Genomic DNA, 144,179 nt, shown 5'->3' with positions numbered 1-144,179 from the left:
CAAAAAGAGTTTAAAGAAAGAATGAGATGAAAATGATGGAAAAGACACAAGACAGATACGTAAAAATACAAAAAATAAAATAAGTGGAAAACAATGGAAAAAAAACTGAAACAAAATGAAAATGATGTAAAAGACGAAACAAGACTAAACAACATACACTATAATGGGATTAAAATGCGATGAAAAAGACTCCAAATACATAAGATGAAAACATAAGATGAGGCAAAAAGACAACAATGTAAAGATAAAAGAAAAAATAAATAAATAAATGCAACACAATAAAGCGACGCAGAAGGTAAAACAAAGCAGATAGAACTCTAAAGATGTAGTACGAGTGAAATGAAGTAAAAAACATGAACAAGATTAAACCAAGATGAACGCGATGTAAAAGACAAAGAAAAAAATGTAACGAGATGAAAACAACTTATAAGATGTAACAAGATGAATATGAAAAATGAAACAAAATGGAAATGATGGAAACAACATAAGCTAAAAAAAACTGAAATGACATACGATGAAAATTATATAAAAGTCAAAACAAAATAAAAATTAGGCAAAATCTGTGAAAGACAGAATGTAGCAAGAAAAAAACTATGATTATATGATTGAGTGATTATTATGGGATATATTTTCTAATTGAACAACATGAAAACATCACAAGAGACAGATATTTTGTGATTTTAATGTCTTCTTCATGGTCAGAAGAAACAAAAAAATAAACCTGAAATATAATTAATCAACCAGACTTCTCACTCCATCACCCACTTCCACTTACAAAACTGTCCAAAAAGTCTACGTCTGAGTTCAAACATCCAAACATTTACACCTGCTACTGAGCATGTGCGCAAATAAAAGCAGCGGAAACCTGAGGTCACTTAACACAAGCGGCAAAAAATAAATAAATAAATAAATAATTAGTGTCAAATAGTAAAAGAAAAGGTCTATGTACAGTTTAGATTGGGAGCGCTTTGGCCCCGTTTACATGCTGACGCTCATTAGCATAATGACGCTGATGTTGAGAAAATGGCAGTGAAGGAGTTAACGAGGTGGAGCCGGTAATTGGATGAGGACTGACCCCTTCATATTTACTGATGTGACGCTGCTAATTCACTTAAATGGCCACATGAGGCCCAGAGTTTAGGTCTAAACACATGCAATTAGTGTTGGTTTTTTTTGGGGTGGGGGGGTGATGACCTTCTTTAAATGTACAGTGTTTACATCTGAACGGACGTATCAGACGGACCAGCTCAGTTTAAAAAAAAAAAAGTTCCTTGTATGTCAGTGTCTGTTCTATGTGAATCAATGTTGAATGTGTTTGGTTGTCAGGTTCTGTTCTATGTTCCAGTTCTGTGGTCTGGATGCACATCAATCTAACTATAGAAGTGGGCGGGACTTTCACTGGAGGAGAACTCAACTCATCCAATCAAAGTCTATATATGACTTCTATCACTGATCAATAGGATATCTGTAACCATTTAAATGTTATAAACCATCAAAATATGGACCATTAGAAGGAAAGGCACATTTTTAATATTTCAAAAAAATTTGTCAAAAATTCAAAAATCTAAATTTCTCAAAACTGTGAACAAACTTTAAAGACATTGTCCTGAGGAAGATACCTTTAAAAAATTTTGAAATGAATCTGACCAGTAGTTTCAGAGAAGGTTGTTGAAATGTAGACATTGGTGACATTGAGTTTGACCCTTCAAGGTCACTCAAGGTCAAAGGTCATGGACCCAAATGAAAGTCCATATACGACTTCCCATCAGTGATCAATAGGAACTATATTGATATCTCTAACCATTATATGTTATAAATCATCAAAATAAGGACCATTAGAAGTAAAGGCACATTTCTAATATATCAAAAATTCCAAAATTTAAATTTCTCAAAACTGTGACCAAATTTTGCAGACATTGTTCTGAGGAAGCTACATATAAAATTTGAAGTACATCCAACCAGTAGTTTCGTGGGAGAAGATCGGCCGTTGAGCTGAAAAATACGTAATCCAATTTTTATGTAGTCCACTGAAAAAAAATCCTGTTTTTTGTGTTTTTTGCATCAAAAAATATGGTTTGTTTACATTACAAACATGGCAATTAAAGGGTTCAATATATGACATATGATTTACTGAACAAAAAAATAAAATTTAAGTTAAAAACAACCAGTATGAAGAAAGTTTTTACATTCCAACAGTGCTGTGCTGATTATGTTGTTTTAAATATACTTTTAAGAAGACAATCTGAGTCAATACTAATGGAATTATATCAACAATGTACAGAGTGAATACTTGGGTGTCAGAGCAGTCACGAGGCGTTCAGGGTGCATGTTTACGTATGTTTATTCATAACGCGTGGCTGTTATGGACCATTTTAGAGCAGATCGTGCTACATGTAGCTTGGAAGCTACATAAAAAATTTTTTAATGAATCTGACCATTAGTTTTGTGGGAAAACATGTTTGAAGAATTTACTAACAAAGACGATGATGACAGACACAGTGTCTATCAGCTGTTGAGCTAAAATGTAAGTAATCCAATTTTTATGGAGTATATTTGGGGGGAAAAATTTTTTTTGGTGTTTTTTTCATCAAAAAATATGGTTTGTTTACATTACAGACATGGCATTTAAAGGGTTCAAAATATGACAATTATTGAATATTGGGTATTTTTTGATGAATTTTTTTTCTAATTAAAAACAAACAGTATGGAGAAAAATTTTACACAATAACAGCGCTGTGCTGATTATGTTGTTTTAAATATACTTTTAAGAAGACAATCTGAGTCAATACTGATGGAATTATATCAACAATGTACAGAGCGAATACTTGGGTGTCAGAGCAGTCACGAGGCATTCAGGGTGCATGTTTATGTATGTTTATTCATAACGCGTGGCTGTTACGGACCATTTTAGAGCAGATCGTGCTACATGTAGCTTGGAAGCTACCTAAAAATTTTTTAAAGAATCCAACCATTAGTTTTGTGGGAAAACGTTTGAAGAATTTACTAACAAAGACAGACACAGCGTCTATCAACTGTTGAGCTACAATATAAATAACCCAATTTTTATGGAGCATATTGGGGGAAAAAAAAGTTCTGTGTTTTTTGCGTCAAAAAATATTGTTTGTTTATATTACAAGCATGGCATTTAAAAGGTTCAAAATATGACAATTATTATTATTATTTTTAAATTAAAACCAAACATTATGAAGACATTTTTTCACATTCCAACAGCGCTGTGCTGATTATGCTCTTTTAAATATACTTTTAAGAAGACAATCTGAGTCAGTACTAATGGAATTATATCAACAATGTGCAGAGTGAATACTTGGGTGTCAGAGCAGTCACGAGGCGTTCAGGGTGCATGTTTACGTATGTTTATTCATAACGCGTGGCTGTTATGGACCATTTTAGAGCAGATCGTGTTACATGTAGCTCGGTGAGCGGGCCCTTCACTACGTATTAGCCGACGCCGTCACACCGGTACATTTATGTATACAAAATACGAGCAGGCTAATTGAATATTCACTGTGAACATATTCCCTGCATAACATGACTCCCCGCTTCTAGGTTCTTAAATATTCAAATGGGTGGGAGGGGAGGAGAGGAGGGGTGCATTAGAATATATTACTGCATGTATGTGTGATCCCCCCGCCCCCCACCCCCTCCTCTATATGTCTGTCAGGAGGTGAGGAGGAGGAGGAGGAGGAGGAGGAGGAGGAGGGCAAAGTGCACGCGACAGATCCAGCCTCGGCAAAGCTGACGTTAACAATAATGTAATTTAATTAAAGCCCAGATCCCAGCGGTCCTCGCCAAACGACCAGGCTTTGATTTTAATAGGTGATGAAGAAAAAGCTCGGCGCACGGCGGCACGGCCACCGCTACGACCAGTCTGAGGGGTTCTGGGAAAAAAGGCACCGGCAGGACATCAGTTCAGATTGTATCAGGGGCTGAAGGAGGAGGAGGAAGAGGAGGAGGAGGAGGAGGAGGAGGAAGGAGGAGGAGGAAGGGGTGCAGGTACCAGCCCCGGCCACCCAAATACAACAACAGCATCAGCTAATGGAGAGGAAACATGGAAGGGGGGGGGGGGGGGGGATGGAGGGACAGGGGGCCCAAAAACAACAACAAGCGCCCCCTTTAAAAAAAAAAAAAAAAAAAAGGATTGAATGTGAAGATACTCGTGTCGCAGAATGTGCTCAAAGTGGATTTGACCGCAGAATGAGATTTAAAAGGGACGAGAAAAACAGGAGCTAATCCACCAGAGATCAGAGGCACATTCTACACGTACACACAAAACCATATTAAATCTGACCAAAGACTCAAATATGGAACAAACAGCTTGTTGTTTCTGTTTTTTTTTTTTATTTGTCCAGGATTCATTCAAACTGTTTATAAGATGCATCACCTTAAACTGAACAAAAAAAAAAAAAAACAGCTTTAATTCAGGTCTGAACAAGATGCAAACAAATCATACTGTGATATTTCTGCTGAAAAAACATAAACCTACTGTAGATAGTGTGGTTCTATTAAATCTGGATAAACTGTAAAGTAAAGCATCAGAACATTTTAACTCAATGCAATTTAATAAAAAAAAAAAAAAAAAAAAAAAATCCCACCTCCTGCTGGATCTCCCACTTGTTCATATTGTGATTTCATGTCCATTTATTGTCCTTTTACATTTTCATTATGATGCTACATTCTCGGTTTTCTCGGCCAAAAAATGCACAAACTGATATATAAAAATACATCTGTGCATGCATTATTCAGAATCAGATGCTGCACATGACTGTTAGGTTAACAGATTAACATGTCTGTTAATCATTTAAAAAAAAAAAAAAGAATCTGTCACCACTTAAAAGAATTCCTTAATCTCATGATGATACAATTCTTTTTTGTTTTATTTATGGTTTTTAATCTTGCATTGTTTTACGTTTCAGTCCTCTTTTATTCCCTATACCGGTCTGCTTTTACAATAAGGTATTTTATTACTTAATTTTATATGTTGTAAAGCATTTAGTAACACTGGTTAAGATAAGTGAGGCACAGATAGAGGTTTATATTCTTATTATTCTAGTATTATCATTATTATTATTAGGTTCAGGTTCCTTTATTATCCATAGGTGAATTAGGTTCTAATTCAGTTTGACACAAGAATACAGAAAATAAAAGTAAGTAAAATATTTATACAAGAACCAAATAATAATAATAATTAATTATATATAATTAAGAATTATTATTATTAGCATTACTAGTCGTGGTATATTCATTTATTTAACGCATTGTGATGAAATTATGTCACAGTTTATGCTTTTAGGGAATAAAAGTCATACAAAGAACTGAAGATCTAAGGCACGGGTGTCAAACATATGGCACGTGGGCCAAAAACAGCCCAATCCAAGTCTAATCTGACCCATGGGATGAATTTGTGAAATGCAAAAATTCCACTGAAGATATGATCATTTTAGTTCAATCTGATCTGAAGTGGGTCAGAGCAGTAAAATACTAAATGCTAATCATAATAACCTATAAATACTGACAATTTCATATTTTTCTTTTTGTTTTAGTGTAAAAAATAAAGCAAAGTTATATGGAAAAATTTACAAACTGTGAATAATCTGAACAAATATGAAGAAAACTAAATGTCTTATGAGAAGTAAGTGCGATTTTACCAATAGTCTGCCTGTTCGTTATAATGTACATGTGTAAATGATAAACTGAGGCATAATATTGTTAAAATTGCAGTTATTTTTCTTAATAAATGTCATTTTGTTCATGATTGTTCATGTTATTCACATTTTTTAAAGGATAGTTTGTAGATGTAAACATTTTCATCATGTAATTTAACTTTTTTTCACTCTAAAACATAGAGAAAAGTCTGGAGTTGACATTATTTATATAGTATTCTGATATTATTTTACTGGTCTGATCCACTTCAGATCCTATTGGGCTGCATGTGGACCCTGATCTAGAAGGACTTTGACGTCCCTGGTGTGCGGACGTCTCCTGATTTCCTCCACATTAGGCCACTTTCCACTTTGACAATTAGCTTCCTCCAGTGTGGGTCGGAAACACACACACAAACACACACAAGGAGTGGGCCCCCTCGGAGGTAATCCTGTTACCCACCAGGTCCCAGCCTGGACACGGATGAGGAGCCGTGGGGTGGGTGGGGGGTGGAGGAGTGGGTGGTGGGTGGTGGGGGGGATTAACATGGCGGTCATTATCAAATTTACAACCAGTCATACAGACATCTGCCCTACTTTTCCTCGGTTAATGTAAAAAGAACTAATCTGGTTAAGAGAGCACGGGCGCGGCCTGTAAATCGGCGCCATAGTTAAAGCTGTCACTTCTCTTGTGTGGGGGGGTGGAGGTGGGTGGGGGGGCGGCTGAATGGAGCTGTCAGCTGGCTACTTGTTAGGGCTAACAAGGCTGTCCACTGATAGGACTAATGAGGCCCAGGGCTCGCCGCCGCTGCCACCACCACCACCACCGCCACCACCACCACTGGGAAATGTGCATCCTCCACCCATGAACATAAACCAAAGGAAAGGCTCATGTTGTTTAGGCTCTGCTAAGAAAATGATAAAATAACACTGGTGGTGTTTAGTGCAGAGGCTTTAAATCAGGGGTGTCAAACAGAACTGGTGACAATTTTTACCCCCATATTTTTTTTTTTTTTAACCCCCCCAAGAATTATGTGCATGCTCCAAACCGAAAACACATTCTTTTTGATGTAAACATCCATCGTACTGAATTTAACCCTGTGCAGATTTTCCGATGAAAATAGTTAAAGTTAGGTGAGTTAATTTCCATTTAATTTCTTCCTGAGACCCAGCAATGCATTTTTGTCCTCTGTAGTGGACAAGAGTTTCACAGCTTTACTTTAAAATAAAAAATTACATAACGTCCACAGAAAAGGACATTATATTAAAAAAATAAATAAATAAAAAATGTATCTGAAAAAACTGTTGCATCATGCTGTTTCCAATTAAGGCAATTATTTAATATAAAATGACGAAAATGTTTACTTACTGGGTGTCAGGAAGATATTAGGATCACTATCACTGTCAACCATGTGTTAAAGGTGGGGTAGGAGATGTTTTCCTGGAGCATTTTTTTTTACTATATTGCTTAAAATCCCCTTCACACCCCGATTACAACTAATTAATCAAATGCTCTAACACACAAAAAAAAATTAGTCACCTGTGGAATGGACAGGACTGAAAAAACACCATCCAATCATTTTAACAGGTGATATGTCTATCAAACTCAGCTATCATTTGTCCCTCCCCCCTCTTTGTGCTTGAATCGTGCGTTCTCAGAGGTTCGTACAGGAAACGATGCCAGAGTCACAACTTGGCTATATTAGTTATATTAGGATGAAAGCTCACCAGCAAACTGTTTTGTCACTAACATAAATCAGTAGGGAATGTAACATTAGCCAGATAGGTATGAATGGGGCTGTTCTGCCGACAAAAATAACAGTGAAGTGCACAGATTACAGCGTTCAAAGCAGACTGTAGTGGGCTGTTAGTCTGACATCAGTCGGACTAGCCCCAGATTACTGAGAACATGCATCAAAACAAGAAAAGCACTCGGAGAGCGCAGACCTCCACCAAGACAGATCTGCCCCCCTCGATCACCACCAAAATGTAATCATTTCTTCCTTGTGCCAGTATCAACATTTCCTGAAAATTTCATGAAAATCTGTCCATAACTTTTTGAGTTATCTTGCAAACAAACAAACAAACATGCATGCACACACGCACACAAAGCAAAGTGATCACAGTACCTCCTGGCAGAGGTAATAACAAGTGATAAGTCCAACTTCTACACAAATCCACGGGGGGGGGCAATTGATGCTGTGTAGCACTTGTGAACCCTCGGGAACAGGCATTGCACGTTCCAGTACTCTGGAGGTGTGGCTTCAGGGTGTATTTTCAAAATATAGCTTGCTTTTATTCAACCGTTTTCAACCATTTAACAAGGATCTCCGACCCTGCCTTTAACTATATTTATCTGGTTAACATTGTTTTTGTCCAATAACAGTGAATTTTTCATTTCATTTATATATTTATTTATTTTCATTTTATTTATTTATTTAGACAGGGACTATGCACAATATACATTAACCTTAAAAAGGACAGATGTAGTGTGCCTGGTTGTAGCACTAGTGCTAACTTCCACCTGTAGTCCCTGGGCAGGCTGATGTTATTATGGATGTATGATTATTACTTTACATGCTGTGTTACTCCAACAGTTACAGTCAGTACCTGTTAACTGTAAATTCCAACATATATGATATAAGATGGATTTGGAGTGGAAGTCTACATCACTGCAGTGGCACATGTCAGCCTACAAGGAGCAGACGGACATGTGGATGGAGTACTGGAGTACTGGAGTACTGGGCAGTATCCCACTGGACTCCACAGAGCACACAAACGGAATACTAAAAACCCAGACAAGAACCATTAACTGGAGAGCAACTACTACAGTAATGGTGCTACTATACTACTACTAGTGCTACTACTATAGTAACTATTATACTAATGGTACTACTATACTACTACTAGTGCTAGTACTATAGTAACTATTATACTAATGGTACTACTATACTACTACTAGTGCTAGTACTATAGTAACTATTATACTAATGGCTACTACTATACTACTACTACTACTGCTGCTAGTACTATAGTAACTACTATAGTAATGGCTACTACTATACTACTACTACTACTACTACTACTACTAGTACTATAGTAACTACTATAGTAATGGCTACTACTATACTACTACTACTACTGCTAGTACTAAAGTAACTATTATAGTAATGGTACTACTATACTACTACTGGTGTTAGTACTATAGTAACTACTATAATGGCCACTACTATACTACTATTACTGCTAGTACTAAAGTAACTATTATAGTAATGGTACTACTATACTATTACTACAACTTCTAGTACTATAGTAACCACCATAATAATGGCTACTACTATACTACTACTACTACTACTACTACTACTGTTAGTAGTATAGTAACTACTATAGTAAACACTACTACTATACTACTACTACTACTGCTACTGCCAGTACTATAGTAACTACTATAGTAAACACTACTACTATACCACTACTACTGCTAGTACTATAGTAACTACTATAGTAAACACTACTACTATACTACTACTACTACTGCTACTGCCAGTACTATAGTAACTACTATAGTAAACACTACTACTATACCACTACTACTGCTAGTACTATAGTAACTACTATAGTAAACACTACTACTATACCACTACTACTGCTAGTACTATAGTAACTACTATAGTAAACACTACTACTATACCACTACTACTGCTAGTACTATAGTAACTACTATAGTAAACACTACTACTATACTACTACTACTGCTAGTACTATAGTAACTACTATAGTAAACACTACTACTATACTACTACTACTGCTAGTACTATAGTAACTACTACAGTAAATTTCACTTTAATTGGATATTCAAAACTACAGTTAATGGGGATAAAAATAATACCAGTACGTTGCATACTCTAACAAACTTACCCACGCAGTGCACATGTGCGAAAACACTGGAAGTACAAAAAAGTACATGGGATGAATTTGTGAAAACTTGTTAATGTTCCTCAATTTTTCAGCATGTTTTCTTCTTGTTTTTGCTTAATTTGATATTTGTTGGCTTCTGGCTTTTCTTTATTTATATTCATTTTGTTCATATTTCTCAAATTTGTTAATTTTTGTACAAGTTTTGTTCTTTTTATTCTTTATTTTGTTAACATTTGTTGTTTTTGTTATTTTTTTCTCTTAATTGCGTTCATGTTTCTCAAATTTCTCAAAATTACTAAATAATTTATGTATTTGTAGATTCACTATAATCTGTAGGATGTAATGTATGTGTATAAATGATAAACTGAGGCAGAATATTGTTAAAATTACACTTATTTTTCTTAAGACATTTCAGGTCGCTCATGTTACTCACATTTTCAAACCTTCAAACCAAACCTATAAACACTGACAATTACATATTTTTGTCTTTGTTTTAGCGTAAAAAAAAACCCCAAACCCCCCCCCCCCCAAAAAAAATTAAATATATGGAAATATTTACATGCACAAAATGTCTTAAGAGAAGTAAGTGCGATTTTACCAATATTCTGCCTGTTACTAAATGTCTGTTAGTTGTGATGAACATGTGTAAATGATAAACTGAGGCATAATATTGTTAAACTTAGTTATTTTTCATAATAAATTTCATTTTGTTGAGGACTGTTCATGTCATTCCCATTTTTTTAAAGGATATTTTGTAGATGTAAACATTTTCATACTGTAATTTCACTTTTTTCACTCTAAAAATGTAGAGAAATATTTGGAATTGTCATTATTTATAGGTTATTCTGTTGTTTTTTTTCACCGGTCTGACCCACTTGAGCTCATATTTGGGCTGAATGTGGAACCTGAGCTAAAATTAACTCCACAGATCTGGACTAAACCATCCTCACCAGCGTCAGAAACTCCACGGGTCCAGGTCAGATGAGCGCACGTCTTTGACTTGGAACAGATTTTTGTGACGTCTAATGCTATAGACAGGTTTCCTCTGGAGTTCCCTGGTGGCTCCAGTCTGATGAAACCCCGCAGGTTTCCTCAAACTGTTAGATTTCACAGTGTCGGCTATTAACCCTGTTGTCCACCTCTCTCTTGAGTAAAACCCACACAACATAAGCAGCTGTGCTCTTTTCTCAGCGAACAAAAAAAAAAAAAGAAGACACACATACACGAACACAGACGATTAAAAAAACCAAAACAAAAAACACTACATCGTCCCCGTGGAGATAAATGCGATAGTGATGGTCAGGGTGAAACGTCAAGCATGAGTAACGTCTGATTGTTACGTGGAGCTTTGTTTTTCCATCAGCCGTCGTCTCTTACCCCCCCCGCACCCCCAACCCTTCATTATTTGTGACGATCTGGTTTAATTCCAATTACCCTTGTTAATTAGGAAATCTCATGCTCTCTGATCTAGGGCTTCGTTTCAACTTAATGTCATTTGCCAGGTTGTTTACTTTTGATTAAAAGCCTTTTATTGTGAAATTAAGTATTACATTGGCTTCAACGGGCTATTTACGTGTGTGACGGCAAACATCCTGGGTGATGTCAGCATGTATAAGCTGTTTAATGTGAATTATGTGCAGGAAGTTCATGCAAAATCCTCCGTTCTTGCAACAACAATGGAATATTTATTCACACAAAAATGCACTATTTTTATGGACTTTTCATAGACATACATACTGTTTCATAGATTTACACACTGTTAATACCGTTAACCCCTTAAGCACCAAAGTTGCAATATAGCCACAAGCAACACAACTGAATGAAACAGACAGCTTTTTGAAATCTGAATATTACAATTTAACCTTTTTTGAAAAAACTCTGACGCCTAAAGGGTGTTTATCTTGTGTTTATTCATATTTTGTGTTTATCTTTACTTTATTCTACTTTACTTCTATTCTTATTTTACTTTTTGTCAAATTTTAGATTGTATTTTCTTGTTGTACTTTTTAGTTTTTGTAATTTTACATTCGCTCTATTCTTATTTTCTGATGTATCGTTTTTTTAAATTCATACTGTTTGCACTGACTGGAATACCACACACAATGACAGTAAAGTCTATTCTCTTCTATTGTATTCTATTCTGTTCTGGTTTATTCTATTCTACTATACTCGACTCTATTTTAAAGTATTCTATCACACTCTATTCTATTTCATTCTAGTATACTCAGTTCTGTTCTATTCTGTTCTGTTCTATTCTACACTATTCTGTCCTATTCTATTTTATTGTGATTTATTCTACTCTATTCTTTTCTAATGTATTCTATTATACTATATTCTATTTTAAACTATTCTATTACACTCTAGTCTTTTGATTCTGATTTATTCTACTCTGCTCTATTCTATTCTATTCTATTCTATTCTATTCTGATGTTTTCTATTCTATTAAACTCTATTCTATTTTAAACTGTTCTGTTCTATTCTACACTCTTCTGTTCCACTCTATTCCACTCATATTCTATTTTACTCTATTCTATTGTATTCTATTTTAAACTATTCAGCTCCTATTCTATATACTCTATTCTATTCTTTTCTATTGTACTTTATTCTATTATACTCTATTCTATTCTATTCTACTCCTATTATATTCTCTTCTATTATACTCTGTTCTGTCCTATTCTATTCTACCCCTGTTCTATTCTATTATACTATATTCTATAATTTTCTTTTCTATTCTATTCTACTCTATTCTGTTCTACTCTGTTCTATTCTATTCTACTCTATTCTATTCTACTCTACTCTATTCTACTCTCCTCTATTCTGTTCTATTCTACTCTGTTCTATTATACTACATTCTATCATTTTCTTTTCTACTCTACTCTATTCTATTCTATTCTATTCTATTCTATTCTATTCTATTCTATTCTATTATACTATATTCCATCATTTTCTTTTCTATTTTATTCTATTCTACTCTACTCTATTCTACTCTGTTCTATTCCATTCCATTCTATTCATTAGTGCTGCCGTCTCCTCTTCTTTTGCTCTTGTATTAAACCGTCGTTACCATAGCGTCTTATCAGATATGTAGGTATAAATTATTTCTTCCACCGGCTGACGTTGGACCACATGTGAGCCTTGGAGGATGTGTCATCTTCTGGCTTCTTTCAGGCATTATTTTAACGGTGAACAATGCAGTTTGACGGCTTTTATTAGTTTCAGGAAAGATGTTCCCACCATATTCCGGGTGGCATTGTAATGAGGGAAGATAAAAGTGTGAAACCATGAGTATGTGTACATCTGTTTACGTTGTTGTTTTTATTTTTTTCTTTTCTAAACAACACCAAGCAAATGCCTGCTTTACATACTGACATCAGCTGACAAAAGAAGCTGCTAACTGCATCCTTTGAGTGTGCGTTAAGGCTGAATAAACAGTCTGTTGGAGGAGTTTTACCGCTCACTTAAGTGAAACTACTGCGTATCATTGATCCTCACATCCACAGCTTTTCCACGTCTTGTTTTATCTCCCGTAAATGGGTCATTGTGCATCTCCCAGGCCATAATGGGGATGCTTGATTTCCTGTGAGGCAGCTACTTCCTCTTTTGGACCATTTCCAAATGACCGGCCTGCCGTGCACATACTGATGCACCAGTGCAACCAGTAGCACCAGTTCACTATGGATCCAACGGCAGAAGCATCGTCATAGCATTGGAGAATGCATTAATATACAATGTATATTATATTATATTATATTATATGATTATAACTGATGTATTATAATGTGTATTATTATACAATGTAAACATAATTATTTTATAATGTTATTATATCATTGTATATTGTATTAATATGTAGTGTATTATTAGACAATGTATATAATGTATGGTAAATTACATGATTATGGAAAATGTATTATAATATGCAATGTATAATCCAGTGTAATATATAATATGTGGAGCAATGGAGAGCTTTAAGAATGCTGCTATGAAATGGACAGTTTGTTTTTAATATGTGCAGTTATTTTGTGGAGCTGCCATGGGACTGTGTGGTCAGTAGAAAAAGATGTGGTAAAGGGGTGGGAGTATACACGTCACACTTCATCCCGCTCCTTTTCAAATATGCTTTTTTCCCGCTATGTTTTTTCTTTGTTGTTTTTGGTTTTACATGTTGATACTCAAAATAAGCAAACAAATCGGCCACTTTCTGTTTGTTTCTATGTGGAGCCCTGCTGCACCTATGAAACTATTCACCTTTTTGGATGTTTTCCCCTTTTTATTGCTATAAAAAATCAGAATCGTGGGCAATATAATTGAGCTTTTTGGACAATAATTCTCAAAAAAAAACAAAAAAAAAACAAAACAACTTAATGCCAATAAGAAAACACATTTCAATACAGTTACGTCAAATAATAAGTAAATTAAAAAAAACCCACTTAATCTGTCATTCTTAAGTAATTTCAACTTTTTTTGCATGCAGAATATTTAACCCATAAAGGCCAAGTGACACTTCTGTGGCAGTTCCCAAATGATTTTTTTCTCTCCATTTATTCTTTCTGAAGTGATTTATCACCATTTAGCATAATATTATCCCCTGTATTTTCCTTTTTTTTCAGTGAAAATCATTTATTTTCCTGTATCTAATTCACTGATTATGGTGATGCTGATAAAAGCTCAGGTTGAGTTGAGGGTTATTATACCAAAAACAGAGAAAACTGAATAAAAAATGACTTTTTCATCAACTACAGAGCCTCTGAACGTCCAAATGGGTCATATCTGATGACCATGAAAAGATGAACAACTGTATTTTACACCAGTTATTTACATATTTACGTATTGATAGGATTAATGGATCAACAGAGATTAAACAGTTTAGATCAGTAGATGCTTTTCGTCGCCGGTGGCTGTTTGGGTTTTTATGGGTTAAGAATGTGATGCTATATAGTTTGTATTATGGATCATGTGCATATGCAGCATTATCATCACTTTTTCCCCTGTAAATCCAGTGTTTTCTGTTCTTATTAGGTGGCATCAGCTCCACTCAGAAACAGAACTAGTATGAAAATAGGTGAGAGAAAACCTAAAACACATTTTTTTTAAATTAATTTATTTATGTATGTATTTGGTTTTTACCCTTTCTTGAATATTTTGAATGCATCTGCACCAAAAGGGTCCCTATTGCTGTCCTGATTCATATTCTAAGATGGTATGAAGCATATTCAGCCACAAAAGTCCAAGTACAGAGGGTTGTTACTATGGAAATTATACAGCATATTGCATTAGTCTGAACTGACAAGGCGTCAGAAGTTTACAGACAGGTGGTTTTACATGTAGCTGCAAGTTGAAGCTCATCTCGTCGTGAAACTTTAGTCTGAACCACAATTCGGTCATCATTTTCATTTGTGTCGACTGTGGTTTTAAATGAATGGAGATAAATGGCAGCAGGAGGCCAAATTTACTGTTTTAATGTGATTTTAAGCTTTTCACTAACACTTATGACAATCAAAACCAGGGAAACAAGTCTAAAAAAGTGTTATGTATAGTAAGGAAAGAATAATATGAAGCAATGATGGAAAATTGTTGCATCAAGGTCCTTTAAGACTGCATTTCCCATAAACCATTTCACTTCTTGCTTCATACATTGATGATTCAATCAAAGCTTTTCTCTGCGACCTGTCTGAAAACATACTGTTTTCATTTCTGTCTACTGTGGCTTTAAATTAGTGGAGATAAATGGCTGCTGGATGCCAAATATTCTGTGTTAATGTAGTTTTTACTAACACATACTAAAGTAAAATCCATTGCCACTAATTTAGAAAAAAGTACTATGTAAAGTAAGGAAAGAAAAATATGAAGTGGTGATGAAAAATTGGAGCATCAAGGTCCTTTAAGACTACATTTCCCATAAACCCTTTCACTTCTTGCTTCATTCAATATGAATCAATCAAAGCTTTTCTCTGTGGCCTGTCTGAAAACATACTGTTTTCATTTCTGTCTACTGTGGCTTTAAATTAATCAAAATAAATTGCTGCTGGATGCCAAATATTCTGTTTTAATGTCATTTTTAGTTTTTACTAACACATATTAAGGTAAAATCCAGCGACACTAATCTAGAAAGTAGTATTATGTATAGTGAGGAAAGAAAAATATGATATAATGATGGAAAATTGTGGCATCAAGGTCCTTTAAAACTACATTTCCCATAAACCCTTTCACTTTAATGGAAATAAATAGTTGCTGGATTTATTATGTTTCAATGTAATTTTAAGTTTTTACTAACACATTTGACTATTAAATACAGCGACACCTGCCTAAAAAAATATGTATAGTAAAATTAAACCAAAAAAAGTTCCTTTAAGACTACATTTCCCATAAACCCTTTCACTTAACTTAATGGAAATAAATAGCTGCTGGATTTATTATGTTTTAATGTAATTTTAAGTTTCTACTAACACATATGACTATTAAATACAGCAACACCTGCCTAAAAAAAATAACATGTATAGTAAATGAAGCAAAAAAAATTCCTTTAAGACTACATTTCCCATAAACCCTTTCATCTCTTGCTTCATTCATGATGAATCAATCAAAGCTTTTCTCTGTAACCTGTCTGAAAACATACTGTTTTCATTTCTGTCTACTGTGGCTTTAAATTAGTGGAGATAAATGGCTGCTGGATGCCAAATACTCTGTTTTAATGTAGTTTATACTAACACATATTAAAGTAAATCCACTGACACTAATCTAGAAAAAAATACTATGTAAAGTAAGGAAAGAAAAATATGAAGCGGTGATGAAAAATTGTCGCATCACGGTCCTTTAAGACTACATTTCCGACAAACCCTTTCACTTAATGGAAATAAACAGTTGCTGGATTTATTATGTTTTAATGTAATTTTAAGTTTTTACTAACACATTTGACTATTAAATACAGTGACACCTGCCTAAAAAAATAATATTTATAGTAAATGAAGCAAAAAAAAAAAAATCCTTTAAGACTACATTTCCCATAAACCCTTTCACTTTAATGGAAATAAATAGCTGCTGGATTTATTATGTTTTAATGTAATTTTAAGTTTTTACTAACACATTTGACAATTAAATACAGTGACACCTGCCTAAAAAAATAATATTTATAGTAAATGAAGCAAAAAAAAAAATTCCTTTAAGACTACATTTCCCATAAACCCTTTCACTTTAATGGAAATAAATAGCTGCTGGATTTATTATGTTTTAATGTAATTTTAAGTTTTTACTAACACATTTGACTATTAAATACAGCAACACCTGCCTAAAAAAATAACATGTATAGTAAATGAAGCAAAAAAAAAAATTTCCTTTCAGACTACATTTCCCATAAGCCCTTTCACTTCTTGCTTCATTCATGATGAATCAATCAAAGCTTTTCTCTGTGGCCTGTCTGAAAACATATTGGACATGATTTTTTTTTTTTTTTTTCGTTTTTTTCTCGTTTTTTTGCACCAAATCACTCCTTCCGCCATCTGCCGCTGAGAGAAACTCACAAAAACTTGAGCTCCGTTTGCACTGGAAGAACAAAATGTGACCCGGTGGCTCACAATGTAAAAATGCAGCGTAGAGGCCAGAGACAGGCTGCCAATGCGCTCAGCCACAGTCGTGTTTGTTTACAGTAATTACACTCATGTCTCAAAATCAATGTGGTAATTACTGGTGACTTACTGATGTTAAAATGCTACATGTTGCACCTTCATGCCAGTCAAATATTGAAACTGAAAAGCAAATATCTTGGTCCAATTTCCAGTCTGATGTTTTACTTGGCTCTATTTCCATGCAAACAATCACCTCGCGGCACCTCGCTGCATCCTAATTGAGCCCCGAGAAGCCGGCAGGCGCTGCGCCGATCTGCTGAGGACGGGGAATAAATAAATAAATAAATAAATAAAGCCATGCATGTATTTCTGTGACCTCCGAGGACAGCTCTGCCATGCCATGCCATGCCGTGCCATGCCAGAGAAGCAGACTGTCACCTCTACCCTCTGTGGCCTCGGCTTATGTCAGCCTCGTCCGTTTGCATCCACTATGTAGACAAAAGTATGTGGACGCGTTGAATTCAGGTGTTTCTTTTCTAACAGGGGTCTGGGATATAAAACAATAATGTCTAATGTTACAATATAGTTTTATACTGGGATAAATATCATAGCTTATAGTGTAATAACTTACAAATAAAGCCAACTACAAATATTTATGTGTTTTACTGCAAAAAGTAAAATTACAGAATGAAAATGTTTACTTTTGCAAATTATCCTCCTAACAAAAAATGTGAACAATTTCTCGAGAAAAATAAGTGAATTTTAACAATATTCTGCCTCTGTTTATCATTTACACATGTATATTACAAATTACAGATCACAGTGGAGCTACAAATACACAAAACATTAGTATCAGGCATCTGGAACTGAAAAATATAACATTTAATTTTCTGATCAATACAACTTTACTGTTAATTTCTCTGCAAATTCATCCTGTGGGCCGGATCGGACCTTTTGGAGGGCCGGTTTTGGCCCACGGGCCGTATGTTTGACAGCCCTGATGTAGATAAACTCTGCATTTACTGCCTCCAAATGCCATCATCATGAGTCAGTCCTCTATACACTATATAGACAAAAGTATGTGGACGCGTTGAATTCAGGTGTTTCTTTTCTAACAGGGGTCTGGGATATAAAACAATAATGTCTAATGTTACAATATAGTTTTATACTGGGATAAATATCATAGCTTATAGTGTAATAACTTAAAAATAAAGCCAACTACAAATATTTATGTGTTTTACTGCAAAAAGTAAAATTACAGAATGAAAATGTTTACTTATGCAAATTATCCTTAAACAAAAAATGTGAACAATTTCTTGAGAAAAATAGGTGAATTTTAACAATATTCTGCCTCTGTTTATCATTTACACATGTACATTATAAATTACAGATCACAGTGGAGCTACAAATACACAAAACATTAGTATCAGGCATCTGGAACTGAAAAATATAACATTTAATTTTTTGATCAATACAACTTTACTGTTAATTTCTCTGCAAATTCCTCCAGTGGGCCGAATCGGACCCTTTGGAGGGCCGGTTTTGGCCCACGGGCCGTATGTTTGACAGCTCTGATGTAGATAAACTCTGCATTTACTGCCTCCAAATGCCATCATCATGAGTCAGTCCTCTCTACACTATATAGACAAAAGTATGTGGACGCGTTGAATTCAGATGTTGTAAATCAAGATGAATATAGTTCTGGAGCTGCAAATGTTCAGTATAATGTTAACTTTTCTTGAATTCATTGCAGATTTTCTCTAAAATATGCATTTTTTCTGAGATAAGGAATGAAAGAAAATGTCTGAAAATGTGAAATACACACATTTAGCTGGAATTTTATTACACTATATGGACAAAAGTATGTGGACACGTTGAATTCAGGTGTTTCTTTTCTAACAGAGGTCTGGGATACAAAACAGTGATGACTAATGTTATAGTTTTATATTGGGATAAATATCATTGCATTAATTAGTTTGGTTTAAATTGTTATCTTTGTTTCCAAAATGCCTCAGAGACAGATTTGACTTAATTTCTCTTAACATTGATTTTGTTCTTTTTTATTCATGACTATGATTTTAAATGTTCTTCCTCTAAATTTCTAAAATATTTTTCATTCTCTGACTGTAAATAATAATTTTCTACCACAATTAACCATCTACTTTCTTCACATCTCACTGAGGAAGAAAAATCTCCCATTAAACTTTAAGGAAATATTGATGTTTATAAGCTACATGGACAAAAATATTGGGACACATCATGTCTACAGCTGTAAGATGTCCTGTTCATGAGGATATGAGAGAAAAACATAAATATTTCCTTAAAGTTTAATGGGAGACTTTTCTTTTTTAGTGAGATGTGAGGAAAGTAGATGGTTAGTTGTGGAATAAAATTATCATTTACAGTCAAAAATTAGTTTAGAAATTTAAAGGTAGAACATTTAAAATCATAGACACGGATAAAAAATAAATAATCAGTGTTCAGAGAAATTAAGTAAAAACCATCTCTGAGGCATTTTGGAAGCAAAAAAAAAAAAAAGGAAATATTGATGTCATCATGAACAGGACATCTTTCAGCTGCAGACATGATGTGTCCCAATACTTTTGTCCATATAGTTTATAAACACCAGTTCCCTTGTACAACTATGTTTCCTCTCTATGATGGGACTCTCCATCGCAAGTCGGTTTTACTTCCTCTGCTCACAGTCACTTAATTAAACGCTCCCACGGCGCTGTCGACGACGTGCCCGACGGCTGTTAAATGAAGACGCTGCCACCGCCGGCACTGGCAGCAACGAGGAAACATAAACCAGCTGAGAGAGAGATGAAGATGAGACGCACAGAGCCTCGGCTAATTCTGCATCTGCAGAGATTTGACTGGAGCTTCAGTGGGAAATCTTTGATGTCATGAAATATGATCCACGTTTTGGCTCATATTTTACTCCTGCTCTAATGTTCCCTATTCTTAAATAATAAACTTTGTCATTTTTACTGTGATTTCATCCTTTTGTTGAAACTTCTACTGGATCCTCCTGCCCCTATTTTACTGTATTTATTCTCTTATTCTCAGTCATGTGTTTTAAGTCTTATTCCATCTTTATTTTTTGGTATTTTTTTAGGGTTTAAATGAGCATAAATATTTATTTTTCGTTCTCTTTACTTCAGATACAGCAAGAAAATATAGGAAATATGTACACAGCCTTAAAAAACACATTAAAAACTGAACTAAATGTGTTGTAAAGGTTAAAGTCTCTATTTAACCCTTTCATGCATAGTGGTCACTACAGTGGACAGCTGTTCAAAGCTGTTCTCTTATATATTTATGGATTTTGTTGTTTCAGTTCCATATCAGCCAACACAGTGGATTCGCTTATGCATCATCCCATACACGGTAATTCACACCATTACTGTAAATTTGCTGATCTAGATAAACCTGATCTGCAGAAACATGTTTGAGTGTAAAAAAAAAAAAAAGGCTAATTGTTATTAGACTGTGATTAACTATTTTGTTTTTTAAACAAAAAGGTTGTTTTTTTTTTTTTTTTCAAATTATCTCCATGCAGGTATGTTAAAATGTGAAAAAACATCAGATTAGCGGCATTAAAAAAGTTTTTTCATTTCATAGTTTTCATGCAGTATATCAGTAAATACATGTTTCTTTGCTTCTTCAGCTGAGTGGACATTTTTGCAACTCCATGAAAAATAGGCTCATAAGAATTTTGCTTTTTTTTCATGCCTATAAAGAGGAATAAAATCACTCAGGAAAAATATCTTGATTAAGGTTCTTATAATTAATGCATGAAAGGGTTAATGTGACCTCTGACCCCATGACAAAAGCAGCACAAACAATTTGAAACACCTGACATGTTGAATGAAACCTGGTGTAAAATATCAGAAAATTTACGTAATAAATATCATATTGTCTGAACAAAAGGGTTAAGGACATGTTAAGTGCAAAGGCAGGTCACACTAAATACAACTAAATACTAAAATAGCCTTGAATCAGGAAAATGAACAAACACGAAGAATTTAACCAAGAGAATTAAGATAAAATATGAAGAAAAATACAAGGAAAACGAAGAAAATAAGCATTAAATCAACAAAATTATTACAAATAAGTATCAAGAATGTGAACAAAAGTAATTAAATTAAGAAAATGTGCATTAAATCAACTAAATGTGCAAAAAAAAATTAAAGAATTGATTAAGAAAATTAAGAAAATAATGACACTAAATACTGCCACTTGACCCTTTGACAAAAAGCAGCACAAATAATTACAAACATCTGACATGTGTTGAATGAAAATGGTGTAAAACATTCAAATATTAATGCAATAAATCTGAACAAAAGGGCTAAAGACATGTTAAATGCAAAGAGAAGCTGGTTTATACTTGATATACATCAGATTAGATCTATATACAGAGACAAAAGCATATGTTTGGACATTAGAACCAAACATGCATTATATATTCATATTTATTTCATGTTTTTAGTTTTCATTGCATTATCTGTAACCTAAACGTTCATACTTAAGAGTTTAAATTCAGCATCAAGATTTCAGTCTTAAAATTCAAACTAAATTAAATACATTTCCATCAAACTGGGTTTTTACTTAAATTTACTGTTTGTGAGTTTGAAAGAGAGATTCGGCTTAAACGTCCTAAAAAAAACAAAAAACAACAGTGACAATCTGCTGCTTGCTTCATTAATTACTTTCTAAATAAGTGGGTAATTAAAACACGTGCAGGTTGACTGTATTTGTCAGGGTACTGCAGCTTTAAATCCTGAAACCCTCCACTATTGGTTGTTTACAGCATTGGCAGTGAAGCCGTTTACATTCTGTCGACTGATGCACTCACATCACTGCACAAGGGGATGAAGAACGTGTAAATAACTCGACAAAGATCAACTATTTGTTCATATTTAGCAGTTGGAAATATTGGGAAACTCACCTTATGATATTGCCTTTTAGGCCAAAAATAATTAACCCATTAAGACCCAGTGCTTCTTTTATGGCACTTCTCAAATGAATGAACTTTTCTTAAATTATTTATCACCATTTATTATAATATTATCCTCTGCATTTTTTCGGTGAAAATCATGCGTTTTCCTGTATTTAATTCACTGATCATTTAGATGTTCATGGAAGCTCAGATTAATTAGGTCAATATAATTTAGCTTTTTTGACAATAATTCACAAAAAAACATCTTTCTACACTGTAATGTCAAATAATATGTAAAATAAATGAGTGCATAATCATCCTTCTTTGAAAATCTACTTAATCCCTGTCAGGTTGTGTGTCATCTGTCAAGATTTCTGTCAAATAATTTCAACATTTTTTGCATGCAAAGTATTTAACCCATAAAAACCTAGTGATACTTCTGTGGCAGTTCTCTGTATTTATTCTTCCTGAAGTGATTTATTGTCATTTCTTATAATACTATCTTTTGTATTTTCCATTTTTTTCCTGTGAAAATCAGGTATTTTTCTACATTTAATTTACTAATTATGTAGATCAGGGGTGTCAAACATGCGGGCCGGGGGCCAAATCCGGCCCGCCAAAGGGTTCAAACCGGCCCGTGGGATGAATTTGTGAAATACAAAAATTACACTGAAAATATTAACAATTAAGGATGTTAAAATAATTTTGGGTCAATTAATTCTCAAGTGGATCAGAACAGTAAAATATTATCATAATAAACTATAAATAATGAAAACTGCAAATTTGTCTCTTTGTTTTAGTGTAAAAAATGTAAAATTACACAAAAATGTTCACATTGACAGACTAGTCTTTTACAAAAAAAATGTGAATATCTGAAATGTCTTAAGAGAAGTATGTGGAATTTTAATTATACTCTCCCTGTTATTTAATGTTGTGTGTATTTGTCGATCCACTGTGATCTCCAAGTTGTGATTCACACGTATAAATGATAAACTAAGGCGTAATATTGTTAACATGGTAACACAGGTTGTTCATATTTGTTCATGTTATGTTCAAGTACAATTCGTAGATGTAAACATTTTAATTGCGGAATTTTAAGTGTATTTTTGTGTGCATTGTAGGACTTTGAGCATAATTAAGTCTATTTTTGTGTGTATTGTAGGATATTTAAGCATATTTAAGTGTATTTTTTATTATATGGAATTAACTTTTTTCACTCAAAAGTTCTTATCCTATTGTTTATATTATTTTACTGGTCCGGCCCACTTTATATCATATTAGGCTGGATGTGGCCCCTGAACTAAAATGAGTTTGACACCCCTGATGTAGATGTTCATTAAAGCTCAGGTTAAAGTTGAGGGTTATTATGTAAAAAACCAAAGAAAGCTGAAAAAAGTGACTTTTTAAGCAAAGATATCAAAAATAAGCGTCTCCACCTGCTGTCATTGATCCAATTCCACTGGTGAATCAATGTTGTAGAAGATGACGGTGTTTCCATGGTAACTACCAAGCCTCTGAGCATCCAAATGGGTCAAATCTGATGATCATTAAAAGATGAAAAACTGCAATTTTACACCAATTCTTTCCCTGTATTGATAGGACTAGTGGATCAATGGGTATTAAACAGTTTAGATCAGTAGATGGTTTTGGTCTCCAGTGGTTGTTTGGGTCTTTGTGGGTTAATTAATTAACAGAACCTCTCTTTTAGGAGGATCAGAAACCATCACCATCATTAAAACTCCTCCTTTTCTGATGACAAATGACCTAAACAAATTCCTCCCATGAAAATTCTACAAGTCCAAATATGCTTAAACAATAGCGTGGAGGTTGGTCAGATACAAAGCATTAACCTCCGCAGACACCGGCGTCCTCAGCCCACACATCCGCCTGGCGAGGAACAGATGAGAGCGAGAGGAACAAATGGAAATCCAACTGGAAATCCACACCAACTCAGACGCCTGCTCTGCCTTTGGCTTGTTTACCGCCGCGTGAGCTTTTCTGTAGGTGGACACGCCGCTGTTAATGTATGGTGATGCATCATTCAGCGGACGCTCTGCTTTTAGAAAGACAGCTGCTTTTAGAAAACAATACCTACAGTGTGAAGGAAGGCGGGTGGGTGGGGGGGGGTGATCAGCCAATGAGCGACAAGAAGAAAAAAAAAAAAAAAAAGTGAGATTTCTGAAAAAAAAAAAAAAAAAATGCAGTCGTTGCTTCAAAAGAGCCCATGACGAGCCCTAGAATAAGGCCAACCTCCCTCTCTGGCTGCCACCTTCCTCTACCTGCTGTCCCCAGTCGATCCCCGGCAAAACTTGGCGGCAGATGTTGCCGTGCTAAGTTGGCTCTGAAGTGCCTCCCCGACTCCCCGGTCTCACCGACAACACAGTCAAACCACATTAGATCTCTTTATTTGTGCCTGGGGCAAGTTCGGCACTGCAGCTGTGTCCACCCCCGCTCTACCTTTGGTGTTGAAGGCCCTCGGGCGCTAAATGTGAGACCACAAAAAAAAAAAAAAACTGTTTCACTCTCATTTTCTGTCTCTCTCTTGCATCTGCTGACAATCCAGCAGTCTGGCTCCGGGCGGCAGCACTAAGGGAGGAGGAGGAGGAGGAGGAGGAAGGGGTGAGGAGTGGATGGATGGATGCTTGGCAAAGGAGGGGGAAGGGGGAGGGGGGGGGGGGGGGTGGCATGGACACCCGGGTCCCCGTGCTGAACAGATGTCTATGACAACCTGCTTCCTTACACCTGTACGAGTCCTTGTAACCTCACGGATGCAGCACGCTGAAAAATTCATAACCCTGGAGGTTTCCTGTCCGCCATCAAAGACCACCCCCCACCCCCCCACCTCCCACCTCCTCCCGCCTCCATCCAGGGCTCCTCTCTCCTCTCCACACCAGCGCTGCCCACTCGACCATCCATGCCTCACCTGCCACCGGACACTTCACAGCTCCCGCTTTGATCAGACTGAGTTTACTGGTACAGAGGCTTTTTCAGATCCTGCTCTGGAGGTTTAACAAATCCGATCTTCGCTGAAAACCGGGAATGTTCTCCCAGAGAATAGGAAAGAAAGACAAGGACAGTCTTTTTGCAGCTTAAGAACATCTGGCACTCCAGAGTGGAAAGTAAAGAATACAAATAAAACCAGTGTCCCTGTATGTCAGCGACATGTTCTATCAAGAATCAACACCAAGTTGAATGTGTGAGGTTGCCAGGTTCTGTTCTATGTTCCAGTCCTGTGGTCTGGATGCAGACCACAGGAAAATCTCCCAATAGAAGTGGGCGGTACTTTCACTGGAGGAGAACTGAACTAATTCAGTCAAAGTCCATATATGACTTCTATCAGTGATCATTAGTAACTATATTGATATCTGTAACCATTTCCATGTTATAAACCATTAAAACGGTGTTTTTCAACCTTGGGGTCGGGACCCCACATGGGGTCACCTGGAATTCAAATGGGGTCGCCTGAAATTTATAGTAATTGATTAAAAAAAAAAAACCCTCACTAATACAAAATATATGCTGAGTTGAGAAATACAATCACAATCCATAAAAGACATGAAAACATTTTGAGTGTGAAACTGCAGCACTGTGGTTCTGTTTATCTGTCAAATGTTCATTGTGGTCAGTTTCAGATGCTGCAGCTCTTTCATAATTCATAGTTTGAGTTATTGTTTGTTCAGTATTAATTGTCAGTCTTGTAAATCACAGCTGGACTGACTGTACATATCCTGACCAAGGAAAATCAAATTCTGACTTTGTGCAGTAATCTACACCTGGATTTTCTGCCTCCGTCCAGAATAATATACATTATACAGACTAAATGTCATCTAAAATTAATGTTTATTGGTAACATAGTATAGCAAACTATTACATGATCAAAAACAAATTAATTTTGGCAAAAAGAAGTCTCTGTTTTGAATGTTTGGGGTCACCAGAAATTTGTAATGTTAAAATGGGGTCACGAGACAAAAAAGGTTGGAAACCACTGTATTAAAATATGGACCGTTAGAAGGAAAGGCATATTTTCAATATTTCAAAAATTCGTCAAAAATGCAAAAATCTAAATTTCTCAAACTGTGAACAAACTTTGTAGATATTGTTCAAAGGAAGATACATAAAAACTTTGACATGAATCCGGCCAGTAGTTTCATCGGAGAAGATGTTTAAAGAAACTGCTAATGAAGACAACGACAAGGACGACAATGAAGGTGAAGGTGAAGACGAAGACGACACTGGACACAGCGCCTTCACAATAGGAGGAAAAAAAAACTCAACAAGGTGATACATTCTCTACAAATGATCCCAGATCATAAACTGATGTGCGACTCTGTGGTCCATCTGCTTTTTAAGGGACCCCCGTCTTCGATGGTTGTTCTCATGACCGTCCTTCGTCAACCCTCCTGGCTACAGTCATGACGAAAACCGCAGCGATCTCAACTAATTAAATCAAAGTCTATAAATGACTTCTTACCGGTGATCAGTAGGAACTATATTGATATCTGTAACCATTTACATGTTATAAACTATCAAAATATGGGCCATTAGAAGGAAAGTCAAATTTGAATACTTCAAAGATTTGTCAAAAATTAAAAAATCTAACTTTCTCAAAATTGTGAGCAAACTTTGTAGACATTGTCGGAATGAAGGTACATATAAAATTTGAAATGAATCAAACCTGTAGTTTAGGAGAAGACTGTTGAATGTAGGCATTGATGACCTTGAGTTTGACCCTTCAAGGTCACTCAAGGTCAAAGGTCATGGAGCCAAATGAAAGTCCATATATGACTTCCTATCAGTGCTCAATAGGAACTATATTGATATCTGTAACCATTTACATGGTATAAACCATCAAAATACGGACCATTAGAAGTCGAGGCACATTTTTAATATTTCAGAAATTCGTCAAAAAATCTAAGTTTCTCAAAACTGTGAACAAACTTTGTAGACATTGTCTGAGCTACGCTACATATATAATTTTAAAAGAATCTGACCAGTAGTTTTGTCAAAGATGTTTGAATAAGAAATATGACAATTATGACGACAACAACGACTACGCTACCGCCGGAAACCACACTTTCATAGTAGCTCATGGGCTATTGACTGGTGAACTGAAAACAAAACTCGACTCCAGTGTAAAGTCGCAGAGACCATCATTTAAGGGCATAACCGTTCCAATGGCGGCCTCAAGTACAATTTTTAGATGGTGCATTTAGTTTCTGCCACTAGAGGTCTCCCAATCAAGACGATAACAAAACACTGAGTATGATAACGCCATGTAGTCGAACGAACGATGCTTTCAAAAAACGAAACATGTGCTTCTGGTGTTCTAAATAGTGCCCAAAAACAATCAGCGTTTACCTATTTCATCAAACCACTCATTATTGCATTAAAATTTAAACCATTTTTCTCCTGCAATGACACTTTAACAGCACATATGATGTTCACCTTCAGTCGTGACTGAGTAAAATATGTCTAATTATAAGAACGAGGAACTTTCAACAGGTTTGAGGTTCAGTTTCAGACTTTTAAAGGTCATTCAGCCACTCCGACACCACTATATTTCAAAGTTCACTGACTGCAGTAGGTTTTGAATGCGTTACCAAACCTCTCAAGTCTTAATAAAAAGGACATTTTAAGGCCTAGAATTCAGATTTTGGTTTTATTAAATGCAGTATAAGTTGGGAAATCTATTTGAGTCTTTTGTTTTTAGACGTTTTGATTGAAAGCAGCTAAACCTATCTTTCAACTCCAATTTAGAACAGTTTCAACTAAAGTGCCTAGATATTATCAAACCTAAAACATACAGAAAGATCATCAAATCAAAGTATCAAAGTTAAATGTGTAGCCTAAAACCTTTAAATGTTCATCTTTGTGTTTTGCTGTGATGACTCATGGGAATAACTGGTCATTCATCATAGTCCATGTCCTTTACAGCAATGAGAGGGGGAAAAAAAAGTTATTCCACTTGAGGCTTTTGCAGCCTGACGTCATCCTGTGAGCCATTAAAAAGGCGTTTTGGTTTCTGTCAAATCTCGTTCTCCATGATGACGACCATGAGAGCTGGCACGCATACAGGTGTGTTTAGAGGCGCTTAAAATGATGTTAAGCTTAACCCAGAAACACCCAACACTACTTTTGTGGTACTTCCCAAACAATTTTTTCTCCTATATTTAGCCTTTCTTAAGTGAGGTATCAGCATTTGTTGTAAAATTATCTTCTTCATTTTGTACTTTTTCAGTATAAATCATGTATTTTCCCAGAGTTAATTCACTGATCCTGTAGACGTTCATAAAAACTCAGATTTAAGTTGAGGGTTATTATATCAGAAACAGAGAAAACTGAAGAAAAAAGGACTTTTTCCAGCAAAAACACCATTAACTGAACATAAACCTAGTGTGTCCATCCACTGTCATTGATCCAACTCCATGGGTTTGACTGGTGAATCAATGTTGTAGAAGATGATGGCGTTTCCACAGTAACTACGGAGCCTCTGAAGGTCCTAATGGGTCATATGTGATGACCAAGAAAAGATGAAAAACTGTATTTTACACCAATTATTTACACTTCATAATAAGTTTAGTGGTTCAGAAGTTATTAAACATTTTATATAAGTAGACGATTTCAGTTGATGGTGGATATTTGGGTCTTTAAGGGTTAAACACATGCATCATCACTAAGAGGCAGAGCAGGAAAGCCACGGTTCTGCTGTGTAAGTTGTGACATAATCATGAACAGGAGCAATAAAACCTCAAAAAGCAGTACTTCTGGGCCTCAAAAGTGATCTACAAATGAGGCTTGAACGCTCGGCTGCCGACTCCCCGAATGCAAACTGATACTAATCTATTCATTCATTTTGAGATTAGGCGTATAACTCGGTCTCTGAAGCAGATGGTGTGGTTTGGTGGATTAATTCCTGCCTTAGAAAGCTAAGAACATTTAAAAACATCTGGTCAACTCGGCCTCGGCGGCGGTTTGTGAGCAGCGTGCTCCGCTAACCGCCGGCGGGGTGTCGGGTTTCACCCCGTTGGTTCGTACGGCCGATGTGCTTCCTCTTCTGTTACGGTTGTGGGGAACAGTAAGGAGTTTGACCATATTAGGGCGTCCATGTCATGTTTCCAGCTGTGAGCTGTCGCAGCTGCACACAGTTAAAAAACAACATGATGTGAAAGAGGCGGCAGCGGCTCCTGCTAAAACGCAGATTATTATTCCTACACAGCTGCGACATCATACAGGAATAAAAGAACGAACTCTAACCTCCGCTTACGGAGCTGTGGGAACATTAAAGGGTCAAAAAATAGTCTCAATGTCCCTGTAGGTCAGCGTCATGTTCTATCAAGAATCAATACCGAGTTGAATTTTTGAGGTTGTCAGCTTCTGCCGCATAAATTGATGTATCTAAGGTTACTAGGTTAGGTTATTAAACTATTACCATCATCTTCCTTATATAGATTAGCTTGGTGGATTATGTAAACTAGTGGTTGTCTATAGTAATAAACTACAATAAAACTAAAATATATCAATAAATTAGATTCAAGAGAACAATGAAATGCAAGAAGTGGCCAAGACTAAAAACAAAACCAATGTCTCTGTATGTCAGCGTCATGTTCTATCAAGAATCAATAGAAACTTGAATGTGTGAGGTTGTCAGGTTCTGTTCTATGCTCCAGTCACGTGGTCTGGATGCAGGAGATCAATCTAACTATAGAAGTGGGCGGGACTTTCACTGGAGGAGAACTCAACTAATTCATTCAAAGTCCATAAATGACTTCTATCACTGATCAATAGGAACTAGACTGATATCTGGAACCATTTGCATGTTATAAACCATCAAAATATGGACCATTAGAAGGAAAGGAACATTTTTAACATTTCAGAAATTCGAAAAATTTTGAAAATCAAAATTTCTCAAAACTGCGAACAAACTTTGCAAACGTTGTCCCAAAGAAGATGAATCTAAAATTTGAAATGATTCCGACCATTAATTTCAGAAAAGCAGATTGTTGAAATCTAGACACTGGGGACCTTGAGTTTGACCCTTCAAGGTCACTCAAGGTCAAAGGTCATGGGCTCAAACGAAAGTCCATATGAGACTTCCTATCAGTGATCATTAGGAACGATATTGATATCTGTAACTATTTACAAGTTATAAACCATCAAAATATGGACCATTAGAAGTAAAGGTACATTTTTAACATTTTAGAAATTCGTAAAAAAAAAAAAAAAATCATAATTTCTCAAAAGTGTAAACAAAATTTGGAGACATTGTCCCAAAGGAAGACACATACATTTGAAATGAGTCCCGACAAGCAGTTTCAGACAAGATTGTTGAAATGTAGACATTGGTGACCTTGAGTTTGACCCTTCAAGGTCACTCAAGGTCAAAGGTCATGAACGCAAATGAAAGTCCATGTATGACTTCTATCAGCGCTCAGTAGTAACTCTACTGATATCTGTAACCATTTACATGTTATAAACCAACAACATATGGACCATTATAAGTAGAGGCACATTTTTAACATTTCAGAAATTCATAAAAATTTCAAAAATCAAAATTTCTCAAAACTGTGAACAAAGTTTGTAGACATTATCCCAAGAAAGATTGAAGAATTGAAGAAATTGTTTACGAATACGGCGACTACAACGCCTTCACAATAATAATAATCGGTTGATGAGATAAAAAAGAAGAGGACTACCAAGGCTGCTGACGGATGCAAGATATCATCTATTTATATCAGTGTGATGACCACGCATGATGTTTTGAGTCACTCCCTTCAGGCTGTGCAACTTCCAACTCAACACTGTGACACTCACTTACTGTATCCCACACACAGGACGCTACAGGAAAACACACACTTCCCTGTTTAGTCAAACTACTGCCACAGTTTTACACAATGTTAGGAAATAAACTGTCATCAGGACAACTTCTGTTTGTATCAGCGCCGACCGGACGGAACATACCTTGTCTGCCGAGGTGGGACGCATGAGGGAGACTCGGTCATACTGTCGCCGAAGCAGAGCCCACAAAGCATCGAGACGACCCTGAAAAATACAGTAAAACAGTTCAGCAAAAGGACGTCACACAGCTGCATGCTCATTTACACTGCATGAAGGAATAGTAAAATAAAAGAAACACACAGGGAGAAAAAAAAGCAGCTACTTCTAAAAAATATCAAGCATGGAAGTTCATTTGAGGCTATGAAAGTAGCACCATCTGGGGTTAAATGTCTACCAAAAGTGTCTTAGTGTTTATTTAGATTTTATCTGATCAACCTGAACTTCATTTATAGAAAACAGGACCAATGTCTCTGCATGTCAGTGTCATGTTCTATCAAGAATCAATACCCAGTTGAATATGAGAGGTTGTCAGGTTCTGTGGTCTGAAAGTCCGTATACGACTTCCTATCAGGATGCTTCTGGGTTTATTTTGGTACCTGGCGCTTTTCCAGCTTTTTAGACCCAATAATAAAAGGTAAATGCAGACATATTTCCCCCCAGCATGGACCTAATGATGACCTCAGATAAATGCAAAAAAAATTATATTATTACTCTGAGCCATCCCATAATTAATGATTTTTTTAAAAAATAGTGGGGCCAAAAGTAGGACCCAAACTGGGACAGTAAACGGTACCTAGGTGTCAGTGCATTAGATGTGAAAACATGTCTGTAAATGGTCTTATACAGACTACAAATAAAGACACTGTGTTAAATGAGTCGATCCTAGTGGTTATTCTAATTTGCAAATGTGGGTTTTTCATGAATCTCAGTCTAATTCCAGGTTTGGTGTGGAACCCATCGTGTCCACTGGTGTTACACACGGAACCTGGACATTTAAACACAAATAAACTGTGAGTGATTTTGCAACAGCGGTCATTTTTGTGAAACATTCAGCCTTGGATAATTAGTTCAATTCCCAAAATGTACCTGTGAGAGAATAAAAAGATATGAAAAGAAATAGTGCGTAACTGCCATGTACTTTTTATCGTGGTACATGTGGATTTTTGTATAAAAAATAATATAAAAAAGGTGTTTTATCTGAAAAATAGCTTTTCTTTTATCTCAGTAAGTATTTATTTTTAAAATAGACCCAAAGTGCTTCCAAACTTGCGTCATAACATTAGTCTACATCTGGTTTGAATTTTTAGCCCCTGTCCTGTTTTTAGGACCAGTTTCAGAGAAGAACCCATCAGTGATCAACAGAAACTATAGTGATACCTGTAACCATTTACATGTTAAGAACGATCAAAATATGGACCATTATAAGTAAAGGCACATTTTTAATATTTCAAAAATACATCAAAAATTCTAAAATCTAAATTTCTCAGAGGATGAATATTTTCTTTCTTTAAAGGTTAAAGAATTTTGACTTTGCTTAATGAAAGTATTTCGGATTTTTTCACGGGATCCGGTTTATACTGGTCTACAAGTCAAATGCTTCCAGAATAAAAGTAGTCACATTTTCCCACGTGTGAGTCACTGATAAAGAAAAATCCAGTCCTAAATGCTGGCTGGCTGAAGTTTCACAGATACAGTCTTGGGTCAAAATGTGAAATTGGAGAATTAACCCGAGAATGGGTTGAACTCCAAAGGAATATTACTGCCAGAGCTACTTCAAAACATTGTCTGCACTTGACAATACATTCACTTTACAAGTTCTATCAGTGGAACATTTATAAATCTATTGGATAAATGTACATAAACAAACATATATGTGGAATAACACTTTATCATATCCTCCTGAGACCCAGTAAGTAAGTAAGTATTTTCACCATTTTCTATCAAATAATTGCCCTGGGAAAAAGACAAATCCAGGCACTCACTTGGTTGGAAAATTTAGAAATTGTAAAAAGCCTTAATTTCATGAGGGACTGTAGATTAATTCATTGTGGCTGGAGTTAAAAACACACCAACATGTGTCAGCATGCACCTTCTTCAGGGTGTTACAAAGAAAGAGGAAGACACTCATTTATACTGATGGACTGCAGGTGTGGCAGCCAGTGAGACAACAGCAAAAAGTTTTTCAGGCACTAAGTGGAAGGAAGTAGCCATTCTCTTGTAATTAGAGGACAGAATATGTACAAAAAAGGGAAAAATAAACGAATACATAAAAAATAAATAAATTAATACATCATAAAACAAATATATAAATACAAATAAATCAAAAATAAAATAAAAACAAAAATATTATAAGATGAGATAAAAGAAAAATGAAAAATACAAAAATTAATAAGATGAAAAAAATGTAAAATTAAAAAATGAAACAACACTAGAGTTCGACATTTGAGGAAATAATTTTGAACTCATAAATAACATGATAAATAATTGCCTTAATTAGAAACAGCATGATGCAACAGTTTTTTCATATATATGAAAACATCTTAATTTATATAATATCTTTTTCAATGGAGATTTTCATTTATTTATTTATTTATTTTTCCTTGTTTTTTTAAAGTAAAGCTGTGAAACTCTTGTCCACTACAGAGGACAAAAATGCATTGCTGGTCTCAGGAGGACATACCTTAAAAACATCATCCAAAAAGCACTTTTGTCATTTGTTTTCAAATTAATCTTATTAAAATACGTAACATTTAGCATATTTAATCTCTAAATTTCTAAATAAATAAATAAATTGTAGACCAGTGTTAGTAGTACAGAAGCAACTCCCATTTTCTGTGCAGTAAAATTGCTGTTTTTGCTCCAGGAGTCTGGTGGGTATGAAGACAAAGACGCAGCAGCTTCAGTTCAGTGTCAAAAAAAGGTACAGAGCTGAAAATACTGTAAATGTATCTACTCATACTGACTGGTTTAGATGTCTTATTTAGTTACATAAGGTATGAAACATCAGGAAAAAAGTGGAAAACTGTCTGATTATCTGTATACCTTGATGGGGGTGTACCACTTGTTCTCTGCCTGGCGGAGGGTGGGGGCCGCTTTGGGAGGGGGGCGTTTGATCATCGGCTCCTCTACGTCTTCAGGTATGGACACGATGGCGTTCTTAGCTTTCTCCAGCCGGGCCCCCTCCTCAGTCGAGCCTTTTTCTCCCCAACGCACCTGCACAAATAAAAACAAAGACAACATTTGTTATATATAGTCAACCTGACATCAACAAAACACAACATTCCCTCTTGAACAGTCATGTTTTAGGAAATGTAAACCTGTTACTGTCAACTAAAATACACAAAAATATGCTACATTCGGGAAATCTGCAAGTTTGATGAAGCCAAATTTCGGACTTTTTAAGACGTTCCATTTCCATTTGTCCATGAACGCCTCATCCTCCATCCATCAATGACTGTAGGAGGCTCCACTCATTCACATCTCCATTAAAATAATCAACACTAATTACACATTGGACTAATTCTATATAAAGATTTACAAAGAAAATATAGTTTTATAATTTATTGTGTCTGGGGGATTTTTAAGACCTTTGAGCGTCAGGTTTAAGGGTTAATTATCAATTTTATGGATAATTAATGTCTAAATTTTGAACAATCACATTTGTTTATATATATATTTAAGAAAAGAAAAATAATATATGATGCATTTTAGGTACAATGTCTTGAATTGTTTTTCTTAGTTTAACCAACTGAATCCCCTCCCTCCCACCCTTCCACCCTTCCCACATACATACATACATACATACATACAAACTACCTCTAAACATGGGGCAAAACAAAACAAAACAAAACATAAATAAATAAATACATACATACGTAAACGATCACATTTTAGGATCTGTGGACACCCTTTTTTTTTTTTTTTTTTAATTTTGGGGTGGGAGGGGGTATTAATGCTCAAATCCTGGTGTATGTTTCTCTAAAACAAAGATAAGCAGTGTCTAAATCTGACAATGAATGGTTAAAAATGCTGAACCTGTAGCATTTTGTAGCATTTTTGATACTTTTCATGCATGTATAGAAGCCCTCTTGGTTAACATTAAGCGACATTGTATGATTGTCGTGTACCAAGTGAAAACTCTAATAAAAACTTGAATTATAAAAAAAAAAAAAAAAATGCTGAACCTGCTGTATGAAATCAAATGAAACTCTTTCATAACAAGATATAATGGACACTATAGTGTGTTTGTATGTGTTTAGTGCTTTATTTCAGTGTAATTCAGTGTTTGTTCTGTAGTTCTTTGTTGTTGTTTTTTTGTTACAGTTCAGGTTTCTGTTATAGATACCACAGAGGCTAATGTACAGTGTTTATATACAGGTTTGATGTGGATAATTACTGTCATTTTTGTGAGACCTGCAGCTAACATCTTCAAATAGTCTGATCAAACACCATCCAAAGACCAGAGACGTAATTAACATGATGCAAACACAGAAGGAGAACTACAAAGTAATTTTAACAGACGAATACATCAGACGATATAGATCCATATGTACAGTGCACATTAAAAAGCACATTTGTAGGTAACATCATGTGCTATTGTGTGTGTGTGTGTGTGTGTGTGTGTGTGTGTGTGTGTGTGTGTGTGTGTGAGTGCATCGTGTGTGTGTGTTGGATAAGCTGTCCTGATTTTTAATTGAATTCATCACATCTGTTGCAATGAGGAGATAAAAACTAAAAAAAAAAACAAAAAAAAAAACCCCTGCACCGGCCGTCACATGAATAGGGCGAGGTGATTAATTAGCGACACAGTTTTCAAGCTGTACGTTAAGCCGTGACAATATAGAACAGCTTTTCAAAATCATCTCTGGGATCCAACCCTGGCCTTCTGCATCACCAAGAAAAGAGGCGGATGCATGAATAAAAGATACGCCGTCACCTCGGCCGTTTGAAACGTCAGCAGCGCCAAAGCGGTGGAGGTGGAGGTGGGGGTTTTTTTCTCAGCGTGGCGTCTTAAATGCGGATGCAGAGGAGACGACAGGTTGATCTTAACAAGCACCTCGGTTTCCATCTGCGGGGAAACGCCGCCTCAGAAGTGGAGACGAGCCTGTCGGTGACAATCAACCTGCCACGCAGAGAAGACGGCGGCGGGTAACCAGGCCCGCTGCACGCCAACACCCGTGGGAGAAAAGTAAAGAGGAGGGAGGTCCCCGAGGATGCTGGGAAATCCCTGTAACACCACCAACTTCCTCGGGGCTGAGAAACAACAGGGGGTAAAGAGAGGAAGAGTGAAGAGGAGGAGGAAGGGGGGGGGGGGGTGCCTTTAAACCTGGATTCCCTTCGGAGGAGGCGGATAACAAACACAGGGCTGGAGGTGGAGGTGTAGGGGTGGGGGTGGGGGGTTGGATATGTCAAGTTGACAGCAGCACTCAATCCTTCATCCTGGAAATGACTTGATCCAATCAGGCCCGGACGGCCAAGGACGACATGGCAGGGCCTGTCATGTCCCAGTCGTCAGCGGCGGTCAGTCGGTCTGTTCCTCCTCCTCCCTCCACCACCACCGCCACCGCTCAACTCCAACTTAGGGCTTCACAGAAAACACCCAGCGTCAGCACTTTCCTCTGAACATGATGCAGATTCACAGACTAACAGCTGTGAAACACACATCACTGACTGATGGGGAGGGGACCCACAACTGGTCCATGTAGTTTGATAGAAATATTTATATAAACAAATTTTGTACTTTTCTCTTATATTTCAAAGTCTGTCCTTTTATTTTCTCTGCACTTGGTCGTTGTGTGTTGGTGCTGTTACCTGTGAAATTTCTCCACGGTGGGATAAATATCTTATCTTAGAGAACTGTTTATTGCTGTTCTGTGTTTAACAGCGTGTTTAACCTGTTTAACCCTGACCATATTTTCAGGGCAAAAACGCCTAAACAGACATACCCAAAGTAAATGAAGAATTCCTTCACAGTAATAAGGTTCATATGGATGTTCTTGGTGTCTATGGACATTTACAGACCTCACAGAATCTATTCCCATTGTCTAAAATATTGTATCTATTACTGTGCCTGAGTAAACTGGAACAAACTAAAAGAGAAAATAGAATTTTTTATCCTCGCCTGTTTTTTTTCGGCTGGATTGATGATGATATGCATAAATTAATTGTTCGTGTTGGAGATTTTTAATAGCGTATATTTCACCCCACAAAGATTAAAAATCATGTTTGAACATTAACATTTGCACTAAATACACTTTTGATGTACTTTTATTAACATTAGGGTCTAAACTTTGAGCAAAAGTTGAAAAAAACATCCACTGTCCTGATTTATTATATTTTTATAGTAGATGAATATTAATATAGTTTTTTAGCCCTAATATAATTTTTTAGCTAAAGGGGTTAATATGTATAATTGGTGTATATATGTTTAAAGTTTTATATATATGTGTGTGTGTAAGTTGTCATTGGTCCAGGTTCCTCTAGGTTCAACTGGACTTGTTTCCCTTTTCCATTTCATCAGTTCTAATAAAAACACTTAACACTTAAGTTCATTAGCATATGGCATAACACCTGCACAGACCACTCCCCCCACTGGGTTATAAGTCCACCCCCCCCACACACCCCCAGCTATTGAAGCTACTGAAGAAGTCTCTATGGATGAAATATGTATATATGTATGTATAAATGTATTTGTTTTTTTTGTTTTTTTTTGTAGTATTGATCAGTTCTTTCCTGCTACTTTAATTATACTTGCATGGACCAAGAGTCACACACACAAATGTCCCCAGGGGCTAAACCCTTTGAGTGCTGAACAAACCTTGGGCCGTATGCTTGACATCCCTGACACAGGAAATGATGACATGATGCGGACATCCACAGTCCTTCGCTTACCAAACTGTAATGTGAAACTAAGCCGAACCAGAATAAATGTATTTACTGCGATAAAGTCTTTAACATTATTGATCGGCCTGATGCTGCAACTCTGACCTCCATCCGTTTGATTCCTCCGGCTCCTCTTCCTCCGTAGTACGAAGCGTCCACCGTCGGCCACTTCTTCTTGGGCAGCGCCTCCGGCTCCTGAAAAGAAACAAAGAAGTAAATATGACCTTATCTATAATAGAGATTATAAAGCAACTTTAATTTGTCTGTATAAATAAAACTGGCTCTTCTACTTCTGCACAAACCTGCAGGTCAAAGGTCAAAGGTCATGAAGCCTCTGTTCCTTTTCCTTTTTCCATTGTTCTATTGATTTTACACCAATTAATCACATCTGAACAGGAAACACTAGTGTACAACATTTCCTCAGGAAAACAGCAGTCATGGTTCTACTTTACTACTGTCGCTACTACCATGTACTTAATTATGGGGTTTTGTGTTAAGAGTCAGTATTCAACATTTCTATTCAGATGTCACTTAAGTCTAATTTAATCCATAAAGACCCAGTGCTACTTTTATGGCAGTTTCCAAGTGAATTTCTCTCGGTTTTTAACCTTTCTGAAGTGATTTATCACCATTTATTATAATACTATCCTCTGTATTTTGCATTTTTCAGTGTAAATCAGGTATTTTCCTGTATTTAATCCATTGATCATGTAGATGTTCATAAAAACTCAGATTAAAGTTGAGGGTTATTATATCAGAAACAGACAAAACCGAAGACAAAGGGACTTTTTTCAGTCAAATCTCTCATTAACTGAACATAAACTCAGTGTGTCCGTCCACTGTCATTGATCCAACTCCATGGGTTTTACTGGTGAATCAATGTTGTAGAAAATGACAGTGTTTCCATGGTAACTACAGAGCCTCTGAATGTCCAAATGGGTCATATCTGATGACCATGAAAAGATGAAGAACTGTATTTTACACCAATTATTTCCATGTATCAATAGGATTAGTGTATCACCAGGTATTAAACAGTTTAGATCAGTAGATGGTTTGTGTTACCGGTGGCTGTTTGGGTCTTTATGAGTTAACCTTTCTGAAGTGATTTGTCACAATTTATTATAATATTAACCTCTGTATTTTGCATTTTTCAGTGAAAAATCAGGTGTATTCCTGTATTTAATCTGTTGATCATGCAGATGTTCATAAAAACTCAGAGTAAAGTTGGGGGTTATTATATTACAAACGGAGAAAACTGATGAAAAAGTGACTTTTTCAGCAAAATCATGTATTGATAGGATTAGTGGAAGAACAGGTATTAAACAGTTTAGATCAGTAGATGGTTTTAGTCACTGGTGGATGTTTGGGTCTTTATGATAATTGATCTTTTCCTTCCTGATACTTTTTATTATATTTGAATGGAACAACTGTAACACAATAATTCCCCTTGGGATTAATACACATATTAATATAATAACAATTATAATACTATTAATAAAGCATTCTGATTGTGATTCTAAAAGCATTAATTGTGTTTGGTTAATGCTTGGATTCATGTTCCCTGGGTGTTCTGTGGGTTTCTGCTGTAATAATGCCCCTTTGTTTTGGGTGTATTAGTATTTTGTGTGTGTATTCTGGGACCAGGCTGTGGCGTTGTACTCACAGGTGGTGGAGGACGGGAAGGTGGAGGAGGAGGTGGCGGGTCTTTGATGACCTGGATAAACAGAAAATGCAAAAGAGTGTCAGCAAAAAGTCCGTCAAGGGACGAGCGCAGACACGGTGAAACCTTGTCAGGCTGACGGCGGTGATTCATGACAGGTGACTGAGTCAAACAGAGACGTCGGCGTGCGGCGAGCGGGAGGCGGTGCTGCAGCTCGCGGGCGCTCCGTCACCCCGCTGACTACTGATTACAAGGATTCTGCTTGTAAACCAACATCAGGGGCCCCCCGTGCAAAATAAAGAAAAGCTCAAAATCAACTTGTTGACAGGGGAGTCTTTGGGGCGAGCGCTGCTGCCCGTTTAGCTCTTAATTAATTGGATGGGGTTCAGTGCTTCCAAGCAATCCTCCCAATCATAAAGTCCTAAGGAGTTAATTAGCTCCAATGAGATACAGAGGAGGAGGCTCGGGCTCAGATCCAAGTCCCGTCTGCATGGAAGACAAGTGGCACATTATACACACAGACAAAAAGAATAAAAATAGTTCCAGTGTCCCTGTATGTCAGCGTCCTGTTTTACCCAGAGTCAGTCCCCAGCTGAATGTGTGAGGTTGTCAGGTTCTGTTCTATGTTCTAGTCCTGTGGTCTGAATGCAGCAGAAGTGGGTGGTACTTTCACTGGAGGAGAACTCAACTAATGTTATGGTGTTATAAACCATCAGAAAATAGACCATTATAAATAAAGGCACATTTGCAATATTTCAAAAATTTGTAAAAAAAAAAAAAAAAAAAAAAAAAAAAAAAAAAAAAAAAATAATAATAATAATAATAATAATAAATAAAATAAAATAAAAACAAATAAAAAAATAAATAAAATAAAAAACAAATAAACAAACAAATAAATAAATAATTAGAATTTCTCAAAACTGTGAATAAACTTGTAGACATTGTCCCAAGGAAACTACAAATAAAATTTTAAATGAATCTGACCAATAGTTTTAGAGAACAAGATTGTTGAATGGCAGACACTGGTGGCCTTGAAATTGACCCTTCACGGTCACTCAAGGTCAAAGGTCATGGACCCAAATCAAAGTCCATATATGACTTCCTATCAGTGATCAATAGGAAATATATTGATATCTGTAACTATTTACATGTTATAAACCATTAAAATATGGACCATTATAAGTAAAGGCACATTTTTAATATTCACAAAATTTGTTGAAAATTCAAAAATTTAAATTTCTCAAAACTATGAACACACTTTGTGAACATTATCACAAGGAAGCTACATACAAATTTTACATTAACCCAACCAATAAGTTTGAGAGAGCAAGATTGGTGAAATATAGACATTGGTGACCTTGAGTTTGACTCTTCAAGGTCACTCAAGGTCAAAGGTCATGGAGCCAAATGACAGTCCATATATGACTTCCTATCAGTGATCAATTGGAACTATATTATCAGTTCTGGGGGGGGGTCACAAAATCTTGTATCATAAAATGTGAATTTCTTTCTTTTTTTTGGATTGTACTTTTGGAGATGCACAATGAAAATAAATACAAAATCAATCAAAAAAAAAAAAAAAAAGTTACTATATTGATATCTGTAACCATTTACATGTTACAAATAACCATCATCAGAGTATGGACCATTATATGTAAAGGCACATTTCTAATATTTGTATATTGAATACTATTGTATATTTTTAATGTTTGTACATTAAAATGTGTATAATTGTGAACAGTCTTTGCAGACATTGTCCCACAGAAGGTACATATAAAATGTGAACTGAATCCGACCAGTAGTTTGGTGGGAGTAGATGTTTGACAGCGGTGGCGTGCCCGGCGGCGGCATTGTTCATGACAACAGTGGATGATGACACGGCACCTGAGGAGCAGGTTGTCCACAATGTGATTCCACTCAAGGACAAGATGCCCCGACTGTGTTTTTCAGATGTGCAATGCAAAGCAAAGAGCAGCCTGACAGTGACATTTGTCAGGTGTCAGTCTTCACAGACTGCTGTCCAACTTTTGCTGCGGGTTTGCTGAAGCGCAGCCGTTGGGTCTTTGAGAGGAATCCGTGTGGACAGACTGGGTTTGTGTTCTCAGGTGTCACCAATCCACTGGTTCCTGAGCGCCGCCCAAACTCTCTGGGATACAGCCTCATTCTGTGAGAAATGTGGGATTTAAGTGACTACAGACGCACAGCACCGCCAAAACACAGCATCTTCTATTCTTTACAGCATGGGTGTAAAACATACGGCCCGTGGCCCAAAACCGGCCGCCAAGGAGTCCGATCCGGCCCATGGGGTGAATTTATGAAATGAAAAAATTACACTGAAGATATTAACCCTTTATCGGGCAACTGACTATTTTTAGTCATTTCCACACATTACAAGTCAGTGACAGCAACAGTTCCAGTGAGGACAGTGAGGAAACAATATTGCGTCCAATGTGGTCTCCAGGGTCTGTAAGGTCCACCTCTGAGGTCCAATGTGGTCTCCAGGGTCTGTAAGGTCCACCTCTGAGGTCCACTGTGGTCTCCAGGGTCTGTAAGGTCCACCTCTGAGGTCCACTGTGGTCTCCAGGGTCTGTAAGGTCCACCTCTGAGGTCCAATGTGGTCTCCAGGGTCTGTAAGGTCCACCTCTGAGGTCCACTGTGGTCTCCAGGGTCTGTAAGGTCCACCTCTGAGGTCCACTGTGGTCTCCAGGGTCTGTAAGGTCCACCTCTGCATGAACAGTGAGTGGATCTGCTTTGTTTGGTACCATGAAGTAATGGTACTAATGTAAGGAATGATGTTCAAAGGGATCATATGGATGTGGACAGGGGTCTGGATCAGCACACATGGGGGTCGAATGTTCTAATGTGTTTTTCTTGTATTTTTATATATACTTTTTTATGCTTTTTTGCCAAATACGGTCAAGGAACCAAATACGTTAACTTCAATGACCTTGATTTTCTACATGACAATAAAAAAATTATAAAAATTTCACAAAAGTAATAAAGTCATGTTATGTCCTGCAACAACACACTAAGGTGAGTGCCCTATAAAGGGTTAACAATCAGTTTATTCAGGTTCAATATTTTTTTTAAATTTTATTAATTTTTTTTTTGTCAGTAAAAATCTGGCATTTTCCTATATTAAATTTAATGATCATGTAGTTCAATCATCATACTGAGATTACATTTGAGGTTTACTACACAAAAAACAGAGAAAACTTGAGAAAATTGACTTTTTCAATAAAATATGTCATCTCTATCGTCTATCATTGATCCAACCCAACGGCTTTTACTGGTGAATCAATGTTGTAGAAGATGACAGTGTTTCCACGGTAACTACGGAGCCTCTGAACGTCCAAATGGGTCATATCTGATGACCATGAAAAGATGACAAACTGCATTTTACACTAGTTTTTTACATATATTGATAGATTTAGTGGATCAACCGTTATTAAACATTTTAAATCAGTTGATGCTTTTGGTCACTAGTGGGTATTTGGGTTTTTATGGAATAAACGTGTACTCTGTAGCAGGCGTTGGAGAGTAAAGTGATGCCCGGTCTTTGTTCCCCCAGTTTCCCTGATGGAGCCTGTTCTTATTCAACTGTCATATCCCACTGCACCGCCTATAAATATGTATAATTACGGTGGGAACATATCTCAACTTAAGGTTTGCGGCAGACCTTTGTCCATTAGTCATCAAAGACAGATACTATGCTGTCATCACTGCTTATGCATTTGCTAAATTGGTTTTGGAGGAAAAAAAAAAAAAGAGCAATGTAATTATGGCATATCATAGCTGCCTGAACAGCTGTTTCATTCAGTGTTAAGCGCAGGGATAGCATCACACTCTGCACATACTGTTGTCATTAGAATAATGAAAAATAATCAATTAGGGTTAATTAATTTCTCTTTGACATGCAACTGGCTGTAAGCAAATCCAGTAAAGGTCTACTGGTAGCCTCTCCATACGCTGATCAACAGTATTTCAGGCACACCTTACGCTGACGGGATTATCTCTTTTATTAAGTAATTATGCAGCAGATTTCCTGGACATATTGTGGGATAAATAAAGCATTATACAAATGACGAGGCTGCGCTGCTCTTTTTCAGCTACCTGACGGACAGATGTGAACAGGAGCGCTCGGCGACATAATTAAAAACTAAACCGCCGGATACTTAGCCATCTGACATTGGCCCCGGCGGCTCGCCACGGCGACCGTGACACCGATGGGACCGGACCAATCGGAGGCACCCGGGGCGCCGTCCCCATATGGCTGCCTCTGTAAATGTCCAAATGGACCCGATAATCCGGGCGTTCTCCAAACTCCAGCCCAAACCGTGTTGTGTCAAGCTGTTTCGGGAGGCTTATCGTGACGGATCAGTGGCAGTTAGCATATTCCACAACGCATAATGAGCTGTGCCTTTAAATTAAACTCCAAATTATGTTGGGAGAATTTTGCTTGGGTATATGCATCTGTGGTTATCCAAATGTACGTATGTAATGCAATAATAAGAAAAACCAAACAAACATTTTAGCATTTTACATGACATGGATGTTCTGCAGATTTGTGAGATTACAAATATTGTTCCAATTATATAATCATCCTTATAAGACAAGATAAGACAAGACAAGATAAGATAAGACTGGATTAAAATACTAAAATCAAACCCCAAATGTAAATAACTGTTCATTTTTGACGTACTGAGTTGACATTTTGTCCAAAGTGCAGCTGATGTCGCAGTAAGTCATTGTTAATTTGGCGAAACTGCGATGTATGACCTCTCTGATAAGATAAGATAAGATAAGATAAGATAAGATAAGATAAGATAAGATAAGATAAAACAAAATACGACAACATGAGACAAGGTAAGTAAGATACGAAGAGTAAGATAAGATAAAACAAGACAAGACGAGACAAATGAGACAATATAAGATGAGATAAGATAAGATAAAATAAGATTAAAATACTAAAATCAAACCTCAAACCTTAAATAATCGCTCATTTTTAACATATTGAGTTGACATTTTCTCCAAAGTGCAGCGGATGTCGCAGTAAATCATTGTTAATTTGGCGAAACTGTGATGTATGACCTCTCTGATAAGATAAGATGAGATAAGATAAGATAAAATAAAACAAAATAAGACAAGACAATATAAGATAAAAGATAAGAAAAGAAAAAAGAAAAGAAAAAATAGGACAACATGAGACAAAACAAGCTAAGAAAAGATAAAATAAAATAAAAATACTAAAATCAAACCCCAAACCTAAATAGCTGTTCATTTTTGACATAGTGAGTTGACATTTTGTCCACAGTGCAGCTGATGTCGCAGTAAATCGTTGTTAATTTGGTGAAAGTGCGACTGCGTTTCCACTCCTGAATCGTTGGGTTAAACCCGGAGGCTGCGCCATTCGGAGTTTAATTTCCAAACAAATCATAAACAAAGAAATTACCACTCCACAGCTTGTATGACCTCTCTGCTGGCATTGGTCCATGTGGGAAAGAGACAGAGAGAGAGGGATTGTGGGAAAGAGGCCGGGCGTGTGCGTATATGTGTGTGTGTGTGTGTGCATATGTGTGTGTGTGCATATGTGTGTGTGTGTGTGTGTGTGTGTGTGCGGCCTCATCCCGACTGCAGAAACCTGGCAGACTGGGGGTTTAAATATTAACAAGCCACACATGGCCCTCTTCTTCTGCCGTGTCCCTCGATGGAAGGCAACAGCAGCTCCCTCCACCAAGACAAACACGTCCGCGGCCAGACATGCTGCAGGGGGTTTACATTTTAATGCCTTTGTTGGTTTTCCAAAATATGCTTCCATCTCATCCTGGATGGGGTCCCTTCAGGTCCACAGAGCCAGGTGACGTCTATCATTTAATGGGAGAAGGAGGTGAGGCGGGGAGGGTTCATCAGATCTGGGTAGAATAAAGCAGGGATTGGGGCGCACCATCTGCAGACCCCCCCACCCCCACCCCCCCACCCCTCCCATAGCCCCCAACCATAATCTGCTGTGGATTTTTGTAAACGGTTAACTGGGGGAGACTGTTTGTCCAGAGGGGGTGAGGGGGGTTTACAGAAGAACTTTTACTGAGTCCTGAACAAAGTTTGCACAGTAGATTAAAGAGAAATATCTTTCATTAAAGTTATTTAAAGGCAATCAGTGGAGGAGAGCTGAGAACGGGGACTGTGGAGATTCTACTGTGGAAAAAATGAAATGAACGATTTACGGATGAAAGAGACGGTAGTGTTTGTATTAAATATTTGAACATATAGATCCTACGCTTGACGGTCAAATTTATAAGGCAAGACAGGATAAGATAAGATAAGATAAGATAAGATAAGATAAGATAAGATAAGATAAGATAAGATAAGAAAAGGTGAGATAAGATAAGATAAAACAAGACAAGACGAGACAAAGTAAGACAATACAAGATAAGACACGACAAGATAAGATAAGAAAAGGTAAGATAAGGTGAGATAAGATACGACAAAATAAGACAAGACAAACGAGATAAAATAAGACAAGATAAAATAAGACAAGATGAGACAAGACACGACAAGACAAGAGGAGACGAGACGAGATGAGACGAGATGAGATAAGATAACACAAAATAGGACAAGATGAGACAAGGCAAGAAAAGACAAGATAAGATAAGATAAGATAAGATGAGAGGAGATAACATAAAATAAGACAAGATAAGATAAAACAAAATAAGACAAGATAAGACCAGACGAGACAAGACAAGTTAAGATGAGATGAGATAAGATAAAATAAGACAAGATAAGACAAGACAAACAAGATAAGATAAAATAACACAAGACAAGATAAAACAAAATAAGACAAGATGAGACAAGTTAAGATAAGACAAGATAAGATAAAATAAGACAAGATAAGATAAAACAAAATAAGACAAGATGAGACAAGATAAGACAAGACGAGACATGACAAGTTAAGATAAGATGAGATGAGATAAGATAAAATAAGACAAGATAAGACAAGACAAACAAGATAAAATAAAATAACACAAGACAAGATAAAACAAAATAAGACAAGATGAGACAAGTTAAGATAAGACAAGACGAGATAAGATAAAATAAGACAAGATAAGATAAAACAAAATAAGACAAGATGAGACAAGATAAGACAAGACGAGACATGACAAGTTAAGATAAGATGAGATGAGATAAGATAAAATAAGACAAGATAAGACAAGACAAACAAGATAAAATAAAATAACACAAGACAAGATAAAACAAAATAAGACTAGATGAGACAAGTTAAGATACGACGAGACAAGATAAGATAAGATAAGATAAGATAAGATAAGATAAGATAAGATAAGATAAGATAAGATAAGATAAGATAAGAATACAGTCCTGTCCAACATTCTGTTTGCTGGTTTAGTACAGTTCTAATGTCCACACATACATTAGTCAGTGTCTGTATTTAGATCCAGTCTGATAAAGTATGAACAGCAGGAAAAACTACAGTTTCAGGGTAAAAACAACTGCTATAATCTAATGTCATCTCTGATACAAAAATCCAGTGATAATGAAAACAAAAGGGCTATTCCACAAAAGAAATGGAAAATCTCCATCATGGATCAGTAAATGTGTCATTAGTACAATGTTTATGTCTGTATACGTCCTCATTGTCCATCAGTTTGACCGACTGAAGCGGTGGACAGTGGATTGTTGGATTTGTCCCTAATCCAGATTTGGCTTCAGCTCTGACAGTTTCAGATGTTCTGCAGAGGTTACAGTCAGAACTTCAGAAACAATACCATTAAAAAGATCAATCACTATGGAAAATCTAAAATAAATAAACCAACTTATCACATTTGAAGCTGGCTGTTAACTTAATGTGTTTATTATAGATATATAATAGGTATAAAAGTTAAGCATCTTTGTGTTATTTATGCAATAAATTATATACACTACCAGGCAAAAGTTTGGACTCACCTTCTTATTTAAATGACATGAGATGGACCACAGATGGCCAACAAGAGCTCAGCATCATTTGGAACTCCTTCCAGACTTTTGGAAAACATTTCAGGTGACTACCTCATGAAGCTCATCAAGAGAATGCCAAGAATGCACAAAGCAGTAATAAAAGTAAAATGTGGCCATTTTGAAGAATCTAAAATATAAAACATGCTTTGAGTTTTGTCACACCTTTTTAAACTACATAATTCCATATGTGTTCATTCATAGTTTTGATGCCTTCAGTGAGAATCTACAATGAAAATAGTCATAAAAATAAAGAAAAACCAGGTGAGTCCAAACTTTTGCCTGGTAGTGTACATTTTTCAAATCGGATTTTATATTTTTTGTGTGTTTTTTGGCCTTTTATGTTAATATAGTAGGTTAAAGTGAAAAAATAACAGGCAGATGATATAGATAAAGTTGTGCTGAAAAAAGATACCGAACATTGGTATAGTAAACATTTATTTATATAGTATATAAAGGCCAAATCAAAAGTACTCAAAAACGGCCAAAATAGGCTCCGACCCCTTAGGGTTAAGTAAAAAAAAAAAAGAAAGAAACGTTATTTGAGCATAAAACATAAAGCATTTCATTCTGTTAAGCAGGTTCAGAATCTTGTTTCATTTTTTAAGGTATAAACTGTTACTGAGAAAATGCTGAAACCAGCTGTGTTATAGTTTCAAACTGTCTTATTTTGTTTTATTTTTCCTCATCTCATCTTACTTTATTTTTTCTTTTCTCTTCTTTTCTTATCTGATCATATTTCATCTTATTTAATTTTTTTTCTAATCTTATCTTGTTTTTTCTTATCTTACCTCATTTAATTTTTTCTTATCTCATTGTGGCTGTACATGTCTTTTTTTTTTTTTCATTTGGATAATTGCACTTTAGGGTGGATTTCTCAACAACCATGAAAGTCAAAGTATCATCCTATGAACAGAGGGTATGTGGAATTTTCTGACTCATTAACATGTTATTTCATTTAATTCCCTTAAAAATAGTCCTGGTTCTTGTTTGGATAATGATTTTTGGGGAATAGACAAAAAATCCTAACAGAAAACTTCACAAAAATAGCGAGATTTTGGAAACTATGGCTGCATGACGCTCAGAACTGTGTTTGTTTATGGCTTTAAATCTTAATTGATTAATATTTTATTCAGTATAATTGAAATACTGTTAATGTGAGTAAAAGTCAAAAAAACAATGTGCATTTTTGACACGATTACCTTTTTCTGCATTGTCTAGGTGTGAGTTACAGAAGCAAAACAAGAACATGTCTGTTGTTTGCTGTTGTTTTGTCTGTGATGGCTGCAGAAACATCGGAGGATAAAGGAAAACAGACTCAAACACAAACTCTAGCTGAAGTAAAGACTGGATGAGCGTCAGTGGAAGTAGAACTGCTGTTTACCACCACAGAATCAGTACTTTAAGCTGCCGCGGGAACGCAGCAGATTTCTATCTGATTAGAAACGCAAACAGTCTCTGATCATTATTAATCGCGCCGGTCCCCAGGTAGGCCTCGTATTTGTCTTTTGTAAACAGAGATTTGTTAACTTTGGTGCAATCTGTCATTCAAACGCTGCTCTTCTTAATCTTCTTCCTTCTTTTGTTTTCTTACAGTTTCTTCACATAAAACTACTTTGTGTCCTCTCTGAACTCAAACACATGTAACCGTCAGCAACAGGATGTGGGCTCTTCACTTCCTGCTTGGGGTTCTTCTTCTGTGGTGTTGCTATGGCGATGTGGTTGGATTAGGTAAAACAGAGGCCACGGGTATGATTAATGGTTAACCCTTTAGGTGCCGGAGTTTTGGATTCAAAAAATGTTCAATTTTGATATCAAGATTTCAAAAAGCTGTTTATACTAGTGCTGTCAAACGATGAACATTTTTTATCAGATTAATCACAGGGTTGCTGTGGATTAATTTCAATTAAATATCATTTATTTTAATCTATATTAATTGCGTTTCATTTTGCATGAGCAAACAGACCTTATCTTATCTTGCCTTACCATATCTTATCTTATCTTATCTTACCGTGGCTGTAAATTTCTTTTTTTTTTTTAGTTTTCAGTTATTGCGCTTTAGGGTGGATTTCTCAAGAAACAATGCTTTTGCCACAACCGGATGTTTGCGAAAAGCCTCCAAAGACTCAGACATTTCACTGTTAACATGTTCCTTTGTTAATTATTATTAAGGTACCATTAAATAAATGTATATATTTGAGGTAAACACATGAACTGTATTGATCCCAGACGTTGAAACACTCACCACTGTGCAGCAAAGAGGCCAGAACCACCACATGAGGGCCAGAGCCACCAGGAGCAGCAGAACCAGGAAGACGATGGCCACCGCCAGACCGTCCGACTGCAAGAAGAGGAAGAGCTCAAGGTCAAGGTCAAGGCCTATGAAGGTAGTGTTTGCTCCTGGAGGATTCTGTTGGGTTTCTGTAAATTGGCTTAGAGTCTGGTTTCGACCAACTTGATACATAAAGTGTCATGAGATAACTTTTGCTATGATTTGGTGCTATATAAATACAATTTGATTGACTGATGGATAGATTTGTTTCTTTATTATACAATCATAAAAAAGTTGCTTTAACCAAAACAAATCAATAAAAAAATAACTCACTTCAATTAAAAAAAAAAGTGTTCAAATGCAATTTTTTGGGTCTCAAATATTTTTTTTGCATTCATACACTTTTTTTCTTCAATTAAAAAAGTTTTTTTTTAATTGATGTGAAGTTTTTTTGTTTTTTTTGTTTTTTAAATTGAATTTTTGTTTTTTTGGTGGAAGTGCAGTTTTCTGGATTGAAAATGTTTTCTTTTTTTTTTTTTGATTGAGGTGATATTTTTTGGGACTGAATAATAAAGACACATATATCCTACCCATAGTATGGCCCAAATACGAAAAAGATGACCTCTATCAAAAAATTACTTTCAATCAAAAAATAACTCACTTCGAAAAAAAAAAAAAAACTTGTGTTCAAAAAGTGTTCAAATGCAATTTTTTGGGTCTCAAATATTTTTTTTGCATTCATACATGTTTTTTCTTTAATTAAAAATGTTTTTAACTGAAATTAAGTTTTGAGTTTTTTGTTTGGTTTTTTTTTCTTTGGTTGAACTTGTTGAATTGAAAATGTTTTTTTTTTGATTGAGGTGATATTTTTTGGGATTGAATAATAAAGACACATAAATCCTACCCATAATATTGCCCAAATACAAAAAAGATTACTTCAATCAATCAAAAAATAACTCTCTTCAATTAAAAAAAAAAAAAATGAAAAAAAAAAATTTCAATCAAAGAATAAAGTGTTCAAATGCAATTTTTTGGGTCTCAAATTTTTTTTTTTACAATCACAAGCTTTTTTTCTTTAAAGTTTTTTTTTTTTTTTAATTGAAAAGATTTTTTTTTTGGTTAAAGCAACTTTTTTTTAATTGAATAATAAAGAAACAAATCTACCTTCATATAGCACATTTAAAACAACACAAGCTGCCCAAAATGCTGTACAAAGATATAAATACAATACATAATATGCTAAAATAGTAAAAATAACAATAAAAATACACTAAAATTGATAAAAACACATATGAAATAATAGGATAAAAACCAGTAAATCAAATAAACAAAAGTAGCACAGTCAAATAGTTTCTCACTGCATTAGTCTACTATCATTTATTATAAATTATCAAGCAAAAATGTCAAACATTTTAATTTTCTGCTCCACAAACATTTAATTTATGACCTTGAGTTGAATATATTTGGGTTTTTGACGCAAAATTTTATCAGCAATAATATGGAGTGAGAATTTGCTTGTGGTACTTGGATAAATGATGAAACAGTAGCGATATTTACCAGTTATGTAATCACTCAATAATCTTTTAAGCTATCCTTATTAACCCATAAAGACCCAGTGTGACTATAGTGGCAGTTCGTAAATGAATTCTTCCCTATATTTGTCCCTTCTTGAGTGATTTGTCACGGTTTATTGTAATATTATCCTCTTTATTTTGCATTTCTTCAGTAAAAATCAGGTATTTTTCTGTATTTAATTTACTGACCATGTAGATGTTCATAAAATCTCAGCGTTTCCATGGTAACTACGGAGCCTCTGAACGTCTAAATGGGTCATATCTGATGACCATGAAAGATGAAAAACTGTATTTTACACCAGTTCTTTACATGGATTGATAGGATTAGTGGATCAACAGGTATTAAACGGTTTAGATCAGTACATAGTTCTGGACGATCATGGATGTTTGGGTCTTTATGGGTTAATATTAGACACTTTCAAGGTTCGATTGCTCTTTATTGGTCTTGTTCTTATCTTTAATGTATACTACAATAACTTTTTCTCTTTTTTTATTTGCATATTTTAGTACCGTACAGCTGTGGTGACTACCTTGTTGAATTTTTTTTATTCCTACATGCCTTATATTCTGCCTATATTTATGTTATTTTTCATTATATATATATATATATATATATATATATCAGCACTGTTAAAAATTTAAGTTTCCTTCACTGCGTTTTCAATAAATAAATGAATGAATACAATGTTCAATAGTGTCCAGGCTTAGGTGCAGTTTCCAGCTTTTGCAAAAGAAAATGTTGCATTTACCACAAAAAAAAAAAAAAATCTACAATTTCACATCATTTTGGACTGAAATTCATACCATATGTGTGTCTAAAACTTCGATAATGCTGGAGCAGATAAAAACGCACTACATCCAAAAAGCTTAAAGACAAAACTTGTTAAAGAAATCCACTGAGGACTGACAACTATTTTGGTTTAGGTGGGATAAAGTCTGGTGTCTTTAAAATGAAAAGCAAACAAAAAAAACAACACAAAAGTAGATTTTCCAGCCTTTAATTTAACAGGTGTGTTGTTCGGTTGCACCGTGGACATGTGACACAACAGAAATAGTGTGAAGTGAGAAAATGAGTGCAGACGGTGAGTAAATGGTGGATAAAAAAAGAACAGGTCAAGTCGGATGGAAAAATGGCTTATTTTATCACGTTAAACACTTCTTGTAGCGTTCTGTTTATTGTGCATCAGATAGATAGATAGATAGATAGATAGATAGAAGAAAATTAACAAAAATAAACACAAATAAGCAACAAAAAGAACAAGATAATGAATAAAATTTATGAAAAATGAACAAAATTTTACAAAATAGGCAACAAAATGAACAAAAAATAAGCATAAATAAGCAAAAAAATTAACAAAAAGAACAAAATAATGAAAAAAGTTGGACGGACGGACAGACAGACAGATGGAAACTTTAAAAAATAGGTAAGAAACTGGACAAAAATGGACAAACATAAGTGCAAAAATGAATAAAGACCAAAAAATAAGCAGCAAAATCAGTGGAAAATGAGACAAAATGAACAAAAACTGAACAAAATAGGCCAGAAATTGACAAAAATAAACAGAAAATGTTTGACTGATTGAAATATAAGATTTTGAGTATTGAGTATATAGAACTTTATGTACAAGTATAAAAAAGATCTGGGTAAAGGACCTGGATAATAACTGTAATGGGTCAAAATAAAATAATATAATGCAATATTATATGTACTATTCAGAGGGAGAAGGTACAAAATGACATTTAAGTCCAAACAGAAGTGAGATTTAAATTATTACCTATATTAGTAGATACAGTGTTTAACCCATAAAGACCCAAACATCCACTGTTAGCCAAAATACTGATCTAAACTGTTTAATACCTGTTGATCCACTAATCCTATCAATACATGGAAATAATTGGTGTAAAAACAGTTCTTCATCTTTTCATGGTCATCAGATATGACCCATTTGGACGTTCAGAGGCTCCGTAGTTACCGTGGAAACACTGTCATCTTCTACAGCATTGATTCACCAGTAAAACCCATGGAGTTGGATCAGTGACAGTGGATGGACACACTGGGTTTATGTTCAGGTAATGAGAGATTTGACTGAAAAAGTCACTTTTTCTTCAGTTTTCTGTGTTTTGATAGAACAACCTTTGAATTTCCTGAGTTTGCATGAACATGTAAATTAAAGCTGTGTATGACTTTTGTCACCAATTTTTCATCAGATCTGTAAAACCCCAGTCATAGCCTAAGTATCCCAAATCCGTTAGTCTCTCTGTGATTACTTACCTGAATCTCTTCCCCCACACTGAACAGTTTCAAAGTGTAGTCCACCATAAACACTGTGTTTACAAACAGAGCCGGTAGGCCACTTGGGTATTTTGGGAAATTTGTCGTGACATGCTTTGTGGGAAGCGGAGTTCCACGCACCTGCTTTTGCTTGGTTGACAGGTTTATTGTTGCTGCTACTGTGGCTACATGGAACTCAGCTTCCCACAATGCACGTCGCAACAACAAAAATAGCCGAAAATAGCCGACTGACCGACCGGCTCTGTTTGTGAACAAATGGATTGTTTATGGTGGAGTACACTTCGAAATTGTTCACCGTGAGGGACGAGATTCAGGTGCGTAATCACAGAAAGACTTACAGATTCATGATACGTAGGATGTGACTGGGATCAAGGTCAAAGGTCAAGGTCAAGGTTACTTTATTTATACCCGTAGGTAGATTTGTTTTGCAGTCTAGGTGATTGCCTTGGCATTACAACAGCACATACATTAAACATGCAAGACAGGCACTTGATCATGCTTACAGACAGGACAAAAAGTGCTCAGTGTTCCACCATTCATCAGTATAGCAGCATGGATAAGTAAATAAATAGATAAGATCAAATAAATAAAAACAAGATGCAATAAAACACAATAAAAACCAGAAAAGGTAAAAAACAATCCGGGATAAAAACCAGAATAAGAACATACAATTAAAAAATTGAAAAAATTTGAAGTCACAATAATAATAAACAGAGCAAAGAAATGGAATAAATAACTAAATAAGTTAGTAAAGTGCAATGTCACTATTTCTTATTGAGCTCAGTGATGGCGACAGGAACAAAGCTGTTTTTATAAACGCTGTGTCCTGCACCTTGGGACTAAGAACCTCCGTCCAGAGGAAAGGAGCTGAAATTCACCTGGTAAAGGATGGGAGTCATTGTTAAGAACTGATGAAGCCATCTTCTGGACCTGTTTAGTGGACAGGGAGGCGGGACAAGACTGGGACTCACCAATCAGGCGACTGGACCATCTCACTATTTGATTCAGTGAGTTTCTATCTGCAACTGAGGTCTGACCGAACCACGCCACCAGACAAAAACATAAAACAGACTCCATAAAAGAACGATAAAACAAAGTTAAAATGGTTCGGTCAATGTGGAAGTGTGCCAGTGGGATGTGACAGATTTGAATGAAAAATTGGTGACAAAAGTCATATACAGCTTTAAGTATAGGAAATTAAATACAGGAAAATACATGATAATGAGGAAAAAAAACATCTGAGAACAGCCACAAAAGTAGTACTGGGTCTTTATGAGTTAAATTCAACCTTATCTCTCTTCTTCTGCGTTAAAAAATAAGTCATTAAAATTCTTAACGTCTACTGAAGTAACATGTGATGAGTCAAAATCAAGTTTCATCACATGAAACAAAAGGAACAGAAGAAGAAGAAGAAGTGTGACAACATGTGCAACACCAGCTGAAATCAGGAAATCAGACCTGAGCGTATAAATAAAGGAGAAGTGGGCGGTACGTTCACACAGAGTTGATGTTTTGTGTTTTATTTTCCTGGGGTCAGAACAGATGTAGATGCAAATACACAAACAGTGAAAACGTGCAGGAAACAGACTCACACATGTGGTCGCAGAGATGGTGTACGCGCTGGAGATGAACGACTTCCCGTTGTTTAAGCTGATCAGGACGTCCATTTTCCTGAGAAGATAAAAAAAATAAAACAACAGCAGAATAATCAGTCAGTTTGAACCTGCACAGACAAACACAGGATGGGTTCTTTGGCTTTTGTCTTGTTTTTATGTGATTTTTCAGAGATAATTTTGGATTGGATTAGAATATTAGTTCACAACAGATATTATTTTGACATTATTATTATATTTACAGAGATATTTTTGCACAAGTGTAGTTAGAAAGGACACAAAAGGTTTTATACCATGATGTTTTTCTACTTTTTACTGTTGTGAACTCTTAATAGATCATGTTTTAGTGCTGTTTTTTTGGGATTTACAGACAAAAAATTACAATAACTTTACATTGTTCTGCAAAAACGACCCATAAAAATGTTATTAACTGATAATACTTATTTAAATGTTATTGGAATAGAATAGAATATCTTTATTGTCAATGTAACAAAAGCTAAAAAAATACAACTGTCAATGATTCACAGATGACTTCTCATTATTTAAAAAGGATAATGCACTAATAGACATCTGACATTTCAGAAAATTGGCATTTTATGTGGCTGGAGAGTGCAGAAAAAGATTTTATACACTGATGTTTATCGTTCATTTAAAGCAGTAAACTCTAAATAAATCATGTTTTAGTAAATATTAATGTTTTCGTGTTTATTTCCTGTTATTTTGGGGGGTGATATACAGCCAAAAAACTACCATAACTTTACGACGTTCTGCCAAAACTGCATCAAAAGAAAGATTTTAACTGATAATACTTATATATATGTAATTAAAATAGAATAGAACATCTTTATTGTCACTGTAACAAGTGCTAAAAAAACATACAACTGTCAATGATTTACACATGACCTCATTATTTACAAAGGATGATGCACTAATAGAGTTTAGACATTTGACATTTCAGAAAATGGACTTTTTATATTGTTGGGGAGTGCAGAAAAAGGTTTTATATATTCATGTTTATTTTTCATTTAAAGCTGTGAACTCTAACTAAATCATCTTTTAGTAAAGATGATTTTTTTAGGGTTTATTTCCTGCTGCTTTTTTACAGCCAAATAACTACTATAACTTTACATTGTTCTGCAAAAACTACACATAAAAAATGTTATTAACTGATAATATTTATATGTTATTAGAATAGGACAGAACAGAATACAATACAATACAGTACAGTAAAGTACAACACAATACAATACAATGCAATATCTTTATTGTCATTGTAACAAGTGCTAAAAAACAGTAACACTGTCAATGATTTATACGACTTATTATTTACAAAGGATGATGCACGAATAGACGTTTGATATTCAGAAAATAGACATTTTATGTAGTTGGAGAGCGCAGAAAAAGGTTTTATACACTGATTTTTATTGTTCATTTAAAGCTGTGAACTCTTAATAAATCACGGTTTAGTAAAGATTATTGTTTTAGGGTTTATTTCCTGCCGTTTCCTGTTTTTTTGGGGGGTATATACAGCCAAAAAAATACCATAACTTTACGACGTTCTGCAAAAACGGCATCAAAAGAAAGATTTTAACTGATAATACTTATTTATATGTAATTAAAATAGAATAGAACATCTTTCTGGTCATTGTAACAAGTGCTAAAAAAAAATACAACTGTCAATGATTTACACATGACCTCATTATTTACAAAGGATGATGCACTAATAGACGTTTGATATTCAGAAAATAGACATTTTATGTTATTGGAGAGCGCAGAAAAAGGTTTTATACACTGATTTTTATTGTTCATTTAAAGCTGTGAACTCGTAATAAATCATGTTCTAGTAAAGATTATTGTTTTAGGGTGGATTTCCTGCTGTTTTCTGGGATTTACAGCAACAAAATGACTACAACTTTACAATGTTCTGCAAAATACACACAGAATAAAACTGATAATAGTCACTTATCTGTTATTTCCAATGCAAAACGAAGAACTAATTGGTGTACTTTCCTAATATAAAGAAGTAAAAAAACACAATGGGTGCCAACGAAATTGGGGGGAAATCCTCTCTCATTATGGCGCCGGCCGCTGTGTGAATGGAGGAAGTATCCGGAGAAGCCGCAGTAACAAGGCTGCTGAACTCCTATGACTTATTTAGAAGGAAATGAAAAAGGCCAAAATGGGCACAATTAAAACCCTAATGATGAACGGCACCGCAATTTCCATATGTCTATTACGCCCGATCCAATTACCGCAGCTTTAATGAGAATTCAGGATATGGAACGGCTGAAACGCCTCCAATCCTCCGACGCGAAAAAAAGAAAAAGGAGGACGGACAGGACGGACGGACGGACGGACAGACAGAAGTGGGCTGTGAGGGGGCCAGCTGTGAGGATGCGGCGGCGTGCATGCGAGGGCGCCATGGCGACGGCTGCTGTGGAATAATAACCAGGAGGCTGTCTTTGCTGTGGATTTGGCCCGAGGCGGTGCCTTGGGCCGCCGATCCCCCCTGTGGTTCAGAACAGATGAGCGACCAGACCATGTGTCCATTACTATGCGCCGTGTTTTAAATATTCTAAAGTGACTCCTTTGCACCTTCTCTTATTTACCCGCGCTAAATATTTAAAAACACATTGCACGTAACTTGAAAACCGCGTGCACTTTGACACCGCGACGGAACTTGTTGCCTCCAGACGCCTTTATGCGATTCTACTCAACCATTTAAATGTTGATACTGAAAATAAGACAGCACTAGAAAACATGTATTATCAAATTATCCACAATGTATTTTCTAGATTTATATTCATTGTTTAGTGCAGGGGGGAGGGTCAAACATGCGGCCCGTGGCCCAAATCTGGCCCATTTTAAGGTTCCAATCCGGTCATAAAATGATGAAGAGTACAAAAATGACACTGAGGATATTAACATCAGTGGTGTTGAACTGGTTTTAGCTCAAGTTCCACATACAAACCAATATGATCTAAAGTAAAATAACAGCATAATAACATAAATAATGACCCCGAATTTTCTTCTTGGTTTAATGTGACACAAATAATATTACATTATGCCTATAAATAATGACAACTACAAATTTCTCTTTGTTTTAGTGCAAAAAAATAACAATAAATTATGAAAATGTTGATATTTACAAACTATCCTTTAACAATATAATGCGAATAACCTGAAACAACCTGAAGATTGTATTTACTGGGGAAAGAAGCAGCTGAGTTATAAAATTTAGTAAAACTGAACTCCTCTAGATTAAAAAAAATCTGACTGAGATGTGGGACTGTTTTTTGTTTTTGTTTTTTTTTTTTGTAATTTTTATGGTTGCAGCTCTGATTAAGATTGTTTCAGATACTGGGTTAAAAATCACCCATGTTAGAATCAATGTTTTTTATGTCACTTTTGAAATTTTGTCATTATAGAAATAATCATTTGTATTATATTCTGTTCCAAAAAAGAATGATTTAATGTTTTAAAAAAAATATTAATAAATGAATGTAGAATCAATGGTTGAGATGTGATTCCATTGTAACTTTTGACCCACCTATGGAAGGTCTGGGTGACAATACAAAAACTACAATTACACAGAATTTATAAATGGTGAGGTAACAGCATGACGTCAGTAACATGTTTTTGAGGAATACCTGGAATACTAAATAATAACTTTTCATTATGAAGATATTTCAAGCACATAACCTCCCCTCTTTAACCTTTAAGGCTTTAACCTCTATCCTTTCACAAAAAGATGTGAATATCCTGAAAAAACTGAAATTTTGTTAAAAAAAAACCCAAACATACAATTTTAACAATATTACGCCTCAACTTATCATTTATACATGCGCATCACACACAATGTAACACAAACATTTTGGAAAAAATTCTGGAGTTTGGGATGAAAATAAGAACAGTTTCTAAATTATTACATCTCAGCTTATTATGAAATCAACTTACAGATGACAGCCGATCTACAAAAGCACAAAACATTTAGTAACAGGCAGAATGTTGGTAAAATTGGACTTATTGCCTTAATGTTAAAGGAGTGTTTGTAAATATTTTCACAGTGTAATATTATTTTTTCACATTAAACCAAGAAGAAAAGGTTGTAGCTGTCATTATTTATACATTTTAATAGTATTTTATTTGAGATCACATTGGTCTGTACATGGAATTTGACATCCTCTAATGTGAATGTCTTTGCAAATTCATCCCATGGGCAGGATTCGAACTCATGGTGGGCCGGTTTTGGCCCACGAGCCACGTGTTTGACAGTCCTGCTCTAAGGGTTAAAGGGCTCATATTTATCTAAACCCACTTTTATTAGTCTGTGGTTCATTTATTTGTGTATTTGCACTGGTTTGGGTCGGTTAAAATGATTGGATGGTGTTTTTTCAGTCCTGTCCGTTCCACAGGTGACTAAAATTTTTTATTTTTGTGTTAGAGCATTTAATTAATTGGTTGTAATCGGGGTGTGAAGGGGATTTTAAGCAATATAGTAAAAAATGCTCCTGGAAAACATCCCCTACCCCACCTTTAAAGTTACAACTTACACCAAAAGTAAGTGTGAAAATGGGATCTGTTTTTACTTTGCAGCTCAGACAAAACCTATAGCAAGCTGTTGTTCTTGTTTAGAAAAAATTATGTTAAAGGGCTCATATTTCTCTAAACCCACTTTTATTAGTCTTTGGTTCATTTATTTGTGTATTTGGACCCTAACAGTTCAAAAAGTTGGAATTTGAACCCTCCAGCTGCTGCAAACAATCTTAATATTCATTTGGGCAAAAATCTAGTGGATCTCTACAGCCTGTTTGAATTCCTGCTTAACTTTTTATGTTTTATAACTAGTTCCGTCACGACATTTGCACATATAAGGTCCAGACTTCAGACGAACATTTCTCCAGTTTTTCTCCATAATAGTTCGTCAGCAGCAGCGGTTGTAGTCCAGACTGAAAATATGTTCAAACTTGCAGCCCATTACCTAAAATGTTCAGTTTTTGATTGAATGGGACAGAGCAGCACAGCCAATAACCTGGAGGGGGCGGGGCCTGAAGTGGCTCATGTGTATTTAAAGGGCCAGCGCTCCAAACCACCTTTCTGGTGTCATTACTCAGAAATAGGGTTGAAGATGGACCTGTGGAGTTGAATGAATGAAGAATTCAGACCCAAGCAGAGCATTTACAGTTTATGGAGACCACAGGGAAATGTGGGAAAATGTAGAATTCCATTAAAAAAAAAAAAAAAAAGCTAAATATCACTCCTTTAAAACTTTTTAAGACCCTGCAGGAACCCTGTATATGAATAATAGAAACAGCTAAAGAAAAGAGAAAAGAAAAGAACATCCATGACCTGGATATACACTAGTCTGAATTAAGGCAGAAGGTAATGTGGCATAATCTGAAATGATTTTACACAAAATGCACTTTCATCCACAGCAAACCGAGAAATATGTCAAGCGTGGGCCAGCGCTCCAAACCACCTTTCTGGTGTCATTCCTCAGAAAAAGGGTTGAAGATGGACCTGTGGAGCTGAATTAATGAAGAATTCAGACCCAAGCAGAGCATTTACAGTCTATGGAGACCACAGGGAAATGTGGGAAAATTAATAATTCCATTAAAAAAAAGCAAAATATCACTCCTTTAAGGGAATATTACAAGGGTTTGGGCATTAATACCAACAGAATATGCAAAGATTTGATTTAATAAACAAACAAACACCAGTATTTCTTCATACTTAAACCAAACCATCAAACCACAGCACTTCTAGAACCCTGTAGGTGTCAGGTTGTGAATCCACTCAGGAGACTGGACAACATATGTTTCTCTACCACTAAATCAAGTCCTAATACTGGCAATAATGGAAGTATTAAATGAAAAAAAGCAAAATAACACTCATTTAAAGAAATAAACCCCAAAGTGAGAACCCTAGCTGATGTGGGTGAACTTCAACATGCCTTTGTGTGGGTGTTGGAGTCCAGAACGGCGGTGCGCCTCGTCAGCCTCGTGACGCCGTTCCAGGTCTGTGCATGTTAACTAGGTGCTGCCGCTGAATGGGTGAGGGGAGAGGCTAATTTAGCTGACACCCTCAATCCGCGATAATGGTGGGCAGGTTGTTAATCAAGCTGGAGGTGTGAAGGAGGAACGCTCCCAAGCGAGTTACGCTGACGAACGCGTCGCCGGACATCCTTAACGCACCGCAACCCAACCATAGTCGGTGAGGCCTCTTTTTTTTTTTTTCTCCTCCCACAGACTCTGAGAGCTAATTTACAGAGTTACTGTTGAGTAGGCAGAATCTGCTCCAGCACAGAGCCATAAGTCATGGATCCTCTTCCCTTTTTCACCCTTTTATTTCCAGGAATATGACCAAAACAATGATTGGTAACTGGTGATTACATCTATTAAAGTGAACCTCTGTTTTAATGTACTATGAATTAGTGCTGATTATATGAGAATCATGTACTCTGAGCTTTATAATACTGGGACTTATCGTTTTTTTTAGCTTTTAATGTCATTGTCGACTCAGTACCTTTCTGCAGCACGAAAATCAGTTTCAAGGTGTCCCTTCTGGTGAGCGGTACATTATTTATCCAAAATTCTGTACAAACAACACCTATTCCACTGATTCTCTCCGACTAGGAATTAAGAAAATGTTTTGTTGGAATTAATCTAAATACTTAACGTGGCTTTTCCAATTATTAAATTCACATGTTGCAAGTTTTAAGGCAGAACATGAAAACTGTACTCCAACAATTGTTTAATTTATGTTAATTAACTATGTTTACAATTAAATCTTCATGAAGAAGCGTCTTTTTAGGTGTTCTGTGAGTATGGATGTCAATTGTAACAATGATTAGATCGTTGTATAAAAATGATTCAATGAAAACTGACAATACAGAAGATCCTTAGAGTGTTTTTAGAGTCAATGCTTGAGTGAAACAGAAAACACTGACACTTATAGCATCACATTCTGTCGTATGTTCCCATGAAAAGCTGATAGCTTGTATTTACCGGGGATAGAAACAAGTAAGTTGCATCTTGTAGCAATATGAGCTCTGGATTAAAAAAATGTTACTGAGAAAAGGACAGTGGAGGCTCTTTTTTTGTGGGGGGGTAATTTTTATGGTTGTAGCTCTGATTAAAATGGTTTCAAATATTGAAAACTTCTACATAAGATCAAGATTTCACTGATTCCCTCTTCTGTGGACCCTCCTGAGGTTATTTCCCTTTTTTTTTTTTTTTTGAGTCTTTCCTCATTTGAACCAAGAATCAAAGTGCAAGCGGTCTTGTTTTCCATACAGATTGTGAAGGTGAATCCCTGATGCAGCTGAATTGGATGTTTTTTATTTACTTTTATCTACTCATATAAGCACAGTATTGGGAGTAACACATTACAAAAGTAATCCATTACAGTAACGGTTTACTTTTTGCTGTAGTGTAAGGCATTACTAATCTATTTTCAGTGATATTTTACTCGGTACATGTTCAATAGCGCTAGCATTACAACACACTTTTCGCCCATAATTTATTTACTCAAAAGGAAAAAAAAAACAAAAAACATACAAATAAAACAGCAGGACCATCAGACTTTAAGGAATCAAAAATGCGTCAGTAAAGTTCTATTTCCTGTTGGTGTTCAGCCACTGGGTGAAGACAGCAGAAGACAATCCATTGTCCACATGGATGTATGCTCATTACTAACCCTAACCCTGCTTTACAGAAGCTAGCTGGCATGTCAGCATGATCCCTGTGATCAGTAATGATACTGTAAGCTAACATTTAAATGACTAGAATTAGAATTCTTTATTGATTGCAGATTTATCTACCAGTGTCCTTGGCCCCATCCCCAGGTTGAACATGTAAAATGTTGAAAAAATGCAAGCATTCCTGCTGGGATTCAAACATCGTAGACCGTAGCGTTACTTACTGAGCTATCCGTCCACATGTACTTCAGGGTGAAAATTTTTGTATACAAAGGCTTTCCTATCTGTTGTACTGGGGGGGGGGGGGGGGGGTCATTTATAACGAGAGTCTGTATGTAACTCAAAAGTAATACAGGAGTCATGTAACGCATTACAATTCTGAGACAGTAATATTGTAAGGTAAGGGATTACTTTTAAATAACAGTGACAATTAATCTGTAATGGATTACAACTCTGTATGTGCATCATCTTCAGCTCCTGAGTTTGCTGAAGAAGAAAAAAAATTCAGATTGTCAGAGGTGCTCTTCCACTATGGGGAAATTTCTCAGTTGACTTTTCAAGCAAGTACAAAAATACAGTGCAGGAAAGACCGAAAACCGAAAATATTCACTTGTGAAACATAAAATATATAGAGAAAAATATTTATAAGAGCTGTCAAAATTAACATGTTAACGTGGATTAATCCATCATCATGATTAAACTGATTCAAATTTTTAACTCCATGAACCCATCTGCAGAATGACTCTGAACGTCTCCTCCAACACATTTGGGTCAGTTTGTCCCAGTAGAGTTAACATTAACGCACATAAGGGTCAGTTGATCCGGTAGTGACAGGCAGCAGAACCAACCCATAAAAATGGAGGAGCAGAAACAGCACGTTGACCCTCTGGATGGAAATATGAGGACAAAAAATCCAAGACAGTTGATTACAGTTGTTCTGTTGAAACTGTTGAAGGTGTTTCATAAACAGGTTAAGTGCAAAAATATATTCCCTTCTTTCCTTAATCTGTTTGCTCATGCAAAATGAAACGCGATTAATAAAGATTAAAAATTAATATTTAATTGTGATTAATCGAAATTAATCCACAGTAACCCTGTGATTAATCTGACTAAACATTTACCAGACCTGTGTCTTCATGTACAAATATGTTCACTTAACTCATATTCTTCCCAAAGTTTTTCAGAATTTCTTTATGTTGTCTTCTGTTATTCTCAATCATCCTACACAATACTAAAGCAAATTTTATCTTCCTTACTGCCGAACTTCTGTCGGTCAGTATTCTCTGAAATATCGTGGACCAAATCTGTGGAATAATCTACAACCTGAACTTCAATCATCTTCTTTATCATTGTTTAAAAAGCATCTGAAAAGGACTCTAATTCATGAAAAAATGTAAGGCTGTATATCATTTGATTTGTATTTGATGATTTGTAATATGATTTGCATTTTTATTGTCTTTACTTCAGGTTATTAATTCAGTTATATTGTATTTTAAATTCTTTTTTCTTCTTTTTTTTTTCCTGTGTATTGTTCATTTCCGGGGAGGTATTCAAATAAGCATTTTTTGGCTTCTAACCTCTCCTGCACAATGATGTTATTTGTCTGAATGTTTTTGTTTTGTTTTGTTTTTTTCTCTTGCTGTTTTATGATGTGAAAATAAATAAATATTTTAATAATTTGACAGCACTAGTTTTTATATATATATGGGGTATTTGAGCTTTTTTTTTTTTTTTTTTACAAAACTGTAACAATGGGCGCTCCTGTAAACAAGTGAATCGAACCAAAAAAAAGGGGGTTAAAAGCATATTAAAAAGAATAAAAAGGCAGTTGATGAATAATTGAAAAGAGCGGTGGCTGTCATTGAACTTTTCCTGAGTGACACCGAGGAGAGAGCTGCAGCTGCTTGGTGGGTCGGCGGTAATGTTTAAATAAATGAGAGATGAGCAGACAGATTGTCACAGGGCTGAGAGGATCAGTCAAAATTGGGGTGGAAAGCGACACAGGCTCCAAAGGGACACCAGTTGAATGGCAGAAGGCTTCTTACCGCCACAGATCTTTGGGATCACGTTGGAAAAACTTTGTCCCCGGGCTCACGGTAATCTGTCAGAAAGTAGGCCCGGCGTGACACTAAGCTTTGGTGATGCCATGCAGCTGGACCGGCTGACAATGCACACGCTAATGGCTTTCAAAGTTCCCTTAAAGATGTGAAAATTGAGCAGGTTGAATAATTCACAGCGGAGCATATGCGTGGCCTGTCACTCGGCATCCAGGAGTCATCACTCTGCGCGGGTCTGAGCGGCGCCGGTTACCACGAAAGGCGGGTAAGCTCGACCGGATCACGAAGCCTGGGGATCAGGGGAAAAGTTCCAGGAAGTGAAGCTCCAGACATTTGGAAAGAGTGACGGCTGGCTAACTGGACTGGAAACGACAGATTCAACAACCACAAACTTCTTTCACTATTGATGCAGGAACCTTCATATACTAGCGACCATATTCATATTTTAAGTCTGCATTTATATATATATTCTATATGGTTATTTTGGATACATTTAACTTATATTTTCTTAATATACTTCCATCATTTTGCCAATTGACCCGAACATTTGGACAATTTAACTGTCCTTGAGTGACAAGAAAGGCGCCTATTAATAAAATTTATTCATTCATTCATTCATTTTCTGAACCTGCTTTATCCTCACTAGGGTCACGGGGGTCGCTTGGAGCCTATCCCAGCTGCATAGGGGCGAAGGCGGGGTACACCCTGGACAAGGGCTGTAGATATAGAGACAAACAATCACTCTCACATTCACACCTATGGGCAATTTAGATTAACCAATTAACCTATCAGTGCATGTCTTTGGATGGTGGGAGGAAGCTGGAGTACCCGGAGAGAACCCATGCAGACACGGGGAGAAAATGCAAACTCCACACAGAAAGGTCCCACCCTGTCGACTGGTGTTGGAATCAAACCCAGGACCTTCTTGCTGTGAGGCACCAGTGCTAACCACTGCACCACCGTGTCGCCCTAATAAAATTTATTATTATTATTATTATTATTATTATTATTATTATTATTATTATTATTATTATTATTATTATTATTATTATTATTATTATTATTCAGATTCAGATTTATTCATTGTCATTCAATAAAAACATCCCAGATGCTGTTACAGAACAAAATTGCAAAATGCACAGCATGAAATAAAACACAAAATTTTTTTTTAAAAACACCAACTAAAAACAACCCATATAAATATGATAAAATATTAAAAACTGCACTAAAGTAAATAAATAAGTTAGTAAAGGTAAAAAAATAACAATAATAATTGCACAATGGAACTATTTAAAAATCTGGCAGTTTTGCACCTCAGCCTCTGGAAGCGTTTCCCTGAGGGCAGGGGGGAAACAGTTTGTTGAAATTATTATTATTATTATCATTATTATTATTATTATCTGGATGTAGATTTCCAATTAATACGAAAGAATTTATAGAAAAGAGCGACTCCCTGGAACAGTAGGAAACAATGCTTAATATTCCTAAAACACATCAACTCACGTCACCAGGTCGACTCATGACAAACTAGAAAAGCACTTGGAGAGCGCAGACCCCCCCCCCCCCCCCCCCCCCCGGTCACCATCCAAAATTTCATCATTTGTTCCTTGTGCCAGTATCAACATTTCCTGAAAATTTAATCAAAATCCTTCCATAACTTTTTGACTTATCTTGCTAACAGACAAACAAACAGACAAACCCTGATGAAAACATGACCTCCTTAGCGGAGGTAAAAAGGGCCAAATTATTTCATTTTTGATTTTCAGATTCTCTTTTGGTTTTGTACCTTTACAGAAATTTGTGTATGATTTAAAAAATATGAAAAAGTGTCAGTAAATTCTGGAATTTGCATCAGTTTTTCGTGCATCTTACAGGTTTAATTCAGCCTTGTCAATACATATGTGTGAGTCGGCGTGTTTCCTGGCATCTTTCAATCACAGAGGACAGTTTCCAGCTTCCCCACATGGCTTCAGTTCAGCGCACACCCAGCAGGTCTGTGCCACAACAATCAAACAACAGGACATTTCCATCATAAACATCTTCATACCCCCGCTGGAGCAGATGGAGCGCTAGCAGCAGCTCTGGGACGGCCTGTTTAATTATTGACCAGCATTAGCATTAGCTACAGTACCTGCTTTGTAACGCAGGTGTCGGCTCCCCCCTCAGTTATTTTTTGTCCTCCACCGTTATTGTGAAAACACCAGGTGAGGACACGCTGCTGCAAGAGAGCAGCCACTTAACCTCTCAATGGGCGCCCCAGCAGGGCACGCCAGGCCTCCTAATGGGGATACATGGAGGGGGAGGAGGGGGGAGGGAGTGAAGGAAGGGCGTCGGCAGATGCCCGTGTTTCCAGCCTGATGCTGCAGCTGTCGGCACAGATGATGCCTCCACTGTCACTGCTCCTACACCGTCCACAACCAACTGAGGACGCCGCAATTCCCAAACACACACCGGCTCCTTCCACTCTGTATTCACGCCCCAGCAAACCCATGTCACTGACTCTGCCTCTGCCCTGCAGTCTGCTGGGCCTCATGGCCTCACTGCTTCTGCATGGATCAGCTCTGGACCTGCTGCTGTGCTCCTGCACCTCCTCCTGTCTGTCCTCCTCTGTGCTCCTCCTGTCTGACCTCCTCCTCCTCTCTGCCTCCTTTCTGCTCCTCCTCTTCTCTGTCCTCTTCTCTGCTCCTCCTCCTGTCTGTCCTCCTCTCTGCAACCTCCTGTATGGTCTCCTCTCTGCTCCTCCTCCTGTCTGTCCTCCTCTCTGCCCTCCTCTGTGCTCCTCCTCTGGTCTGTCCTCCTCTGTGCTCCTCCTCTGGTCTGTCCTCCTCTGTGCTCCTCCTGTCTGTCCTCCTCTGTGCTCCTCCTGTCTGTTCTCCTCTCTGCTCCTCCTCTTCTCTGCTCCTCCTCCTGTCTCTTCTCCTCTCTGCTCCTCCTCCACTCTGCTCCTCCTCCTGTCAATCCTCCTCTCTGCTCCTCCACCTCTCTGCTTCTCCTCCTCTGTGCTCCTCCTTCTCTCCTACCGCCATCATAATTATTTATTTATCCATATAGTTATGATAGTGTTCATTATATAGTTCCATAGATGGTACAGGTTTATATTATTGGCACTAACAGCTGCAGTAGTAGTAGTCGTACTATATCCACTGTTAGTACTTGTATTTGGTGTAGTAGTATTAACATTAGTGGGCATTTGAACTAGTTATAGGAAGTTATACTAGTAACGGCAGTTCTAGTTCTTAAAGGTTATAGTTCAATTTGTTTTACATCCATGTGTCTCCACCTATTTTTTACTCCCTTTTCATTGATTTAGTGTTTGTGTTCACACTGTTCACTAAAATAGTTGTTTTACCTTGTAGATCTGCAACTCCACAAACTGCATCTCAAAATATGTCTAAGAGAAGACACAATATTTACCTGTTTCAAGACACATTTATGCTTTGTGTAAACTTTATGGCCTTTAACAGGTGAAGACAACATGGAAAAACAGCTCAGTCCTTTATTAGATCCAGATCTAAAGGAGGATCTTTCGCCCAATGTGGGGCTCGAACCCACGACCCTGAGATTAAGAGTCTCATGCTCTACCGACTGAGCTAACCGGGCTCGTTATGCACTGAAATAACTGATATTTCCAGCTCAAAAAACTCTTTTGCTCAACACTGATAACTTCTCTTTCTTGTCAATGCAAATATCCACCAATGCAACTGAAGAAACTTTTCCCAGTATTTAGAAAAAGACCAAAAATAAAAATGCTTTAGAAGTCGCTTTTCCATCGACCCTCAAATTGCACAAATATAACTTGCTCATAAAAATTAACCTAATGTAAATATGACAATGTCACCAAAAGTCAAATTTTTCGATTAAAAGTTTTTGCGCTGGCAAGAGGTGCTTTTTCAGGCGTAGCGCAAATGGTATATCACGCAGAACTGCAATGGAAAGACCTTTTTTCGCAACTAGAGTCAGATGAATTAAAAAAAACAGATGTTGACGTACGTTACAACAAGCAAAGAAGAAAAAGAAACATGTCGCGGTATGTGTGGACACACCAGGAAACCCAGTCATTTTTTAATTTAGTCCGAGATAGAGTGGTAATATATAATAATAATGAATATATCTGTACACCTTATTTACGTTCATCGCCATGTTTATGGAATGACTTCTTGTGTCATCTTGCGATAATAAATAAACAAATCGCATTTGTGATTTAATGGAAAAACCAACATTACGAGCTTCTAGTTTTTTCGACATTTAGTAAATATCGGTAAAGTTTTTCGCAGATATCCAATGGAAAAAGCAACTAGAGACGTTACCACTTCCACCTCAAATAATCAAACTGAGGTGTGTAGAAGAAACGCAGTCATTTCAGCATCAAAATACTAGCGTTAAACTACGTATCGAACTCTATCTGAAAATATGTCGGTGACAGGAATCTGAGTCGTGTGCATGGAGAAGGAAAGGCCTCATGTGGAACAAAAACACAGGGAAGAAGACGGAGAAGGACTGTGCGGTGAAAAGTCAATTCTTCTCCGGCTGAGTAGAGTCGTGTTAACGCAGAGCCCTGAGCGCCGGTAGCGGTGATGGAGCAGAAGCAGACAGATGGACGGAGACGGAAGTTTCCAGGCTCCGGCGTTCCATGCAGGTGGTCCGGGGTGCAGGGATTGTCAGAGCATGGTGAATTATTTAAATGGGGAGCGTGGAAAAGGGAACGGCTGCATCTGTCGCACATCCTTTTAAAACCCTCCAGCAGATGTGTTTACTCACCGCCCGTACCAGCTAACTACTTAATGGGTCAGCGTCGGCAGCCAAGAGTTAATTAAGCAGGCCTTTTTGAAAATGGCGAGCACGTTTGCATCAGCGTCGACTCAGGTCCTATCAGGGTGAAGCCGCCGCAGCCGCCGCCGCTGTCGGCCTCCGCTTTACACATGTATGAGATCTATTAGAGCTAATGAGAAAGGCATTGATCTTTCATTTTTACATAAGGTGGGAAGAGTGGATCAAAGACACTGTTACACATGTTTTATCATTTTTTTTAAAAGGAAAACCAGGTGATCTTAACCCTTCTGCTTTGTCTGAATTTGTTCTAGTTCTGAAAGTGACACTGGGTAAAAAAACATGAAGCTCAATGTCAGGAAGCGAAACAAGTTAGTTTCCTGTGCAAAAGAGATCAAACAAACCAAATACCTCCATCGAATCCATCAGTTCATAGATATATATACCGTTTCATTAATAAATACTGTTAATATGGTTAATATTGTTCATAGATATACACAGTCAGGGTGCGATTTGTCAAAAAAACAGAGAGGGGATGTTTGTTTTTTTGTTTGTGTTTTTTTGTCGGATGGGGTGGGGTAGGGCAGCAGCAGTTACGTACGTGGGGGTGTGGTCCATAACTACCATAACTAACACTGATGTGAAACGAAAGTGAAACTTTACATACTTTCAACGTCCCACTCTTGGGTTCTATTCCTCTATTCTACAGCAGATATTACATGAAATTTTCACTACTTCTGTCCGAAATTTACCCAGGAGTTAATCCTATTTGTGATAGATGTAGACAAGCGCCTGCTACTCTCTTTCACACTTTCTGGTCATGTTCAAGTCTAACCACATTCTGGTCTTCAATATTTGAAGTATATTCAATAGTTTCAGGTCTGACCATTGCTCCGTGCCCTTTTATTGGACTTTTTGGTGTACCATTAGAAGATCTCCCTCTACAAAGGCCACAGTTAAATAGTATCGCCTACTCCTCCCTTTTAGCACGGAGACTTATTCTTTTAAATTGGAAGAATAACAAACCCCCCTCCTTTGGCAGATGGATATGTGATGTCATGTTTTTTCTAAAAATAGAAAAGATTAGACACACATTGAAGGGAAGTTTAAGGTGGTATGGCAACCTTTCATTTCTTATTTAGAACAGCTGACAATGCACCTTGACTCTGGTTAATGTGTTTTGTGTACAAAAAGTTTGTGATTTCACAGTGGAACCCCCCTTTTTTTTTTTTTTTTTTTTTTCTTTCTTGTATGGTGGCTTATTCCTCTGTTATATGTCTCAGTGTTTGTCTTATTTTTTGCATGTTTGGAAACCTAAAAATGAATAAAAAATACATTGGAAAAAATTTTTTTTTTCACAACTTCTAACCTGTATCCACTGGACACACAAATGCTGGGCCCCATGAATTTGTCATGTTTACCCCCCCCTTTCTTACGGTGCCCCAGTGCATGAGGATGTTCACAAATTCTGAGACTGCCAACAGTTTGGTTCAGGTGAACGTTAGTGCCAGTTAATGTCGGCTATAGGTGGAAGAAAACTGTCACAACCTGCTGTTATTTATATTGGTTGGTTGTCTCCCCCCCCCCCCCCCAGGATGAAATTCATTGAGCAGAAGTAGGGATGTAAAAACCAGAGGGGGGGTTGATCCCCCCCCAACAAATCGCACCCTATACACAGTCACACACCGTTAATTACAGAAGAGGATTAGGGACACTGGGGAAAAAAAAATAATAAAATCCAATGTTTTTTTTTTTAATTATTATTATTCTGAGAAAAAAGTTGGAATTTTGAGGAAAAAAAGTCAGAATTCTGGCTTTTTTCTCAGAATTCTGACTGTTTCAAATATTGTACTTTATTGTTTTTCTGAGATTAAAGTCAGAATTCTGGGGGAAAAAAAGTCTGAATTCTGACTCTTCTCAAAATTCTTGGAATAATAATAAAAAAATATATATAATGGACCTTAATTTTATTTATTTATTTTTTTCAGTGGCCCTAATCCTCTTCCGTAGTTAATACTGTTCATAGATAGATAGTGTTTCATTAATAAATACTGTTAATATTGTTAATATCGTTCATAGATTTGCATACAGTTAATACTGTAAATTTGCATATATTATTATTTTGTCCATTTTTTAAAATTCTGCTTAGCTCTATTATTATGTTTCTTTGTAAGATTGTAAAAATTGTATTCTATTTTCTTATCTTATTTTTAGCTTTGTAATTTTATATTTGCTCTATTCTTATTTCTATAGCACTAGTGTTTGTTAATATTGTTACACTGACTGGAGTAGCACAATGACAATGAAAGCTATTCTATTCTATTCTATTCTATTCTATTCTATTCTATTCTATTCTATTCCACTCTTAACTTTGCAGTGGTTTTGAAACGATCACATCTTCAGGGTCAGTCATTCATCAAAATCCAAAAAAAAAAAGATATTAATCATCAAAATTAAAACCACCTCCACCACTTTTCTCTTTAAACACTGATTAATTCAACACTGCCCAGTGTTTATGAAGTTTATAGATTGGTAATTGCATAAAATGTTGCACAAAATGAATGAAGAACAGGCTTTAAATCATGTTTAAAGAGTGGTTTTAGGAATAAATCTCACACTGGTGTTCCAAAGTTAGAATTAAAAACAGAATGATAAAACTGAGTTGACTTCCTCCTAGTGTTATAAATGTCCTTAATTCAACAGTGATCTTTGTTTTTAATGTGTGATGTAGCATACATTAGGTACTGGTTTTATTAACAGTGTCTTTTCTTGTTGTTTTTTTTCGTTGATGTCTACATTCTAGTCTGTCATGTCATGTGGTTCGAGCTTTTGTTTATGTATCTGCATTTATTATTATCTAAAAGGAAAGATTTGATAAAAATGGAAGGAAACAGGAACATGTACACCACAGGCTGAAGAGATGAACGGTCCATAAAAGCAAAAATAGCTCCTCTGAGAGTCTGAGCGTGTGACTCATATGTGTCAGTAGGTCACAGGACAGTTGAACATCAGCACTTCCTCCTGTTCACACTGAATATGGAAAAACACTGTGTGGTTTCCAGATGGAGTGACCTCATCCCTGCCTCGGATTTCACATGAATGTTCTAAAACACTGATTTATGTACAGGCCATCACAAGTGTTTTCCATTCTTCCAAGAGATGTTCCTTCATGTGGAGTTTTGAAGATGGCACTGGACATGGACAGCGATCTCTACACATCATGTTCTGCTTCAAATTTGTTTAATTTGTTTGTTTTGATCCAAATTCTCACCAGTATGGGTCAGTCTGGTACCCGAACACACTTATGTTTATCCATTTGGCAGATGCTTTTTTCCAAAGCGACTTACAGGGGAAAACCAATCAAATCACTCAATCAAACAAATTTTATTTATATAGCGCAAGATCACAACAAAAAAGTTATCTCATTCAGTCATCTCACTTTGGACCAAAACCACCAACGAATAAACCCGACGTATCCACAGACTGTATCGGTCACTGAATAAAGTAGAAAGCTCTGTATCTAGAATCTGTTTTATGGAATCATCAAGTTTTCTTCTTCAGACTAGAGCTCATAGACACTTATTTTAACAGTCACTTAGCTGATAGTTTACATTATAGCTCACTTAGCTTAGCTCTGTTAGCTCAACTCTCTTTTTAGACTGAAAACAGCCACAACAAAATCACTAATGACCTGTTTTCTGTACAGTTTGTGTAGTCAGTAACTGAACTAAAGATCTGTTTGAATCCAGCAAACAAGGTCAGAACTGTCACAGTTTAGTCTGAACTGTGGATCAACAAATGGCAACTTAGCAATGACAAGAACATCCCATAATAACTTTAAACTAGTGCTGTCAAATGATACAAATTTTTAATCAGATTAATCACAGGGTTTCTGTGGATTAATTTTGATTAATCACGATTAAATGTCATTCATTTTTAATCTATATCAATTGCATTTCCTTTTGCATGGTTTAGTTTCTTTTTTATATAATTCTTTTGTTGTTGATTTTATTGCAAATATTCGAAACAAACAAACAAACAAACAGACTCAAGGAAGAAGACAATATACATGCACTTAATGTGTTTGTCGCAAGCTGGGCTACGCGTTAGCCAAAGTGCTAGCAGAATTCCCGACTAACACATGTTTCGCGTTAATGTGGTATTTTAAGCTGGAAGTGCTTCGTTGAAAAGAAAACTCCTTTTTGCAGAGTGTGTCTAATACTTCATGTTCCATCTTGGCTTTTTTTGTCCTCATATTTCCATCCAACGTGCTGTTTATCGTCTTCCATCTTTATGGGTTGGTTCTGTTGCCTGTCACTAACGGATCAACTGACCATTTGTTCATGTGCGTTAACGCTAACTCTACTTGGACAAACTGACCATTGGCAGAGACATTCAGAGTCATTCTGTACTGCAGATGGGTTAATGGAGTTAAAATTTTTAATCAGTTTAATCATGATGATGGATTAATCCACGTTAAAGCGTTAATTTTGACAGCCCTAATGTATACCTTCATAAGCCTCAGAATCAAACTAACTCATGCAGAATTAACGCTGACATTTAATTATCTAACTCCATTCTGTACATTTACAGCTGAGTCCAGTGGAGAAAACACTTTATTAACACTAATAACTTGTCTTTATTACTTTCACAAATATTCACCAATTCAACTCAGGACAGTATTTATAAAAGATTTTACAATTTCAGACAAATTTTTGCTTTGCGGAGAGTTATCAGATACAATTATTTTATGGTTTTTAACAGGTGAAGACAACATTTAAAACAGTTCAGTCCTTTTTTAGAGGTAGATCTAAAGGAAAATCTTTCGCCCAATGTGGGGCTCAAACCCACGACACTGAGATTAAGAGTCTCATGAACTACCGACTGAGCTAACCAGGCTGATTTACATGGAAAAACAGTTGAAATTTTCACCTTAAAAACACTTTTCTCAGCACTGATAACTTCTCTTTCACAAATATCCACCAACACAACTCAATTTTCCCTAGTATTCAGAAAACCACCAGGAATTTAAAATGTTCAGGAAACGTTAACACTTCCACCTCAAATGATCAAATGCACGTGTCAAACCTTTTGTTGACACCAATAACTTGTTTTTCTTACCACCATAAACATTCGCCAATTCAGCCCAGGAAACTATTCAGAATATTTGTGAGATGATCACAATATTTACCTGTTTCAGACAAATTTCTGCTTTGTGTAGAGTTCACAGATACAATTATTTTATGGTTTTTAACAGGTGAAGACAACATTTAAAACAGCTCAGTCCTTTTTTAGAGGTAGATCTTTCACCCAATGTGGGTCTCGAACCCACGACCCTGAGATTAAGAGTCTCGTGTTCTACCAACTGAGCTAACCAGGCTGACTTGCATGGAAAATCAGTTGAAATTTCCAACTTAAAAACACTTTTCTCAACACTGACAGCTTCTCTTCCACCAACACAACTCAAGGCTTTCCCAGCGTTTAGAAAAACACCAGAAATTTAAAATGTTCAGGAAACTTTAACACTTCTACCCCAAATAATCCAGCTCACCACTAACCAATAACTTCTTTTTCTAACCACCATAAACATTTGCCATTTCAGCCCAGGAAAATATTCAGAATATTTAAGAAATGAATATTTACCTGTTTGAGTCAAATTTCTGTTTTGCGTAGAGTTCACAGATATTTCTTTACAGTCTTTAACAGATGAAGACAACATGAAAAACAGTTCAGTCCTTTTTTTAGAAGAAGATCTAAAGGAAAATCTAATCACCCAATGTGGGATTCGAACCCACGACCCTGAGATTAAGAGTCTCATGCTCTACCGATTGAGCTAACCGGGCTGATGACGTACAAAAATGCTTGAAATTTCCATCTTAAAAATAACTTCTCTTTCTTATTAACACAAATATCACCTAATGCAACTCAATAAGCTTTTCACAGCATTTAGAAAAAGACCAGAAACCTAAAATAGTTTGATTATTAGAAGTAGAAATATTTACAAACTCACTCATGTCGAAGAAATGCTGCCATTTCAACATCAAACTCCATTCTGTTCGTTTACAGCTGAGTCCAGTGGAGAAAACAACAATTTCTATTTTTATTACGTCTTTCCTTTGAGTCTAAAACCTGTTTCTATCAGTTCTCATCCTCAACTTGACCTTGTTATTAGTTTGTTAGACCAGCAGAGTGACTCACTACTCCCTCTAGTGGTCACAGAAATCCCCTGGTCCATCAGTGGAAATCAATTCAGTACAAAATGACACATTGGCATCTTTGACAGAACTTCACAGCTCTTTATTTTAAATACTAATGATAATTTTAAGCCTTTTTTTAACCCAGTGTTACTTTTGTGTCAGTTCCCAAATGATTTTTTTCTCTCTATTTAACCTTCATTAAGTGATTTATCACCTTTAATTTTAATATTATCCTCTGTATTTTGCATTTTTTCAAAGAAAATCATGTATTTTCCCATATTTTATTCACCGATCATGTAGATGTTTTCACCCATAAGTGAGGATAAAGTGGGTTCAGAAAATGAATGAATGAATGTAGATGTTCATAAAAGCTCAGATTAAAGTTTGTTTGTTTGTTTTGATTATAACATTAAAGCCAAACAACAAAAGATTTATATAAAAAGAAAGGAAAACTTTTCAAAAGGAGAAGGATGAAGTTTAATTCATAATCTCCTGCCCCCTTACCCCATTCTTCTACCGACCCTAAATTTCTATATCAGATCCCATAAATAACTCAAAAATCCTCAAAAATCAGTAAGTCAATTGTCATAATATCAGAAGCAGAGAAAACAAAAATGTGACTATTTCAAGAAAATCTCTTATTAACTGAACATAAACCCAGTGTGTCCGTCCACTGTCACTGATCCAACTCCATGGGTTTCACCGGTGAATCAATGTTTCAATTTTTTATTCATTTTCATTCATTATTTTGGCCATTTTTTTATTCACTTTGGATCATTTTGTCAATTTCATTTATTATTTTACCTGTTTTTGTTCATTTTCTTTCCTTTTTTTTTTTTTTTCGCAATTTTGGTCAATTTGTGGCTCATTCTGTCAATATTACTTATTATTTTGTTGATTTATTATGTTTTTTCCATTTCATTCATGACTTTGGCTGTTTTTGGTCATTTTGTTGCTTATTTTATTCTTTTTTTTGCTTGTTTTTTCACATTACTTCTTATTTTGTAGGGTTTTTTTTGGGTTTTTTTTTACAATTTTTTGTTCATTTTATCCACTGTCATTGAACCAACTCCATGGGTTTTACTGGTGGATCAATGTTGTAGAAGATGACAGTGTTTCTATGGTAACTACAGAGGCTCTGAACGTCCAAATGGGTCATATCTGATGACCATGAAAAGATGAAGAACTGTCTTTTACACCAATTATTTACATGTATTGATAGGATTAATGGATCAAAAGGGATTAAACAGTTTAGATCAGCAGACGGTTTAGGTCAACTGTGGCGGATCGGGTCTTTATGGGTTCATATTTGGAAATACAAATACTACATAAAGACCCTTTGAAATGAACTCAACTGTGCGGCGAGCTGACAATATTCAGCTGAAAACACATTTAATGACAAACAAAACAACTTGGAGGAAGACACATTCATGCCTCTTGTCATTGTTCACATCTTTTCCCAAATCCACCCTCAACTTTGGGCTTTGTTCTCGCCTCTCCAACATGTCTGCAGAGTAGTTTGGGTTCTAAAGCTGACAGGATTATCTGAGGTGAGACTCCGGGAAGTTACATCCTCCTCATATGATCCATAATCTGTTTTAGAGCTCAAAGACCTTCAGGAGCCAGCGGCACTCATAATCATACATTTTTGATTGGATTGCCGTCGAGCGAGGACATTAAAATCTGTTGTTCCATCTAGAATGCCTTAGCGATCATCTGTTATGGTTTGGGATTATAAGAGATGACGTTAAACTCAAACTATAGCTACGCAGCCGGAGCGAACGCATATTTGCACTGTTTTGACTTAAATCTTGCTGGGTTGTATGTATGGGGTGTTTTTTCTGTCAGGCTCCTCCGACAGTGTTTACCACGTCTTTACACTCCAACAAACTCTTCATCCTTCTCATATACGGGTGATTTATAGATTTAGGAGTTGATTATTTAGAGACAAGACATTTTAAGATGCTGAAAAGACGCTGAAAAACAAAAAACTGTGTTTGTAAAGCGAAAAGGAAACTAAAATACAAGAAGAAACGCAGTTGATTTTACGGGAAATGGGACCATCCACACTGTTGATTCATGCAATTTCTGCTGAAGTAAGTGTTTTGCAACCAAAACACTTGCCTTTATTTGTTGTATGTTATCATTATTTTCTTCTATTACAGAATCGTCATTTATTATCCGATCTAATAATAGACACAGGATGTAAGAACAGTTCACAGTAAGTCACCCGTAATTCAAATTTCACACCTTTCCTGTTGTCAAAATGCCAACATTTAAGCTTAAATAGTAGATTTAATGAACCTGCTTCAAACGGATAAACACTCATTTTGGAAAAGTGAGGAAATGATCGCATTTTTACATTTGATTCAATAAAAAGTGCTTTTGCTGGATATACGTGTCTGTATGCATATGTTCAGTGAAATGTGTGTATGCTCAATATGTAATGCACATACTGAGATCATAATCAATATTTTATTTGATTCACCGTACATCTTATTGAGGGTGGGAGGAAGGGGGTTAGAAAGGTTTTTTGTTTGTTTGGAGTTGTTAAATTGTGTTCATGATCATATGTTCATTAAAATGGAAAATCATTAAAAGTATATTTTTAAAAAAGTGCTATTGCTGTTACTCGAACAAAAAAACAAACATATTCATACCGTTACACCTCCATATATGTTCACATTTTGATTGGCTGCTCCATTCTGATTTAATTGTGTCTATGAAACAGTGAAATTTCATTTATTTTATGTCAGTTTCTTCACATTCTTTCTTATAATTTCCCCCTATCAGGATCAATCTGAAACACGGAGCACTGAAAACTCTAATAATTGGGTTTTCATTTGATTTTTAAGCAGTTTGACTCCCCTCACATTCAACGGCAATAAAACTCTGTATTTTATTACCTCCTTTTAAAAGAGGCAGTTATTATAGAAGATGTACAGTTACTAAAAAATGTAAAATGAAACCATAATTTAAATAGTATATTAAGTGAAATACATGGAAAGTGGAAGTGATTACCTACCTGCAGCATCACCGACCACATGACCATCATGCACCACAAACACTGTTATGACATTCAGAGTGTCTCTAACATACACGTCCTTTAATCGGATATTCTTTTTCTTAATCAGATTTAATCGTATGTTCTTTTTTTTGTACTTACTGTCCCACTTCGGAGAGCATCGGTGCAGGACACAGCACATAATCGTTAAGCACAGTGCTCGGCTTGTGATCTGAAAAACAAAGAAAGATGACGCTAATGAGCATGAACCAAACATTTGTTTTTAACCTTTTATCTGGAAAGTGACTATTTTTGATAATTCCTGTATACATTACAAGACAGTGGCAACAACGGTTACAGTGAGGACAGTGAGTCACTTTCACCTTACATGTGTTTTTCAAGTATACTTCTTGGATTTTTTTATTTTTTTTGGCTACTTACTTGTAAGGAACCAAATATGGTAACTTCATTGACCTTGATTTTCTACATAAAAAATAATAAAGTCTTGTTAGGTCCTCCAATAACACACTATGGTTGACATTTTGAATTTCAGAATATGTCTATGATCACAGAGAATCGTTTAATGTACTTCACCCTTTATCAGGCAAGTGACTATTTTTGGTAATTTCCACATACATTACAAGACAGTGACAGAAACAGTTCCAGTGAGGACAGTGAGTCATTTTCACCTTACATGTGTTTTTCTTGTATTTTTTAAATATACTTCTTGGATTTTTTTTTTTTTTTGCCACTTACTTGTAAGGAACCAAATATGGTAACTTCATTTACCTTGATTTTCTACATGATAAAAAATTTGGAAAATTTTCGCAAAAGCAATAAAGTCTTGTTATGTCCTCCAATAACACACTAAGGTTGGAATTTTGATTTTCAGAATAAGTCTATAATCATAGAGGATCCTTTAATATACTGCACTCTTTATCAGGCAAGTGACTATTTTTGGTAATTTCCACATACATTACAAGACAGTGACAGCACCAGTACCAGTGAGGACAGTGAGTCAACAATCTCAGGTCCAATGTGGTCTCCAGGGTCTGTAAGGTCCGCCTCTGCATGAACAGTGAGTGGACCTGCTTTGTTAGGTACCATGAAGTAATGGTACTAATGTAAGGAATGATGTTCAAGGGGATCATGTGGATGTGGACAGGGGTCTGCATCAGCACACATGTCGTTGGAATGGTCTAAAAGTGATGTTCTAATGTTCTAGAATACGTTCATTTCACCTTGCATGTGCTTTTCTTGTATTTTTTGTATATACTTCTTGTATTTATTATTATTATTATTATTATTATTATTATTATTATTGTGCCATGTACGGGTACAGAACCAAATATGGTAACTTCATTGACCTTGATTTTTTTTAAAATGTGGAAATATTTTGCAAAAGTAATCAAGTCTTGTTATATCCTCCAGTAACTCACTAAGATTGACATTTTGAATTTCAGAGTATTTCCATGATCATAGAGTATCCTTCAATGTACTCAGTGTATTTTATCTTTACATAACTGTGGATGAAATTGTAACAGTTGAAAACACATTGAACGCTACATCACTTTTGGTAAAATACAGCTGGATTATATGTGCTGTCTATATGATTGTACTGATGCTTCACTGTTCTCTTTTATCTTTTTTATCTATATTGATTTATCTTGTCTCGTAACTGTCTTAATTCCCTCTTTTTAATTAACGGGCTGTGATATATTGGTTTTTTTTTAAGGTGCCTATTGTCATCAGGCCGGGGACTACAGCAGGATACTAGCCATGTTGGCTAAAGCTGCCCCTTTTAACTGTTATTGATACAGTTAATTAATCGGGATTGTCCACGACCCAATAAATAAATAAACAACATAAACAAATAAAAAACTCAATATTTCCCCTTAATGTGTCTGTATAGTTGACGTTAATATTGTAATTTGTCTCTTTTGTACAGAATATAATGGAACAAACTGTGCAAACCTGCAAGTTTTCACTTTTGTTTTGCACAAATCGACTAAAAAAACAGAGGGAAAATAATCAGATTTAAAATGTAAGGAATACGGGTTTAATACTTTAGATATTTGAGCTGAATTTCTATTAATAATCACAATAATAATCCAATCAGAATAAAAAAAATGCTTCATGTATCCACTCAGAATAACTATGTAAACATTTATTCTAACTGTTAATCTCTGCTTGGATTGAAGATTTTCTGTCTGTGCATGTTTGTTCCATGTGGGGGTTTTGCAAAAAAAAAAAACAACAGTGGCAGAAAAACAAAACTGGTCTGTGGCTGAAACCACATTTTTATACAAAAACAACCTTAAAAGATGAGTCTAACGCTACATGATTGTGAAAATGACCAGAGTCAGCGCTGAGGAGAGTCTGGATGGGTTTGGATTAGGGGTGTTAGAAAATATGGGTTCTGCAATATACCACGATTTCATTTCACAATATTGTACCGATATTAAAAAGTACTGTATCAATATTTTTAGGTATTTATTCAAATGCAGATATGGCGGAGGTTCATTTTGGTTTTTGGTTTTCTTTATTGTTTCTATCTTATTTATTATTAACACTGTTTAATTAAGTAATGGTTTTTTACTTTTTACAGTCTGAGATGTTAGTTCCTTTGTTGAGATTGCACAAAGAAAATATTATGATGTTAGTTCTGAACTAATAGAATATGAACATTTGAACAGGATCTTAATCTGTAATGTCTGTAAAACATAATTTCAGTTTGAACACAGGAACATTTTGTGGTATAGCATTAGATCCTGTTGTGATCACATAAAATAAAATTTCTGGTGTAATTCAATTCTTCCAGGAAATAAACATTTTAGAAAAAGAAACAAACAAAAATGGCCTTTTTAACAGTATCATGATATATTGTGATATATTGTATCGCGATCCTAGTATAGTGATTTGTATCGTATCGCCACATTCCTGCCAATACACAGCCCTAGTTTGGATGTGAGACGGGAGAATAATACTGTGTACGTGTCTGAATACACCTGTAGGTTTGTTGTTGCAGTATCATTATCCTCCTGAGACCCAGCTATGCATTTTTGTCCTCTGTAGGGGACAAACGTTTCACAGTTCTAAACAAAAAATGCTGTACTTTGCCAAGGACATTCCATTAATAAATACATAAATAATAAAAATAATCTTAAAAGTGTATCAGAAAAAACTGTTGCATTATGCAGTTTCCAATCAAGACAATGTTTAATGTAAAAAAGTTAAAACTTTCACTTTCCTGGGTGTCAGGAGGATATAATAATGTGTTAATATGTGCTTTTTATCAGTGATGTCCTAAACTGGATTTTTTTTTGCTTCCGATCCGTTTTTTTAAATTTTTTTTTAGGATAAGTTTTGCCGATACCGATCTGATACTGACTTTTTACAATGAAATTTTGATTTAAATTTGGAGTCATTATTTATAGGTTATTATTGCTATTATGTTACATGAGATCCCAGTTGGGCTGAATGTGGAACCTGAACTAAAACAAGTATGACACCTTCATTTTTGCATTTCCAAATTCATACTGTGGCACAGATTAGAACCTTTGGTGGGTCGGTTTTGGCCCATGGGTTGTACGTTTGCCACTGCTGTAGCGCGTCTATGGATTATATGGAAGTGCGTTCCGTGTGGTATGTTAATGATGCACGGATCAGCGGCTAACTTGCAAGTCGGGTCAAAAGAATGTCAGTTTATTTGCAGGGTGGGTTGGGTTGGGTCAAATAATTCAACAAAAGCCCACCGGGTTGAAAAAAAAAAAAAAAAGACTCATGCATCACTACCGGACCATAAAGAGAAAGTGAAACTTACAGACATTTTACTAATTCCTCTAAGCCTCCCACTGTTGTGCAGCTAATTTTCCTTTTCCCTTCCTTCGGAAACTTTAATTTAAAGGGGCAGGACTTTTCTTTTTTTTTTTTTTAATATAATTTCCTGCTACTTTATATCATATTTGAATAGAGCAACTGTAACAAACAAAAATTTCCCTCTGGGATGAATAAAATATTCTGATTTTGATCATGGATTGTTATATTAAGCGTACATTATTTCACTGCATTTTACCGTACACTGATTTGTGAACGACCATTATGTATCGTAAGAAAAATCGATGCATGTTTTTTGTCTGTAGTTCTTGTTTTCAGTTAAATAAAATTTAACCCATAAACACCCAGCGCTACTTTTGTGTCAGTTCACAAATGTATTTTTATCTCTATTTAACCTTTCTTACGTTATTTATCACCATTTATTGTAATATTATCCTCTGTATTTTTCGTTTTTCAATGAAAATCAGGTGTTTTCTTATATTTAAATTACTGATCATGTAGATGTTCATAAAAGTTCAGATTAAAGTTGATTGTCATAATATCAGAAACAGAGAAAAATAAAGGAAACATGACTTTTTCGACAAAATATATCAATAATTGAACGTACACCAAGCGTTTCCATCCACTGTCATTGATTCAACTCCACAGGTTTTACTGGTGAATCAATGTTGTAGAAGATGATGGTGTTTCCATGGTAACTACGGAGGCTTTGAACGTCCAAATGGGTCATATCTGATGACCATGAAAAGATGAATAACTGTATTTTACACTAATTATGTACATGTATTGACATAATTAATGGATCAACAGGCATTAAACAGTTTCGATCAGTAGATGGTTTTGTTCGATGGTGGATGTTTGGGTCTTTATGGGTTAAAATAAATTATAAAATAAAACTATCAGTAATTACAAGATTACTTGCAAATTTTTGCCTTTCACAGATAGAAAAAAAAGAATTGAACTCAGTTATTATCAATTGTCAGTCAATTACTATCATGATCAATTATTTACATGTATTGACAGGATTAGTGGATCAGCAGGTATTAAACCAGTGTTTTTCAACCTTGGGGTCATGACCTCACGTGGGGTCGCCTGGAATTCAAAGGTAGTGTCCTGAAATTTCTAGTAACTGATTCAAAAAAAAAAAAAAAATACCAATAAAAAATATTTTTTGATAGGATTAGTGGATCAACAGGTATTAGACCATTTAGATCAGTCGATGGTATTGGTAGCCGGTGGTTGTTTGGGTCTTTATGGGTTAAAAAAAAAAAAAAAAGCTCATTTATTTGAGATTTGGAGTGTTTGCTGTCAAGGGTTAAAGCAAAAAAAACAAAAGAAGAGACAGATTGGATTATGATGAGTGTGTGTTTCATCGTGTGTGTGTTGGTTAACGCAGGTTCACGCAGGTTCACGGAGGTCCGAGAATCTGCAGCCCCGGAGGTCGCTGAGATTATTGATATTTTTTGCTGTAACTCTTCTACTCGGGGCTCCAACTGGTCTGATGATGGAGAAGACGGGAGCATCTGTTCCACATATGTGCTGCATGTTCCGTCGTTGTGCCATGATGCCTGTCCATAATTATAAGGTGCCCCACTGTTAAAAAGGTCTGGGCTGAACACATGCAAAAGCCAATGAGGGAATAAATAGCCCCAAGTGGGCGAATGTGAGACAGCCCAAACTGAGAAAGGACTAACAGGAAGACATCTGCTAATGGCCACTTCCTAATTCAGAAGTTCTTTTTTAAATGGGAAAAAAAATATGCTCGAGTATTTTAGTCGAGCTAAAATGTTGAAAATCAAAAATAACTTGTCATAGAGGGAAGTGTTGTCATTGGCAGTCGTCGATCCTACAGATCCCACGGCCAAAGCAGTGCCTGAAAAGATTGGCTTTTGGTGCCAAATCCCGTTTGCTTCCTGAAAAAGGATTTCTCGACAGAACAGACTGCGAGCTCAAAATAAGGAGCACAGTGACCTACATAGCCTCTTCTCTCTGGTGAATTTAGATAGTATAGATAAGACCCCCTGAAGACCCCCCACCGTGCAGATCTGTTCACATCAGAGCAGCCCAGACTAAGAGGTGGAAGACGCTGAGGATGCCGTTACGTCTACGTCAAATACAACAGATCCTCACAGTTCCTCCGTGTGAATATTTATCATACCCGTTGAGCTTTTTTTTATTTTTTTAGGGGGGGGGTTACTGAGAGATTTCAGTTGTTTTGACCCCTGGGACGACTTCAATCAGATTAGACAATCCCGTTCAAACGCTGAAAAATTCAGGTTCACAAACGACGATTCCCTGATCTGTTTGAGATTTTTAAAAAAGCCTTTGGTCGGAGTGTTTCAGCCGTTACTGTATAAAACAGGGGTGACAAACATGTGGCCTGGGGGCCAAAACCGGCCCACCAAAGGGTCCAATCCGGCCCACTAGATAAACTGGCAAAGTGCAAAAATTACACTGAAGATTTTAACAATAAAAGGTTGAACTGGTTTTAGTTCAGTTTCCACATACAGACTAATATGATCGAAAGTAAAATAATAACATAACTTAGAAATATTTACTCCAAATTTTCTTCTTGGTTTAATATAAAAAAAGTTAAATTACATAATGAAAATATTTACATTTACAAACTATCCTTTCACAATAAAAGTTTAAGTTATACTTCTTCCCACCCCTTTTCGGGCATGTAAATGGAATTATTGTGTTTTTCTTCTGACTAAGATTGTCATGATTCTTGATATTTGTATTATTATGTATGTTTTGCAAGTGCATATGTTAAATTTCATTGCATGTTCGGAATAAATCACTAAATCACAAAATGCGAATAACCAGAACAAATATGAATAACCTGACATGTCTACAGAAAACAATATTTAGAATACATAATACCTGCAATTGTACCAATATTCTGCCTGTTATTAAAGGTTTTGTGTGTTTGTAGATCCACTGTAATGCACATGTGGAAATGATAAACTGAGACATAACAGCGTTTACATTACACTTATTTTTAAATTTCAGGTTGTCCATAGTTGTTCAGGTTATTCACATTTTAATAATGTAATTTTACTTTTTTCATATTAACACAAAGAGAAACATTTTTACAAAATTATTATTTACAGGTTATTATGCAGCGTTTCCACTGGTACGGTTTTGTCTTGCCACCGCACCATACATTTCGTACAAAAAAATCATCATCGTCACATTAGACTTATTATACATATATATAATATATAGCAGGACAGGACAAACTACCCCCTCAAATGACAGTTTGTGAAGATTCAGGAGGTAAATGAGCGTTAAGTATCACTTTCACTTCCGTGGTCCATGCTGCACATACCTGACAATGGGTTCTTACAGCACGGACCGCACCGCCCCATAATATTATAAGTTGGATGGACAGCTTATAAGATACATTTTGGGAATCACAATAAATATGCAGGGTGGAGTGTTTCACAAAAATGACTGCTGTTGGTCAGGTTCTGCATGTAACGCGAGTGGACACAATGAGTTCCACACCAAACCTGGAATGAGACTGAGATTGATGAAAAACCCACATGTGTGGATTAGAAGAACCACTAGGATCGACACATTTAACCCAGTGTCTTTATTTAGAGTCTATAGAAGACCATTTACAGACATGTTTTCAAGATAAAATGCACTGACACCTAGGGAGATTTAACTGTCCTGATTTAGGTCCTATTTTTTGCCCCAATATTTTATTAAAAATTCATTAATTATGGGATGGCTCAGACCAAGAGTATATATATTTTTGTATTTATCTGAGGTCATCATTAGGTCCATCCTGGGGGGAAAATGTCTACATTTCTCTTTTATTATTGGGTCTAAAAAAGCTGGTAAAGTGCCAGGTACCAAAATAAACCCAGTTTCATGGAAAGACCCGATTATGTTTTATATAATTTGAATCTGGTGAAATGTCTCACCTCTAACAAGGCCTGCTTACCTCCTTTTTTGTCATGCTTTTTCATATTTTGCAGTATTATTGTTTCTGTGTAGTTAAAATGCAAAAATGTCCATAAAAAAACCACACACACACACAAATACTAACGTCCTGACTGAAATGTGTCGCTGTTGTATGAATGACTGCGATCAGACAGGAGTTCAACAGTGACTGTGTTTGGTTTTTCTGCTGTTTTACAGTCGTGTGCAGAGTGTGAGATTATGGAACTCGAACGACCACAGCACTGACTGGAGCTGCCGTCACCGAGTCGTCGCTGGACTTACTGAAGGTTTGATCGTCTACGATGAAGCTGCACACGACGCTTTCGCTGCTGCGTCCCAGGGTGAAGCCGTTTCCTCTGAGGACGATGTCGAAGGTCTCTGCGGAATGAAACAGGAGATGAGACTCAGAGGGTTTAAGGAAACAAACAGACCTGGAATTATCAGGAGGTTTCTATGACAACAGGAAGGTTTCAGGTTATCATATCCAGGGTTAGGACACATTTTTCAAGGTCAAATTCATGCACTTTTAAGAGTCATTTTCACCTTATCACTGAGGTAAAACACATATCTACAGGAATACATATACTCAGAATTATTTTTTTCACTTTTTATCACAATGATGTACATTGTATTATGCCATAAACATCTAAAATTATGTTTCAAAATAGCAAAAAGCTTAGAATTTTTTTTTTTTCCTGTTTTTTTCTGCCTGTTCTGCCTCTTGACCAGGTCGTCATTAAAAATGAGAACAGGTCCTCAACTGACCTACCTGGGAAAATAAAGGTTAAATTTTAAAACGTTTAAGTTTTCTCCTCTCAGACAACCAAAAATGAGCAAAAGGTGTGAAATTGTAAAAGTTTTAAGGATGCATTAGGTCAAATTTAAGTCCTTTTTAATACACGGTCATAGTGGGTCTGGACTTCCGTGATGCTGATAGTGACTTTTTACAACAGCTTTTAGTTTGACACTGTTAATATCAATACAGTTAATATTGTTCATACATATACACACTTAATACAGGGTTCATACACATTTTTCAAGGTCTAATCCAAGCTCTTTTAAGGGTCGTTTTCACCTTATCGCTGGGGTCAAATATATATCTACTGAAATACATCTACTCAGGATTATTTTTTTCACTTTTTATCACAATGATGTACACTGTATTATGCTATAAACATCTAAAATTATGTTTCATAATAGCAAAAAGTTTCTAAATAATTTTGCTGTTGTTTTTTCTGCCTGTTCTGCCTCTTGACCAGGTCGTCATTGTAAATGAGAACTGGTCCTCAACTGACCTACCTGGTAAAATATAAGTTAAATAAAAAAAAAAAAAGTTCAAGTTTCCTCCTCTCAAACAAGCAAAAACAAGCAAGTTTTAGGGATTCATTAGGTCAAATTTAAGTCCTTTTTAATGCACGGCCATAATGGGTCTGGACTTCAGTGATGCTGATATTGACTTTTTTCAACATCTTTTAATTTAACACTGTTAATTTTAATAGTGTTATTATTGTTCATACATATACACACTGTTAACACAGGGTTTGTACACATTTTTCAAGGTCAAATTCAAGCTCTTTTAAGGGTTATTTTCACCTTATCTCTGGGGTAAAATACACATCTACAGGAATACATATACTCAGGATTTTTTTTTTCACCTTCGTCACAGTAATGTACATTGCATTATGCTATAAACATCTAAAATTATGTTTCATAAGCGCAAAAAGTTTAGAAATTAACCGAGAACACAAAGTTTTATCCAAAAAAAGGGAAGCCACTTGACGTTCTTCAGACACACACAGAAACAAAAATTAAGATAAAAATGCACCAGGAGTTGACCTGAGAACACCTGGGAATGTTCTTTTTTGACATAAAGTTTTATTTTTCTAAATGTATCACCTCCCTGTAAGTAGCTTTGGCTTGACATCTAACCTGGCAGAGTTAATATTAAAAATAAATAGATAAATACATCACATCACAGAGTAAGAACTGCACGCACTTAAACTAAAATTCAAGCACTTTCAAGGATTTCAAGCCCCCGTATAAACTCTGACTATCAGTGACGCTGTTGGAAGTTGAAATAAGACCTTTTATTTCATGTATGTTACTGTAATTAATATTAGAACCAGTTTCGGTTTCAAGCCGTGCTCCACCCTGCAGAATAAGACATTAAATGACTGTGTATATAATGTATTAAAAGACTAACAGCTGCAGTCCTATTACACATACAAGGGTTTTGACACGATGAAAGATGAAAGACTTAAGTTCAAATCCAGAGAACACGTCCTTAAGTCCTTATTTTAAGATCAACTTAATGACTTCATTATCTGAAGACACCAGCGTTTGTCTTCTCATGATAACTGGTTAATTTATGTTGTTATCAGGAGAAAATAGGCTTTTGTTACCTTGAAATACTGAGGCACAGTCCTGTGCAAAAGTCTTTGTTGTTTATCAGGGTTGAAAGGATATGAAATATATGTTTATTTCTTATTTTCTTTTCTTTAGATGCAATAAGAAAATAAAGGAAATATGTGCAAAATAAAGGAAATATATGCACAGCCTTAAAAGACACAAAAAACTGAACTACATGTGTTGTAAAGGTTAAAGTTACTATTTAATGTGACCTCTGACCCCATGACAAGAAACATCACAAACAATTAGAAACATCTGACGTGTTAAATGAAACACGATTATTTTGTTAATTTTTGTTCATTTTGTTTATTTCATTCATTTTGAAATTAATTTGTTTATTTTAACTCTGATTTGTTTTGTTGATTATTTTACCCATTCTGTAATTAATTTGTTTATTTTAGTTCTATTTATGGTTTTATTGATTATTTTGTTCATTTTGTTTGTTATTTTTATTCAGTCTGTAATTAATTTGTTTGTTTTAGTTCTGTTTTTTATTGTTTTGTTGATTATTTTGTTCATTTTGTTAGTTATTTTATTAATTTGGTAGTTAATTTGTTTATTTGAGTTCTGTTTTGTTTGTTATTTTGTTCCTTTTGGTGATGTTTTGTTGATTACTTTAATCTTTTTGTTGATATAATCATGCATATTAACCAATGTTGCTGTTAATCACTGATACATACCAGGCTGCAAAATAATAATAATAATAATAATAATAATAATAATAATAATAATAATAATAATAATCCAACTTTTATGTAGTATATTGAAAAAAAATGTTTGTGTTTTTTTCAAGAAATATGTTTTGGGTTTTTTTTGGTTTTTTTACATCACAAACATGATATTTTTAACATTTAAAGGATTAAAAATATGACAGTTATTGAGTATTTGGTATTTTTATTTATGGATCAAGTTGATGAAATACAAAAAAAAGTGTTTTATCACAAAAAAATATCCCACTATTATAAGAAAATGAACAGACGAGGTTATTCTGAGTGTCTGTGGACGTGAACGGTCTGGTTCATTTTAACATCAGTGTCTTTACGTCTATTGTGTTTCGTCCGGTCCAATAAATCTAAAAGACCGTATTTTAGTTCACATGATACATTTACAGCCCACATGTCTTAAATTTTGAGTTGATCTATATTATTTAAGCTGGTGGTTCCCCACTGGGGGTGAGGAGCCTTCCATGGGTTTGTTTTATGTCTGATGTTTGATGCTTTTATCCTTTGTCTTTGCTGCCTTGGGTCCTTAAACATGTCACTCTTTGTTTTCAGGCCACAAACACAGATGATTGAGAGATTTCATGGGAGTCACAAGCACAAAACTCACTAATTAAGGTGAGTTAAAGGCTTCAAACTTTTACTTTAGTGGTCACTTTAACTGTTTATGTTCTGATTGATTTGTCTTCAGCAGATGTTCTCGGTATTAACCCTTAAAGACCCAAATATCTACTGATGTAAACTGTTTAACACCTGTTGATCCATTAATCCTATCAATGCATGTCAATAATTGGTGTAAAATACAGTTCTTCATCTTTTCATGGTCATCAGATATGACCCATTTGGATGTTCAGAGGCTCCGTAGTTACCATGGAAACACCGTCATCTTCTACAACATCGATTCACCAGTAAAACCCATGGAGTTTGTTGTAGACACTCTTGTTTTTATCTATATTTTGAGTAAAAAAGTCAATTTTTCTTCAGTTTTGTCTGTTTTGACATAATAACCTGTGAATTTACTCTGAACTTTCATGAACATCCACATGATCAGTAAATTAAATATAAGAAAGTACATGATTTCAACTGAAAAATGGAAAAAAATGGAGGATAATATGACAATAAATGGTGAAACATCACTTAGTAAAGGTGTAAATGTAAAGTAATTGTACAGATGAATTAAAGCACCAAAATTCAACCCATAAAGGGGTATCAAACGCATTTTCTTTCAGGTTCCACATTCAGCCCAATTTGATCTCAAGTGGGTCAGATCAGTAAAATAATAGTGTAAGAACCTAGAAATAATGACAACTCCAAATGTTTCTCTTCGCTCTAGTGCAAAAAAGTAAAATTACAGCATGAAAATGTTTACATTTACAAACTATCCTGGTTTTTGTGTTTATTGTGGTTGTTGTACTGTGTGCGGTGATTACTGTACAAACCAAAAATAAACCATTCATTCATTCACAAAAAATGTGAATAATCTGAACAAATATGAACATCCTGAAATATCTTAAGAAAAATAAGTGCAATTTGAGCAATATTCTGCCTCAGTTTATCATTTACACATGTAGATTATAACTTACAGATCGCAGTAGATCTACAAATACACAAAACATTTAGTAACAGGCAAACTGAAAAATACAGAGTTTAACTTTATGATTACTACAACTTTGCAAATTCCTTCTGTGGGCTGGATTGAACCCTTCAGAGGGCTGGTTTCGGCCCAGGGGCCGTATGTTTGACACCCCTGTTCTACAACATTGATTCACCAGTAAAACCCATGGAGTTGGATTAGTAACAGGTGATGGAGACTAGGGCTGGGGGAAAAAAAAAATCGATTTGATTGATTTTAACTCATTTTAATTTTACGTAAGTGTCAAAACACAGTAATGTCCCGTCAGACAGCAAATTTTAATTAATTGCCATTCCAACATATATTTCAATATAAAGTAGCTCCTTGTTTTGGATAATCCCTTATGGCCCAACTAAAGCAAAAATGAATTTGAAAGTAAAACTTTGGGTCATTTAGCAACAATTAATCTCTGAAATTGTCTCTAAAATGTCCCATCAGAGAGATTTCGAATACCGTGTTTTGACCCGTAATCGATTAATAGTGGATGAGGTTGATTTTTCAGAGCTGGACCACGAGTACCTGTAAATGTGGGGTTGGTGCAGATTGGTGTGTACATCATTCGACTGTTACATGAGGATCCACTCACCGTTCACACAGACGCTGGACGGTTCCACACTCAGGATCTCTGTGCACGAACGCTTTAATATCTGCAGGATAAAGAAGGAAAAAAAAAAAAAAAGAAATGGTACATTATCTCTGGAGGGCCAAGAATAAATACATCAAGGCCCGGCCGTTATCAGTTCTGTCAAGTTTGGAAAACAGATTAGGAGGCAACACCTGAGAAATGTCTGGCTGCTGATCGGGGCCTGGCGGCTAAAGCCCAGCGCCGAATATCAGCGTGGAGGAGAAACGGCAGCTGTGTCAGCCTTTATGGGAAAATTATGCAAGACTATTACATTCCTCAGTTCTATTAAAAACCTGGGGGATCCTGCATTATCATATAAAGAGGCCTGTGTGAGCCCACTGTCATGGAGCCGCCGTGATCCGCTATGATTCAATAAATCAACAAAGGACAAACTATGCAAATCCCAGTACACAGTCTGTAAAAAGAAGCATATTAACCGCAATATAGGACACTTGAACCTTTCATTTGATGTTGGCTGAAACTTCAATCTGAGCAGAGGAAGGGGAAGTGTTTACAGCGGCCTTATTAAATATGATGGTTTGATATGGAACTGTTAAAACGGGCCGAGGCTTGTCGATGACAGCTGGGAGGAAAAGGATCTGCTGCTGTTCCGCTGTGCCACTATTTTCCCCGTCTAATTACTTCCTTGGCAGCGCTGGATAAATAAGAAAAAAAAACAAAACAAAACTGACTGTTTGCCCGCCTCAGCTTCAAGTGATGACATTTTTACCGATAAAGTGTTTAAATATGGACACTTGTGCCACAAAAGCCTAAAAAAAAAAAAGCAGCACATGCTCTGAGATAAGGCAACATACAGGATGATTTAATGAAATTTGGGTCAATTAAATCATTTGTTAGGCTTTAAAAACTAGATTTAGATAGTAAATGATAATCTTTGGATGGTGAGATTTCTAACAGCAGTTATTCATTTCACTAGGATCTGGTGACAAACAGTATTTACAGGCTGCAGGGGAGAAAGGAGGCAGTCATCCAAGGAGCTGAAGTCGTCCAAATATCTCAGCCAGCTCTGTAACTGGTGGGTTTTCTCAAAAAGGAGGCAGTTCCCTTTAGTCCAGGGAGTCAAAACTCAGTTTAGTTCAGGGGCCACATTCAGCCCAATATGATCTGACCAGTAAAATACTAACATAATAACCCATAAATAATGTCAACTCCAAACTTTTCTCTGTGTTTTAGAGTGAAACTAGTAAAAAGTACATTATATCTATAAGCTATCCTTTAAAAAATGTAAATAACATGAACAACCAGTAATTTCTTAAGAAGAATAAGTGTATTTTTCTTTTATTTCTGTACAATACAAAACAAACATAAGGGACATTTTGGATACACTGACCATAAAAAACCTTTGTGTCTAACAATTAGTTTTAGTAATATGATGTTGAAATGAAAATTGTCTATTTCTTGCACTTATCATGACTCTAATCTGCTTGAGTTCTCAATCTATGTATCAGAATCTCCATCTCAAATATTCCAATCACAATTTGCAGCCAGTCGTTAGTTGTAGGTGGTTCTAATCTGCACCATTTTTTAACAAAAGCCTTTTTACAGGTTGTTAATAGTATTTTAAACAAATATCTATCATTTTTGTTTACGTTATTACCAATCATACATCCAAACTACATCACCAAACATGTTTTAAGGATGGCATAACCCAATATTTTAACAATTGTTGAATAAGAATAAGTGTAATTTTAACAATATTCTGCCTTGTTGATTATTTATACTTGTGCATTGCAACCTATAGATCACAGTGGAACTACACATACACAAAACATTTAGTCATGTTGAGAAATTTGAGAAACATGAACACAACTAACAGGGAAAAAACAAAACATCTAATATGATCAAATTGGGCTAAAAAATGAACAGAATGGTATTAAAATTGCACTTACTTCTCTTAAGACATTTCACGTTGTTCATATTTGTTCAGGTTATTCACACTTTTTGTGAAGAGGATCATTTGTAAATGTAAGCGCTGTCATGTAACTTTCCTTTTTTACACTAAAATAAACACTAAATATTTGTACTTGTTATTATTTATGTCTTATTATGTTTATATTTTACTGTTCTGGCCCACTTGAGATCGTATTTGTCTGTATGCCCTGAACTAAAATGAATTTAACACCCTTGACTGTTAATATGTTCAGTGTCATTATAATCTAGAATATTATATGTATTTATATTATATATGTATATGTGTTTTTGGTTTTTATTTTTTATTTTTTATTAATATCTGAGAGTGCTGATACTGGTATGATAATTTGTCAATGGGTATTATTATGTTAGTGTATATAGGAATAAGGATGTGTTATATTGTGCTGTTGTTTTGATATTCATCTAAAATAATAATTGCTATATAGAGATGATAAGGAATAGAGATTGGGGGTAGGAGTATACAAGTTTTTACTTCTTCTAACTCCTTTTCGAGCATGTTTAATTTCATTTCATTTGTTTATTTTTTTATTTGTTTACTTATCAACCTTTTATGTATCATTAGTGATATTTTGTTGGTTGATTTTGTTTTGATTTCACTGTCTACATGTTCGAAATAAAGATCAATTGAATCAATCATTTTTGCACAAATTCATCACATGGACTAAACTGGACCCTGAGGTGGGCTGGTTTTGGCCCACGGACCGCATGTTTGACACCAGTGCTTTACTCTATAAGAGGTGGAAAAGTTCAGGACATTATTAAACATGGATGCTATAAACAGGCCGAGTCCTTGAGTCAGCCGAACATGTTGCTTGACTCTGAATGCGTCCTGATGATAACGATGTGGCTCTGCTGTAATTTGGGCTTTTTTTCCCCCATAAGGCCTGCAGCGTAAACAACAAAAGGTTGGGCGAATTACACCAGGAGATACAATGACCCGACGCAGACCGACTTGGCCAAGTTGTTTTCTGTGAGTTTTGTCATGCCGGTCACAGAGGCAGCGTGGATCCTGCAGCAAAAGGCAGCACAGATGATCTCAAATCCTCCAAATCCGCCAGAGGAGTGAGGAGGCCAAGGCGTCAGGAATCCAGTATTAGTAATCACAGAAGAATGCACTTTGGCGTTTCGCATGGATACTGGAGCGTCACTGTGCACAGAGACGACGCAAGGGGATGAGCTTTATTGTAGTAGTAGTTCTTCTTCTTCTCCTTCTTCTACTTCTTAGCAGGTGACCAAAAGCATGTACTGATCTAAAACATCTAATAACACTGGTCTGCAAGGAAAATGCTTCCAGAATAAAAGTAATGAAATTTTACCACATCAGAGTCACTGATAAAGAAAAGTCAAGTCAAAAATGCTGGTTGGCTGAACTTTCCAAGATACAGCCTTGGGTCAAAATGTGAAATTCAAGAATTAACGAGAGAATGGGTTCAACTCAAAAGGAATATTTGTCTCAGAGCTACAAGATCTACTTCAAAACACTGTCTGCACATTAGAATACATTCACTTTACAGGTTCTATTTAGTGGAAGATTTATAAAACTATTATATAAATGACCAATAAACCAAAAACCAATATATATGTGTAATAACACTTAATCGTATACCTTGAAAACATCAGCAAACCGGCACTTTTGTCATTTATTTTCCAATTAATCTTATTAAAATACGTAACATTTAGCACATTTAATCTCTGAAGCAAATCATTTCTAAAAAATTGCAGACCAGCGTAACTATTCAACTCCTAATCCTATCAATACATGTAAATAGTATCTCATTGTTATGTCTTTCATTCATTAAATAATCATTCTAAACATTAAAATCTACTTCCTGTAGTATAAAGTCTACCAAATCGTGTACACTGGACTTTTAAATCCTACTTAACATGTAATAACTGAGTAATAATTCAGAACCATGCGCATATAAACCTCACATTTTTAATTACTTTATGTTGCAAAACTAGTTCAGACTATTTTCTTTATGTTATTCTCTGTTGCCCAAATTTACTGTCTCTTAGGGAATTTATAATATTAAACAAAGGAATTTAAAAAAAAAAACGTTATTTTTATATTTTTTGAGGCTATGTCGTCCATTTCTCTTGGGCCACGAGTTATCGATGTAAAGTCTGAGCCAAAGTCTGGTCATTTTTATTAATTTTGTGATATATTATATACATACATATACACAGTGAGATGACACCAGCCCATATGTCTGACAAGAAACCTGGAATTATTTAACCCTCACAGACCCAAACAGCTACTGTCGACCAAAACCATCTACTGATCCAAACTGTTTAATGCCTGTTGATCCACTAATCCTATCAATACATGGAAATAATTGGTGTAAAATACAGTTCTTCATCTTTTCTTGGTCAAAACATATGATCATTTGGACGTTCAGAGGCTCCATAGTTACCATGGAAACACCGTCATCTTCTACAACATTGATTCACCAGTAAAATCCACGGAGTTGGATCAATGACAGTGGTTTTAGATGCTTGTTTTTACATTCAGTTATTGACAGATTTTGCTTAAAAAGTCACCTTTTCTTCGTTCTGATATAATAACGTTTGAATTTACTCTGAGCTTTTATGAACATGTAAACGATCAGTGAATTACATATAAGAAAATGCATTGGAAATATGTTAATTAATGGTGAAAAATCATACACAGCAAATGATTAATGCAGGGAAAAGTCCACAAAAATAATACTAGGAATGGAAGGGTTAAAAGAAAGCAGCCCTGTGTGAACTAATCTCCTGTGGCTTCCTCTAATTAAAACATGTACAAACAGAGCTGCAGCACACTTCTACTAATTATCAATAATCAAACCCTTTCAGACACTAAGACTCATTTTAATCCTAATTATTCAAAACTGGCTCGATTTGCTTTTCAGAAATCCTCATAGTCTGGGTCGAGACTTTTTGTATTCACATCCTTAATTAATTAGCGATAATATCAGTGTGAAAATACTCCACAACTAACACAAAGTCTAAACTTAAGTAAAAGAATGTTAGGATTATCTGCATAATGTATATGAAGTATGAAAACTAAAAGCAGAATCATGTTTTTAGACTATTTTCATGTAAAAACGTTTTTTTTACTGTTGTATTGGGTTGAAGTAGAACCGTGTAGCTGCAACTAATGATTATTTTCTGTATAATTCACCTTCTGATTATTTTATCCATTAATCTGATTGACTGTAGTTTGTAAAATCAAGTATAAAAAAGTATAGTATAAAAGTATGAAGTATAAAAAAAAGTCCAAAAAAAAAAAAAAAACAAATAAAGAAAGAAAATACTTCCATCTACAAACCATCCCAAAAACATAAATAAATAAATAACATTGAAATTTTGTAAGAAAAATAAGTGCAAATTTAACACTATTATGCCTCACCTTATCATTTGTACATGTGTTTTATACACACTGTTACACAAACATTTAGTAACAGGTAGAATATTTTTAAAATTGCACTTAATTTTCTTTAGACATTTCAGGTTGTTCATCTTTGTTCAGGTTATTTGCATTTTATTGTTAAAGGATAGCTTGTAAATGTAGATTTTTTTTCATCATTTAATTTTTTTTTTTTTTTTTTTTTTTTACATTTTCATTATTTAAAAAAAGAAAATTTTGAGTCATTAATTACCCCACCCCCTAAAAGGTAGGCAAGGGGTATTTTTGGTTCACTTTGTTTGTTTCTTTGTTTGTTAAGACTTTAGCAGCAAAACTATTGGTTCAATTCATACCAAATTGGGTTTATAGATTGCCAGTGACCCAGAATAGGTATTACTTTTTAGAAAAGGTAGGTCAAAGTTCAAATTCTTTCTTCCTATTTACTTATAATGGGATAAATATGTGTGAGGGGCGGGGTTTGTTGTGCCTGGCACCACTTCTTATTGGTTATTATGTGATTATTTTACTGTAGATCACATTGGTCTGTATGCAGAACCTGAACTAAAACCAGTTCAACATCCTTGATTGTTAATACGTTCAGTGTCATTTTTGTAAATTCATCCCATGGGCTGGATTAGAACCTTTGGCGGGCCGGTTTTGGCCCTCAGGCCACGTGTTTGACACCCCTGACTTAGACTGATGTAAACTAGATAAAAATCAGGGGGAAACTAAAAGGCATCAGAGCATAATATAAACATTATTGTCTGCATCCAGGCATGGTTTGTTTCACAACTTGTTGAAAACCACAGTTTCAGACCCTCCTTAAGTTTACAGTTAATATAAAAGCCACAGTCAGTGGTGGTTGTTTGAGTTTGAGTCCCGCCCTTTGGCTGTGGACGCTTCCAGCTGCATGTTGGACAGATCCAGTCCACGCCTGCTCTTTTCTAAACACTGTTTGTTGGCCTTGTCGGCTCTGACACAGATGCGAGTCCAGAGCTCAGGTCAGAGTGGCTCCACGGGGCTTTGGGCTCACACTCATGTAAAAAAAAAAAAAAAAAAAAAAAAAAAAAAAAAGAATGTTGCCACACAAACCCCCGCCTTGGCTGACGGCATTCAGCAAATGGAAAGTATCACTAATTGGCTGGCGGGAGCCGAGGAGGCTGTATGGGAAACTTCATAAACACTGTTTAAGAGGCAGCTACTGATTAGAGCTGAAGACGAGGCCCAGGCAGGACACGGACTGGACATGACAAGGGTTCAAACAGGTTCAGAATAAAAGCCTTCAATACATGTTGGATTGTAGTGGCCTGTCCGGTGGGCTATGTTTGTTTGTTGTTGTCATTATTTTTCTAATTGTTTATTATTATTATTATTACTATACTTATTTTTACCTTGTATATATCCTATACTGCCTGCATATATCCTTACATGTTGTACATATTTATTTTATCTATAATAGAGTTAGCTTTTTGTATATTTTAGTAGTATTTGTATATTGAATATTTTATCTTGTCGTTTATGTACATTGCCAATATTTTTCACAATTTTGTGTGATATTTTTAGACAGTTTTTTTGCACTTTAAGTGTTTGTTGATAAACATTTTCATTGTTTCTGTAACAGTGACAATAAAGATCTATTCTACTCCATATTAAGTATGGCTACAATTACTGTTATCACTTTATTATAACTTTTATTCTGTGTATATTACATGCATATTGTGGATATTATAATATTACAACATAGTTATTTATTATAATCTATAATTATTACTACTTTACTATTTGTTGTTTCTATTAGTACTTTTTAATGTGCGATTGTCTGCTTTTTTGACTACTGTTTTTATAGTTATTGTATTATCTTTTTTTGTAACATTTCTTATATGTGTACATTCATTGTTGTGCTGCTTTTGGAACCTCAGTTTGGTTCAATCTAATCTAATCTAATCAAAGGGAGTTGTGACTAGACTGAACATAATAAAAAATCCCATCCTAAGGACAGTGACTACATGTCAGGCTGCTCTTATTCCACTCTTCATGCTCTGCAGACCTTTTCCACCGTCTACAAACTGACGATGCAACATGCAGTTATTTCCACAGACATTTTCCAGCAGCTCGGCAGGAAGTTCACTGAGGCTTTTACTTTAATTTGTGACAAACGACTATTAATTCAAGACAGGAAAGTAACAATTTCCACCTGAATCCCAAACAATCTGCAAGCGAGTTTCAACATGAGAAAAACCTTAGAATTTGCCCCTGTTCGCGTTTCTTCGTGGATCTGTAACCTCCCACACAGACTAACTTACCGAATTGACGATGCCTTTGAGTGCGTGGAAGCCATCTTTGACAGGAAACACTTGGTCCTTGGTGTCCGCAATGTCGGCAAGCTGTCAGAACCACGAAAAAAGAAGAATAAACAAGAAGTACTGCTGATTTAACTGAGCTTTCTTCTTCTTTTTCGGCCGGTTTTCCTCTTTATGACTGAGCACTGTGTTTCCTTTCATATCATGGGCAGGAGGAGACATAGCAGATGGCATGACTGTGGCAAACACTTTGCTCAACCATAAAAAAAAAATCATTGCAGCACAAACTGGGAGCAATATTGCCTTTGTTTTTGACTTAATAGATGCTTATCACAGGATGGTTACCAATGGTTACAAGGGACAGGCCACCATGCTGGAAGAGAGACAGGAAAAACTGCAGACCTCCCTGACATAAGACTGAAAAATCCCCGGATTCTTTGCAGCTCAGACGTCATTTTGTGAACAGACACTGGCCTGGAGACAGAGGTCTAATTAATGAAAGGCATATTTTTAAGGCTAAGTGACCCTTTAAGACAATGTATGAGGAAAAAAATACCAAACGCATTCATCCAAAGTGTGATATGCACCGACTACTTCATGAAAAATGTCCTTCTGCTTCAAAAAATCTACACAGACACAAATATTTAAGAGTTAAACAGAAAATAGAATAAAATTCTTGGTATAATTTGCGAGTAAATTCTATTCTAAGACATAAATGCACATGTCTGAAGGGGTTTCCCATCTCTGTTAAAGTCTATTCTGTTATTTTCATTTTTGCTTCTTTTTAGACTTCCTGTTAATTGTTTTATCTAAAAAAAAATGCTATAATAAAATGAAAAATGCAGCAGATCAATGCTGGAAATTACAGAATAGAAGCTAGAAATTTAGCAAGTTTGACAATTTGCTGATCTGACTGATATTTCGATGACTCCTACAGCTGGCATTTGGATAATCTGGTAATATCGCACTAATTTCACCTGTTTAAAATCACCGTTTCCTATTTTAGTTGGACTTTATTGAATTAAAATGATCTCAAGCGTATAAGCCATGAGTCAAGTAAATCACTGCAGCTAGAACCAAAACCTGGTTAAAGACAAAACACAACTGTTCTCATCTGTAAATACTGTGTATATTGTGTGGGTGAGTGAGTGAGTGAGTCATATATAAACGCAACACTGGATTATTGAATTGTATGGTATGATTGTTTTAAATGATGTACATTTTATAGATTCAGATTCAGATTCAAGTTTATTTGTCATTTCAGCATATAAAAATACACAGAAACGAAATATTGTACTCAGGTCCCCGACTGTCAGCAGCATTTAATAAAAACAGTATAAGTTACTGATAAAATAATAAAAATAATAAAATACTGATATAAAAAAAATAGCAATAACAATAACAATAACACCCCCCCTAAAAATCACTTATAAATAACTAAAAAGAAAGTATTATTTATAAAGTGCACAGCAGTAAAGTGCCAATTTAAAAGTGCATTCTGGGCTCAAAGTTCAGCAGGAGTTCATCATTCTCACTGCCTCTGGATAAAAACTGTTTTGGAGTCTGGTGGTCCGGGCTTGGATGTGCCGTAGTCTCCTGCTTGATGGGAGAAGGGTAAAAAATCTATGTGCAGGGTGGGTGGGATCATTATATTGTACTGCAATGTTGTGGACGAGCCAAAAAGGGGACCGGAGTCAAGATTTAGCACTAACTATAAACTCTATATGCATCACATCAGCTGCAACTATGTTTGACTGCACTGTCCCTGTCAAATAAATAAATAAAAAAAATAAAGGGAACAGAGATAAACTGAGCTAGAACTTCCACCTGTAATGTCCTCCAAAACATAGCTCCAGTGTCCCTGTATGTCAGTGTTATGTTCTGTCTGAATCAATCCCCAGCTGAATGTGTGAGGTGGTCAGGTTCTGTTCTATGTTCCAGTCCTGTGGTCTGGATGCAGATCAATCTAACTATAGAAGTGGGCGGGACTTTCACTGGAGGAGAACTCAACTCATTCAATCAAAGTCCATATATGACTTCTATCAGTGATCAATAGGAACTAGATTGATATTTGTAACCATTTACATATAATAAACCATCAAAATATGGACCATTAGAAGGAAAGGCACATTTTTAATATTTTAAAAAAATATTAATACATTAATACATTAATACATTTTTAATATTTTAAAAATGTGTCAAAAATCTACAGTTCTCAAAACTGAACAAACTTTAAAGACATTGTCCCAAAGAAAGATATATATAAAATTTGAAATCAATAAAAAAAAGACTGTTGAAAGGTAGACATTGGTGACCTTGAGTTTCACCCTTCAAGGTCACTCAAGGTCAAAGATCATAGTACCAAATAAAAGTCCATATGTGACTTCCTATCAGTGATCAATAGTAACTAGACTGATATCTGTAACCATTTTCATGTTATAAACCATCAAAATATGGACCATGAGAAGGAAAGGCCTGTGCACTAATAAGCCTGTGTTTGGAGGCGTGTCCAGAGGGCGTTGAAACCACACCCACCTCATGTCTCTTAAGGGTTAAACACTTCATGCTCCATTTTTCACCTTTACTGGACTTGTACAACCGAACAAAAACACTGACATACTCAACCTGCCTCCTATTTATGAAGTTATTAATCAATATTACTGATCAACATGGACAAATAGCTGTCATCATGTCACTTATTCTATTCTATTGTATTCTGTTTTATTGAATCTTATTCTACCCTACTCTATTCTATTCTATCCTACTCTATTCTACCCATTTATTCACTCATTCTATTCTATTTTATCCTATTCTATCCAACTCTATCCTATTCTATTCTATCTTATTCTTTTGTATTCCATCCTATTCTATCCTCTTCTCTTCAATCCTTTTCTATTCTCTTCTATTCAATATTCTCTTCTCTTCTATCCTATCCTATTCTATTCTATTCTATTCTATTCTATTCTATTCTATTCTATTCTTTTCTATTCTATTCTATTCTATTCTATTCTATTCTATTCTATTCTATTCTTCTCTGTTCTATCCTATTCTATTCTTCTCTGTTCTATCCTATTCTATTCTTTTCTCTTCTACCCTATTCTATCCTTTTCTATTCTATTCTATTCTCTTCTATTCTATCCTTTTCTATCTTATTCTATCCTATTCTATTCTTTTCTGTTCTACCCTATTCTATTCTCTTCTCCTCTCCTCTACCCTATTCTATCCTTTTCTATTCTATTCTATTCTATTCTATTCTATTCTATTCTATTCTATTCTATTCTATTCTTTTCTGTTCTATCATATCATATCATATTCTATTCTATTCTATTCTGCTCTATCCTATTCTATTCTCTTCTCCTCTACCCTGTTCTACCCTATTCTATCCTTTTCTATCCTTTTCTATCCTTTTCTATCCTTTTCTATTCTATTCTATTCTATTCTATTCTATTCTGTTCTATCATATCATATCATATTCTATTCTATTCTATTCTATTCTATTCTATTCTATTCTATTCTATTCTATTCTATTCTATTCCATTCCGTTTGTCAGAAGGTGCTCGGCGAATAAAGTTTGATTGATTGATTGAGGTGACTGAACAGCTTCGTTGTCACTCTTCCAACACGGTGACTTGTGTGTTGCTACAAATACTAATCGCAGAGCAAACGTTCGGGGACAGACTTCACTTGTGTTCGACTGCTGCAGATTAAGACTAAAGCTCTCTTACCTGCTGCTCGTCGAAGTCCTTGATACCCACACAGTAAACACGGGCGCCAAATTTCCTCGCTTCGTCAGCCTGAGCGGCAAACAAACGGAGATATGATGTGCAACAAGTTGAACGTCAACACAGAAGAACACGATGTAAATGCAGAGAAATGGTTGTGGTGGAGGCTCCAGGTGAACACAAAGGGATTCAATGATCAATATTAAAAAGCACAGGTTACACGCATGTCCATGTTTTTACAGAATTAAACAGTTTCCTTTACTCTGATTTTTAACTTTGCCTTTAAGAAAATCTGTAATTATTTAGTTTATTATCATTCGCAGGGCTAGATAATCAAATACTAAAAACTTATTCAATAAAAAAATTATCAAAAATTAATTAAATAAAATGGAAATTAAAAAAAAAAAACTAGCAGACATTTATTTTCCTTTTCTTTTTTGCCTCTTCTGTAGATAAAAAGTACAGATTAAGTCAGTCATCACCTTCAGCTTTTCCTCTATGATTTTTATTTGTTTCATTCTATCTTATTTTAATTTAATTTATGATAATAATAATAATAATAATAATAATAATAATAATAATAATAACAACAACATATTTTCTTTGTATAGCACTTTTCATGGAATTTAATTATTGTAAAATTATTCACACTGTTTAACCCATAAAGACCCAAAACTACTTTAACGGCAGTTTCCAAATGAATGTTTCTCTCTATTTAACATTTCTTTAATGATTTATTACCATTTATTATAACATTATCTGAATAAATAATGACTCCAAATTTTCTTCTTGGTTAAATATAAAAAAGTAACAATACATAATCAAAATATTTTCATTTACAAACTATCCTTTCACAATAAAATGTGAATAACCTGAACAAATATGAACAACTTGAAAAGTCAAAAGAAAACAATATTTAGAAAACATAATACCTGTTAACGTACCAATATTCTGCCTGTTATTAAAGGTTTTGTGTTTGTAGGGCCACTGTGATTCCTAAGTTGCAATGCACATGTGGAAATGATGAACTGAGACATAACAGTGTTTAAATTGCACTCATTTTTAAATTTATTTATTTATTCACATTTTAACCCATAAAGACCCAGTGTTACTTTTGCAGCAGTCCCAGCATATTTTTTCTCTATATTTAACTTTTCTTAAGTGATTTATCACCATTTATTAGAATATTATCTGTTGTATTTTGTGTTTTTTCAGTGAACATCAGGTATTTTCCTGTATTTAATTCACTGATCACGTAGATGTTCATAAAAACTCAGATTAAAGTTGAGGGTTATTATATCAAAAACAGAGAAAACTGAAGAAAACGTGACTTTTTCAGTCAAATCTCTCATTAACGGAACATAAACCCAGTGTGTCCATCCACTGTCACTGATCCAACTGCATGGGTTCTACTGGTGAATCAATGTTGTAGAAGATGACTGCGTTTCCACGGTAACTACGGAGCCTTTGAACGTCCAAATGGGTCATATCTGATGACCATGAAAAGATGAATAACTATATTTTACACTAATTATTTACATGTATTGATAGGATTAGTGGATCAACAGTTATTAAACAGTTTAGATCAGTAGATGGTTTTGGTTTTTGAGGGTTAACAGAATAAATACAGGGTTCTAGAAATGATGACCGCTCATTTTACAAGTTTTTGTACATTTTATCCTGTGAATAATTAAAGTAAAACTGTATTTTACACCAATTATTTAAATGTATTGATAGGATTGGTGGATCGACAGGTATTCGATGGTTTTGGTAGCCGATGGTTGTTTGGGTCTTTATAGGTTAAAAAAAAAAAAAAAAAAGCTCATTTATTTGAGATTTGGAGTGTTCGCTGTCAAGGGTTAAAGCAAAAAAAAAAAAAGAGGAGAAAGATTGGATTATGATGAGTGTGTGTGTGTGTGTGTGTGTGTGTGTGTGTGTGTGTGTGTGTCGGTTAACGCAGGTTCACGTAGGTCCGAGAATCTGCAGCCCCGGAGGTCGCTGAGATTATTGATATTTTTTGCTGTAACTCTTCTACTACAGAGCCTCTGGACGTCCAAATGGGTCCTATCTGATGACCATGAAAAGATGAAGAACTGTATTTTACTCCAATTATTTACATGTATTGATAGGATTAATGGATCGACAGGTATTAAACAGTTCAGATCAGTAGATGTTTGGGTCTTTATCGGTTAAAATAAATTATAAAATAAAACTATCAGTAATTACAAGATTACTTGCAAATTTTTTCCTTTGATAGAAAAAAAGAATTCAACTCAGTAATTATCTGTTATTATCGATTATTAATCAGTTATTATTGTTATCGGAGCCTCTGAACATCCAAACGGGTCATATCTCATGACCATGAAAAGATGAATAATTGTATTTTACACTAATTATTTACATGTATTGATAGGATTAGTGGATCAACAGGTGTTAAAAGGTTTAGATCAGTACAGCAGTAATAACCGTTCACCGTTCATGGACGCTGCTGTTGTAAAGTGTCCATGAAGGAACCCCTGATGGTCTTTTGTGTTCAGGTTCTCATATCTCACCTCCTTCACCGTGAGCTCGTGGATGTAAACTTCCAGCTTCCCGTCGGTCAAAGCCAGGATGATGCTGGAGGACTTGATCGTCTGTTTTTTGATCTGAGCCGAGGCCTTCAGGAACACACACACAAACACTTCTGTCAGGATCTGATTTAGTCAACGAGAAAAAAAAAAAGAAAAAAAAGAAGCTGCTGCGCTCTGACTGGATGAAGCAAACTTACTTGTTTCAGTCCTTCGTGCATGAACGTTTCTCCTGCCGGTTTCACGTCCCGTAAACGCTTCAGACCCTCTTCGATCTCGTATCTTAAAAACACACAGAACATTTTGATCTACGTGTTCTGAGAATGAGTCATTTTCACACTGTGGTTAAAGAGCTGTGGATAAATCTGACTAAAATAAAGTGAAAATCCTCCCTTTAAACCAGGGCTGTCGAACTTATTTTAGTTCAGTGGATCCGACCTGTAAAACAATAACATACTAATATATAAAGGATGACTAAACTCCAGACTTACCTTAGTTAAAGAGTGAAAAAAGTAAAATTACATCACAAAAATGTTTACATCTATAAACTATCCTTTAAAAAATGTGAATAATATGAATAACCTGAAACGTCTTATGAAAAATAAGTGATATTTTACCAATATTCTGTCTCAGTTTATCATTTACATATGTAAATTACAACTTACAGACCACAGGTGATCTATAAATACACAAAACATTTAGTAATTTTGACAAATTTGGGAAACATGAACCCAATTATCAAGAAAAAATAACCAAAAAAACAACAAATATGATCAAATTAAGGAATTACAAGAACAAAACATGCAAAAAAATAAATAAAATTCAACAAAATGGCGTCAAAATTGGATACTGGAAAAACTAATATTATTTTTCTGAAGACATTTCAGGTTGTTCATGATATCTATGAAGGTAGATTTGTTTCTTTATAGCTTTAACCAAAAAAGATATTTTCAATCATAAAAAACTTCACTTCAATCAAAAAAAAAACCTTTTCAAACAAACAAAAAAAGTGTTTGAATGCAAAAAAAATATTGGAGATCCAAAAAATTGCATTTGAACACTTCTTTTTATTGATTGAAAATATATATTTTTTGGGTTAAAGCAATAAAGAAACAAATCTACCTTCAGTTATCCACTTGTTCGTGAAAAGACAATATGTCAATGCGAATATTTTCATGTAATTTTACTTTGTTTACACTAAAACAAAGAGAAAAATATCCTTATTTATCAATCGTGTTATTTTATTGGTCCCATTGGTCTGTATGTAGAACCTGAATTAAAATGACTGTTAATATCTTCAGTGTAATTTCTTCATTTCATAAATTCATCCCATGGATTGGACCCTTTGGTGGGCCGGTTTTGGCCCACGGGCCGTATGTTTAACATCCTTAATTAAGCTTTAATCAGGTTGATAGTAACAAAATGAGGTTATTTGCAGTTCGGTACCTGTCTCCGGTCAGAGGAAGCAGGACTTGAGCTTTGGCCGAGAAAACGATGAAGGAGACCCTCATGCTGGGGCTGAAAGTAGAACACACGAAAGTTAAAACCACTCAAAGTCCACTATATGGACAAAAGTATGTGGACACGTTGAATCCAGGTGTTTCTTTTCTAACGGAGGTCTGGGATACAAAACAATCTTGACACATGTCAGAATATAGTTTTATATTGGGATAAATATCATTGCATTTGTTAATTTGGTTTAAATTGTTAACTTTGTTTCCAAAATGCCTCAGAAAAGGATTTTACCTAATTTCTCTCAACATTGATTTCAGGGTTTTTTTTTATCCGTGACTATGATTTTAAATGTTCTACCTCTAAATTTCTAACATATTTTTCATACTAATTTTCTACCACAATTAACCATCTACTTTCTTCACATCTCACTGAGGAAGAAAAATCTCCCATTAAACTTTAAGGAAATAGTGACGTTTTTAAACTATATGGACATAAATATTGGGACACATCATGTCTACAGCTGTAAGATGTCCTGTTCATGATGATTTGACATGAAAACATCAATATTTCCATTTATTTATTTATGATTATCAACTTTTTTGTTTTTTTATCCTATTGTTTTTATTTGCTACTTGGTATTGGTTTATTGTTCTTATTTTTAATTGTACAGCTTTTTATGTCTTTTAATCTATTCTTGCATTTTATTTTTATTTTGGTTTTATTTATTCTTCTGTACAGCACTTGGGTCCACTGTGGTTGTTTTGAAGTGTTTTACAAATGAAGTTGGATGGAATTGGAAGTCATGGATTAAGTAAGTAAGTAAGTAAGTAAGTAAGTAAGTAATAAATAAATAAATAAGGATGTTGAGAGAAATTAAGTAAAAACCATCTCTGAGGAATTTTGGAAGCAAAGTTAACAATTTAAACCAAACTAACCAATGCAATGATATTTATCCCAATATAAAACTATATTATTTTCATTTGTTATTATTGTTTTGTATCCCAGACCCCTGTTAGAAAAGAAACACCTGAATTCAACGTGTCCACATACTTTTGTCCATATAATGTATCACAGATCAACTCATCTAAAGTAAAAAAACTCAAATATTATGATGTTTTCCATTTCCTTACACTATAAAATCCCCACTTCCGTCTTTCATTTTTCTATCAAACAAGCGCCCACGCAGCCTGACCCGTTAAATACTCCTAATGGTTCCTATCAGTCTGACAGATTTATAAATACCTTGTGCATGTGTTCAAGTTCAGGAGACGTAAAGAACATATAATAAATAATTAAGTAAACAGAAGGGGCTCCTCTTAATGTCACCTAATATTAGTATATGACTTAAAGCAGCTTCTGCGGGACAGAAGGAAGTGATTAATCAATTCGCAGACAGGAAACATGTTGTTGTGCTGATGAGTCACTGCGTAAACACCACATTCGTCCTGTTGCACAAATATATACTTTGTACCTGTGACTTTAAGAGTGTGACCAGACTCGGACCGCAGACGGACCGTCCGTTCTGTACAGTCACTCCTGTTTACATTCGACGACCCTCCGTCATGTCAGATCCACGACTCGGCGCCTCATTAATACACACGCAGCTGGTTTATGGGTAAATATCCAGCTGAAGAGTACGTCTACGAGCAAGTACCGACTAGGAACGCTACAAACGTTAGCCCTCCGATGTCATGGGTTTCAAACAAAAGCACAGAATGGAAACAATAGACAGTGTCATCTGGGAAAATTAACTCATAAAGACCCAAATATCCACTGGTGACCAAAAACATCTACTGATCTAAACTGTTTAATAGCTTTTGATTCATTAATCCTATCAATACATGTTAATAATTAGTGTAAAATACAGTTTTACCTCAAATATTCATTGGATAAAATGGACAAAAACTTGCAAAATGACAATAAAATGAGCAAAATACTAAAAAAAATTTGGAAAAAAATTCATAAAAAACCTTTGAAATATAAGTGAACAAATACTTGTAAACTGAGGAAAAAATTAGCAAAATACTTGAAAAATTAGATGAGCTCATCATTTAACAACATCCAGAACCCTGTATTTATTCAGTTAACCCTCAAAAACCAAAACTACCTACTAATGTAAACTGTTTAATACCCGTTGATCCACTAATCCTATCAATATAAGTATAAGTCACTTTTTCTTCAGTTTTCTCTGTTTCTGCAGTAACAGCATGAACCTTTGTTTACAACCAAAGCACTCATTTACACTGTTCATTATTAATCTGCCTTTACTGTGTTTATTAAGTACCTGCTAAACTGATCTGACAGAATAAATAAAACACTAAACACTGATTATATATATTTAATGTAATAATGAAGTGTTTACTGCTTAATCTCTAGCTTTTATAGCATGTGTTTTTATTCCTAACAAGATAAAGGAGGACTAAGGTAATGCACGCCTAGAATAGAATAGAAGGGAACAGAACAGAACAGAACAGATGTGTCTATTCTATTCTATTCTATTCTATTCTATTCTATTCTATTCTATTCTATTCTGTGTTTATTCTATTCTATTCTATTCTGTGTTTATTCTATTCTATTCTATTCTGTGTTTATTCTATTCTATTCTATTCTAATCTGTTCTATTCCGCAACAGAACAGAACAGAACAGAATAGAAAAGAAAAGAAAAGAATAGAATAGAATAGAATAGAATAGAATAGAATAGAATAGAATAGAATAGAATAGAAAAGGATAGAAGAGAATAGGATAGGATAGAACAGAATAGAATAGAATAGAATAAAATAGAACTGGACAGAGAAGAAAAGAACTGAACAAAAAAGCATAGAGTAGAACTGAACTGAACAGTCGAAAAGAACAGAACTGAATAAAATAGAACAAAAAAGAATAGAACAGAAAAGAGTACAATAGAATACAATACAATAGAACAGAAAAGAAAAGAAGTAAGTAAAGCTTTATCTATATAGCATTTTTTAAAACAATATGTTACAAAGTGCTTCACATAAAGAAGAGATAGATCAAATCAATCAAATCAAATTTTAAGCCAATTTGCAGAAACCCAACAGAATCCTCCTAGAGCAAACACTTGTGAAAAGAAAGAAAAGAAAGAATAGAATAGAATAGAATAGAATAGAATAGAATAGAATAGAATAGAATAGAATAGAATAGAATAGAATAGAATAGAACAGAATATCTGTATTGTTACTGTCAAAAGTACAACAGAATGAAAGTTGGTTCAGTCTACACACCCACATCTACTCTGACAAAATCCAGTGTCATTTGGGAAAATTTAAACATAAACCAGCGCTGGTGTTTACTTTTACTTTAACCTACTTTTATACGATGGTGTTTTTATGATCATGTGGTTTTGCCTGGGGGGGTCTTACATGTCTGAGGCTATGTATTATGGTTTCATTGTTTTCCGAGTCCCATATTTATATAAAACCTATTTCCTTGATTGATATCTTGTCTAATTTTGGTTTACTTTTGTTTTTGTTGTCATATAAATCTGGATTCACTTTGATTTTATTGTCATTTTATTCCCTGTGATTCATCTACTTTCTTTTATAACTCTTGCAGTACTGTGGTTTTATGTATTGTTGGTCATGCACAGCTCTTTGTAACCTCGCGTTGGAAAAAGACTGAGTTCGACTTTTAACTGGTGCAGATGGTACTATGGTAGACAAAAGACTCACCAACAAACGTAATGTGGGACCAAATTTCAGACATACAAGTTCCACCCACAAATGTTAATCTGTTCACAAGTTAGAAACATGACACTGGAAAACCTGTTCGCTTTTTTCATGTCGGCAAAGTGGGAAGTTTTTGGTTTGTTTGTGAACTTGGACGGTAATAGAGATGAGGCTGAGATCGAGCAAATGTCTAATGTTCCACCAGTGGAAATGAGTGACGTTTGTGTTTGTTGTCAATTTATTTTTATTTCTTCTTCGTGTTTTCTTCTTCTTCTATTATTAATTATATATCGTTGTTACTACTGATATTACCATTATCACTTTATTATAACTTTCATCTTGTGATTAATAAACTTTTTTTTTCTACACGTCTTATCTTTTATATCTTTTCTTCATTTTGTGTTTTGTCGTTATTTATCGACCCCCTTAACAAAGGCATAATTACATTTTCATTAGCAAATATAACATAAATATAAAAACTGCTGCTGTTTTAAAGTCTTTCAGGCATTTATCGCATTGTTTGAATGAACACAGATTTATGAAAACATTCGATAAATACCTGCCACTGCCATTGGTGTAAGTGTGTCTTATACAATATGAGATCCATCTATCAGTGCATCCTTAAATCCACATTAGAAAGAGATAAAAGTCAGTTCAATGGATTTTCTAAAGCATTGGTGTCAAATTCATTTTCTTTCAGGTTCCACATGCTGTACAGTTTGGTCTCCAGTGAATCAGACCAGTCAAATAATAACATAGTAACCTATAAATAATGACAACTACAAATTTTCTCTTTGTTTTAGTGCAAAAAAATAACATTACATTATGAAAATATTTACATTTACAAACTATCCTAACAAAAATGGAATGAATGACCTGAACCTGAAATTTCTTAAGACAAATAAGTGCAATTTTAACAGTACTATGCCTAGACTTATATACTTGCGCATTATGGATCAGATCTAAAAAAGGCACAAAACATTTAGTAACAGGCAGAATATTGTTGAAATTGCACTTAATTTTCTTTAGACATTTCGGGTTATTCAGATTTTACTGTTAAAGGATAGTTTGTAAACGTAAATATTTTCTGAATTTGATGTTATTTTTTCCACTAAAATAAAGAGAAAAATTTGGAGTTGTCAGTCTTTATAGGCATAATGTAATATTTGAATTTTTTTGTCGCATTAACCCAAGAAGAACATTTCAAGTAAATTTCTTTATAGGTTATTATGCTATTACCTTACTTTAGATCACATTACTCTATATGTGGAACCTGAACTAAAACCAGTTCGACAACACTGACTGTTAATATCTTCAGTGCAATTTTTACACTTTGTAAATTCATCCCGCGGGCCAGATTGAACCATTTGTTGGGCCGCTTTGGCCCATGGGTCGTATGTTTGACACCTCCTGTTTCCATTGATTTAATAACGTCCTAATGCTGAATATTATACAACTCCATGCACCCAGTCCATGACGTGCTGGTCAGTACAGGAGCACGTTCAGTGACACCGATCCCACCCAGATGCACCATTGAACCGCACAGGAGATCATTCCTGCACGTGGTCATCAAACTGCTCAACTCCACCTTATAACTGCAGAACTATAATTACACACAACTATGTTTTTGCACTCTTATTATGTATATTTTTTTAATTATCATATTGATAATATATTGGCTAGTACACAGGTGTCAAACATGTGGCCTGGGGGCCAAAACCAGCCCACCAAAGGTTCCAATCCGGCCCGCAGGATGAATGTGCAAAGTGCATTAGATATTAACAGTCAAGGGCCTCAAACTCGAAAATAATAGCATAATAACCTAGAAATAATGACCAAATTTTCTTCTTGGTTTAATGTGAAAAAAATAATATGACATCATGCCTATAAATAATGGCAACACCAATTTTTTCTCTTTGATTTACTGCAAAGACCATCAAATTCTGAAATCCTTTAATAATAAAACATCAACAACCTGAACAAATATGAACCTGAAATGTCTAAAGAAAAATAAGTGCAATTTTAACAATATTCTGCCTGTTTTGTGTCCGGGTAGATCTGATCTGTAATGCACCTGTATAAATCATAAGTTGAGGCATAATATTGACCAAATTTTTCTTATTATTTCTTCTTATTTTTCTTCAGAAATTTCAGTTTTTTCAGGTTATTCACATCTTTTCTGTTTGGATAGTTTGTAAAATGTACATATTTTCATAATTTAATGTTATTTTCTGCATATAAAAAATTTGGAGTTGTCATTATTTCAAGGCTATTCTGTTATTATTTTACTGGTCTGGCCCACTGGTGATCAAATTGGGCTGAATGTGGCCCCTGACAGAAAGTGAGTTGGACACCCCTGGTCTAGTACATCTTGTACAAATTGCTGTTCTCATGTTGTGTCTTAATAGTGTTTTATTATGTATATTCTTTTTATATTCAGACACACACACACACATATTTATTTATTTATTTATTTAGAGCTGTATATATATTTATATATTTTTCTTTTCTGTTGTATTGATGATTCTTTCCTGCTACATTTTTAATTCTACTCTAACACCCAATAATTTTCCCCTGGGATTAATAAAGTATTCAGATTCTGAATCCCTGCAGTTCTAGATCAGTACATCATATCTATAGTATAAAGTAATTAAACAAAGTTTATACAGAACATTAAACACAGCATAAGCTGACCAAATGACACTGGAATACAAATATAGACTCTTCTGTTTTCACACACATATATAGGTTCATATGTTCATGTAAAATCTGCTCTCAGTCAGACATTACGTTCAACGTGGACGGCAGAAGGGTTGGATCCAAAGTACCAGACCCACAGTTCCAGAACTAACCCCCAGTACTAGAGTAGATGTACTGGGTTACTTCCCACCACTGTTAGAAACACACAGATGCCTTCCCACTGAGCGCCTTAAACTTCAGATAATTAAGCACACAAGTGTTTCCTTCAAAGATCTGAAGGCTTCAGAGCATAAGGAGAGGTGCTGATATTTCTCACCCACGTGACACATGGCCCAGTCGAGATCCTCCCCCGCAAACATAGCACAATCTTTAGGCCACACGGCCAGATTTGGCAGCATGCGGTAGCAGCCGTATACATCCACATCCTGTCTGCAACTTTCAGAGTCATATGTGGACTAAAAACTAAACGAGCGTAAGTCATGGATGAGAAGGCGTGGGCGGTGACTTCACGTCAAACTTTAGGTTTTTCAAACACTGTAGATGAAGCCCCTGCTCCAGACTGAAGGGATTCATGCTAGTTCTAAGGAAGGACTCGGGATAAAAAGGAAACAATGCCAAGGACAAATCAGAGGGTGGTGGTGGGATTTTTCTTTTAGAAGGGGAGGGGGATGGCGGCGGTGGCGGTGGCGGCGATGGGGAGGGGACTGATGAAGTAGTCCAGTTTGCTCCACATGGCGGAACAGAAGTGCTCTTGGTGAGCGAGCATTGTTTAGCAGATTGTCGTCGTCGCCTTCCAGTGTTCTTTTGCTTTACTGTACATTGTCTGCCTGTCAGCCGTTCTGTGGTGGAAGCAGGGGATAAGTGTGGAGCCGGACCCCCCCGGTGCAAATGGCCATTCTCACAGCCCAGAAGACTGCTCCTCTCTGCCACCCACTCCCACCTGGTGCCTTTGCTATTTTCTTCAACCAACCACTTCATTCTGGCTGGGTCGCTACCGTCTGTACTGTGCTGGCAGGCGCCGTTTGACTCAAACGTTATGCAAGCTGAACGTTTCAAGCCGCTTTTCTCCGATTTTGTCTCCTTAATGAATTATGTGTTAACAGGACATTTAAGGGAGTTTGTAATTAGATAGGAAGTCATTTCAATCAGAGCGAGGGTCTAGAACGAACACTTTTACCTTAACCTGCACCATCACTTTTTATATTTATTAACACTTCAGTGCAGATATGGATTTCTACAAAGTTTTTACCAAATTTCTACCATTAAACTTTAAGGAAATATTGATGTTTAAAACTATATGTACAAAAGTATTGGGACACATCATGTCTACAGCTGTAAGATGGCCTGTTCATGAGGATTTGAGATAAAAACATCAATAGTTCCTTAGAGTTTAATGGGAAATGTATAGAAAGTAGACAGTTAGTTGTGGTAGAAAATGATTATTTAAAATCAGAGAATGAAATATATTTCAGAAATTTAGAGGTAGAACATTTGATATTATAGTCATGGATAATAAATTGATGTTTATAAACCATATGGACAAAAGTATGTGGACACGTCATGTCTACAGCTGTAAGATGTCCTGTTCAGATAGATAAAAACATCGATATTTCCTAATTTAGAGGTAGAACATTTGTAAAATCCCCATCTCTGGGGCATTTTAGAAGCAAAAATTACAATTTAAACCAAAACTAACCGATGCAATGATATTTATCCCGATATAAAACTATATTATAACATTTGTCATTATTGTTTTGTATCCCAGACCCCTGATAGAAAAGAAACACCTGAATTTAATGTGTTCACATACTTTTGTCCATATAGTGTCTTCTTGAATCCTCTTCTGTCTTGTGTTCATATAACCAGAAAAAAAAACATTTTTTTTTTTGCCCTATTGTGCTGCAATGGAGACACACCTGAATTCAATGTGTCCACATACTTTTGTCCATATAGAGTATGTGCATACACGTCCATGATGCTGTAATCATTAAATAATTGCATTCTCTTCTACAGTTTCTCCAGGACTGAGTTTGAGGAGTGTGGTTTTGACTTTATGTCCTTATTTCAACATGACCATTGTGAAACCTTCCTAATTGAAAGCGTGATTACAGGCTGCACAAACAGTTTCTGATGTGGTTCTTAATCCTATGACTTCAGTTGTGGTGGTGGTGGTGGGGTTTTGGATTTCACCACTCCGCATGGTTTATGTTGAACGTCTGGCGCGTCTTTGTGTTCCTCTTTGTCTGCGACTCGGACGTTCAACGCTTCGTACTCACCTCACGAATCTGTCGGTGAGGTTCTTCACGAAGGAGTAAATCTCGACCCAGTTCGTGGCGACGCTTCCAGACCTGAAATCAGAAACTAGAGTCAGCTTTGCCTCCGTCAGCGACAGCAGATTGTGTGCTGGGGAGTAAAATACTGTACAGTTTTTGTGCTTTGTACCACAACCACAGTTGGACATTAACACCAGCCACATGCTGGATAATTGTGCTAATAAGTCTGTACAGTACATCAGCCACTTCAGCTGTTAAAAAGCCTCAAATGTTCACGGGAGCTTTGCTATTCAAACAAAACGGGCTGGCTGCTCAAGCGAAAATAATGCAGATAGAGATTATTTCCCAACAGTAAAACAGAGAGACCACCAAAGTGATACAAGAGTAACTAAGCAGGCGTTCAGACCCAAACAGAGCAGCGTACTCTACCACAACTCTCAACTTCTGTTCAGTCGTTACATTGTGATTTCATTGTTCGCACTTATTTTGTTCGGATGTGAAATAACCTCAACCTCCGAGCTGCGACTACACGCCGAAATGACAAGTTTTGTTGAAATTTTTGCACCGTGAAATAAAGTAGGTCTGCTTGTACTTGGTTCTTTGTGTTTTGTTGTTTTAATAATATCGCTTGTTTCTCCAACTTGCAAATATTCCAGTAAAACAGTCAGTGCAGCCGGTTGGGATTGGCTTAAACCACAGAAAACCCACTGTTTTTCTCCACTCTACCATGATGGTGGATTAAATGGTGACAGGGTTAAGACAGATCAATTACAGAGAAAACAGTCTCGGTGCAGTGGCGGGTACATCCTCATCAGACGGACTCTCCTGGAAAACATCAGTAGACAGGGTTCCTACAGGTCTGTACAAGGGTCAGGTCCAGCAGAGACACGGTTCCATGTTTGGTGTTCAGTAATGTTTGTACATATTAGGGACTTCACGATTACCGGTACAACGATAAACCGCAGTAAAATTGCAGACGGTTAATATTACCATTTAAATTCTAATTATCGAGATAACCGTGTTTGATTACCGCACTTTTCCGGAGAAAACACCTATGTAACGATCTGCTTTTATGTCAAATATTTGAGTATAGTTTTAATTTATTACAATTTTAATTTTATATACCTAATATTTGGAACCAATATTCACTTTTAAAGTCTGCGAAAAGGTATGTTAAGCATATTTGTGTTATTTATGCAATGAATTACATACATTTTTCAAATCAGATTTTATGTTTTTTTTGTGTTTTTTGTCCTTTTGTGTTGATATAGTAGGTTAAAGTGAAACAATAATAGGCAGACGATATAGATGAAGTTGTGCTGGAAAAAAAAGATACCAAACATGGGTATAGTAAACATTTGTTTATATAGTATATAAAGGCAAAATCAAAAGGACTGAAAAACAGCCAAAATAGTCCCAGACCACTGAGGGTTAATATTTGAATGTTTCTGCCAACAGAAAATGCATTGTGCCAATTATTTTATTGGGGTTTTTTGTTGTTGTTGTTGTTGATTTTTTTTCAAAATACAACTTGGTTAAATTATTTCAGTGTGTGTATATAATACTTTTTGAACATTTTGAGCACAGTCTCAGCAATACTGCAATAATATTGATAACTGATAAGTTTGGTCACAACAACCATGATATGAAATTTTCATATCATTACATCCCTAGTACATATATAACAGATATCAATGTGTGTTACATGTTTCAGTAGGTATTTGGGTGCTTCTTTTGTTTTAGTGGGGGGGAAATATCTTTTTATTTCACAAAAGAAAATCATCCGGATACAGTACAAACATAGTGATACTGGATCTTACTTTTTGCAATTCTCCTTTGTGCATTCTTCCCACCCCCCACCCCTAAAGGAATAAACCAACTAAACACACTCAAAAGTAACAGGCCAAAAACATAAAAGTCTAATAAATATAAAAGAAAAAAAAACTAAAGTAAAATAAAAATAAATAAATAAACGTAAAAAAAAATAAATAAAAGAAAATGAAATAATCATCACCATCATAACAGTAATTATTTGGGTGCTTCTAACAACAGAATATGGGGGCTAAAAATTCAAACCAGATGTAGACTAATGTTATGAAGCAGGTTTGGAGGCATTTTGGGTCTATTTTAAAAATAAATATTTACTGAGATAAAAGAGAAACTATTTTTTAGATAAAACACATTTTTATTTTATTTTATATTATATTCAATACAAAAATCTGTATGTAACACGGTCAAAAGGACACGAAAATTACACACTACTATTTTTTCTGAATATCTTTTTATTCTGTCGCAGGCACATTTTGGGAATTGAACTAATTATGTCAAGGCAGAGTGTTTAAAAAAAATGGCCGCTGTTACAAAATCATTCGCAATTTATTAAATATCAAATTAAACATTTTTTATTTTAATTATCAGTATCTTGTACATTTATTTTTACAATATTTACAACATACAAATCATATTAATATTATATTCAAATGTATTTTGCATAGATAAATGCATTTATTAGATTGTTTAGAATATGCCATAAATAATATAATAGTCAAACATCAATGTATTTGGAAGAAATGTAGTTTATTTATGAGAGTTTATAAAATGAACCCAGAATGACAGCACTAAACTTCCCAACATTCACACTAATTTTTTTTTTTTTTTTCACTAATTTTTTCTCATTTTAAAATACATTTTCCTTAAAATGTAAGTAATTACCTACCTAAAAATATGAGTTTGGTGTAGATTATTGTAATTAAATTTTTTTTGACGTTAATTTGAATTTTTTTTTTATGTTAACCTTCCCTTGACTTCGCCCTTCTATCTCGTAAACATCAAATCTACCGGTGAAAGGGCATTATCCACAGACACCAAAAAGACGTTTACAAGTGCAATAAATTAAAAAAAGAAAGAATATAGTGTGCCTTTTACAGCAGGGCATCTCTAAAACACACTGCAAACAGGAAATATTGTCAAAGTAACAGGTGTGTCCGGCCCACAACATCCTGTGACACAACATCCTACAATAAAATATGAGGTAATGGACGTTCCTGTAATAACGTGTATGATTAAGTATAAGAGGAGTTCTGATCTGATTGACAGGGTTTTAATTAATAAATTCACAGATACTGTCTCAATTCAAGTACAGGATTTCCTTTACATAAACATATTGTTATTTTCAGGCAAGTTTATTTATATCACACCTTTCACACACATTAGTCCATGTGCTTTTACATAAATAAGTCTCATCTATTCTTTATTTTTTACACAGATGAACTGTGTACTGACACATAATGTACAATAACATGGATGTTATTGTGCATTATTTTAAATAGGGATCAGATGTCTGAGTACTACAAGTGGAAAAAAAGCAAAAAATGGATGAATCTAGTAGTTTTCACTTTGAGTACTTTGAGTAGACGTATGGTTTTTAATAAACATTTCTGCATGACTCTTGTAAAGTTTAAGAAAAGTCCTGGATTTTAGATAAGTTTGCATGAAATGATACAAGCTGCAGGGGCTTATTATGCCTTATAATGCTAATAATCAGGTAGGAAAACTAATGTAAATATGTAGCATTGTAAAGAGGAGTTGATAATATTTATTTTGTTGTTGTTTTTTTTGGGGGGGGGGGGGGTGTTGGGGTGCTTTTTTTTTGTTTTTTGGGGGGGGTTTGTGTTTCATAGTCCTGTAGGTTTGTTGTATAATTTGTTTTTTTTGTATTGTGCCTGTGTGGTTCCTTAAGTCTAAGTACATGTTTGTAAATGTACAATTAAAAAAAAAAAAAGATAATAATAATAAAAAATTAAAAAAAAAAACGCAATAATTAAAATAGTAACTTATCCTATAGCCAGTGCTGGCACTGATGTCATCTTCTGTTATTTTTTGTTGTTTTTCTTATTTTCCCCATTTCTGTGCCAAGGAAACATGAAAATTAAAGTCGTCACCCTCTTATCTGATTAAACCCAATTAAATCTCTGTGAGGTTTTTTTTTTTTTTTTTTACATGATTCTTCCTCGTTGTATCCAAGGACAAAGCGTCTTTCCTGGGCGTTAACCTGTCGCCCTCGTCACCTCTCGTCAAGTCGATGCAACCACAGTGAACACGCGGTGTAAAAAGTGCCCTTCGTCTAACGATGCAGAGGTAATTAAAGCAATAATTACAATCCGATGTATGTGTGGAGAACATAAAACACATGAGTTTGACCATTAGGAGGCTCATCTTTCATAGCTCCAGCTTCTCCTCCCTTCTGCCTAAAGACAAGGTCACCCACCAAGGGGAACGGAAACTTCCACTGCACTTAAACAATATTGAAATATCACAGTAATTAGCATGTTTAATTGTAGTAAAAAATTAACATTTTTACTGCGGCATCGGCTCACCTTCATAATCTTTAATCTGCATTTCCATAACCTCGCAACCTACTACAATATCAATATTTATAAAGTCACACCGCAGAATCGAAGTGTGAGGTAATAATGTGTAGATTTTTGTTTATGCTTTTCCAGAAAGCAACGACGACTGCTGGTGCACTGTGTTAAAGTCTCAGGTCACCTTTACTTTGTTCTTTTCAGTGTTTTAATGAGTTTACATGTTTATTTCTGAGGCTCTATATTAAAAAAAAATAGGAACTCAGCATCATGTTCTATCAAGTATCAATACCAGTTGAATTTGTGAGGTTGTCAGGTTCTCTTCTATGTTAGAGTCCTGTGGTCTGGATGGAGGAGATCAATGTTCCAATAGAAGTGGGTGGCACTTTTAACTTTCAATATTGATGTTTATAAACTATATGGACAAAAGTATTGGGACACATCTTATCTACAGATGTAAGATGTCCTGTTCATGCTGATTTGACATATAAACATCAATATTTCCATAAAGTTTAATGCAAAATGTGAAGAAAGTAGATGATTAATTATTATTTACAGTCAGAGCATGAAAAATATTTTAGAAATTTACAGGTAGAACATTTACAATCATAGTCATGGATTTAAAAAACAAATAAATAAATAAACAAATGTCGAGAGAAATTAAGTAATGTCCTGCTCATGATGATTTGACATAAAAACATCAATATTTCCATTTACTTATTTATTTATTTTTATCCATGATTATGAAGTTTTTGGTTTTTTTATCCTATTGTTTTTATTTGGTATTTGGTATTGGTTTGTTGTTGTTATTTTTACTGTTTTTAATTGTACAGCTTTTTACATCTTTTTAATCTATTCTTGTATTTTATTCTTTTATTTTGGTTTTTATTTATTCTTCTGTACAGCACTTTGGTCCACTGTGGTTGTTTTAAAGTGCTTTACAAATAAAACTGGATTGGATGTCATGGATAAAATAAATAAATAAATAAATAAATAAATATCGATGTTGAGAGAAATTAAGTAAAAATCATCTCTGAGGCATTTTGGAAGCGAGGATAACAATTTAAACCAAACTAACCAATGTAATGATATTTATCCCAAAATAAAACTATTTTATAACATTAGTTATTATTGTTTTGTATCCCAGACTCATTAGAAAAGAAACACCTGAATTCAATGTGTCCACATACTTTTGTCCATATAGTGTATTCTTGAATCCTGTTTTGTCTTGAGTTCATAAAGACAGAAAAAAATTATGCCAAAAAAAAAAAAAAAAAACATCCTTTTTTTGCCACATTGCACTATAATGGAATATTTTTACGTTTCTGTTTTAATTCTTTTATTTTAGGATCTAAATGCTTCTTCTTCTATGGCTGAATCAAACCACAAATCTATAAACAGACTGTAAAACCCCTCGAGGCAAACAGTGACTAAATGTGACTCAAGTTTAACCGTCATTGGTTAGTGCCAAAACACCAAAATCCCCATTTCTTTGTGAAGAAATGTTGCAGCGTTGACAGATTTCTCTGCACAAACTGCTGACATGAGGAGTTTAGGCTTAATCAGGAACATCAGGAAGTCCAGCATTAGAGCGTCTTTATCAGCAGCAAAGACAACGTCCAGCAAACAAACGTGCATCTCATACATACACAGACAAGCTACTTTATTTACCCTTTAAGGACTGCCATTATAACAGGCCTACATTTCTTTATGGGTTTTTTTTTTTTTTTTTTTTGCAATAAAAGGGTCAGAAAATGTCTTTTTTGCCAATTCTTTTACACCTTTTTTTCAGGAAGAACTTAACTTTCAATATCAGGCCATTAATATCATTACTATGTGTATTAAATGCTTAAAACAGTGTGTTACAGTACAAAAAATAAAAAAGCGGACTTGAATTTTTATCATATTTATATTATGAAAAAAACCAATGCGAATGTGCATAATGAAATTTTACGAGATTACACTAACTATTCCATTGTAACTATTTTACATGTGCTCAAACATTTTAGTTTGTCTAGACCACAGGTGTCAAATATGTGGCCTGGGGGCCAAAACCCGGTCCGCCAAAGGGTCTAATCTGGCCTGTGGGATGAATTTGTGAAATGCGAAAATTACACTGAAGAAATTAATCAAGGTTTTAGGTCAATTCAAACTAAAGTGGGTCAGATCAGTAAAATACTATTGTAATAACCTATAAATAATGCAAACTGCAAATTTTCCAATTTGTTTCAGTGTAAAAAAAAAGTCAAATTGCACAAAAATGTTTATTTACAAACTAGCCTTTTACAAAAAATGTGAATAACCTGAACAAATATGAAAAACCTAAGATGTCTCAAGAGAAATATGCGAAATTTTAACAATATTCTGTCTGTTATTAAATGTTTTGCGTATTTGTAGATCTGTAAGTTGTGATGCACATGTATAAATGATAAATTAAGGTGTAATATTGTTAACGTTGCACTTCTTTTTCTTAAGAAGTTTCAGGTTGTTCATATTTGTTCATGTTATGTTCAAGTACGGTTCATAGATGTAAACATTTTCATTACAAAATTTGCTTTTTTCACTCAAAAACACAGAGAAAACTTTGGAGTTGTCATTATTTATAAGTTCTTATCCTATTATTTATATTATTTTACTGGTCCAGCCCACTTTATATCTATGGCTAGCTCTCTGCATATAGATTTACACACACACAGATATATATATATATATATATATATATATATATATATATATATATATATATATATATATATATACATACATTTATATAATATTTACAGCTTAAATACAACTATCAATGAACTATATTAACAGTATAAAAACAGTGAAAAAAGGTGAAAAAACTCCACAAAAACACAGGAAAACACACTAGTAGAACCCTCCGAAACAGCACTATCACTATTATATGCAATTATTTACCAGGATTCAGCGCAAAAGCACAGCTAAAACCTCACTAAAACTAGAAGAGGTTCATCTTTTTCTGACAGAGCAGTTACTACAGATGATGCTTCCACATTTCACAGATGTATACGTGCAGATGTTAACTGTCGACCCACGAACTTACAGATGTACGCAACACAAACCGCTCGGTCAAGCTTGTACAAACAATCTCGGTCATCATCCTGTAATTTAGCAATTTATCCGAGGGTGGGGTGGTTTTGGAAATGGGTCAGGGGAGCAGCGTTTCAACTCAGAGGCCTCTGAGAGATGGCACGTTTCCAAGCTGGGGGAGGACAAGATTAAAAACAGTCGCTGTCAAGGCTGTAAACGCTCCAGAATATATTGGAGGTCTTTTCGCGTGACGCTACTGCAGCAGTGCGAAGATTTGCTGAGCTGACTGAAGCTGGCTGTGCAAAATGTGGACGTCTGATGTCTGAAGCTGCACAGTGGGTGCAACAAAGACACAGGAAGTGACAAACTGCCAAAAACAAATGGTGATGCAATGCTTTTCTTGCATGATTCATGTGCGAGCTGTACAGTAAATATTCCTCAAGGCTTTAACCCTTAAAAACCCAAAAGCATCCACTGATCTAAAACGTTTAATACCTGTTGATCCACTAATCCTATTAATACATGTCAACAACGGGTGAAAAACAATCGAATCGTTTTATTTAATATTAAACAATTGAAAATGACCCATTAAAACCCTATGTAGTTTGATGAAAAGCTTGTTTTTATGTTTAATTAATGATATATTTTGCTGAGAAAGTCACTTTTTCTTCAGTTTTCTGTGTTCTGATAAAATAACTTTGGAATTAACTCCATGGTTGTTAAATCAAATATAAGAAAATACCTGAATTTAACTGAAAAATGCAGAGAATACCCTAATTAATGGGAACAAAAACCTAAGAAAAATAGGACGTTGATAAAGGAATTCACCACAAAAACAGTTTTAGGTCTTCAAGGGTTAAACTTTTTACCCATAAAGACCCAAACATCCACCATTGACCAAAACCATCTACTGATCTAAACTGTTCAATACCTGCTGATCCCCTAATTCTATCAATACATGTAAAGAATTGAGGTAAAATGCAGTTTTACCTCAATTATTCATAGGATAAAATGTACAAAAACTTGTAAAATGACAATAAAATGAGCAAAATACTTGAAAAATAAGGGGAAAATGAACCAAAAAACCTTGAAATATGTCATAAAAGTGAACAAATCATTCTAAAGTGAGGAAAAAAATGAGTAAAATACTTTAAAAAGGAGGAGAGTTCATTGTTTTATAACATCTAGAACCCTGTATTTATTCTGTTAACCCTCAAAAACCAAAACCATCTAATGGTCTAAACTGTTTAATACCTGTCAATCCACTAATCCTATCAATATATGTAAATAATTAGGGTAAAATACAGTTTGTCATCTTTTCATGGTCATCAGATATGACATATTGGAACGTTCAGAGGCGCCATAGTTACCGTGGAAAAACTGTAGGAAAAGCCACTTTTTCTTCAGTTTTCTCTGATTTGATATAATAACCTTTGAATTCACTCGGAGTTTAAATGAACATCTACATGATCAGTGAATTAAATACAGGACAATACCTGATTTTCACTAAAACATACAGAATTAAAAGGATAATATTATAATAAATGATGGTAAATCACTTGGGAATGCCATCATTCCTGTTCTCTGGAGTTTAGTTCTTAATTTTTTATTGTATACATTACATCTTTTGTATTGTTAAGGGAGGACCAATCATCTTTATCTGCATTGTCTGTGGAGTCACAAATGTATCGTTGGGTGATTCAGTTGTAATTTTCAGATGAATGGATGAGAATCGTGAATTGTTATGTGAATAAACATGTGAACCATGGAAAATCCTAATAAAACAAGAACTGAAAAAAAAAAATCACTTGGTAATGGTTAAATGTCAAGAGCAACTGTAAAAAATAGTCTTGGTTTTTCTGGGTTAAAGATGGAAACTTACTCTTATATCTCCACATAATACAGATGACTTTTCTGCACATTTTGTTGTTACCTTTTTGTAAAGTCTTTATTTTCTGTCGCTCCCTCCCACTGACAGTACGTCCTATTCAAGTGAAGGATAATATAAGCCAAAGCACGCTGTGATCAGTACCTCTCTCTCTGAAAACAGCAGTTTTATAGACCAAATGTACAACTCTGGTCATGTTGTGGTCGTGGTTGAAGTTGCACAGCTGCATGAGGTTCATCTATGTGACCACAGATCATCACATGACCCAAAGCCAAACAGGAAAAGGTCTCAGTTATCAGTCAGACGCTCAAAGAACCAAAAAAGAACTCCAGGCAGGTTCTTCATGATTCATGCGTTCACGTGCAGGTGTTTTTCCATGCGGTCTGCCCACAAACTGCCCACATTTGAGCTGGATTTTACATTTACTGCTGTGTTTTCATACTTTTCTCTGACTGGAGAATGAGGGAAGGCTTGAACTGCAGTACAACACAATAACAATAACAGAACAAGTGTTGCAACACAGGAAATCCTCTGTGTTGTTCCTTTCATCATATCATAACCTGAACTGACCCTGTGTTGAACATAAATATATCTAATCGACTAAAATTTACTTACGGGGTCAAATGAGTGGCCACTTTTGTCAAAAAAAAAAAAAAAAAAGTTGTCATAAATGCATAGAACTGTGTTGAAATAATGCTAATCCATTTGTGCACAGACTACTGATATTATTTGACAGTGGAAGCTCTATTTTCAGAAATATTGGATTTGGAATAGCACGTGTATGTGAAAACTTTTGCTGGTGGACGGACGTGACATTACCCATGACGATCTGGTCAGTACCAGTACTTTATTAGTAATAAACTTATAGACTTACTATTGCTAATTCTCCTCTTATTCATAAATGTTAGTACTGTGGATCTAAAACAATCCCAGCTGACACAAAAACACTAAATGTGTCAGTGGACGGATGTGACATGGTTGTTGTGGATCCCATCATACTGATGCTCTGCAGCCATGTCACCGTTTACACTAATGATCCCTGTGCAAAAACTAGGATCAGAATTATTTATTGTATAGTTTATCATCAGACTAAAGAGTAAATAACAATATAGAATTGTTATTTCTTTATAAAAATGCTTATTATTAGAAAACTGTTGATTTAAAAAGTGACATGCGACATTCTTAATGTATGTATTGGCGTAACATAAAGCAGGATGGATCAGCACGATGCTCCATATTGCAACCTGTAAAAATAAAACGTGATATGTAGGATAGAATCTAGTAAGAAAAATTGGGGAATCTAAAAGAATAGAATATTTGTTTTTCAGGTAAATTCAGTTCAAATATAACTTGGCCATTTGTGACATGAAAATATAGCATTAACTGTGATGAAATTGGACATTTTTGAGCTGAAAACATAGTTCATATGACCATCAACATGTTGAACAGAACTGAAATCCTGTAAATTTGCAGAACTTGCATTTACCAACACAAAGTTCCTTTGGGGATTCACTTACATTGATTTCTTACGCACAAAGACAGAAATAAGACCTCTAAGCACATTTTAGCCGCTATATAAATGCTATTTTCACCATTATATCAACTTCGACCCTCCGCAGTATCATGGATTTCCTACCATTAAATGGATTATTAGAAGTGCCTGAGATAAATTAATGTTAAATCACAGGTCCCAATTCACCCCTTACTCCTCCCCCTTGGCCCTTGCACTTGGCACTACCCCTTGAAACAGAGCTGAAAAGGGGTAGGGGTTGAAACATTCCCCTAGGAAATGAAATGACCCTTCACGACCTGTTACATCATCAGCAGTCATTGATGCCACTATAAACTAGGGGTGTGTATCGCCAAAAATTTGGCAATATTATGGATGTAACGATTACCAGTATATCGATAAACCGCAGTAAAATTTCCAATGGTTAGTATTACCGTTTAAATTCTAATTAGCATGATAACCGTGTTCAGTTACCGCACTTAGAAAACTTGATATGAAAATGGTCAAACAAACTCCACTATGACGTGTCCAACTACTGTTTTTCCCACTCAAAATAACACTCAGGAATCGATAGGAGAATTGATAAGGAATTGGATTGGTAAGCAGAATGGACAATCGCATTGATATCGATCAAATCTTATCCGTTCCCACCACTAATGCAGATATCTGTTATGTCCATAAGGTTCCATCTTTAATGCACATTTGTATGTTTGATGTTTTCATGTTAATATTTGAATATTTCCGCCAGAGAAAGTACATTGTGCCGTTATTTTATTTGTTTTTTTTTTCAAAATACAACTTGGTTCAATTATTTCAGTGTGTGTATTAGTACTTTTTGAACATTTTGAGCACATTTCAACAATACCACGATAACAATGATAACCGTGATAATTTTGGTCACAATAACCGTGATATGAAATTTTCATATCGTTACATCCCTAGGCAATACAACACAAATCATAATACTAGGATCACAATACGATATATCACAATATATCACAATACTGTTAACAATGTGATATTTTTTGTTCTGTCTATTTTTTTTAAAGATTACTTGGTAGAAAAACTTATAGTACAGCATTTGGATAAATAAAGTTTGAACATGTGGCTATACCATTACAAAAATCACACAAACAAATAAATAAATAAATAAATAAATAAAGTTTTACAGACATTACAGTTTAAGATCCTACTTAAATATTCGTATTCTTTTGTGAAAAGAAGGCATAGTGTTCAGTCCCTGAATTGTCCAACATCAGAACATTATTTTTGGGCATTCCCAATAAAAAAAAATTTTTTAAAATTGCCTCTTTCAGACAGTCAAAAGTGCTTTTAGGATGCTTGAAATAACCGTTATCAATTTCAAAAAACTACTTGTATGGCCCGCAATATCACAAAACTACTTTTGTAGTATACAAACAACAGAGCAAAATACCCACATGAATATAGAAATAAAAGAGCTTGAAAAACAAAAAACAAAAATGAATCTACGCCATGTCTGCACTTGAATGAAAACTTAAAAATATTGATACAGTCCTTTTTAATATCAATTCTGTATCATGAAGTGAAATATCGTGATATATTGCAAAACCAATATTTTCTTACACCCCTGCTATAAACAGATGTGACAACTTTGTTTCCGAAAGTATTCATCATGTCATCAGCAGCTGTAACCATCTCTGTTCCATGGGCTTTGGTCATCTTTTTGTGTCTATCAACTATAAACCACAGAAATGTGATCTATAACACATTGCAACTGCATTAACCTCCTAAGACCCAGCTATGACTTTTCTGTCCACATTTGTGGACAAGAGTTTCACAACTTTATGTGAAAAAAAAAAAAAAAAAACTGTCCACCACAAAGGACATTCCATAAAAATTTAAAAAAGTGCATCTGAAAAAACTGTTGCATCATGATGTTTCCAATATAGGCACTTATTTAATAAAAAAAGAAAAAGCTTGCACTTTGCTGACATTTCCTGGGTTTTAGGAGGTTAAATGATCGATCAAACAATTAAGTTGCTTCCAAAGAAAATGCGTACATGTGTGTTTCTTTCATCACACTGCTGCACTTTTTTACTGTGTTTACCTCCATCTTGCCAATGATTCGAACAGAATTATGGGAAATTCCTCCTACCCCTCCCTTTGTAGTGTTGTCCTGAAAAAACCTCTGTTTCGAGGGTCAAACAGCCCTCTGCCTTAGCCCTGGGGGAGGGGCCAAGGGGTGAACTGGGATTGGGCCAAAGTGTAGAGCATCATAACCAACTAAATAACTTCAGATGTAACCGTTGCAGTTCAATCCCAGTGGAGTTGTTTTGCTATTTTTGGAGTGTCGTTGATTATCTGCTCTAGTTTTTCCATGTTTATGCGCAGAGAAAAAAAATATAAATACATATTGATACAGAGTTGAGTGATCTCATTATATCCTCATTCTTGAAATAATCCTCTTTTTAGAAAGACTGTGCAGATCATGTCATTAAAACTCATTAACAGTGCTGTCAAAACTTTCCCTCTCAGTTAATATTTGTGTGAAATGGCCCGTTTATTAGTGTTGTTACAGTATTTTACAGATAGCAAGTTTGTTGAGTTTATTTCAGCCCATTTATTGCTATAATTTTGCATCTTTCTGCAATAAAGTGTTCTGTTTTAGTCGCTTTAACATGCAGTCTTTGTGTGACATCTTGTTTTGCGGCTGTTGTCAATAAAGAATGACCTTAAATCCATCAGTTGCAGGTTCTGCCTCTGTAATCTAGTTTCATCAAATGTTTTATACAGGTAAATGGAGCCAATTATCACTATTACATGAACTAACTGTGATAATGTGATTATGTAATGAGTGTGGCAGCCCTGGATTGAAATGATCTGAATTAATTAAACCTAAACAATGTCAAATCCCTGCTAAGAAAACAATCCGGAAGCTTCTAATGTTCACACACCTACAAAACATATTGACTCCAACTTGGAAAGTGAATAAACATGAGAAAGGTGGACGTCCCTTTCGCTTCTTATCGAGTCCGCTGAGTTTTCTCTTTCTTCTGCAGGTTTCACAGCCTCACAGTGAAAGACAGAAATAGCATAAATTACGTTGTTAAATCTGTTCTAAGATCATCTGAGTGAAACTGAGAGATCTGAAGTATCTGTGCAACCAACAAATCCTCCACAAAGCAGCATGCATCCTGGCGTCTTCTGCTCAGGAAAGAGTTTTTTTCTGTTTCTGGGAGTAAAACTAACCTGGACTCAACATCATTTATTCCCTCTGGATGTCGTAATGTCCTTTGTGACTGTTTACTATATATTCTACCTGGTATTTTAGATATTGTACCTGTTACTTTATATCTCATACCTGTTATTTTACATATCGTACATGTCATTTTCTATATTGTACCTGTTATTTTACATATCGTACATGTTATTTTATATATTGTACCTGTTATTTTATATGTCATACCTGTTATTTTATATATTGTACTTGTTATTTTACATATCGTACGTTATTTTATATATTGTACCTGTTATTTTACATATCATATATGTTATTTTATATATCATACATGTTATTTTATATATTGTACCTGTTATTTTATATATAATACCTGTTATTTTATATATTGTAACTGTTATTTTACATGTCGTACATGTTATTTTATATATCATACCTGTTATTTTATATATTGTACCTGTTATTTTCCATATCGTACATGTTATTTTATATATCATACATGTTATTTTATATATTGTACCTGTTATTTTATACATCATACATGTTATTTCATATATGCCACTTGGGAATTCCTTTTAGCATTAGTGCAACACGTTGTAAACTGATCTGTTTTTATGTTCTTACTGTTAATAACTACTCCTTTTACAAATATATCATTGTAAATATTGTAAATAATACTCTCTTTTAGCATTATTACAGCTCATTATGTAACTTTTTAACTTGCGTCTTTGTTCATTTTTTACTGTTTTATGTCTGTTATGCTGCCTCTTGGCCAGTTTGTCATTGTAAATGAGAACTGGTGAAAGTAAAAGTAAAATAAATGTACAGATGTTACACATTGCATAGACATCAGCCTCATGCAGCTCTGTTTGTTCGGTTTGTGCACATCAGCAGTTTACAGTAAAGTTTATATTGAACATGTGAGCTCATTGCTCTTCTTTTCCTGCAACTTTAAGTTATACCTGACTGTAACATACGATTTCCTCACGGATTTAATAAAGTATTCTGATTCTGATTCTAACCACCAGCAGATCCATTAATGAAGCTGAGAAATCCTGTTACAAGAACAGTGACATGTGTGACCCTATATTAAGTGATTTCTGAAGGTGTTATACAAAACCATGGACCTTTACTTGCAGCTCTAACAGACTCCACTCATCTGGTTTCAGGCTCTCATATGTATTTTGGATGCAGGTTGCAGAGATTTACTCAAATTCACCAACAAACAGTAAAAATTAAAGGGATAAGGTGTTGGGTCAACATATGCTGATATTCTCTGACTGATATTCTATGGTTTATTACTGATACTGATTGGATTTGATGCTCTAGTGTCCTATGAATGAAACCATCGTCCTCCTGGATGAGACCACTCATGAGGTGTTGTCTGTAGTTATGGTCAGGACCAGTCCAGACCAGTTAAACCCCCCCTCAAAACAACTAAGAATGTACTTTCTTTACAGACAAAGCTTCATGTTGGAACAGGACATGTTCTTCTCACCTGTTGACAGCGGTGGAATGTTAGCAAGTTCTTTAACTCAAGTGCAAGATAATTTACTTAAGTGTCTTTACTCTGTTACAGAAGTAAAGTTGTCCTTTTCACTCCTCTACTTCCACTCCACAGCTTTCACTTCTTTTCAATGGGGATTTTTAATATTTGCAATAAACTGAGGGAATAAGTGTCTTCTTATGATCTTATAGAATTTGGCTGCACAATTTGGCTCATAATGGACTATTTTTGTAGATTATATGTTTTTATTTATTCTGTTTCTTATGGACAATATTGTCATTTAAATTTGTGACTATTTTATTCAGTAATCAACAATTTACACATCACTCTTCACTATGAAACATCTATTTTTCTCTCAACTCAAGCAAACGAACCTGAAAGAGACACTAGAACTTTGCATTGCCTTTTGTAATGATAGAATTGCATGTTGCTTTTGTAATATGGTGTTTGTGCATTACAATTCCATGTTATTTACTGGTTAGTTTTTATTCCTTCATGGTTTCATACATTGTTTACATTGCTATGTACAATATCTATGCACCACTACTGACAGAGGAACAATAGAGTATATTGTATCATATCATATTATTTTGGAATAGGATTCATGTGTGCAGCTCTGAAACAGGATATGATTAATGGAGGTGGAACCATGACAGACTTGGGGAACACCACTAAATCTTCGAGTTAACTGCAATATTTTTACAGAGGAGAACTTTTAACTTGTGTATTTTCTTCATTTTGCTATTAATACTTTTACTTCTTAATAGTTGTTTTGTTTGAACACAGTTTGTGTTCCTGTTACGCATTAGAAATACCTGGGTAATACGTTAATGCAGGGCACGATATAACAAATACTTAATAGTAGTTTTGTTGAATCCATGTACTGTCTTCTCATGCAACCCTGCAAATATCTTTTACCACCAAAATGACCTGAACCAAAGACATGTGCAGCGATAAAATGCAACTTGCGCATGGATGTTGCAGTATAATGAATCCAAAACAGCAGATATAATAGTAAAAAATGTTACTGCACAGTGACTACTGTAAGTATATTTGGATAAGAATACTCTCTACAGTATTTACAAAAAGTATTAGTACATTTTTTAATGACAACAGACATATTTGTTGCCAAACCTCAATACGCTGGAGTCAGTAGTCTTAGAAATTTAGGTTCAATGTCTAAAATTAAAATAAAAACATGAATTCTACAGCAAAATGAATCAAAAACGCCAAATATAACAGGGAAAACAGTTACTGCAAAGTGAGTACTTCAGTCATATTGGGCTCAGAATTCTCTCTGTAGCAGGGGTGTCCAATCCTGGTCCATGAGATCTACTATCCTGCATGTTTTAGATGTGTCCCTCTTCCAACACACCTGATTCAAATGATAAGCCTACCATCAAGCTCTGCAGAAACCTGATAACAACCGTCAGGTGAGCTGGAAGAGGGAAATATCTAAAACATGCAGGATAGCAGCTCTCAAGGACCAGGATTGGACACCCCTGCTCTATAGTATTTTCACACAGTAATGATATATTTTTCGATGAAGATCAACATATTTGTCTCAAATCTTAATACTTGGGAGTCAGTAGTTTTGGAAATGTTTGATGTCACATCTTACTCTAAGCCATAAAGACCCAAACATCCACCAGTGAACAAAATCATTTACTGATATAACAAGATAAATAGCTGATGATCCACTAATTCTATCAATTCATGTAAATAAATAGTGTAAAATACAGTTATTCATCTTTTCATGGTCATCAGATATGACCCATTTGGTTGTTCAGAGGCTGCGTAGTTACCGTGGAAACACCATTATCTTCTACAACACTGATTCACCAGTAAAACTCATGGAGTCGGATCAATGACAATGGATGGAGTCAATTGTTTATATGTTCAGTTATTGATATTTTGTACAAAGAGTCACTTTTTCTGCAGTTTTTCTCTGTTTCTGATATAATAACCCTCAGCTTTACTCTGAGCTGTTATTAGGCTAACACCTACAGTAAATGAAATACAGGAAAATACCAGCTTTTCATTAAACAAAAAAGGGAAAACACAAAGGATAATATTACAATAAATGGTAATAAATCACTTCAGAAAGGTTAAATGTAGAGGAAAAAATCATTTGGGGACTACCACAAAAGTACCACTGGGTCTTGTGAAGGTGAATTTTGCAGCAAAATGAATCAAACACATTAATTACACTCAGAAAAATGTTACTATACAATGACTTCTTGAAGCATATTAGGCTGACAACACTTTCTATACAGATTTCACAGTGTATTTGGTGCATTTTTTGATGAAGACAGACCTATTTGTTTCTCAGTGTGTCTACTCTGATGTCAGTAGTAGTAGAAATTTTTAACCTTTTCATCCATGAATTTTGAGAACCTTCGTCAATATTCTTTTCTTGAGTGTTTTTATTCCTCTTTCGGCATGAAAAAAACAATGCAATTGAAATTTTTTTATGAACCTATTACAAAAACTTCCACTCAGATGGGCACCATGCGTTTAATTTTAAGCAAAGAAGCATGTGTTTAAAACCCCATCATCAGAAAGTAATATACTGTGTGAAAACTATGAAATACAAACATTTTTAATGCTGCTAATGCTCACATTTGAACATACTCTAATACTAGTTATTACTCACTTCATAGAGATATGAAAAAAAAACTTGATTTACACTTAGACATATTACTGCAGATCAGGTTTATCAAGAACAGCAAAGTTAAGAGTAATGGTATGAATTGCAGTGTATGAGATGGTGCATAAGTGTCCTCTGTGTTGGCTGATACGGAACTAAAACAACAAAACCCATAAATATACAAGAGAACAGTTGGAGAATAACTGTCCACTGTAGTGACCAGTATGCATGAAAGGGTGAATGTCACGTCTCAAAATGAAGGAAAACATGTGCCAAGGCCATATATGAGCAACTACATATCTGTGTATGTGACAGAAAACAGTGTCACACCTGTTAAAAATAAAGGCTAATGGAGCAGATGTGTAGTTAGCTAGATGCAAATTAGCTTAATATTAGATTAGTTTAATCCCACCACAGACAATAACAGTTCAATAGTTAAGATAGCTGTCACTTGTTTCTATCTTGTACTTTAATAAAACCTAAGAGGAGCCTTAAATAGACCTTTTTTCTGTTTCTTACCTGTCTAAAACAAAGTAGAGGTCGTAAGCTCCGTGTTTAGTTAGACTTTTGTCTCAACATTCTGACTGAGCTGCAGTTGTTTCATACTTTTTGGGGGAAGTCCAGTTAGAAAACCACAGCAATACCTGACTCTAAAGGAGATGAAGGTGTGGATGTGACATAAAATGTTTTATTGTTCTTATATTTTTCATTATTAGCAGAATTATACAACAGTATCTTAGGTCAGGTCTGAGTCTTTGAATGCACCACGGTTATAAACTTAGTCTTTGCATTGAATATTTCCATTCTATAAAGAAGAATTTTGTGTTCTCTGATTGCAAATGATTGTATGAGCATCGACTCTGACTCCAGTCTTCACTACCTACTGTATGACAGGTTAACAAGTGAGTGTATTTTGGTTATTCGGTTAGTAAAGTAGAAGGCATCCCCGTCAAATCATCTATTAGATGCAAGATAAGTGAAAATATTCATGCATAAAATCCCTACATTCAGCTTTCACTGAATATATAGTACATTTTAGTGGAGGAACAGCTCAAAGCTGCAGATACAATCATCAGTATAAATTACAACACTTTTAATGTGCATGCTACAGTCAGCTGTACTCCACATAAGCTATTTTTTTGCATCATTTTTATTTCATTATTTTTAATACAGAGTACTACCACTGAGCATCTGATCTGGTTGACAACACTTTCTATACAGTTTTCACAGTGTACTGATGCATTTTCTGATGAAGATGGAGCCATTTTTTGGTCAGTGTGTCTAGTCTGGTGTCAGCAGTCTTAAAAATTTTGAATGTCACGTCTCAAAATGAAGGAAAACATGTGCCAAGGCCATATATGAGCATCTACATATCTGTGTATGTGACAGAAAACGGTGTCACACCTGTTGAAAATAAAGGCTAATGGAGCAGATGTGTAGTTAGCTAGATGCAAATTAGCTAAATATTAACTTAGTTTAAGTAAGTAAGTAAGTAAGTACATTTTATTTATAGAGCACTTTTCACAGACAGGGTCACAAAGTGCTTTATCAAATCAAATCAAGTTTACAGAAACCCAACAGAATCCTCCAGGAGCAATCACTTGTGATTGAGTTTAATCCCACCACAGACAATAACAGTTCAATAGTTAAGATAGTTGTCACTTGTTTCTATCTTACACTTTAATAAAACCTAAGATGAGCCCTAAATAGATCTTTTTTCTATTTCTTACCTGTCTAAAACAAAGTAGAGGTCGTAAGCTCCGTGTTTAGTTTAGACTTTTGTCTCAACATTCTGACTGAGCTGCAGTTGGTGGTGCACTCTGGTGTCAGCAGTCTTAACAATTTTGAATGTCACGTCTCAAAATGAAGAAAAACATGTGTCAAGGCCATATATGAGCAAATACATATCTGTGTATGTGACAGAAAACAGTGTCACACCTGTTAAAAATAAAGGCTAATGGAGCAGATGTGTAGTTAGCTAGATGCAAATTAGCTTAATATTAGCTTAGTTTAATCCCACCACAGACAATAACAGTTCATCAGTTAAGTTAGTTGTCACTTGTTTCTATCTTGTACTTTAATAAAACCCCAAAGGAGGCTGAAATAGACCTTTTTTCCTTGTTTCTTACCTGTCTAAAACAAAGTAGAGGTCGTAAGCTCCGTGACAGGACGCCTCCTCTGCCCGGCAGGACGAAGCTAGCAAGCCGAGGAGGAGCACCGCAACTGCCGCTGAAGTCCACCGAGCCGTCCCGGGACAAGGTTCACCCTCCGCGGCCAAGGAACGAGTCAGCTTCTCGGGCATGTCTTCCAGAGGATTCGAATGTGTTATGAGTTGGAAAAAAAAAACATAAAAATGAAAAGTCTTCAGTGAAGTTTGATGTTTTTGTTGGCGGATGTAGTAGTCGTCGCGCGCATCCCTCAGACTGAGCAGCTACATCCACTACATGACAAAAAGTTCTTCCAAGTTTCACCCATACATGAAATAGAGGAAATCACCGGCTCTCCGTCATGAGCCAAGAGCTTTCTTCATCACTTTTTGACTCACCGGAGCTCACTCACATCTTCGGTAATAATAAAAACCACACCTGTCAGCGGAGAAGAACCGAGAGGATTAAACAAATCTGTGCTATTAGCCAAACTTTTACTACACAGCAGAAAAGTTAGGCCGCTTTCAAGTGCAGCCCAACAGCTCGGAATTCTCAGTACTCTCAGTGTGATTTACCGTTACTAAATGCTAGGGATGTAGTATGGTTTTAATGTTCATTACTGGGTCATTATTTATTATATTCCGTTTTTCCTTATCCCAAATATCTTTTTATAGCTGTGTATTAAAATAATAAATAAACAGGCTACGTTTTAAATTTTTAACTGAAGCTTTTGCTCAATGTAAACAAGTCAGATTCCCTTTTTTACACACACAGAACAAAACTTAAACAGAGCATAATATTGTCCTTTAATATTGGAAAAAACTCATCAAGTAAAACTTGAGCTTCACTGGAAAAAAGAAAGGCAAGAAAATGTAAGTTTATTGTGCTTAAGATGAATAAAAAATGTTTCCTAAGGGTAAATGTTCATTATCTTCTGTCTTTCCCTATCCCAAATATCTTTTTATAACTGTGTACTAAAATGATGAAGGAACAGGCTACATTTGAACTTTTAATTTAAGTCTTTTGCTCACTGTAAACAAGTTCAATTCCCTTTTTTACACACACAGAACAAAACTTAAACAGAGCATAATATTGCCTGTTAATATCGGAAAAAACTCATGAGAAATCTTGAGCTTCACTGGAAAAAAGAAAGATAAGAAAATTTAAGTTTATTGTGCTTAAGATGAATAAAAAAATGTTTCCTAAGGGTAAATGTTCATTATCTTCTGTCTTTCTCTATCCCAAATATCTTTTTATAACTGTGTACTAAAATAATGAATAAACAGGCTACATTTGAACTTTTAATTTGAGCCTTTTTTTTTCACTGCAAACAAGTTTAATTCCCTTTTTTACACACACAACAAAACTTATACAGAGCATAACATTGTCCTTTAATATCAGAAAAAAACTCATCTAGTAAATCTTGAGCTTTACTGGAAAAAAGAAAGGCAAGAAAAGTTAAGTTTATTGTGCTTAAGATTAATAAAAAATGTTTTCTAAGGGTAAATGTTCATTATCTTCTGTCTTTCTCTATCCCAAATATCTTTTTATAACTGTGTACTAAAATAATGAATAAACAGGCTACATTTGAACTTTTAATTTGAGCCTTTTTTTTTCACTGCAAACAAGTTTAATTCCCTTTTTTACACACACATAACAAAACTTAAACAGAGCATAATATTGTCCTTTAATATCGGAAAAAAACTCATCTAGTAAATCTTGAGCTTTACTGGAAAAAAGAAAGGCAAGAAAAGTTAAGTTTATTGTGCTTAAAATTAATAAAAAAATGTTTTCTAAGGGTAAATGTTCATTATCTTCTGTCTTTCCATGTCCTAACAACCTTTTCTTTACTGTATAATGAAATTCTAAGTAAATAGGATACATTTGTATCTTTCATTTTAAGCCTGTATTCATTACCATTTCCATTTTTCACACACAGTAAGTGCGAAACAGAACACAACTCTGCAAGTTAATGTCAGAAAAACTCATCTAAGAAATCTTAAAGCAAAGCAAGATAAGTTTATTGTGAATAAAATTAATAAAATGAGTATCCAGAGTGACGCAAAAGCAAAGTAACATTAAAATATTAAAAATATAAAACTAAAAACTACACCGGATTATTAGAGAAGAGAACAAATTAATTGAATAGCACTATATTCAAATGAATACTAGAATTAGAATGCAATAAGAATACAGATTTAGTTACAGAGTTAAGAAATGAGTCAACCTGTATTGAAACATTTCTCCATTTGATTTCTACCTGCGGTGTGTTTAGTTTGGACTTTTGTCTCGACATTCTGACTGAGCTGCAGTGGTTTTATACATTTTTGGGGGAAGTCCGGTTGGAAAACCACAGCAATAATTGACTCTAAAGGAGATGAAGGTGTGGATGTGACATAAAATGTTTAATGGTTCTTATATTTTTCACTATTAGCAGAATTATACAACAGTATCTTCGGTCAGGTCTGAGTCTTTGAATGTACCACGGTAATAAACTCAGTCTTTGCACGGAATATTTCCATCTTATAAAGAATAATTTTGTGCTCTCTGGTTGCAAATGATTGTACGAACATGGACTCTGACTCCAATCTTCACTACCTACTGTATGACAGGTTAACAAGTGAGTGTATTTAGTTTTTTCGGTTAGTAAAGTAGAAGAAATCCACCTGAAATCAGCCATTAGATACCAGATGAGTGAAAATATTCAGGGATAAAATCCCTACATTCAGCTTTCACTGAATATATAATACATTTTAGCGATGGAACAGTTCAAAGCTGCAGATAAAATCACTTTTTCAGTATAAATTACAACACTTTTAATGTGCATGCTACAGTCGGCTGTACTCCACATAAGCTACTTTTTGCATCATTTTTATTTCAGCATTTTTATTTAGAAATACAGAGTGCTACCATTGAGCATCTGATAGTTAAAGCTCTATTTACTGCAAGATGAAATATGAAGTTACACCAAAGTACACATACCACAATATGTTCACTGTAAGGGTCCAATATGAACAGATTTAATACGATTTATTTATCCTTAAAGGGACAAAGCCTCCATTGGATTCCACTCAGTCATCCAGATAATACAGGAATCCAAACCAAGTACTTTGTTTGTGAAGATATTGTACAATCCTTCAAAAAGCTGAATGATTCTTGATACGGCTCATGTATTTTCATTCACTTTCGTCACCAATACATCTCTTTAACTCCTGAAATATTACTTCTCCTGTGAATCTGCATCTGTTTCAGGTTCATTAAAGCTGCTGTGAGTATGTGCTTGTGTTCCTTTTCTTTAATGGTTTTATTTTACTGTGTGTTTTATGGTCAAAACAGGATGGAATAACAGAAAAAGACAAAGAGAGGAATTAAAGTTTTGCAGGTTTTTACTCAATAAGGCACTCAGATTGTACATCAATAAGAGATTTAGGATGTTGAACATGACCTGTGAACTGGAACACACTGAACAACAACAAAGCTTTGAATTTGGACCCAGTAGTTTTTGTTTTGGGGCTCTTTTTTTTTTTTTTTTTTTTACTAAATCCAGCTGCTTTTTGACAGCTGGTTGAACTCCTAAAAGCAGTTACACTATCAAAACTAGGATGTCCGATTGTTACGCCCCGGCCTAGGGGTTCACCAGGGCGAACATAATAGGCTCAACTTTTGTCCCCTCCCAGCTCCCAAGCACACACGTCAGTCAAAAACTAAGGTTCACAATATTTATTATCAGTATTTTGTTCAACTAAGGAAGGGTTAGGGGAGGGAGCGGCTAAAACAACAAACAAAATATCTTCTTTTACAATTTACTAACTTACCTAACCAAAATAAATGCAGGAAATAAAATACAGAAACTTACCTAACTACCTAACAAAAACAGGAGAAAAGGTGAAAACAAAAGAGCCGACTTCCCCTACCAGAAAAAGGTTCAATTTAACAAAACTATTTACAACTACAAACAATCAGATTTTTCCAGGATCGAAGACTGACGGTCACACACACAAACACAGGGTTGGGAGCTGACAGGAGGCAAGAGCGAGCGAGGACAGAAGCTCCAGGGCCATTTTTAAAGGGCTGGGCAATCATGATCCACCAATCAGCAACCTGCAATAGACAGACACAAAAGGGCACAGCACACCTACAGGACGGGGGAGAACACACACACTAAACAGAAAACACAGACATATACATATAAATAGATAAATTATGACCCAGGGTCATAAAACCCCCCCACCTAAGTTTAAACTTTTCCGCCCCTCAGGAAATGTTTAAAACCTAAGATGCAGCACAAGACAAAGTATCAGCTACAATGTTATCGACCCCTTTACAATGCTGAATATCAAGGCTGAAGTCCTGCAACAACAGTGACCATGAGGCGCTGGTTGTGATTGCGCATCCTGGAGAGGAACACTAAAGGGTTGTGATCAGTGAAAACCTTAACAGGAGACACACTGGACCCGACATATACCTCAAAGTGTTGGAGAGCCCACAACAAGGCTAAGGCTTCCTTCTCAATGGTGCTGTAATGCACTTGGTGTTTGTTAAACTTTCGGGAGAAATAGCACACTGGATGGTCAACACTAAGTTCAGTCTCCTGTAGTAACACTGCTCCGGCACCAAAAGCACTGGCATCCACCTCCAGTTTGAAGGGCCGTGAAAAATCTGGCGCAGCCAGAACAGGAGCGCTACAGAGAAGCGCCTTCGCAGACTCAAAGGCGTCCTGACACACAGAGGACCACACGAAAGGATTAGAGGGACTAACTAAACTAGTCAAAGGAGCAACCACACTTGAAAAATTTTTACAAAACCCTCTATAATATCCACACATGCCCAGAAACCTGCGGAGCTGTCGCCTGGTTTCTGGCACAGGGAAATCTAAGATTGCCTGAATTTTCGCCGCCAGAGGGTGCACTTGTCCCTGCCCCACCTGCTTTCCCAGATAAGTGACAACAGCTTTACCAAATTCACATTTTGCCAAGTTTAAAGTTAGATTAGCCCCTTCTAACCTAAGGAAAACTTCTCTCAGAGTGCACATGTGTTCAGACCAGGTGGACGAATAAATCACAACGGCCTCACAAATCACAAATCACGGGCTTTTTTGCCAAAAAGCGATATGCCAATATTGTCCAACACTTAATTTCTGATTCCGATATCTACCGATATCGCTGCCGATATATGTGGGATGTTAAACTAATTTTAGGTAACATCACATATCTCCTGTCATGGAATTAACACATCATGCCTAATTTTATAGTGATGCTCCATTGGATGCATTCTCAAATGCAACAAGGCTTTTAAAATGTAAACACTGTCTGTGCAAAGAATACATACTTCAACTTAAGTTGTGGAAAAAATGCCATATTTATTTATTTTCTCTCCCTCCCTCCATGAGTCTATTACAGTGTGGCAACTCTACTGTACAGTTTTGAAAACTGCACATTTCTTTCAGCTACAAATAATGCTTCATTTACGCGTCGGTAAATGCCAGCAAAATCAAGGCATTATTTTATCGGTTTTAATGATAGGCAAAAAAAAACGGTAACGATATTCACTGATATTACATTTTTATGCCAATATCGGGCTGATAATATCGGTGGGCCAATATTATCAGACATCCTTAATCAAAACTATGTTAAAACACATATATATATTTTTTTCTTTTAAAAAGGAAAATCACCACAACACTTCAAACAACAGTAAAAACAAAAAAACAAGGAAAACAATGTAAAAACAAAAACAAGAAGCCCAAACTGTCTATTTTTATAGCGAGTTGGTCACACTCACTGCTCTGTTTCACCCCCCCATTCCACTGGTGGCAGGGGGTGTACTGAGCATGCTCAGATGCCTATTGAAAGAATAAAATCTATTCTATCAACATGTTTTGAAATTTTTCCAATTGAGCAAACGTTTGAATTTTTAGGAATATTTCAAATAAATCATATATTCAGAATGCTCACCACAGACACATCAGGGGTTAAAGGGTTAAACGTTTTACCAAAGCAATAAAATGGTAGGTATATGTTTTTAGTTTTACAGTTTAGTTTTATAATATAATTCTTGGTTGTTTCCCAACATTCCTCATAAGTTTGGACTTTCCCGCAGCACATGAACGTCTCACTGGTGTGCTTTCATTGCGCATGTGTGCATTGGACCCAGCTGTTGCAGAGGTGGAGGTCCCGCTGCACACACCCAACAACATCTGCACCAGCCTCTGCACCAGCAGTCCTAACAGGGCTTGTATTTCTGCAGGATGAGTTCACGGTCCTTCACAAACTGGATATTTTTTTACCCCGCTGTGACTGCAGCCGTATTCACCACTCACCGCCCCTCCTTGTATTCTCTGATAAACTGGCCTTCTCTCCACACTCACACACAAACTCACTGGTTCATTTTCATTTCCAAAACTCTACTGTGGAAAACCTCGTCATATCTACAGTCACTGCTGGACTCATAAAGACTCAGTGCTACTTTTGTGTCAGTTCCCAAATACATTTTTCACTCTATTTAACCTTTCTCAAGTGATTTATCACCATTTATTATTATATTATCCTCTATATTTAGCATTTTTCACTGTAAATCATGACTTTTCTGACATTTAATTTCCTATATTTAATTTAGATGTTCAAAGGTTATTATTTCAAAACAGAGAAACCTGAAGAAAGAGGCTTTATCAGCAAATATATCAATAATTTAATGTAAAAACAAGTGTGTCCATCCACTGTCATTGATCCAACTCCATGGGTTATATTGATGAATCAATGTTGGAGAAGATGACGGTGTTTCCATGGTAACTACAGAGCCTCTGAACGTCCAAATGGGTCATATCTGATGACCATGAAAAGATGAAGAACTGTATTTTACCCCAATTATTGACATGTATTGATAGGATTAGTGGATCAACAGGTGTTAAACAGTTTAGATCAGTAGATGGTTTTAGTTGGTGGTGGTTATTTGGGTCTTTATGGGTTAAATTTTAATACTTTAATATATCTATACAATTGCATTTACGCTTTTACTAAGTGATTTATCACCATTTATTGTAATATTATCCTCGTTTTTTTTTTTTTTCCATTTGTCAGTGAAAATCATGTATTTTCCTATATTTAATTTCCTGATCATGTAGATGTTTTCATTCTCTCCTTCAAAAAACTCTGTACAACTATTAAAGCAGAATTGTTGTACTGCTTTTAACCCTTTTGTTTTTAATGTATGTCCCTGTATGTACTGTATCTGTTTCTTTTAGCACTGGTACGGCATATTTTAACTGCAATAACTACTGTTTATATGTATATATATCACTGTAAATACTGTAAATATTGCTCTCTCTTTTTTTTTTTTAGCACTATTAAGACTTGTTATGTGACTTTGTAACGTGTAACTTGTTTCTTTATTTTATTTTGCTCTGATTTTTCTGCTTTATCTGCCTCTTATTCTGCCTCTTAGCCAGATAGGTCAATTGAGGATTGACCTATCTGGTAAAATAAAGGCAAGACAGGTTTATTTACGTAGACAATTCAGAGTGCTTCACATAAAACATAAAAGCATTACAGCAGGGTGCAGGAGAAGCAATGAAAAGTATAGGCATTAAAAAAAAAAAAAAAAAAAAAAAAAAAAATACAGATAAACAGATAAAACAGATAAAAACTTTAAGTTTAAAAGAAACAGTGCA

General features: G+C 35.3%; 1 protein-coding gene and 4 non-coding genes across 5 annotated transcripts; all 5 read right to left on the bottom strand.

Annotated features, from left to right (window-relative positions):
• Positions 1-29,021: 29,021 nt before the first annotated feature.
• antxr2a (ANTXR cell adhesion molecule 2a) lies at positions 29,022-137,014 on the bottom strand. The gene is made up of 18 exons (XM_030143193.1): positions 136,496-137,014; positions 116,177-116,248; positions 107,505-107,576; positions 106,259-106,340; positions 106,044-106,148; positions 103,495-103,563; positions 99,773-99,853; positions 92,087-92,147; positions 87,022-87,117; positions 79,108-79,177; positions 55,201-55,279; positions 49,715-49,810; positions 39,466-39,516; positions 37,908-37,997; positions 33,963-34,133; positions 31,044-31,124; positions 29,340-29,353; positions 29,022-29,139 (listed from the first exon to the last, which is right to left on the bottom strand). Exons 1-18 carry the CDS (start codon positions 136,666-136,668, stop codon positions 29,022-29,024), a joined length of 1,581 nt encoding a protein of 526 aa, XP_029999053.1. The 5' UTR covers positions 136,669-137,014.
• On the bottom strand, positions 68,505-68,577 carry trnak-cuu (transfer RNA lysine (anticodon CUU)). Its single transcript has one exon. It is a non-coding gene; the product is annotated as a tRNA-Lys (tRNA).
• trnak-cuu (transfer RNA lysine (anticodon CUU)) lies at positions 74,571-74,643 on the bottom strand. Its single transcript has one exon. It is a non-coding gene; the product is annotated as a tRNA-Lys (tRNA).
• On the bottom strand, positions 75,052-75,124 carry trnak-cuu (transfer RNA lysine (anticodon CUU)). The gene has a single exon. It is a non-coding gene; the product is annotated as a tRNA-Lys (tRNA).
• Positions 75,515-75,587, bottom strand: trnak-cuu (transfer RNA lysine (anticodon CUU)). The gene has a single exon. It is a non-coding gene; the product is annotated as a tRNA-Lys (tRNA).
• Positions 137,015-144,179: the final 7,165 nt, after the last annotated feature.

Source organism: Sphaeramia orbicularis, chromosome 9 (genome assembly GCF_902148855.1).
Source record: "Sphaeramia orbicularis chromosome 9, fSphaOr1.1, whole genome shotgun sequence".
Classification (NCBI taxonomy): Eukaryota; Metazoa; Chordata; class Actinopteri; order Kurtiformes; family Apogonidae; genus Sphaeramia; species Sphaeramia orbicularis.
Note: the sequence above shows the minus strand (reverse complement) of the source record. Positions and strands in the feature narration are given on the sequence as shown.

Excerpts from the sequence above, each read along its gene's own strand:
- antxr2a (XM_030143193.1), bottom strand. The coding sequence starts at position 136,668 with ATGCCCGAGAAGCTGACTCGTTCCTTGGCCGCGGAGGGTGAACCTTGT. Across the intron at positions 79,178-87,021 it reads CGTAGACGATCAAACCTTCA|ATCACAAGCCGAGCACTGTG; the intron begins GTAAGTCCAGCG and ends TTTGTTTTTCAG. Across the intron at positions 31,125-33,962 it reads AGTGGTACACCCCCATCAAG|GGTCGTCTCGATGCTTTGTG; the intron begins GTATACAGATAA and ends TGTATTTTTCAG.